The sequence below is a fragment of the Saccostrea cucullata genome, unplaced genomic scaffold (genome assembly GCF_032062105.1).
Source record: "Saccostrea cucullata isolate Sc308-1 unplaced genomic scaffold, CSIRO_AGI_Scuc_v1 ctg841, whole genome shotgun sequence".
Classification (NCBI taxonomy): Eukaryota; Metazoa; Mollusca; class Bivalvia; order Ostreida; family Ostreidae; genus Saccostrea; species Saccostrea cuccullata.
In genome coordinates, this window is record NW_026929628.1 from 257,561 (window position 1) to 394,537 (window position 136,977).

At 33.7% G+C, this 136,977-nt stretch overlaps 4 protein-coding genes, 1 long non-coding RNA gene and 1 pseudogene across 6 annotated transcripts; 1 reads left to right on the top strand and 5 right to left on the bottom strand.

The window, feature by feature from the left end:
- Nucleotides 1-37,918: 37,918 nt before the first annotated feature.
- On the bottom strand, nt 37,919-75,541 carry LOC134281526 (uncharacterized). Of its 2 annotated transcripts, XM_062763981.1 has the most exons (8): nt 75,411-75,529; nt 73,181-73,254; nt 60,972-61,212; nt 53,618-53,734; nt 53,439-53,463; nt 51,817-51,989; nt 49,380-49,439; nt 37,920-39,127 (listed from the first exon to the last, which is right to left on the bottom strand). In XM_062763981.1, the coding sequence occupies exons 3-8, from the start codon at nt 61,189-61,191 to the stop codon at nt 38,502-38,504; spliced, it is 1,221 nt and encodes a 406-aa protein (XP_062619965.1). In that variant the 5' UTR covers nt 61,192-61,212; nt 73,181-73,254; nt 75,411-75,529; the 3' UTR covers nt 37,920-38,501. The 2 variants fall into 2 exon arrangements, with proteins under 2 accessions (XP_062619966.1, XP_062619965.1); XM_062763982.1 differs by lacking the exon at nt 73,181-73,254 and having other exon boundaries at nt 37,919-39,127; nt 75,411-75,541.
- On the bottom strand, nt 68,164-72,540 carry LOC134281511 (uncharacterized). The gene is made up of 4 exons (XR_009995104.1): nt 72,287-72,540; nt 69,486-69,591; nt 68,775-68,825; nt 68,164-68,394 (listed from the first exon to the last, which is right to left on the bottom strand). It is a non-coding gene; the product is annotated as an uncharacterized LOC134281511 (long non-coding RNA).
- On the top strand, nt 75,417-121,683 carry LOC134281525 (uncharacterized). The gene is made up of 7 exons (XM_062763980.1): nt 75,417-75,553; nt 90,626-91,199; nt 94,273-94,333; nt 114,700-114,917; nt 115,011-115,098; nt 118,449-118,561; nt 120,960-121,683. Exons 2-7 carry the CDS (start codon nt 90,743-90,745, stop codon nt 121,556-121,558), a joined length of 1,536 nt encoding a protein of 511 aa, XP_062619964.1. The 5' UTR covers nt 75,417-75,553; nt 90,626-90,742; the 3' UTR covers nt 121,559-121,683.
- LOC134281524 (uncharacterized) lies at nt 98,690-104,589 on the bottom strand. Its single transcript, XM_062763979.1, has 11 exons — nt 104,469-104,589; nt 104,310-104,400; nt 103,561-103,732; nt 103,393-103,472; nt 103,050-103,258; nt 101,904-102,102; nt 101,446-101,668; nt 101,257-101,341; nt 100,458-100,636; nt 100,234-100,280; nt 98,690-100,103 (listed from the first exon to the last, which is right to left on the bottom strand). The coding sequence occupies exons 1-11, from the start codon at nt 104,505-104,507 to the stop codon at nt 99,331-99,333; spliced, it is 2,097 nt and encodes a 698-aa protein (XP_062619963.1). The 5' UTR covers nt 104,508-104,589; the 3' UTR covers nt 98,690-99,330.
- On the bottom strand, nt 111,579-112,542 carry LOC134281523 (uncharacterized; annotated as a pseudogene).
- A 7,122-nt stretch (nt 121,684-128,805) lies between the features above and the next one.
- Nucleotides 128,806-130,153, bottom strand: LOC134281513 (piggyBac transposable element-derived protein 4-like). The gene is made up of 2 exons (XM_062763969.1): nt 129,873-130,153; nt 128,806-129,204 (listed from the first exon to the last, which is right to left on the bottom strand). Exons 1-2 carry the CDS (start codon nt 130,073-130,075, stop codon nt 128,838-128,840), a joined length of 570 nt encoding a protein of 189 aa, XP_062619953.1. The 5' UTR covers nt 130,076-130,153; the 3' UTR covers nt 128,806-128,837.
- Nucleotides 130,154-136,977: the final 6,824 nt, after the last annotated feature.

Here is a 136,977-nt window from a genome sequence, read left to right on the forward strand (position 1 = left end):
ATTAATGATTTTAAATACATTCATGCTTTCTGTGATGATTGAAAATTTATATGTATATATGAGGGTGTATGTGTGTTAGTTGAAAATTGTATTATAACCATATCATCATAGGCCACATTCACGAGAGCTACGAATTCCTAGGTATGAGTAAAATCTCACAACTGAGTTTGAAATCTGATTTTGTTTTAAACGCACCAGCTGTTGATAAAGTTGGTAAGTAAAGAGAAGTGATGTAATGTTTAGAACACTCAGGTGACATATTACTATTTGTTTTCGTCCGTCATATGACTTACATGAACATTGGTTTATTTTTCAGCTTTCTCACTGGAAATGCTGAACAAATTCAACCAATTTGCCTCAAAGCATTTATGGATGAAGGGAAGTAAAAAGTAAAAATACCACGAGTTTCCAAACTCCTTGTGTCCGAGAGAAACGCAAAACAATCACAATAAATTTAATTTTAAAAATCTTTCTCTTTATTGCTGGACATCAAGCAGTCAGACTATTGGTAGCAATAAGCATTGAACCTTCTACTACAGTTGTCAAATTCTTTGCCTTAGAACAACGGGTTCTTGTGTAAAGGAGGGGTTTTAAAGAATGAATAGAGAAAATGTATTATTTCTTAGCTAGCACTCTCGGGAATTAATCGGTTAACTATAGTGTGCATAGTTATAGTGCATAGTTATAAGGACCATGGACATCTCTTCTAAAACTGTGAATTGTGTACACGAATGTATTTGGTACATATTCTACTTATCCCTATTTTTAGCTAATAGGATTATTAGAACAATTTCAGCGAAACAATTAACTTGTTTATGACTATATTTTGACCTAGAGCGGAATTGCTATACCACTGTAAAATAATATGCGATATACTGTTTGATTACCATGCTGCAATTTATACCGGCTATTGCAACTCCAGCTCAAAGTTTAGTTTCTGAATAATGATGGTCGTTCGGCGCCTTTGTTTTCACTTTTGTGAATAATTTGTATGAAAAATTGTGTTTTTCGCTTTGTTATTGTATAGCAGGTCATTCAACGGTACAGACATTTTTTATAATTATATGCCCAATGCTACTCCTGTAACGTAAATGATTCAACCCGGGTCAAAACATTACATCCCACCTTGATATTAAAATTCGTTTTCCTGTCGTAATCAGATATCCATACCGTAATGAAAATTTTTCATGATCTCTGTATATTTGATATAAGTTTTATCGAACCTTGCATAAAACAGATTTAAATTAAAATTGAAAAATAATCATTTTATTTTACCACTTACTCTTGGCTCAGCGAAGCTTCAGTAGTTACCGATCTTGGTTTCGTGCCTGCCCAACTTCTACTATCGACACATTGATATACCAAAAGACGGGAAAATCATATTTCTGAAAAATTTCTTGCTTTAGTTTATTGTTTAGTATTTGTTAAACATACAAGCCAGTTTATTATTTTTTTTTTTTTTACCGAAAACGTTAATTGATTAGAAAAGAGAATATAGATGTAATGTTTTAATAATTTCCGAACAATCCTCATAAGATTATATAGTTTTCTGGACGAAAAGTTATACTTTTTTATATTGATATTAGTGTATAGATTAAAAGTACAATATTGCTTGAGAACCATTTTTCAACTGTAAAAAATAAATAAGAAATCCGATATAGCTCATACTGGTTTCCCTAGGGTGAAATGTGTTGTTTTTATATTTTAAAAAAGTAAAATTTTTATATTAGAAGAAGAATATTGTAAATTTCAGAGGATGAAGATTACTGTATTCAATTCGCTTACTTCATGTCGGGAAGTAAAACAACATTAGCAGTCACCCGTGGGCGTCCAATAGATAACCCCCCTATATTGTGGACAACGGAAATTAACTCCGAAAGAGAGATAGGAAAGTGGGTTCCTGTGTCGGTCAACTTTAAAGGACTGCAAGACAGATGGGTTGTAAGTAGTCATGCACAAGTTAAAGAGATTATAGGCATTCATAGACAAAATTACTTTAATCAGGCAATGAGTATAAGAAAGGAACATAAGTATTCAATACAATGGGGCAGTATTTAAAGACAAATTAAAAGCTACGGGTTATAAGTACTGTAAAGTCACATATTTTCGAAGGGGAAATTTTCGAGGTTTTAGACAAAATATTGAAAAGTGGGGATTAAATTTCGTGGTTGGAGAAATGTTGAGTTTAATGTATATCAAACTTTACATTCTGTGTTGGAGTTCGTGGGTCTCCCCATGGTCTGAGAATAACGAAAATTAATCCCCTATGAAAATTAATGATGTCAAAGTATTTAAGACAATTAACTTTAAAGGATAGAAGCATTAAAAGTTAAAGGGAATATAAGTAATCAATGACAATTAAGAGATATTTTTAGTATTCAAAGGCAAATGGATTGTAGGCAATCAACGATAAATAAAAGGGATTTTAAGTATTCAAAGACAAAGGGACTGTAAGTTATCAAACACAAATAAAGAGACCAGAAGACGAAGAGCCTGTAAGATCATGCAGCCAAAAGCAAAGGAATTTCAAACGGTAACGGTATTAATAAATATTATTTTATCTTTGGAGCAATTTTTTAAGTTATAAGAAATAAATTTTTCAAAGATATTTATCAAAATATGAAATATTTGTACAAATACTGCACGATCGAATCCTAATCTATTTTATCGATTTAGATTTCCTCGTTAAAAAAATAAGTACTATGATAAATTATTCTTTTTACAGGCAATCATGGGTGATACATAAGACGAAAACGACAGTTTCCTAGCTATATATGAGATTGATGCGTACGAAGGACAGTGTCAAAAGATATAGTAAAGCCATGTGGTTTAATTATGTACCAGTTGTTAATAAATTTAAAGAGAATGCTTTATTATTTTGAGAGAGTTTACTTCTTATATATTGATATAAATCATAGAGACGACATTAGTGAGCATATCATTAAAAATGTTTTAAAAATCACTACATTCATCTCGATATACAAATAGTGTTTTTCTATACTTCCAGAATAGTAATACTTATGACTTATATGCATATACTTATCTACGTGGTGCGTGTTCTTATTGAAAAATGATTAGCAAGTACTAGTACACTATGACTACATCTGTATTCACTTTTAAAAACAGTCTTGTTCCCAAAGTTTCGTCCTTGGAGCCTTTTGTTTTTATGTACAAATGAAAGTCATCTCGTTTGTCATACATTTTAGTTGTTGGTTGGCCCTTGTCGTCTATAGAATTTCAACAACCAACTATGATTCATTTGTACCAGGCTCTTTGATGTCTTTTGTTCAACTTCAGGGGGGATGTTTTGGGTCGACATATCAATGAAAATAACTAAGATACTAGCTATAGCCAATAATTCTGAATGTCAAGTTTGGCAAAAGCAAGTTTTTTCTTCTCAGTCATAACATGCTCTCTACTTGCGATCTCTACTTGCTTTTCATGTATAAAAATTAACCAAATACTGAAGTTGAATAAAAATAAACTTGTTTTATATACAATGTAAACAAGTATTTAATTCAATTTTTTGCTATTGATTTAACCTGTACATACACAAAGAACATACCGGTAAAAAACTAGCTTTTGTGTACACGTTTTATTTTAGAAGCAAATTCTATAACGTTTACCATGTTTACCCTTATTTTTTGGGAGGCCTTTAGTTAACATTTGATGGATTTGATTAACTATATTTTTTAATTAAACGTTAATCACGATAAATTTGTAAATCTGTTGGAAAATATTAAAGCATTGCAATCACGCCACAAACAGCTGAATAACACTTCGGCGTTGTCGTAACAATGTTAGCTGTCGCTAGTGTCTCAATGTCTACATCATAAACATGAATTACTGAAATCGTAGATCCTTCGGCCCTCACAGGATTTGATCAGGTGACCGACCCACTTCAGTCCCCATTGAATTTTTAAATGTTATTATTTATTTCTTAAATGGATATGTCCCTTTCTTTTTTTAAAATCGAACATGGCTGATGCTTAAGAGGCTACGCTTGGTGTCTCATGAATTTTTTTTAAATCAGTATGAAAAATTAAGAATTTTTACCAACTGAATCAGAAGTTCGTATATTTTTACCAACTGAATTTCAAAGATTGTAATGTTTTCATCAAATTTGATACTTGATTACAAATTAATTGACTTGAACATGTGTTTCTTTTCAATCGGAGCCATCCATCTCTTTCCGGGCAACCAAAATTTTTTCGGCCTTCACAGGATTTGATCATGCATTCATGCCCGACCAAAGTTAATCTCCATTGAAATTTTTAACTTCTTATATATTTCTTAAAGTAGAATCTATGTCGGAAAAGTCTTGTCACAGGATTTTCAAACTTTTCAAAATGATACATTAGTACTTACTAATTAAGTACTTGTTTTAGATGTAGTACAGCCTGTGAAACTTGGAATGGTAATTACATACTGCGACTGCAACTTTCAGTTATTTTGAGGGGTACTTGACAAGAAGAGAATATGAAAAATCATTAAAACCTCTTCAAACATCGTCGTTTATAGACTTTATTAACTGAACAATATTAAGCAATATTTCTCAAGAATAATTTGAAAAGATTATTATTAATAAAAAATTTTAATCAAACACCAAAAATTTGAATAGGAACAAATAATCATGAAAAGGAACGCACATAATTTCAGGATAGATATCTGAATCACGAAAATGTACACACGATGACATGATGTACAACATGTACATCTTTGACTTGGACACATTTCGCCAAGCTATTACTCTATTTACTTGGCAACTGAAGATTTCTTAGGAATTTGCATTCCTTCAAAATAGTCACCTACCACAGTAAGTTGTTTACATTGTAATTTCATTACACAAGATAGTCTTGGATTTGTCAACTTAATTAAGGTCAAGATCTAGTAAACGAAAGGTGCCTACAGGTTTCTCTAATTCAAGAAATATATATATCATTAAGCATTATAACCAAAACAATGGAATTGTGAATTTCAAAATGCAGTATTTTCTACAATTTCTATTGAAGCTGTAAAGTACGGGAAAAAATGACAGTGAATTAGTTAGGACGTCATAATGGATCTACCACAGGCTAAACACATTCACTAGTTATGCTGTCATACGACGTAGGTTTTACGTTCAAAAGAGACAGTCAGAAATCAGGGTATGCATATCCTTTGAACATGTTCTCGAAAAAATAAAGGGAAAGAAAATGGCAAATTTAGAAACAAATATTCTATTTTCAACGTTAATCAAAGCATAGAAAAACAAGATAGGAAGGAGGAAGTAAATTAAAGAAAACGTGGTTAAAAGAAAACCAAGATAAAAAGGGAGGAATAAAAAGGAAGAACAAAATATAAATATAGTAAAAACAACCTATCAGAATCCTTCTTTGAACATTTTTTTATCATGGTATATCCAAGATAGTGTTGGAAAAAAAAATACAGAGGAAACAGTGGTGGGCAAAAACTAAAGATGTTTGAACAAAGAGATTGCAAAAAAAAAAAAAATTCATTGATATATCAGTAAACACACTTTCTGTGGTCCTTTTTTCACTTTAAGAAAATTTAAGAAAATTACAGCATTCAACCTCAAAAGTCCTATCAAAAAGTACAAATCTAGATCATAGCGAACACGGGCCTCTTAAACACTTAAGGCGGGATATCAGGTGCCAGGCGGAATGAGTATCCCTTACCGACCAGTCACATCCGTCGTGAGCTCCTTGTTATGACTGGAAACTTTCGAAAATTTGTAAAGAATTTATTGTGTGAAAAATAGACCAACAATAAATATGAAAAACTTCAGTCAACATTTGACTTAATGATTGATAATAGACCATACAACTGCGACATGATGACGTTCAGAGTCTGATTTTCACATTTCATCTATTTATTTATTGCAGTAGGGGCAATATGTGTTCCTGATTGTTTCGACGAAGTGAAAAAATTATACTGTATCACTAAATACTTTATTGTAGCTAAAAATCATTGTTGTTGTCCGTGTACACAGAAAAACATTATAGAGGACACCTAAATAAGTAAGATATTACTTCATCTTTTTAATGTGTTTTACATAGTCAATCGAATGAAAAATCTCAGAAAAATGGAGAAAATGGTGAAATGAAAAATATCTTTGAATTATAAATTTACTGGGTCTTAAATACTTAAAAAAATTAAAAGCGACTTCGTATTATGAAAAAAAAAAGATTTCTAGGTGAAATGCATTCCACATCTTCATTCTATATATCATACTAAATAATAGAAAGTGAGTTGAAAGTTGAAAAAAAAACAAGCATAATTTTTAAAACAGTAATTTTTTTGTAAGAAAAAAAGTTCAAAATTGAAAACGTTTGACAATATATCTTATTTTTGAAATTCATCTGAAAAAAAAGCGATTGATATAAATTTTGAAAGAATAGTGAGTTGAAGGAAAATGTAAAGATACGTTAACAAGGAAGAACAAAATACAAAATTTAAAAAAAATCCTTAATAAATTTTTCCATTTGTCCGCTGGTGAAGAATCCAAGATATAAAGAGGAATAATAGCGCAGGAAACAGCTGTCAACAGATAATGAAGACAAAAATCGCTTGAATAAAGAGAGCATTAAAAAGGAAGAAAAGGGAAGAGGTATTTCTTTGACATAATGGATTTTTCAATGGAGGCTCTTTGGCTTTTTCAAGAAAAAATATATGTCAAGAAAATTTTGCATGATAGATAAGAAAGAAGAACGTTTAAAAAATTACAAGGAATATTATTTTTAAAAAATGTAATACGTAAATTATATTAAAAAAAAAGAATAAAATACATAGAAAATGTTCATAATATCACCAAAACATGGATACATTTAAAACAGAAAATGTTTTCGAATGCCAGTCTGCTGCGTTAATGAAGAAAGTAACATTCTGATTGAATCCGTTATACATAATTATGAAACAATCGCCTCATGGAAATATTTAAACAATTATTTCTTCTCCTGACTTAATAATTCCTGACAATGATTTTATTGTACGGGGCATTTTTTATTTCTTATGAAAGAAAATACCATAATTATATATATAAATACACATTACAACATTGACATGATTGGACGAGCAGTTGTGAGTCATTTTGTTACAGTGACATTTTAGTTTCCTTGCTTTCCTATTGGACATCTCCAGTATCTGTTTTCTAATCACAGTCTTTGAAGTACAAGTATTTATATTCTCCACACTTTAAATATTTCATTTACCAAACATCCTCTTAATGAGTACGCAGTTGTGTGCTTCCTTGATATAAAATTACAAGTTTCATATGTAAATAATTCTGATTATTTCATTAAAATTGAAAATTATTTATGGTACATTAATATATACATCGCAACGTGTTCGAGGTTCCACATTCCATGCTATACACGCATGCGTATAGTTTTCATAAACAAAGCAGCATGGTAAGAGAGGGAAGCCCGGTAGGCCTGCTTCATTGACAAAGTCGACCAAAACGAAAAACGAAACCTAAAATAGGGATTGAAATTAAAAAAAAACAACTTTCCTGACACAGATTTAGTTGGGAGATTAATATAATTATTGGATGAAGAAGAAACGGGACCTCGGCGACATTCACGTGGGGCTCGCGAAGGTTCTACCCTACAGGTTTGTTGATACATGCTAGCATTTCTCGTATCTCCATGGCTTTCAAAAAAGAAAAAAGCAGTGTAAACTCAACATAGAAATGCACTTATGATATATATTAATTATTGCCATTTGATGTGCAAAAATGTGTTGGAACTACAGAAAGATATTTTATTTGACATTTTGATGCGATGACGTATGATTTGATGAATTTTCCTTTCCTGCACCCCAATACACAAAACGTTAACATTTGTACTTAATCATGTTAAATTCGTCTGAATGCAGACTAAAATGTTATACACTTATCCACTGGTTGTGAGTGGGATAGCTTTTTCATCAAACCCGCGACAGGAAACTATTCCCCGAGGGCTTGCCCGAGGGGAATAGTTCCTGTCAAGGGTTTGATGAAAGAGCGTTCCCACTCACAACCAGTGGATAATTGTTTTATTATACTGAGGTATAATACAATTTTTGGAGTTTGAATTTTTTTGAGTAAGATAAAACTACAAGAATAATCTGACATCATGATGACGTCACAATGCTACTGAAGTTATTATGACATCATTAGTCAATAGAATTTATCGCTGGAAATCAAAATTGGAGGCAAAAATTGCATGAAAATTTTCCGAGGGTGGATAGCAAAAACTATACCCCGGGGTATAGCTATGCTATGCGTGGACTATCAAAGATAGCTATTTCACCTTCTTAACTTTATATAGGAAACATTTTAACAGAAGTGTAATAATAACTATTATTAATTTACCGGAGAGTTATTATATTTTGATTCTGAGAATTGCTTTTACTTAACATTCTATTATAATTGTAAACCCTACATTGTATGCACGTGCCATTTTAGAATTCACGTGGTACAAGTAAACAGAACTAAGTTGTACGACCCTTGATTTTCCGGCAGATTCTAATTACGTAAATTTTGTATCAGGAGAAAATATTTATTTTTCTCGAAATGCTTACTTCAACTTTTTACCTTATTTCTTCACTGTTCTTAATGATATATTGGGTAAATTTGAATGAAGAAGCTCACGATTTGCAGCCGTATTGTCGCTTTAAAGAAAATAGGCTTAATAAAAATTAGGTATATAAAGCACTGGAACATATTTGCATAGAATTTAAGAAACAAAATTATTTAATTTTTAAATTCTAAAATAAGAGGATTATCATACATAACTGATAGGTTTGAATAGAGTTATCGGATATGATAAATCCCTGTGTTATTCAAAGAACCTCTACCATACATACAACTTTGTGCCGTCTTTTTAAAAGAAGTTTAATACATTGATAACGCATTACTCAAGGTCAATTGGTAAAAATAATCAGTGAAACAGAGAAAATAATCATATTGTTCTCAGTAAAAGAGAGATACATGTTTTGAAGGTTTTGTAATTGAAAAAGTTATTTTCAACAATTAAATTGATGTATTTAAATTTAGACTAGTGCTCGAAACTCAGGGCTGTTGTGTAGTGGTGACTCTCTTTCGTGCCAGTTTCTACTGTGTCACGCTACTCGGTTCATAGGGTCTCATGCGAAGGACAAGTTTCCACTTTCTGCAGTGTGATTCGAACCCGCGACGTAAGGATCAACTTCTTACTATGCGACTCTATATGACAGCTTCTAAAATTTGGCCCAAGTAAAAACTGTTCAGTACGATAAGAAGGGGCTTTCCCTTAAAAAACCAATAAAAACTGTAGTTGAGTCTTACACTTATGGTGTAAGAAATAGCTTATTCAACATACATTCTTTAAATGTTACTTAATAAAGTGATCCGAATCCGATATTCTGCACTTAAATTTGTACTATATAGACTACTAACTTATATGAATATACACTATGATTTGCTTCTGAAATTAAAAAAAATTAAAGCGGCAATAGGCTGCAAATCGTGTGCTTTTTCATTCAAATTTACCCAATATATCATTCAGGAATAAGGTAAAAAGTTGAAGTAAGTATTCTCCCCTCATACAAAATTAACGTAATTAGAATCTGCCGGAAAATCAAGGGTCGTACAACTTAGATCTGTTTACTTGTACCACGTGAATTCTAAAATGGCACGTGCACACAATGTAGGGTTTACAATTATAATGGAATATTAGATAAAAGCAATTCTCAGAATTCAAATATCTTAACTCTCCGGTAAATTAATAATAATTAACATTTCAGTCTGCATTCAGACTAATTTAACATGATTAAGTACAAATGTTTACGTTTTGTGTTTTTGGGTGCAGGAAAGGAAAATCCATTAAATCATACGTCATCGCGGCAAAATGTCAAACAAAATATCTTTCTGCAGTTCTAATACAATCTGCACTTCAAATGGCAATAATTTTTATATGTCATAAGAGCATTTTTATGTTGAATTTACACTGATTTTTTTTCTTTGAAAGCTATGGAGATACGAGAAATGATGTTTCATATATCAACAAACCCGTAGGGTAGGACCTTCGCGAGCCCCACTTGAATGTCGCTGAGATCCCGTTTCTTCTTTATCCAATAATTATATTAATCTCCCAACTTCATTTTTGTCAGGAAAGTTGTTTTTTTAATTTCAATCCCTATTTTTGGTTTTGTTTTTCGTTTTGGTCGACTTTGTCAATGTAGCAGGCCTACCGGGCTTCCCTCTCTTACCATGCTGTTTTGTTTATGAAAACTATACGCATGCGTCATCATGTGCGTGTATAGCATGGAATGTGGAACCTCGAACACGTTGCGATGTATATATTTATGTACCATAAATAATTATTAATTTTAATGAAATAATCAGAATTATTTACTTCAAAAATTTGTAATTTTCTGAAAGTGTATATATTTATCAGTATGAAAAAAATTCCAAATCCTATAGGAAAATTTTAACAAGTCTGTTTTTGAAGAGGTGCGTCATATTGCCACTTTAATAATAATTAAATAATCTTAGCATATCAATATTTTGAAACAAAATAAAACTAGATGCTGTCATGAGACAGTAATACCCGCACTATGGTGTTTGCCTCTAAATACACACTCCTTCATATTGGACTTTCCAAGGAAGAAGTCAAAATAATTCTATAATTATCACCGTACATGTATTCGTCAAATTGAACATAAAATTTTCAGGTGACCATATGATCTATGAGCCTCACATATGTATTTTGAATACTTAATTCATTACCAGTCTGAAATAACAGAATTTAATTAATGATTGAAGTAAATTACTTAATTAGATTCAGATAAATATTTTGCCCATAATTTGGAACTTTTTAAATTTACTTTCTCAACGACATATTATTTTAGTACAAAGCGTTTTTGATGAATTTATCAAAATGTGCAAACTGATTTTAGTACTTGGTCGGGAAAAAAACCCATTGAAAATACAACCCGATTAATTTGTCAATGCCTATCTCTCTCTCTCCCCCCCCCACACACACACACACTCTCTCACTCTCACATCTTTTAAAAATAGACCTAGATGGCAAAGTTATGTTAAAACATAGTTTATTATGATAGTTTGAAATTTGTTCTTGTACTAAACAGTTTTACGTGTGAACATCTTATTTTCTACATTCACATTGGGTGTGCGTCACCCATTATCATATTTATAGATATCACCTCTCGGCACACCTCGGCCGATTCATACTGGCAACGGAATCAGCAAAGGTTTGTCGAATGAGATTATTTAGCACATGTATGCTGACGATGCAATGTGGTCAGTTAAAATCATTTGTGTTTTAATTGGATTATATGGATTATATTTCATGAATTCGTTGTCACGACCTATGACATTCGGTAAGTACAAGATTTAGTATAGATTGCATAAAAATAAATAAATGCAAATGGTTAGGTTGAAGTTCAAAAAGGGTCAAAGATCATCGCATGCCACAGCGACAAATTTCACATTGTCAAGTTATCTCCCGTTGCGGACATTCAGTATATACAGGCGCAGATCCAGAATTTTTTTTTTCAGAAAAGGGGGGGGGGGTGTCACACCTCAGTCAAAAAAATCAGCCCAAGATTTCCTGAGAAGCAAATAAAAAATAATAATAAAAACAATGATGGTGGAGTCCCTGTTTTCTAAGGGGGAGGATGTCCAAAGTCATTTTTATTCTCTACAGTACATAGTCTTATTTAAATAACTGCTAATTCCATGGGGGGGGGGGGGGGGGTGTCTGATCTCCCTAGCCACTGACTCCCTGTACCTGAAATGACAATAGATCTTATGACTCCATAATAGTAGAAAATTTTTTCATTTGACTATATATACATATTTTGTTTCCTATGTTTATGTATGTTTGTCTGTCCGCAGAAACTTTAACCTTGCCCATAAGTTTTAAGTGGATTGGGCTATACACATGGCTTCAATATTTCATAGGTGAATTTCTTTTGGCAAAACCTTTTAATGGGTACCACCAATTTTGACCTCTTGATCTCTTGACCTTGGAGTCTGACCCACTTTTACAAGAAAAATACCTTAAACTTGGCCTAAGTTTTGAACAGGTGGTGCTAGGACTTTCATGCTCTAACATGTGTAATCATTGTGAACTTTCAACAGGTATAATTATTTTTGACCTAGACCTTAGAGTTGAACCCAATTTAACTTTAACCTTGGCAATGACTTTTTAACAGGTGAGGAAGTTCTAGGGATTTCTCTCTTTTTTCACATGTGTATTCCTTGTGACAAGACTTTCCCTTTGATACCAACAATTTTGACCCTATGACCTTGACCTTGGAGTTTGACTTACATTTGAGAAACTTCAACCTTTGCCAAAAGCTGCCATAACAGTTGCTGTCACAACAAACAAATAAATTACTAAAAAAACACAGTATACATGTACATATTTTATATTCAACAGATATACATCTGGTCATATCTCTAGTTCTCCCTTGAATGAGACATTCTGATATAAATTTTAAAAAATAATAATTATGATAAGAGTTGAAAAGGTTGTGCATATTAAAATATACTAAGCTCTGCGGATGAATTAGATATACCAGTTTAGATATACCAGTTTAGCTTAATTTTGCTACCCAAAGCACCTTGATTAACTATTTATAAGCATACTGTTTTCTGAAATGTACTGATTTCTGTTGTCCATCTGTTTGTCTGCAAACTTTTCACATTAACTTCTTAAGAACCACTGGGCCAATTTCAACCAATTAATTTACATTTAAATATGCAGGGGACTTTTTGTCCCCCGCTTTCGCGAAAGCGAGGGGACATTAAATCTCATTCGTCTGTCCGTCTGTCCGTCTGTCTGTCTGTCTGTCAGTCTGTCCGTCCGTAACAAAAACTTTAACCTTGCCCATAACTTTTGATTCAATGGAGCTATGACTTTCATATTTCATGTGTGTATTCCTTGTGACAAGACCTTTCTTTGGATACTACCAAATTTAACCTTTTGACCTTGACCTTGGAGTTTGACCCACTTTTACACAAATATTCCAAACTTTTACTTTGGTCATAACTTTTAAATGGTAGGTACAAGGACTTTCATATTTCACATATGTATTCTTTGTAGCAAGACCTCTTATTGGATACCAACAACTTTGACCTTTTGACCTTGACCTTTCAGATTTCCGTACTTATGAAAAAACTTTAACCTTGACCATAACTTCTGAATGGTAATGGCTAGGGCTTTCATACTTCATATAAATAATTCTTGTGAGAAGACCTTTCATTGAATACCCAAAATCTTGGCCCTTATGACCTTGACATTTGAGTTTGACCTTCTTTTCAAAAACTTTGACCATGGCCACAACTTTTGAACAGTAGATACCAGGTATTTTATATTTCACATATGTATTCTTAACAACCTTGACCTTTTGACCTTGACCTTGGAGATTTTTTGTAATTATGAGAAAACTTTTTGACCATTACTTTGGAATGGTAAGGGCTAGGGCTTTCAAACTTCATATATGTAATTCTTTTGAGAAGACTTTTCATTGGATACAAAGAACGTTAACCATTTGACCTTGACCTTGGAGTTCACAGATAATTTCTAAATAGATGACTTATGATAGGGCGTTTATATTTAGACACAAAATAATGACATATCACCCAAAATGACACCGAAAGCGGGGGATCACAATTCTTTGAATTTGCTTGTTCCAACATAAATCTTCTTCTCAAGAACAGCAAAGACATTTATTGTCCCCCATTTTCGCTAAGGTAGGGTACATTAAATCTCATTTGTTTATCAATCTGCCCATCTGTCACAATAAATTTAACCTTGCAATTGGTCATCATGGTCGTATATTTTAAATGAGAAGAGACAGGACTTTTATATTAAACATGTGTATTAGTATTAAATGGGACAATACCATTCTAAATACACTATGATTTTTATTACCCATGACCTTAAAGTTTGACCTAATTTCATAAACAAATTAATTGCTTTGAATTAATCATTTTGAAAGATAAATGAAAGGGCATTCATATTACCTGTGATAAGACCTTTCCAAATGTATCATGACTTTTTGACTCTGTGACCTTGACCTTGAAGTTTAACTTAGTTTTCATTAATGTTGTATTTCCTTTTCATTGAGAAGAGATTCGACTTTCACATTTAAAGTGAACATTACCCATAACAAGATGTTTCCCAACATGCTATGATTTTTTACCCCTTGACCTTGATGTTTTAACAAAATTTCAAAAGAGTGAACTCTCCCAAAAGAGGATAAGACCACTGTTTAAAACGAAAAAGGAGTTTAGGGAAGACTGGGCTTTTAGCATAAAAAACGTCATTTTTCGACCCCCATTTGACCCCCTGGGGCAAAATCAAAATTCAGAAACCTTACTACACATCTGCATGACCCCACCAACCATCTCCCAAAAGATGATTAGGCTGCTGAGTAAAATGTAAGAGGAGTTCAGGGAAGAAGGGTCTTTTGCATTAAAAAAGTCATTTTTCGACACCCATTTGACCCCCCAGGGCAAAATCAAAATTCCGAAACCTTACTGCACATCTACATGACACCACCAACCATCTCCCAAAAGATGATTAGGCTCCTGAGTAAAATGTAAGAGGAGTTCAGGGAAGACGGGGCTTTTTGCATAAAAAACATCATTTTTCGACCCCCATTTGACCCCCCGGGGCAAAATCAAAATTCCGAAACCTTACTGCACATCTACATGACCCCACCAACCACCTTCAAAAAGATGATTAGGCTGCTGAATAAAATGTAAGAGGAGTTCAGGGAAGCTTACTACACATCTGCATGACCCCACCAGCTTTTTTGCTTAAAAAACGTCATTTTTCAAAATCAAAATTCCAAAACCTTACTGCACACCCCCTCCTGAGTAAAATGTAAGAGGAGGCAAAATCAAAATTCTGAAAGCTTACTGCACATCTACATGACCCCACCAACCATCTCCCAAAAGATGATTAGGCTGCTGAGTAAAATGTAGAAGGAGTTCAGGGAAGACGAGGTTTTTTGCGTAAAAAACGTCATTTTTCGACCCCCATTTGACCCTCCGGGGCAAAATCAAAATTCCAAAACCTTACTGCACATCTACATGACCCCACCAACCATCTCCCAAAAGATGATTAAGCTACTGTGTAAAATGTAGGAGGAGTTCAGGGAAGAAAAGTGTGACAGACGGACGGACGGACGGACAGACGGACGGACGGACGGACATGAGTAATAACAATATACCCGAACTTTCTTTAGAAAGTGCGGGTATAAAAATCTATTTCATATATAATGTAGATTTTCATATTTCATGTGTAAACATGAAACATAGCGGTATTCATCAAGTTCGTTAGTTTCTAACTTTTGAATGTGCCTCTCTATATATATACAATATATACAAGAAACAAGCTGTTTACTTTTTAATGTCTTACTGAATACATAACCATAATTACTTATTCTTAATACTTAATTTACAGAATGGATCACATTCCCCGCCTATCAGAGATCCTCCATGTCTGTCTGAGTCGTAAGATAGGAACACCGAGTAAAGTGGCAATCAGGAGGGATGTGACGGATATTGATGACTTGCTACTTAGAAAAAATTTTATGTGTAAATGTTATACCTGTAAGGAAAAACACTACCCTTGTTCACAACGAACCATGCTTAGCGGCAGTTATAGGGAGGGCTTCAGGTTTGATACATCGGACCGGGATTACATGGCATGGTCTTATTGTAATAAACTAATAAATGATATTTCTCAACTAAGAAATTTCAATTCATCAAAACATCATAATATTATACTGACGGAGGACACAGATACATCGCCAGGTTTTGTTAGACTAGAGCTCTTAACACCACCTTGCTCCGAATCCATCAGATCGTCAATAATTTTTTTCAATGATAAAACCTATGTATCTAGTTTTTTATGGAGACAAAGACTCTTACAACATGAAGGTCATGGTATACAAAATATATATCTTCATGGTCCTTGTTTGAGTGGTTACCGTTTATTTACTCAATTAGATATAACATTTTGTTTTAGCTGCAAATATTGGCCAAGTACTACAGAAAACTGGACAAAAAGATGCATTAGGCATGTATGGCCACCTGCAAGTGTGCTTAAATACATTTTAAACGATGGCTATCATTGTGTGTCTATTGGAAGTAAATGTAATACCAGTAGAAATGATCTAGAGTGGAGATTGTCTTTTTCTCTGGCCGAGCAAAAACTAGTGTGCACCATGAATCATACCCAATTTATATGCTATGGACTCCTTAAAATATTTCTAACTGAAGTAATTAATAAGAACGTAGAGGAACCATTACTATGTTCTTACTTCATGAAGACTACCATGTTCTGGTTAATACAAGTTGGACATATGAACTGGTGTCCTAACAATCTACTAAAATGCTTTTGGCTGTGTTTAAAATATCTCATACTCTGTGTGTATCGAGGGAAAATAGCTAATTTTTTTATTCCGCAGAACAACATGTTTTTGAATAAAATTGTTGGTGCTGCCCGAGATTCCCTTCTAAAACAACTTGATCAGTATTACAGGTTAGGCGTATCCTGTTTACTCCTTAGTCCGACACTCAGATCTATCCTTGAACCAGCCCTTTGCTATCCGTCATTGATGATCCCCTCATCAGAAGGGCGTTGTAACGACATTGCATGTAATGATTGTTGTATCTTAAAGGAAGTTTTGAGACTTGATTTTATATTAGTAGAAAGATTTCTAATGTTAAAATCTGTTGACACTGTGTTACATTTGTCACTGTCAGCATACCAGTCATTAACATTACAGTACTGGACAGCTGAGTGTCTTGTAAAAGCAGCCTTCATGATTGTAAACAGTGTCCAATATTTTAAGCATAAAGATGTGTACTGTTTGGACAGAAAAATTTGTAACATGTTGAAATTATCATTACAATTAGGAACCATCAATCATTCACTGTATTTAGCTTTGTATTGCTATAGGACAGCGAAATATAGTGAAGCACTGTATATAACTAACCAAACTAAACGAAGGCTATACGAGCCTCATGTTATGCATAGCGGTATGGGAAACAGTTATAGATACAGGGAATATATGAGTGGTCTGTCTTTGTCTAGGAGAATTAAAAATGCTTGGGTATTGCCAATTGTACTTCATCCTAAGGTATGCTATATTGAAGAATTGACATTAGAACAATCGACTGCTTTTAAACATTCACACTATTTGCAAATTCCACCATGTGTAATAGTAGAAATGTTGTCAGTGTTATCTCACTATAGACTGGGTAATAGATCTCAGTGTTTACAGTCACTGACAGACCTACAGACACTGCTGCTCTACGATGAGGGGACATATGTTCCTTTAGAACATAGAGTCATATCCTGGCAGATACTAGGAATATGTCAGCATGTTGTGGGAGACTTACACGGGGCTTTACAGTCTTATCAAGAGTGTCTTAAAGAGGAGCCATTCCACTATATACAGGAAGTTACAAATTTAAGAATAAAATTGGTTAAACAACAAATACAACAAGATGTTTACATGTAAAAATATGTTTTACAATGTTTTATCGTAATTAAAAGAAATGTAGACCAGGATGTTGTACTTTTGTAAAAAAAAAAATCTAGAGAAACAACAAATGAAACTTTAAGAAAAATGAAAATTAAATTTTTGCAGTTACCCGTATGAAGTTGATCATTCTAACGGATAACATTGTGTAATTAGGATTTACTTATTGATTGGCCATTTTTACAGATTTTATATTTACTTTATTTTGATATTTGTTAAAGGACCTCAAAATGAATATAGATAAGAAATAACTTTCTTTATGCTTTTCGTCTCATTGGAGTTCAATATAATACGTACGAGTATAACATGTATAATGTTGTTTGCAGATGAATAGTATATGTACCTGTATAGCATCATTATCTGTAAAAAAAATCAATTAATTTTAATAAAGTTAATTTTACCTGAAAAATGACAACTGTTTTACATTGTTTATACCTATCTATATCCAAAGAATTTTTTACTTTCATTTTTTGTGAAAATCACTTCATTTAATCATACAGTTAACTCTGAACTAGTGTAGAATCCTTTATTTGAAAACCACCCGTATGTACGATTTTTTACGCAATGGAGTAAATGAAACATACCACGATGTACTGATCGATAAAACAGAACTTGTTTATTATTTCATGTACATGTAATAATAAATAGTATTTATATTTATATTAAATGATATTATAGTAACAAAAGTATACATTTCTTTGTTTATTTGGATTTAATAGATGTATAACCACTGCAAACAAATTTACCACTGCCTATGCGGGTTATGTTTTTATGCCCCAATAATCGAAGATTAGTTTTGCCCTATCCATCTGTCTGTTTGTCTGCAAATCCTTAAACTTCCCCAAAACTATTGATTTTATGCCTCTCCTATTCCACATGTGAATTTCTTGTGCAAAGACCTTTTTAGTTACCAACATAATTTTGACCTTGACCCTGGAGTTTAACCCACTCTTGCAAATGTTTACGAAACTCAAACTATGGGCCCCAAGACTTTTGAAAACAAAATGTGTTTGTGACACGCTGATGCCCCCGTATAGCAACATAGCGAAGATTAAACTGTTCTTAAATGAAAATTTAATATATTGGTACCGAAAGTAGGGTTTCTCACTGGAAATACAATTGTGAAATATGAAAGTAGGCCAATGTTCATAAGGACGGAAATCTCCAAAGTCAGGGTCGAAAGGAAGATCAAGGTAATTGGCATCCAATGAAAGGTTTTGAAACAAAGAATACATATGTGAAATGAGGAACCCCTAGTCTTAACCCTTCAAAAGTTATGGCCAAGATTATATATTTTAAAAAGTAGGTCAGACTACAATGTCAAAGTCAAAATTCTTGATACCAAATTTTATAAGAATTAAATATAAAAAGTATGAAAGCACTAGCCCTAACCCTTCAATAGTTATGGTCAAGATTTTTTTTCTAGAAAAAGTAAGTCAAACTCCAAGGTTAAGATCATAGGGTCAAAGTTCTTAAAATCTCATGAAGGGTTTTCTCACAAGGATTATATATATGATGTATGGGAGCACTAGACCTTAGCGTTCAAAAGTTCTGACCAAGGTTAAAGTTTTTCTTATAATTACGAAAATCTTCAAGGTCAAGGTCAAAAGGTCAAGGTAATTGGTATCCAATGAAAGAAATTGCCAAAAAAAATGCATGTATATGTGTGAAGCATGGAAGCCCTAACCCTAACCGTTCAAAAGTAATGCCCAAAGTTGAAAAGTAGGTCAAACTCAAAGGTCAAAGGGTCAAAGTTCTTGATATCAAATGAAAGTCTTGTCACAAGAATTAGATGTGTAAAGTATAAAAGTACTAGCCCAATCCCTTTAAAATTTATGCTCAAGGTTTGCTTTTTGAAAATAGGTAAAACTTCAAGGTCAAGGTGTCAAATTTCTAGGTACTGAGTATCCAATAAAGGGTCTTCTCACAAGAATTACATATGTGAAGTATGAAAGCACTAGCCTTAGCGTTCAAAAGTTATGGTCACATTTTCTCCTAAGTACAGAAATCTCCAAGGTCAAGGTCAAAATGTCAAAGTTGTTCGTATCCAATAAATGGTCTCCCAACAAAAATGCATATATAAAGTATAAAATGCATATATAAAGTACAAAAGCCCTGGACTTACTGTATAAAAGATATGGCAACTGTAAAATTTGGGAATTTTTGTGTAAAAGTTGGTCAAACCCCAAGGTCAATGTCAAATTTGGCGGTACCCAAAGAAAGGTCTTTACACAAGGAATGAAATATGAAAGTCATAGCTTCCCTTAATCAAAAGTTATGGGCAAGGTTAAAGTTTTTGCGGACAAACAAACAGACATCTTTGAGATTAAGTGCCTCCATGTAACATACATGTACTGTTTCATAAGCAAGTTGCAATTTATACCGACTACTGCAACTGCAGGTCATTTAGTTTCTGAATTATGATGGTCGTTCGGCGCCTTTGTTTTCACTTTTGAGAATAATTTATGTGAAAAAATGTGTTTTCCGCATTGTTATTGTTTAGTAGGTCATTCAGCGGTACAGAAAATTTTACAATTACATGCTCAATGCTATCTCTAAATGATTCAACCCGGGACAATATTCCACATTACATCCCGCCTTGATATCAAATTTTGTTTTCCTGTTGTAATCAGATATCCATACCGTTATGATAATTTTTCATGATCTATGTATATTTGATTTAAGTTTTATCGAACCTTGCATACTCGTAGATGTGTAAAACAGATTCAAATTAAAATTCAAAAACTCAAATTATTTTCCCACTTACTCTTTGCCCAGCAGAGCTTGGGTAGCAATCGATCTTGGTTTCACTCCGGCAGAACTTCTAATATCGACATATTGATATACCGAAGGCAAGGGGGGGGGGGGTCATATTTCTGAAAAATTTCTTGCTTTAGTTTATTGTTTAGTATTTGTTCATCGTACAAGCAAATTTTTTTTTTACCAAAAACGTTAATTGATCAGAAAAGAGAATATAAATGTAATGTTTCGATAATTTCCGAACAACTCTCATAAGATTATATAGTTATCTAGATGAAAGGTATTAATTTAGTATATGGATAAAAAGTACAATATTTTGCTTGAGAACAATTTTTCAAGTGTAAAAAATAAATAAGAAATCCAATATAGCTCAAACTGGTTTCAGTAGGGTAAAATATGTTGTTTTTATATTTAAAAAAGGAACACTTTTCTATTAGAAGTAAAATATTGTAATTTCAGAAAATGAGGATTACTGTATTCAATTCGCTTACTTCATGTCCAGAAGTAAAACTACATTAATTTAATAGTCACCCGTGGGCCTCCAATAGATAAAGCCCTATAACGTGAACAACAGAAAATAACGCCGAAAGAGACTTAGGAAAGTTGATTCCTGTGTCGGTCAACTTTAAAGGACGGCAAGACAGATGGGTTGTAAGTAGTCAAGCACAAGTTAGAGAGATAATGGGTATTCATAGACAAAATAACTTTAATCAGGCAATGAGCATAAGAAGGGAACATAAGTATCCAAGACAATGGAGACAAATTAAAAGCTACGGATTATAATACTGTAGACGTACTTTTTTCCACGGGGTCATAATTCCGTAGAATCGCCATTTCTGTTTAATCCGTCGGTAGAAAATTACGCGGAATTTTCTAGACTGTAACTATTTGCCTTACATTTGGACAAATTTCCGCGGAAAATTTGTGACCGCATACATAGCGTAAATTAATACCATGTGGAAAAAAGTACTTCTGCAGTATTCAAAGACAAAGGGACTATAAGTTTTCGATTTGAGGTCACGTATTTTCGAAGGGGAACATTTCGAGGTTTTAGGTGAAATATTGAAAAATGGAAATTTAATTTCATGTTTGGAAAATTTTTAGTTTAATGTTTATCAAAAAAACATTCTGTGTTGGAATTCGTGGTTCTGTTGTAATAAGTTAATTAACAACATTTCTCACCTTAGAGATGATTACAATTTATTAAAGGATCATTATATTATAATCACAGAAGATTCTGATGCATCACCAGGACTTGTTAGACTACAGCTCTTAACACCGCCCGCCTTGCTCAGAATCCATCAGATCCTCAGTCATAACATTCAATGATAAAACTTATGTATCATCTTTTGTATGGCGACAAAGATTCTTTAAACATGAACTAGAACGACAAAATGAATATCTTCATGATCCATGGATACTTTGGATCTAGTCAAGTAGATATAACAGTTTGTTCTTGCTGCAAATATTGGTCAAGTGCTACAGAAAATTGGATAAAAGATGCCTTACGTACACCTGGCCTCCTGCAAGTGTGCTTTACGACATTTTAAACAATGGTTATCACTGCGTGGCTATTGGGAGTAGTGCCACCAGTAGAAATGATCTAGAGTGGAGATTGTCCATTTCTCTGGCAGAACAAAAACTAGTGTACGCTATGAATCATACTTAATTTTTATGTTATGGACTTTTCAAAATATTTCTCAAAGAAGTGTTCAACAAGAACGTTGAGGAACCATTACTGTGTTCTTACTTCATAAAGACTACAATGTTCTGGTTAATACAAGTTGGACATTTGAGGTGGTGTCCTAACAATTTGGTGGAATGCTTTTTGATGTGTTTTAAATACCTCTTTCTATATGTGTGTATCGTGGTAAATTCGCTAATCTTTTTTTATTCCGCAGAACAATATGTTTTTCAAAACAAAGTGGGGGTGCTGTCCGTGAATCACTACTAGAACAACTTGGTCAGTATTACATATTAGGCCTGTCCTGTTTACTCCCAAGTCCGACAATCAGATCTATCCTTGAACCAGCCCTTTACTATCCGTCATTGGTGATCCGCTTATCAGAGGGACATTGTAACGATATTGAATGTAATTATCGTTGTATCTTAAAGGAAGTTTTGAGATTTCATTTTATGTTTGTAGATATAATGAAACACACGGTTATTTGCTTGCATGTCATATCTAACAATCTGTTAAATAATCAAATCTATTTTTAATATAAAAAAAATTATTAAATATTAAAAATTTAGAATTATTTATAAGCGTTCATTTTTGTATTATATTTTAAAATCAATAAATAAGATATTAATTTTAATGCAAATATTCTGTACATACATAATTCTTTATCATTCTAATTTTTATGATGTAATAAATCTAAAATAGTTACGAAGAAAATAAAGACTTTTTAGTATGGAACTCATTTTGTGCAAGTGTAAACACATAAAAAAGTAGTCCCGATACTTACATTAAATTTGACATTTTTTTTTTTAAAAGAGGCCAAGAATATATAGATAACCTTTTTCTGAAAGATTGTTGGCAACATGTTCTTTGTATGATAAGAAAAAACTCCCATCTTCATGACTAATTTTCTTTATTTTTTCATTGGAAATGACAGTTTGAAATAAATTTCATCATTGTGTTAACCCACAAATTATGCCCCGAAACAACTTATTTGACGAAGCTTAAGTAACAAAGCATCATAAAAAGAATTTATTTTTTAAAATTTATAAATCTGCAGGCATCTTTCATTTACTAGATCTTGACCTTAAGTGCAGTAATGCGTTAACTGGTTTTTTTTTACGTTAGCGTGGTGAAGTAAAATATAGTGGAGTCATATATACTGTTATGGACGTTAAATATAGAGATTTTAATAAATAATGCTTTTTGTGATCTTATAAATAATATGTTTAATAACTTTTAATGTTCATTTCATGACTTGATTATCGTTCTTTGTTGTAATGTGTAGATGTCGCTTTAATTTAATCACATGATCATTATACTTGTATATAAACCATGATTTTTGTTAATTTGTTATTCTGTTGGCTCAAGGGTTCTGAATAAGAACCATAGTTCCTGGATAAGGAAAAAGATGCCAAGTGAAAGTCCTGAATAAGGCAACAATTCCTGAATAAGGAAATATTATAGCTTTGATCCTGAATAAGGATACCTATTGATTTATGCTGTGCCTTGCTGTGCCATATGTTTCAATTGATGACTGATAGACTTCCAATAAATTCTATGAAACTGCAACATCTTTTCATTCAAAGAAGTAAGAAATCAAGAGAACCCCGTAACAAATTGGTGGCAGCGTCGGGATTGCAAACTATCAGCCTTCATACAAAATGGCATCGGGGGGCGAAGGAAAAGAAAAACAGAATTGAAGTAATGTAGCGAAACGGCGCACAAGACGGAAACAGTCAATGCGCGACTCTGGCATTGAAGATACCGCAGATGTTAAGATTGTCGAAGAAGAGAGTCCTCCAAAGTTATCATGGGATTATTAGAATCTTTATTTTGCGGGGAAGGGACCAACTGAAGGTGCGCGTTTGCCTGAGGAGATGCGTTCGCAAAGAGGTGCGAGCATGTTGCGCACGCCGCATGATAGTCGTACGCCGAGAGGTATACTTAGATCAAGAGGTCGTACGCCGGTACTGGACGGATCGTTCCTGGATCCAACAGAATATGAGGACAATGAATATCCAATCTCAGCAAAGTTAGAGACGAAATCAGGACGAATGACATCTTTTAAATTATCTACACGTAATCAAGACAAGAAAGAAGACGTAACAGTACAGACGAATAGGCAATCTATAGAAATGTTACAGGATGATCTATTAGCGACATTAAATGAAGTTATACGATTACAAGAAGATTTCAAAAAAGTGACAGACGCTAAAGCGGTAGAAAAATCGAGTGAAGAGCGTAAAGGAAAAGGTATTGCCGCTGATACAAAGACAAAATCTACCGATAGTCGTCAAAGAACTAATCGAGAGTTGGCACACGCAGAAAAACGTGATTCACCGACAGGCATATCTAAAGGTGTACAGTTTCGCAGGCCAAAGATAACACCATCAAATTTTGACAGCACATCACCATTGCTGGATTTCAAAGTTCATTTTGAATACTGCGCAGAATTAAACGAATGGAACGAGAAGGAGAGATGTCTTTTCTTGGCAGTAAGTCTACGAGGCGCAGCACAACAAGTCCTAAATAATTTAAGCTCAGAAAAGAAGGATAATTACAAAGATCTCGTTGGAGCACTCGAAAAGCGATTTGCACCACCAAATATTGAAGAAATATACAAGTCTGAGCTGCGAATAAGACAGAGGAAACCAGGGGAATCACTGTTGGAGCTGGGACAGGCAGTAAGACGACTAGTCACCTTGGCTTACCCAAAGGCGCCACAAGAGGTGTTGGATACGTTAGCAAAAGACAGCTTTTTAAACTCGCTGACAGAGTCTGAAGTCCGTTTGAAAATTCTGCGTGCACGACCTGTGACCTTTGATGAAACATTACCGATTGCAGTGGAGCTTAATGCGTGTATGAGAGCAGAAGAAAAGAGAACCGGTAAATGGAACAAGATGGTAAGAGAAGTAGATACAGAAAACTCTAGTACGCAGAATGATGACAAATACACAGAACAAAAGAAACTCAAATCGGAGCTCCAGGAATTGAAGCAGATTATGCAACAGCGGATGCAATGAAGGAGTCAAGAACAGCGAAGTAAGGGTGGCAAACGAACATCAAGAAATGACATCGTTTGTTTTACTTAATTGCAATCAAAAGGGACATATAAGCCGCGAGTGTCCACAGACAGAAAAACAGAGAAAGACCCATAATAGGCAAGAGTCATCACAGAAGAAGTCTGAATTGTTGTCAGTACCAACCTGTCAGATAAGGAGCGGTTGCTTGACATCAATAGACTCTGGACTCTATATCACGACCAATGTAAATGGAATAGACGCTAATTTCATAGTAGACTCGGGAGCATCTGTTACAATAGTATCTTATGAAACCTATGATGCTATTCCTTCGTCAAGTCAGCCAGAATTGCAAGCAACACGTCATGTACTAACTTTAGCAGATGGCAAGACATTGGAAACGAAAGGGTCGACAATTTTTGAATTTAGAGTAGGAGAGAAGATTATAAAGCACGAAGCAGTCGTAGCAGCAATTAGAGGATCTGGTATTTTAGGAATAGACTTCATGATTGAGCATAAATGTATGCTGGATCTTAAATCAATGAACCTGAAGTTCGAATACGTAGTAATCAATGTATATATGGAGCAAAATATGCAATGTTGCAGAGTTTCCCTTAATGAAACCTCAGTTATACCAGCCAGAAGCTAGTGCATAGTTATGGGAAATGTGATAAATCGAGACAGCAAGACACCATTACCTTTATTTGGGATTGTGGAACCGTGCCAGACTTTTAGCCAGAAGATAAAAACTATGTTTGGCAGATCACTGGTATCTGCAGACGCTGGCGGGGATGTCCCATTGAGGATCCTTAATCTACATGACGATCCATTAGTTGTATAAAAAGGGTTTTTTGAGCCTATAAGAACTACATTACCTTTAAACAATGAAGAGCCAACGCAAGGTACGAGTCTACCCGATCATATTCAACACTTGCTAGATGACGCTGAAAACATTTCGCCAAGCCAAAAAAAGCAAGTTCAATCTTTCCTGTTAAAGCATGTTACGCTCTTTGCTGAAAAGGGCGCTGATCAAGGGCACACAACCTTGATCAAACACAAAATTAATATGGAAAATGAAAAGCCGATTCGACAACAGCCAAGGCGCGTGCCATTTCATCTGAAGAAAGAAATTGACGACCAAATCGATAACATGCTTACAAACAATATTATCAGACCGTCTTAAATTCCTTGGGCTAGTCCAGTCGTACTTGTACGTAAGAAGTATGGAACTCTAAGATTCTGTATTGACTTTAGGAAACTGAACAATGTAACGGTAAAGGATGCGTACCCTTTACCTAGGATTGAGGAGTCTTTGGATGCTCTAGGGGGATCGAAGTGGTTCTCTACACTAGATATGATGAGCGGGTATTTGCAGATAGAAGTCGACGAGCATGACAAGCAGAAGACCGCCTTCACATCAAATAGGGGACTTTTCGAGTTTAACGTAATGCCCTTTGGCTTATGTAATGCGGCGGGAACATTTGAACGACTCATGCAGACTGTCTGCGCTGGACTGAGATGGGATATCTGCTTAATTTATCTGGACGACATAATCGTGTTTAGTTCTACATTTGATCAACATTTAGAGAAACTTGACACTGTATTTAAAAGACTCCATGCAGCAGGACTTAGACTGAGAAGTAAAAAATGCAGTTTGTTTAAACACAGAGTATCGTACTTGGGCAATATCATAACAGAACAAGGTGTTGAAACTGACCCAGGCAAGGTAAGGAGCATACAAACTTGGCCAACACCAACCAACGTGGGGAATCTACGCAGTTTCCTCGGATTATGCTCTTACTACAGAAGATTTGTGAAAGGATTTGCCACTGTTGCTAGTTCATTACATAATCTGACATACAAAGATAAGAAGTTCTTATGGACTAAGGAGTGTGAAACGGCTTTCCAAGACCTCAAAAGAGTACTGGCCACAGCACCCATTCTTGCACTGCCAGACTTTTCTGAAACATTTAATCTAGACACGGATGCGTCTGGCGTGGGCATTGGTGCCGTTTTGATTCAATCGAAAGACGGAATTGAAAGAGTCATCTCTTATGGAAGTAGGTCCTTAACCAAATCGGAGAAAAAGTACAGTATCACACGAAAAGAACTGTTAGCAGTTGTACATTTTATCAAGGTGTACAGACCCTATCTATATGGCAGACATTTTGTGTTACGCACGGATCACAACGCCTTGAAATGGATGATGAGCTTCAAAGAACCAGAAAGACAGTTGGCCAGATGCTTGGCTATGTAAAGGAAGGTCAGAGTTCACATTCCTTGTACATCGTATTGGAAGTTTAATTGTGACGTCATTGAAATTTAACAAGCTACAAAATTAATTAACGACATGATCATGCGTAAATAACAACTTGAATTTATCTATTTCATCGATTGTTCATAAAATCTTGTAAAATTGCAATACTTGATAGCGATACAGTCGAGTAATAGAAGAAAGCCTTTTGTCAAATATGACGTCATCAGCCTTGACATGACGCAGCACAAGTGATCCGGAGGAGTAAATTCACTGGTTTAATAATTACAAGAATGCTTAAATAAATATGATACCATTGCTAATTTTTAGACCTAATCATTAAAACTAAAAGAAAATAATTTATTAAATACAATGTGTATAGAATATGAATTTATCTAGTAGCATTGAAGCTGCACAGGGATAAGGAATATAGAGAATATCGCTAAAACGATGAGCGTATTCGTGATATACATCAAAAGTGCAAGGGCGTAGACTATTTTGTTTGAGCTGAAATTTGGAATATTTATTGCTCATATTGTGTATATTTTGAAAAGTGCTGGGAGCTGATCCTGGTCTGCATAACATTCATTTTATTTATAACAGAATTTAAGCGAAGTGGAAATTTTTAGCTATTATAAGCATTTTCGGCAAAATTTTAAGTACTTCGCAAACAGCACTGACTAGCTCCCAGCACTTTTTGGGTAGAGGATATAAACCTCTTTTAATGTGTATCAATTATTTTCTTGAAAAACAAGCGTATGCCCTTGCACTATCCACATTTCCTACATTCAGCTTAACAATTCTATTTTAAACAAGTCACGTGACAAACAGCTGATACGTGCGATATACATGTAACCGGTAATAACTACGGCCCAGTCCTATCCATTATCGATAGCTAAATTACCTTTTCTACAAGTATTCAGTTGCTTTGTTAAATTTTTTAAAAAGAAACATTACATATTAAAACGGTGCAAAGGTCACATTTTCCATATCGGTCCTTAACATAGCTGAATGGCTGGATACGTTATCGGAGTATGACTTTGAGATATGCCATCGAGTTGGTAGGCTACAAAGAAAGGCTGACGCACTCTCAAGGATTGATCACGAGGCTATGTCAGAGAACAAATGCAATATGAAGCCAGTTGCAGCAATTACCATGGAAACGTCAGAGCATGATATAAAGCAACAGCAAGCAGATGAATTAGAAATCGCAGGAGTGAAAAAGTGGGTCGAGAATAACAAAAAGCCAGACTGGAACAAAATACCGACATGTAGTGTGAGCTTGAAAGCATATTGGGCTCAATTCGACCAATTGTCAATTAGAGACGGAATTCTCTATAGAGATTGGTACACTAATAATGGGAAAGTTCAAAAAGAGCAAGCAGTAGTGCCATGTTCTCTCAGACCAACGATTATGAAGTATTGTCGTGATGCAACATCAGGTGGGCATCTTGGAAGACAAAAGACAAAAATTAAACAAAAGTTTTATTGGCCAGGAATGGACCGAGATGTGAGAAAATGGTGTGCATCCTGCTACAAATGTGCTAAGAGAAAGAAATATGGTAAAACGCCACGTGCACCCATGCAAGTGACGGGAGTCGGTGAGCCTGGAGAAAGAGTTGCCATGGATATTTTTGGACTTGTGCCAATATCAAACAGAGGACATAAGTACATTTTGGTGATTCAAGATTACTTCACCAAATGGGCAGAAGCCGTCCCATTGCAGGATACGGAGGCACAGACTGTAGCTCGAGCATTCATTGACAATTTTGTCACCAAATTTGGGGTACCCAGAACGCTACATACCGACCAAGGACGTCAATTCGAAATTCGAGTCGAGATTATTCCAGCAACTGTGTGAAATACTTGAAATCAATAAGACACGAACGACCCCTTACCATCCCCAATCTGATGGTATGGTCGAGCGCTTGAATCGCACACTTGAGAATATGATTGCTGCGTACGTCGACTCAAACCAGAAAAATTGGGATGATCACCTGCAATTAGTTTGTATGGCATATAGGGCTGCACAACATGAAAGTTCAGGATTCACCCCAAATTATTTAACGTTTGGACGAGAAATTGTACTTCCCGTAGAACTACTGGCTGGACTGCCAGCTCAGAAGAAATCGACAGACCAATATATTAGTCATCTTGAAGATTCATTGGCATCGGCACATGATATAGCTCGGAAGAATTTGGGTGAAAGTTTGAAACAACAAAAACTTAGATATGATTCTAAGCTTTCCTGGAAGAAGTTTGACATTGGCAGCAAAGTATGGTTGTATACTCCAAGGCGGATTAAAGGCATTTTACCAAAGTTCCAAATGTGGTGGACAGGGCCCTACACAGTTTTAAAGAAACTCAGCGATGTTACATATCAGAAAGTTAAGGGCAAAGAGTATCTGGTTGTTCATGTTGACAGGTTAAAGCCTTACATTAGCAGTGAGGAAAGTCTTGAGAGTCAAGAAGCTACAAATCAAAATTACATAAACGAAAATGCTACTGAGACAACACACGTTCCAGACGTTATTATTGACCCTATCAGTGCTCCATACATTGAGTACAACGCTGAGACCGTCGACGTTAACGACGCTGCAGATTCGGAAGATCAAAAGATACACAGCGAAACGACCACCCGATCTAAAAGGCGATGCCGAAAGCCCAGACACTTTGAAGATTTTCAACTGTACCACGTGAGGGAATCTGACAAGACATCAAAGGGAGGACAGTCTACTCCTTCTCATTCGCAGTCTTGCAGTCGGATGGCGAGGACGAATAATACCGTAAGGAAAGTAATCGCCATGCATAAGTGTCCACTTTGTATCGAGATGTTCCAGAGTCCTGAAGAAGTTTTAGAACATATTGGCCAAAAGCACGACAAAAGAATCAAATGTGACCACTGTGAGTATACGTCAGAAAGAACAGCCGATATGAAGAGACATTACGAGCGCCGACATTCAGCACACACAGACCAGGAGAAACCGAGGCAAAAGCCTGAGAATGATTGTAAGATCCGGCGCCGCACTCAGCCGATGCCTGTAATCACCCCAAAGAGAGACAAACCAGCGACACACAGCCATTTGCAGACATCCGTAAGTTGTGAAGCGAGGACAGGATTGCCTTTAAAGGATGCCGCCGTGCAGTGCGACCGAGAGACACCTACCGTGTGCGATGCATCTACCCAGTGTATAGTGTAACCATGAAGAAGAGGCGAATTTCGAAGACGGAATGGACCGAATTCGGGTTATAATGTGAACATTTTATTAACTTTTAAAATTGTGACACTATTTTCATTTATTTTTGCGATTCAGGACGAATCTCAAGGATACGTGGGTTATGTTATGGACTTTATATATAGAGACTTTAATAAATAATGCTTTTTGTGATCTTATAAATAATATGTTTAATAACTTTTGATGTTTATTTCATGTCTTGATTATCGTTCTTTGTTGTAATGTGTAGATGCCGCTTTAATTTAATCACGTGATCATTATACTTGTATATAAACCATGATTTTTATTAATTTGTTATTCTGTTGGCTCGAGGGTTCTGAATAAGAACCATAGTTCCTGGATAAGGAAATAGATGCCAAGTGAAAGTTCTGAATAAGGCAACAATTCCTGAATAAGGAAATATTATAGCTTTGATCCTGAATAAGGATACCTATTGATTTATGCTGTGCCTTGCTGTGCCATATGTTTCAATTGATGACTGATAGACTTCCAATAAATTCTATGAAACTGCAACATCTTTTCATTCAAAGAAGTAAGATATCAAAAGAACCCCCTAACAATACACACAGTGTGAAACATCGGTTTCGAAGAATTAAATATGGAATTATAAAAAGAATCTCCCATGATTTGTACTTGGATGTGACATTTACTCAAATCGTTGTGTTTGTATTTTTGTAAAAATCACACAACTCGTTGGATTAAAATCATATCTATATATGGGAGATCCTACATACAGCTCAACACACTTTTTAAACTCATATGGTATTTCGCACAAACTAACGTCACATTGTTATAATGCGAAATTGAGTGACAATGCAACAAAACATATTTACAATTAAATTATAACTAATTGATTTGATTGGGTTTTAAATCAACCCCTTAGAACATAATTTCCACAAAATAATTCATAGGATTCTGATAAAAAATTATGCTTTTAGATGATAAATTATGACAGCTCCGAAATGGTTTTTCATGGTTTCTCGTCAAATGCAGTCGTCTTTGTATCCGTTCTTTTTCAAACATTCCTTTGACTTGCCAAGACACAAACACAAGACAGCTCATGTAATTTCTATATTTTCTGTCCATTAATTTGACTCTAAAGCGCAAGATTATAACAGTATTTATCAGCTGTTCGACTGCTTTCTATTTTATAAAGCTGGCATTCTTTCAGGGTTACTTCCTGAAATTTTTCTTCATGATTTAAACGTCCAACCCCAAAGATCCAAATTTTCAAACCTTAAATGTAAAACAATTTTCTTTTCAATAGTAACAATTTGCAATTAAAAAAATCTTTATAATCCTATCTTTTGGCATGTTTTCTTCACACAACATGGTCATTTTTTGGCGATCCATTTCCAAAAACCAAGTAGAGTACGGATGATGTTCAAAGTACTTAGAAAAAATACTTATCTAAAAAAAGTTGGTTGGGAAATTTCTTCTAAATAGTATCAAAGAAAGCTTGATTGATTTAATTTGTAAATACCTATTGCAGAAATAATAGATATAACATCATACCATTTATTAATAAAATGACCTAAAACATCGATGTTGAAAAATTAGGATATTGATTCTTTAGAATGTATGTATGCCTTTGATATTAGATATTTATTACAAATAAAAGGTAAAAATCTGCTGAAGTTAAGTTATTTATGTTAATTTTTATTGCAAAAATAATGTGACCTTAATAAGTACGGAAACCATGTCAGTTTAAAAAGTGCATTGAGCTGTATATATTTCGTAAAGTTTTTCAAATCAATATTTCTACGGTTGTGTAAAATAAAGGGAGAGGGTGATGGTGAGAAATAGTTAAGTCAACATTCATCAAATGTCACTTAATAAAGTAATCCATGTACGATATCATGCATTTAAATTTGTACTATATAGCCGAATAAAACTATGTTACTTTACATATCTTGTTTTTACTTAGTACCTCGGAGGGATTCATTGTGAATGTTGTAATAAAAATTTGAGGCGGAGTACTTTTATTGGGGAATTTTTAACAGTCATCCTCTGTAATGACTTGAAATTTTATATAGGAGCTTTTGGAAGCTTAAACTCAGCATTTCTCCAAACTCTCTATGATAAATACTTTTGATATTCTAATCTAAAATATGGCAAGAATTGGTTGCTATGCCATGCCAAAATTTCTTAAAGTTTGAAAAATGGCAATTTTATAACAAGTGTAGAGCCCCATAGTTAACATTTGCAGAAAAGCACACAATTGGGAATATTTTTTTTAAGCTGAATGCCTGGTGTCTTAAATGCATGATAAACATGTTTGTAAGATTAATACAACATACGTTACTAGGTATTCAAAAGTTTAAAAAAAAGATTTTTGAATTTTATGAAGCAATACACGTAAAATAAAAAGCAACTATAGAATGAAATGAGACCAAATAATACAGAAAAGGGCCCTGAAAAATATACCATGAACAAATTATGATATTTCACTTTGGTTGACATTGATTTTTGAGGTTTTATATCATATAGGGCCTTGAAGTTCATATTTACGCTCAGTATGTTTAAATCTGATATCTTAAAAAAAAAACAAATACACATTTAACTGTATAATATTTACGTCAAGACACGACAAAGTCTGGATTTTAGGTAACCTTTCGAAAAGACATAATTTAAAAAATTTCCTGGTTTGGTGGGATTTTTTATTCTCATTTCATCATGGCAATCTCAACTTTGACGATGGTGTAGTTTTCTTATAAACTTCTCCCAAAAATAAAAGTTTTATGGGAGAATGGGGATTCTTCATCCCACCTGAAATCCCACTAAAATCCCACAGGTGGAAAACATTGTGAGGGATTTTTCCTCCCATGGGATTGAAGTAGGATTAAAAATCCCATATTAGCTATTCATAGGATTTAAAGTGTAATTGGGAATTTTTATCCCATAGGATATATAATACCTTACTATAATGATATGTGTACTTAAGAGAATACTTCATTAGATCACAGTTAGATCACAGTTTATACAACATCAACTTAGTCATTCTTTAGCCTTCTTCGCTAGTCAAGATTTCTGATACGCTACTCTCCTAGCGAAGATGTTCTTTAGCTGAAATTGGAGCATCGTCATCGTCATTGGCATTGTTGTAAATTTCTGACATTTCATTTTAACTGATTTGATAATATTCTTTTTCTATTAAAATATTTATTTTAGAATTTAGTTTTTTAGAAATATTTATGCCTATTGAAATCAATTCGTTCTGTGTATTTATTTGTTTCTAACTTGAAGTTAAAGATTTAAAGTTTTAAATGAAACCGATTGTTTTTATCATGTTGTGATGAAATACTCCGAGAATGGCCTTGAAGTTACGTCATATTTTACATCATTAAAAGGGAATAACCAGAAATTTATGATTATGCAATTTTAAGAGTTATCGTTCTTTTAAATTCGATTTCAACGGATCAAGTCAGACTTTGGTAGATTGGAAATTTTACATAAGATTTACATAAACTTTTAATGAAATTTCACTTCAATGTTTGTATAATTCATTTTAGAGCTGCTTTTTGTCATCTCTCACGAGAGATGACACATTAAGTTTGATTTCCGGATGTGAGGTCCCAGTGTAAGCAGCCATTAAAAATCGGTAAGCCTCGGATGATTACGCTCGTGCGGGGCAAGAACTATCCGAGGAGCACCGAGTGGTCACTTTGATGATGATGCAATTTTCTAAATATAGAGCGGTAAACAATGAGCGATCCAAACATTGAAAAAGAAAAAGGGCTGCACAGGAATCACAGAGGGCCTGCTGGTTGTTTGCATGGTGTTCAAAATATATGTAATTATTTAATCATCTACATGTTTACATGTAGGCTACTGCGTAAATGATCTATGGTCTGCGCCAGATGGAATATTCTAACTAGGTCAGCGCGTTGAATCACAAATGATCTGCTGAGGCGTGGATCCAAGAATTAACAGAAAAACACATTTACATTTAGAACTATAAACTGTTATGAATTGATGTCGAAAACTTTCTTATGGTTGTCATTCTATAATTTATTGCCATTTTTCCACAAAAATATATATGTATGGGGATAATTAAGAATAGACAAGAATATATTTGAAATTTTAACTACGAGCATTGGAAGAAAACTCACAAAGAATATGATCGAATATTTCTTGAATGTTTACAGTTTTCTTTTTAATCATATACCCCGGTATAATAAAAGAACTTGCATTTATTTTTATACAATTTTCAATTGTATTAATAGCAAAAAAGTAATCAAATCACCTTTTCTTTTTGATTAAAATGAGGCCAAAATTAAAATATATTCCTAAAACAGTCGTAAATTCAGGGTTGGCAAATTGGGATTTTTTCCAGATAATTCGTGAATGCTTAATTTTAGCTGACACCTTTTAAATTTTACTATCGTATTGCGCTAAGTGGAATTTGGTCAGCTGTTGTTACTATCTTGAGTGTGTTTTTAAATAAATTAACAAATACAAATGCATCTAAAATTCTTTAAGTTATAAGAATATTATGTGATTTTAAAAAAAAATTCTCAGAAAATATGAATTGCTCATTGATTCTATCTGAATAGTATGAAGGTATGAAATGAATGGCCAATTCATTCTTTCCTTTATGTTTAACGTATTTTAAATTGACATCCAAATTTTCTTTTAAAAATGTAATTATTCCAAAGTTAGATACTTGCCTATATGAAGATTATAATCCTTTCACATACTAAAGAATGAGAATACGTTTCAATCAAACGTGTCCCAAAATTAGTAGTTTTAGGATTTTTCATATATAAGAGTTTTCTCAATACGATTTATATATAGTTCAGTGTGAAATGCTTAAGCGTGAATCGTGATATTATTTAGAAAATTTCAGAAAAATATATTTTTTTCAATCTGAGTCCCAGCCCGGCCCTTTAACCTTTCACTGTTGTAAATGCATGTTCACTGCAAGTCATTTCCCTTATCCATACTTTTTCGTTTAGCATAGTCATGTCTTCCCCAAATAAATGGTTTTTCAGAAAAAATCAAAAACTTTAAACCTTTCCTTCCTATCTACAACTTACGATTTTGGAGTTTGAAAGCTACCCCTTTTCCTGTTCAATATCTAATTACCATTCCCCTAAAAATAATACTAATAATATTCTGTCTTTAATAGAAAAATGTTACATTCCACTGTTTATTCTTTAACACAGATGGAGCCAAAGAGATGACATTTAAGGCTTTCTGGAAAGCCAAACTTGTTACTAGTATGTTCATTTCTCCGTACATCGGACACAAATTAATCATGCATCGTACAATTTCCGATGCAAAGGTAATCACTTTTATTTTCATATACTGAAACCAACTGATAGCTGTTTTTGCGGAAAAAGAAAATGAGAACACTAAATTTTCAGTCAAAATATATGTTAGTGATATATGACATCTAGAATCTGACTCAATTTATTTCTCCAAACCAGACTATGTTGATCCATGAGAAAAAGGCGCGAATTACAACATTACAAGCATTTTAAAGCATTTCTAAGGCAAAGTGAGGCATCCTAAATCGTTCCACATTTGTGCAACGATATTGTCAAGTGAATTTAATTTGAGGGTTATTTCTTAGATAAAATATAAAAGTATATCCATATCAGGATTTTCAAACATTGTGATAGAGGAATGATATTTTTCCGGTCGAATTACCGTCGGTCCGATGCATGGTGAATAATGTCCGATCCATGGTGAATTTTGAGTTATTTAGAAAAAAATCGATTTTTGGTGATATTGTCTCAATAAAAGGCATATAATTGTGTCCCAAATTTATATTTTAATCACATACGACGTGTTAAGGTCCATTTTGATAATTTTACGCCGGTAGCGATATCGCTAGAACTTGTTGAAGTACAAGGGTGTCCAATGCATGGTGAATTCACCCTACAAAATTTGGTGTTCTCCAAATATACAGCTTTTTTATTTTGATCAACTTGCTTCACGGAGCATGCTACATTTTACACAAAGACTCTTTATTAAAATTAAAAATTGCACAATTGTAGAGATTTATGTAATTTACCTGTCGCTAAAGTATTCATGAAATGTCACTAGGAGAAATTTTGAATAAAATTTTGAATAAAATTGAAGGGTATATGACTGTTTTATAGCCATTTATAAATGACCAACACGTAAAAACACAACCAAAATCGGAACGTCATCAAGCGTCATGGAGCACTGCACTACGTGAAAAATATGTGTGTAGACAGGAAAATGTCTAAAAAGAGATTAAAATGTTCAAGATGCTGCCGGAAATTTCCTACACATACAAAGGACAAAGTTTTCAAATGGTTGTAGCTTGTGGTTGGAAGGATTAACATTTTTAATGATTAACTACATCGATACTTCAATACCGCTTATGGCATGGACGTTCTGCCTAGATGGTTTTGTATAGTTTCCATTCCTTATCGATTAACTGCATTGACTTTTTTAAAGATCTCAATAATATCCGAATCAGTACAAAAGACATTCAAGAAAAGTAACATGTCTTGATAAAGACATTCAATTTTAAAGTAAAAAAAAAGAAAAGAAAAATATGAAGAAATGAAAGATTTATAGAACTGGACAAAGCTTAACGGGTTGAAATCCCGTTGTCATGTCGCCTTATGTCAAGTGATTGCTCCATAAATCCCATGACCTCATAGCAAAAATTGTTGTAAATATTCCAAATTTAAGTAAATGGACCTGATATTTTACATATTAATAAACAATATGTAGGAATTTATTCAGACATAGGTCATAATTCACAATACACAATAGATTTTCCGTAATTCAATGTGTCCGTGAACACTTTTCTAACAATCGCTCGTAAGCTAAATGTTTGAAATAAATTGACCATAATCACTAATATCCTTTAATCCATCACAAAATAAAAAAAAGTAATATCCACTACCCTTGGATCCACCACTTTTAAGTTAAGATCATTATTACACATGACAAATAAGCAAAGTGGATAAAATAAATTCGACACAATCATTATTGTTATACCTTTAAAAATTTGTTCCTATACACATCTGTACGAAAAAAGTTACATTTCTAATGTTTTGCTGGACGGGCATAAAAATTAGATGTTGGACCGCTGAGATGCTGGACCGGTCAATGAGATGTTGGACCGCTTGCATCACAGAATGATAGAACTTATGTCATTTCATTCGTTGGTGTTCAACAGTGATGGACCTGATGTTACATCACATAGAAGACAGTACAAAATACATGTACATGTATTTATATAAAAAAAAATAAAAAAAAAAATAAAATGAAGGGTAAATCAAAACATTTATTGACTGGGTTCTCGGGGAAAATGCAAAAATGTTAGCGATTCTCATTAAGAAAATTATAACATATAATATGCAATTAATTTTTAGCGATATTCAATTTTAGCGATCTCAACCTATCGCTAATAATACAAAATTTAAATCCTCGAAAATTATGCTTATACAGTATTCTCATTACATTTAAATATGTCCATACAACATATTTGCTTTGAAATTCAATAATCTGAGAAGCAAGGGCATTAATTTGTAAAAAAAAAAAAAATTACGCTTACAATGTTAATATCATTTTGTAAAGAAGGTAACAATTAGAAAATTAAAAAACCGAGAAAAAAATGCAAAAAATTCCAATAAAAAATACAAATTAAAAGAATCGCAAACGCAAGTACAAGTAACTTTTCAAAATAAACAAAACAAAACAAAACAAAAACACACGTATGAGATACTCATATGATTGGACTTCCCTAAAAAGTCTCTTAAATCCGTCCATTCTCAACTGGGATATCAGCCATACTAAGACAAAAAAGGATTAGAAGACAGAAGGAAAACAATAAGTTCTTCCTAAAGATCTCAACTTTATATAGACCTTTGATCTCAATTAAATACTTCATTTTCTGTGTCAAAATCTAATTGAATAGTTTGATTCTTCTTTCATAGGTTACGAGTACTGATCATTTGAAGAGTATGCCAGTTCTTGTATTTGCATTTTGTCCCTCTTTAATGTTATACGACTTGCTCACTATCATTAGCATTTTCTGTAATATCATTTGAAAGAGACAATATATTGGAAATGAGACTTGAGACTTGCTGTTTATATTTCCTTCCGTTAGGTGTATTATCAAAAGCGATTGGTTCAAGGAGGAATTCTGAGATAAAGTCATTCATTGCCTGAGGAGTTGAATTTAGATAAGTTTTGAAGTTCACTCCAGCTTTTTCCAATTCATCTCTTTTTGTGAATAAAACGATGCCACGTCTTTTTAAATCGTCTTTAAAAAAGTCTAAAATTCGTTTTAAAGTTTTAATTTCCTCAGGGCGAATGTTTGCTGCAGCTATAACAATAACGATTGCTGTCGGACCCGGTTTCGCCAGCTTTAACATATTATTGAACTGTGGCTCCTTTTCGTCGTCCTTGTCGGTGTCAAAAAGTCCCGGAGTGTCTATTACATACACGTTACGACCATCTATTTTCGTATGTTCTTTTAAACATCGCTTGGTGACTGAGCTGCCGGAGATAGTTGTAACAAACCTGTCTTCACCTAATATTGTGTTTCCAGTTGAACTTTTTCCACTGCCAGTCCTCCCAACAAGTAAAACCCTGATGTCATCTAATAATGTACTTTGATCGTCATCTGATAAAGGAAAAATCCATTACATATATATTAAGGTACTTCCACCCTCACAATTTTATAGGTTCAAAGTACAAAAACTGCATTTATTTTCATTTACTATACTTTAAATTTTCCAATTATTGCAAAAAATGTATAGATCACCATATTATTTAAGATACGAAGCATAAATAAACAGAAGTGTATGTCAACATAAAAAAATTGACATTTTTTGTAAACAGTAACATGAAAAATATGTAAAAATTGGTTAAAATCCATAATTCTGATGCTGAATGTTCCTGAAAACCTCCTACTTAAGAGATACTTTTGAATTGTGAATATCAGGGAAACTATTTTACAAAAAGCAAATGCCTGAATGAAAAGACCTTAGAAGGAATTATTGCCTTGTCAACATTTTCTAAAGATTGAATAATTGATAAAATATAGAAAGTATGCATTTTTTTTTAAATTCTTTAACTTAACAGTATTTATCATTACACCTATTGTAAAGCATTCTTCCAAGAGATATTGTTCTATAAGGTATGAATTTAAACTAATTACAGTTTTTGCAAAAACCTATGACATCATAGGAGGGTGGAATTACTTTAAATGAAATTTTATACACTATCATATATGATAGTGTATTAGATTTTATTAAATGAAATTTTATACACTATCCTATATGATAGTGTATTAAATTTCATTTAATATGATATATATTTTGCTAAGACAACTGATATTACAACTAGTTCAAATTAAAGACGATAAAATATGGCTGTTTTTTATGGTCATTGTATTGACCGAAAAACAGCAATAATTGTTTTATAATATGATTCACTGATAAAATGTTAAAGCTCATTACTTGTTTGCATTTAATTAAGCCCTGACCAAATACAAGAAAGAAACATAATTAAAACGTAAAGAAACTTAACTAGTAGTATCAATTTGAAATGTTTTTTATCTATTTTAGTTGCCATGAAAAAGATATAATGTCAGTCTTATTTATAGGATAGATTTTGAAAGGAAGAAGTATAATCAGGGAAAACTGACGGCCGAAAAAAAGTAAAAATTGTTGTTCAGTAAAAGTGTTGGAAGGGGTCCCTGCATCCCCTCTAAGCACCCTTACCGGAAAATATATATTCGTTTATGTTCTGTTCTCATGAAAAAAGTTATAGTCGTTAAAATAGCTTTCCAAACCAATTTGTATCAGTTTGGAATTTCCCAATCTATTTTTAGGTCAATGTAGAGAAAATAAATCATTGTTTTCACCTGGAACGTCACGTGCAGGTAAATATAACGTAGTATTTCTTCCACATAGTTGAATCTCAGCCAATCAAAAAGATATGAATTTTTTTAATCATAATAAACAGATTTATTCACAATAATGTGTGGACTTTGCATCGATCCACTAATCAAAAATAATCGATTCAAAGGATTTTTTAACATCCATAAACGGTATTTTCCTATCATGTGTGTTGAGATGTTTTGAAAAAAAATTCATTTACCTATCGACCGAATTCTTTTACCCTGAGTCGGGAGATGGCAAGCATTATTTTTTTTTAGTGTTTAATGATCATTTTGATTTATTTTGTTTATCAAATGTTACATTATCTATTTTGTTTCAAAGAAAAAACAAAAAAAAAAAAACCACGAAAATGTGAAAAATTGTGGTAAAAGCAAGTCAAGTCCCAAGGATGAACAGAATTTTATCATAGCTGCACATGAACTAAAGTGTACAATGTACATGTATATCAAGTTCTAAAGTCCAAAATATTATATTTATTTGCACTTGCTTGATATATCTTTAGTAATAGACAATATTTATGTTTGGTTTTCATATGACAAAACTAAAAAAAAATCGTCACATGATATGAATACCCGGCCGAATGATGCATACACTGTTATTGCATAGGCTTGCATAAAAATTATCTTAAAGGGTTTCTTCTAAACTTTTAATTAATCAAAATTTTTAAAACTGAATTCATGGTCTCAGAAAAGTTCAAGGACAAAGTTTTACACAGTTAATACGCCTTTTAAATTAAATATCCACATTTTAAGTTTGATAAAATGTCTTGGATTGTTTATTAAAAACTGAGCTAAACACTAACAAGAGGCCCAAAGGCCATATAGCTCACCTTAGCACATCGGCCAGGAAAACACACAAATCAGATCAGAATTGAAAAGTTTACTGAGGGGTTGGGGTGGGGGGGGGGGGCTTGAATTCTAATACTACTTGAGAATGCCTCCATATCAATTCCGCATATAAATTCTTGAGAAAGTCATGGAGAAAAAGATTTTTATAGATTTTTTAAAAAATATTTTGTTTGTATATTATACTTTGTAATGATTAAAGTTTGACTCCCCATCATTTCCCTCCCTACCCTAAAGGGTACTCATGATTGGAACAAATTTAAATCTTCAATATATGGGGATGCTTACATGTCATTATGCCTTTAGGATGTATTCTTATGATCATTTTATCCCAAGTGGGTCTTCGTACTTATAGATATGTCGATCGTAAAATTCAAACTAATAACAATTCACAAACAAGTTTTTAAAGTTTTTATGATTAATATATTTAACTATATTTAAATAAAAAAAATATTTCTATGTTGTGTTAATGACCAACACGTATGCAAAATTACGATATTTACGACACAGGCCTAAGATAGTCGACAAGTGAAATCGACATGATCAAGAAGACGGGATCGCTGTTTCAAAGTGACAGAAATGCCGAATGGCACTCCATTAAAAGAGCCAACCGACAGAAATTTTAAAACATTTTAAACATTGACAATATCACAATTAGGCCTACAGGTACATTCTCGAAAGCGGTCCCCAAACATGCCAGCCAAGAGTGCCGAAGTGTGTTGACAGCGTTCCAGTAGCCAGTGGAAAAGCGAAAATGTAGGTTTACAATGCTTTCAATCTTATTGAAAATAGCAATGTTTATGCATTATAGATACAAAGGTTTCAAAATATATAGTATACTATACAGTTATGGAATAAGTACGAGGTAAATAGCAAATTTATGGTTCCCCGAGGGAGGAAACTATTTCACGAGGCGGCGAAGCCACCGAGGGAAATAGTTTCCTACCGAGGGGGACCATAAATTTGCTATTTACCTCGTACCCATTCCACAACTGTTTTATTATACCGAAACAATCATAGGCGAATTTTTTTTAAAAAACCCAGATATTCCGACATTTAAAAACACTATAGAGGCTACTCCTACAAGTAAGAGCCTCGGTTAACGTCCCTACGCTCCTTATATACCTCGGACTCTTACATCCGAAGGCCATTTTCTAACGAGCTCGTTCCGCCTGAGATTTTGGGCGGAACGTATTATGCGTGATATAAACTGTTAACAAGTATTTTTCAGGTACCTACGTGTTTGCATGGGGTATGAAAGTCACAAGAAATAATAAAATCCATTTTATTCAGTGTGCATTATTGTTAATTAATAAAAATTGTCATTATTCCAATTTGTCACCAGAAGTACTTTCGATTTGACTTCACATTAATTTTGCGGATTGCTTGTCAGAAAACGAAATTTTCGTTGTATTACACTAGTTTCGTTTCGTCAGATTTTCTGAATTCCATTTCCGAATTTTAAACAGACGACTTGTTTCAATTTCTGCTTCGATTTAAAAAATAATGGATTTATTGCTAATACGAGAGGTTAACAGTGTTTTATGCGTAAGTTTCATCGTAAATGTTGAGTATTTTATTATTTCGTACCATTCGTTAATATACAAAGCCTTATTTCTTAATAAAATAATTTATTTCCACTTGGGGTTTCAGCGGCGAGAATTTTTACAATGGATGCTAGAGGTTACGCGGCGCCAAGTCAAAAGTATCTCGCCGTGAACCTCTAGCATGCTGGAGTATATAGAGGCATAATCACAAATGCACGCGGTGTAAAAGATAATTAAATACTGCATCGTGTCCTAGAACAATAAAAAAAAAATTTTTTAAATTTTGACTGAAATTTCCAAGAATATATTATCGTTGTCTTCATTTTGCTAGAATTCAAGTAACTACGATTTTGGTATTGCATGTTGAAATGTAGCTGCAATAATGTAGCCCTCTCCGATTTTTTTTTTTTTTTTTTTTGGGAGAGGGCTACAACTCCTTAGGATCTCTATAATGGCGCAGATGCGGCAGTGGATCACTCCCGCACGGATTTCGGCTCAAATTATCAGTAAACGGCTATTTTATTATTATCTCTTACCTGGAATTCAAATATGTAATTATGCAAAACTTAAATCGATCCAAAAATATTCACAACGACCCATATATTGGTTATTTTTCGTGTGTGTCAACAGCATAACTTGAATTTATCCGTCATGTTTACTGACCTTGATGGATTGTATTTTGGGACAGCCAATGAGAATTTAGGTTCTATAGGAGCGGATCTACTAGGAATTCCCTTATTTTAAGCATACGTATCGCTGTTTGCGCAAAAATAACACTTGAAATGGTTTTATTTATCGATGTTTTTGTAATATATTATAGCACAATCGTTTATAAACATCGACATTTGCTTTATTTGGTTGTTCCAAATTTCAAGTGAAAGTCTCACTACGTCACGCGTGAACTGTCATGGCTGCTGAATATTGCAGCTGGGAAAGACACAGATTTATTTTACATTGTTTTCGAGTTTAACAGGCTATGTTGTTGACAGTGAATAAAAATTCCGTCTTATAAGAAGTAAGTTTAATGTAAAAATAATATATTTTTTCTCCAATCACCCGTATCAAAAAAATATATTTGCACCATTATGGAGATGCGATGGAATTGTAGCCCTCTCCAGAAAATATCAGATAAAAAAAAATCGGAGAGGGCTACATTATTGCAGCTAGTTGAAATGTTTTGGGGTCATAGTTACATTAATAACATCACGTCACGGACTCGAGATTCCTGGAACGCTCCGCCCACTGAAAACTTTGGTTAAAATTACTAATAAATATTCATGAAGGAGTAGTCCCAGGGAGTAGATCTGATTTTCCAGGGAGTAGTCTTCAGATGAGGGAAATTGTCTCTTCTCGGGGAAATAGACAACTTTATGGTATTAATTTTATATAGAGTTATTACAGTAGAGGTATAATAAATAGAGAATATTACATACTAAAATCCATATCATATGTCATATCAGCCCGAGTGGCCCCATATCAGCCCGAGGGCCGAAGGCCCGAGGGCTGATATGGGGCCCGAGGGCTGATGTGACATATGATATAGATTTTAGTATGTAGTATTCTATTTATCATATATTTAAAATACTTAATATGCGAGTTCACATATGGTCGTTGAAGAATGTTTGTGCTTGTTAGTGGCATTTTTTTCTTTAAATTTTTTTTCTTTAAAATTTAATAGAGCCAATTTTAGGTAGCTGGAAAAAAATTAAGACCACAAATGTCATTAAAGAATTATTTTATATGAATATTTAAATAAAATCAAGTAAATTAACTTTTTAACTTAATACAAATGTTACTTCCGGTTTGATATGGCTTTTCGGCCCGCCGGTCCGATACGTGATATGGCTTTTCGGACCGGTCCGTGATATGCGGTATTGTGACGTCACCCGTACAGAATCGGTGTATTTACTACTAAGTATATGATAATGTCACATAGCAAACTCAAACATAGCATAAACATGTTACATACGTAACGTTAAGCCTAAGGTCTCCAGAAGCGTGCAGACGACAACATTCGTATTATATCTTTTTTATTGCAACTTTAGCTCTTAGTATATGATAAATTACCTTTGATATTGTAAATGCAGAATCTCTATCCCAAATTTATAGACATACCGTAAGAAAATAATAAAATAACATCTATAATATTTAGCTGTTTACATTCGGTAAGAAACTAGGTCGATTCATTCTATGGCGGCCTATGCGGGTTAAAAAAAAATTGAAATATATCTGAAACATCATGGAACAGGTAGAAATTATTTGAGTCTAAACTACAAGCCTGGGTTCATAAAAACAAATCAGATAGACAAAATAATGATTTTACATTATTTGAACAATGATATTACCAGTAAATTATAATCTTATTTTTTCTAAAATAATTTTTACAGGTAAGTCTTGTTTTCACAAGAATCACTAATGAAGGCCTTTAGAAGAGAGCAGGGTTTAAGAACCACTAAAATCAGATGGAGAAAACCATGAAAATCAGATTGAAAAAGTGGGACTGGATTTGACTAATCCCTGTGAAGCCACCATCCAACACCACAAACCAGGACCCAATCCGGAATGCCGCAGGACAAGAGAAAGAGAGGACATCCAACAGATTATTATGAAGTTTTATTTGTTAATTGATTACTTTTTGTTCTTCAAAGTCTTTTCTTAACACAATTGCAATTATTACCTGAAATTATCACACTAATTCTGAATATTTGGTGAATAAAACACATACTTTGATGCCTTAATGCCTTGATTTATTTTCATTAAATGCTGAAAAAGAAACAGGGGGTGGGGATATAAAAAATATCAAAACTTTCTTATATGCACACTAACCCCTACTTTTCATGCAATGAAAAGGAGCATAATACCTAAAGAAACTGTACAACAATTTTCTTAATAGGTTTAATTGTAGACATATGTTTTTCTTCGGTTTTTCGAGCAATTTTATAGGGGAAAATGTGCCTAATTTTGACATGGGTGAACAAAATTTTGGGGTACAAGTTATCTAAATGGTTTTTATTTGCTCATATTTTGCTTAAAAAATCAACTTTGCAATATTTTCAAGTAAATTTAGGTCAAATTAAGTTTTAATTCACTGTATTTATAAGTTTTATAAAGTATTTCATGGTCTAGTAGCATTTTTAATGAAATTTTCAATGCTCTATTTTGGCCTATGTTCAAAGGGTTGAATCTCTCTTAGATGAACACTAACATACACTTTTCTTGTCTTTAAATTATTCCTTGGATATTACACTTTCAGAAAAAAATAAGCATTTGGGAAGTTTAATGCACGTTTTTTTCCGCGTATCATAAGAATACATCCTTAACATAGCTTTTCTGTTTCTCCTTTATTTTCCTTTGTAAAACTTTGATACACCATTGAGACCTTTCCCTACCCTTGGTGGTTATGATTTGAACAAATTTAATTGCACACTACCTCAAGGATGCTTCCATATAAATATCACTCATCATGGCTTTGCTATTCTTAGGAAAAAGATTTTTTAAAATATATTTTAATGTAAAACTTAGATCCCACATTGTGGCCCCACTATATCCCTGGGGGTTATGATTTGAACAAACTAGAATCTACAGTATCTGAGGATGCTTCCATAAAAATATCACTTACATGTATCGGGGCTTTGCAGTACTTGAGAAGAACATTTTTAAAGGTTTCACATTCCTATGTATAACTTTGATCAACCATTATGGCCCCACCTTAATACAGGGGGCAATGATTTGAAGAAACTTGAATGTGCACTATACCTGAGGATGATTTAACACGAGTTTCATTTCTCCTCACCTAATGGTTACTGAAAAGAAGAATTTTAAAGATTTTTCCTATATATTCTTAATCTGTAAAATTTTGATCAGCCGTTGTGGCCCCACCCTACCCTAGGGGGCAATGATTTGAAGAAATTTGAATGAACACTACCTGAGAATGATTTAACACGAGTTTCATTTCTCCTCACCCAATGGTTACTGAGAAGAAGAATTTTAAAGATTTTTTCCAATATACATGTACTCTTAATCTGTAAAACTTTGATCAGCCATTGTGACCCCACCCTACCCCAGGGGGCAATGATTTGAAGAAACTTGAATGTACACTACCTTAGGATGATTTAACACGAGTTTCATCTTTCCTCACCAAATGGTTACTGTAAAGAAAAATTTTAAAGATTTTTCCTACATATTCTTAATCTGTAAAATTTTGATCTGCCATTGTAGCACCACCCTACCCCCGGGGGTCATCATTTGAACAAACTTTATTCTACACTATCTGAGGATGATTCAACATGAGTTTCACTTTTCCTGTTCCAATGGTTCTTGAGAAGAAGACTTGTAAAGATTTTTCCTTTATATTCCTATGTTAAATTTTGATAAGCCATTGTTGCCCCACCCTACGCCAGGGGGCAATGATTTTAATAAATTTGAATGTACACTACCTTAGGATGATTTAACACGAGTTTCATTTTTCCTCACCCAATGGTTATCGAGAAGAAGAATTTTAAAGATTTTTCCTATATATTCTTAATCTGTAAATTTTTGATCTGCCATTGTAGCACCACCCTACCCCCGGGGGTCATGATTTGAACAAACTTGAATCTACACTAGTACCTGAGGATGATTCAACATTAGTTTCATATTTCCTGTCCCAATGGTTCTTGAGAAGATTTTTTTTAAAAATGCCATTAATATTTCACTAATTCATAATTATCTCCCCTTGGAAGAGGGCGTTGCCCTACATTTGAACAAACTTGAATCCCCTTCGCCAAAGGATACTTTGTGGAAAGTTTGGTTGAAATTGACCCAGTGGTTCTTGAGAAGAAGATGAAAATGTGAAAAGTTTACGACGAAAACAACAACGACAATGACAACAACGACGACAGATAACGGACAAATTTTGATCAGAAAAGCTCACTTGAGTCTTCGGCTCAGCAGAGCTAAAAAGATGAGGTCAAGATATGATTTTAAATGTAGAAAAGTTAACTTTAATGCTGTATACTTCTCAGATGGTTACTTCAACTCGGAAGAAAAAAAGGAGAGTTTAAATATTACAATAATTCTGGCCGACTGAAATTTCGGGGGACACCAAAAATTATCGATGTTGTGTGCCACATGATATCTTAAAATGCTACATTTACGTGGAAAGACATCGTTGAGATACTAAACACTTAATCATCACAGCATTTCGTAGAATTTTGACAAAAAGAAATATTTCTATCAGATACTGTAGATCACAAAAAGCGACACCTTATTTTCGCGAGATAGTCATTGACTCTTGATTAGCGAGACAAAATTTTCAAGAATTGTGGTTATTGCTCTATATAATCTTAAGGAATGCTATTATACGCGAGAATAAAATTTTGGCGATCACACCGTCTCGCGTAATAAGGCGAAAATAAACTTTTCGCGCATAAAAAGTTATTTACAGTAGGTGCACTATTTTCTTACAAGTGCCTAAGAGAAAATTTGCAGTAAATGTGGCAACGGTTTTTTCAAAAATGGATTGTTTTTTTTTTTAAATAGAAGTTTGATAAACTTGCTTGATAAATGACAAAACATATGTGCACTTTTTTATAGTCGAAAAATAAGGCAAGTGCTCCAAACACGTTTTATTAGTTTTTGTGTATTTAGAGAGGTACACTGGAACATGTACATATATCCAAATGAAGGACTAGCAATGGAAACTTTCATGTTCGAATTGCACCAAATTTAAGTTAAGTGGAAGATTTTTTTGCCAGGGTAGACCAAATCTCGGTGACTTGAGTATATTTTCTGTGCCTTACAACGCAGTTGAATGTAAGCTTAAAGAAATAAAGAAGATTTTAAAGAAAATAAAGTGAACAAAACTTTTCCATCGGTCATATTAGATCTTAGACATTGGGAGATCTTTTTATTCCCAAAACACATTAAAGCAATCAAAGGAAGATTGTACAATGTTAGATATGTCATGGGAAATTATATTCGTCAGTGCCTTTGGGGCATCCATAAAGATGAGTATGCTGAGGTTTTCTGTGCATGGATACAAAGACATAATACATGTATTAAAGGTCAGAGGGATTGCTTTGAAGGATTAAAACTACTGCAGTATTAATAATATGTATTATGTACTTTTCATATTTTTTATGACATGTATTATTTATTGAACGACTCTCGTATAGAAGCTCAGTTATATAAAATCATTTACTTTTCGTCACTCGCTTCGGGTTATAGTTCTTCTATTATATGCTTTTCCCTGATTTCAGAATGGTTTCCAAAAATAAACCATAAATTTCACTCTCATGGAACATTTGGCAAAGAATCTATGGATGCCGTGAGAGCTTAAGAAAGCTAAAGTACACTTACGTGACCTTATTTGAGAATGTAAAGTACGTACCTGTCATCCTCTGCCAGATTTGTATGCTTATAACATGGGTTTATTTAGAACATAGTTCTTATTGAAAGTAATTTTTCTAAAAAAATCCTACTACACCAAAAGTATGATTTCCGGCAATCTTTAGATTTTAAGTGAACGGCTTTTGAAATGTAAGACTGCAATAGACAATGCACGATTAAAATTTTGTCATGAAAAATTATAATTATACCCGTTATAGTTTTGGTGTTGTTTGTACAAACAAGTCTCAGTGGAGCGCTCCTCTTGAGATCTAAAAAAGAGAAGAAAAAAAATCATTGCGCTGCTTATGCCTAGGTCACATTTCCCGGCCGGTAGCCGTAGATCGGTGGTAATCGGTGGTAATCCGTGATGTTAACGATGCCCAAACATCGGTACACATCGGCCTAGTAGTCCTTAAAGTATCAGTCACATTATCAGCGCTGAGTATGCGATGTGCAATCAATGTGTTTTATGATAAAAATGGCGTGGTTACCGGCCGGACTTACAAAGGCCCAGCGATGCATTGCTAATCATAAAACGATGTTCCAGGATAATCGGCCGATGTATATTACATCGCTCACACATTGGTGAACATCGTTCGTACATCGGTCGACTACAGGCCAATGTTTGGTCGAACATCGACCGATGATCGGCCGTTATCTGTTGAACACTATTCAACCCCCCGATGACCTCAGATTCAACGGATATTGGACGATGTTCGGCCATACATCGGCCGATCCTTGAAAGATGTGTTAATGATTGGTTGCCGATGAGGAGCGATGTGAGGCATCGTTGGAGACATCGCTGAATTTTAACTACTAATTATTTCCTACCGATGACCCCGCCGATTTGCAAAAAGGCTTCAGTCACCGTCCGATCATAAGTGATGCCCGGCCGGCAACCACGCCATTTTCATCCAAAAACGCATCGGTATCTCATCGTATACCCTATCGCTGGATAATGTGACTGATACTTAATGCCTAGGTCACATTTCCCGGCCGGTAGCAGTAGACCGGTGGTAATCGGTAGTAATCTGTGGTGTTAACGATGCCCCAACATCGGTCCACATCGGCCTAGTAGTCCTAAAAGTGTTAGTCACATTATCCAGCGATGTGTATACGATGGGCAACCAATGCGTTTTATGATAAAAATGCCGGCCGGACTTACAAAGGCCCAGCGATGCATTGCTAATCATAACACGATGTTCCAGGATAATTCGGCCGATTTATATTACATCGCTCATACATTGGTGAACATCGTTCGCACATCGGTCGACTACGGGCCAATGTTTGGTAGAACATCGACCGATGATCGGCTGTTATCTGTTGAACACCACTCAACTCCCCGATGACCTCAGATTCAACGGATATTGAACGATATTCGGCCATACATCGGCCGATCCTTGAAAGATGTATTAATGATGGTTTGCCGATGAGGAGCGATGTGAGGCATCGTTGGAGACATCGCTGAATTTTAACTACGAATTATTTCCTACCTAAGACCCCACCGATTTGCAAAAAAGCCTCAGTCACCGTCCGATCACTAGTGGTGCTCGGCCGGCAACCACGCCATTTTCATCAAAAAACGCAAAAAACGGTTTCTCATCGTATACCCCATCGCTGGATAATGTGACTGATACTTTACACAAAACTAAATCTGCACGCCTATGTGGTTATTTTCAATGAGATCAACTGACAAAGAACTGCGATAGATAGTAAATGTTCTCCCGCCTACATCCGAGTCAATTTTCAAAAGTTAAGATTTTCGAATGATTTTAAAGAATAAATTGATATTAATATGGATTTTCATGAAACAGAGAGATAACTCAACAGAGAGATAACTCTAAAATTTTGGTAACACTCGTGTTTTTCACTATAGAAATTAACAGAATACTGAAAATATTTTGAAAACATCTTTTTACCCCGTGAAACAAAATTCCCTTTCACGGTAATAATATGGACTGTCATTTTACAAAGTCATACCAAAGCTTTTTGTGATTCACATTGAGAGGGGGGGGGTATGTTTATAGACTACAAAACGACAAAAAATGATTTTTATCTCAGTAATTAACAAAAGCTTAACAACTGAAACAATGTTTTTTTATGTATATGCTTCATTTTATATGCATAAAACGAAAGAAAAGATTTAAGACACATTTATTCACATCCGACACTATTTCATAATATGGTGATGCTTTATAGCCCGAATTAAGGGGAAAATATTGTCTACCCCCACCCCATCCCCATCCCACTACCACCACCTTATATCAAGAGCTGGAATAAGGCGGTATATTTTAATATTTAACACTGGTATTAAAATAATAAATCAATTACAATGGAGCTGTTCTTTGTATTAAACAAAGATTTTATGACCAAACTGTCGGAAATCTTAAATTCATTAAATGGTTGTAAAATGTAGGCGGGAATCGTGAGTTAGCCTGCGTAGTTTTTTTTTGAGAATTACGTTTACTTACTTAAAGACTTATTTTTTACGATAAAAAGTCATGTGCAAAAGAATAGATATTGTTTATTTCAGAAAATGGATGCGAATGAAACATTTTGCATTTCATTGTCGTGTGAAAAAATTCTATAAATTTATTATTTTAGTAATTTTTATTATTTTAGTAATAAAGCACAGTTTATACTTACAAGTCCAAAATGTTGTATTTTCTCCAGATCTTTTGTACTTCACATACATTATGATGATGTAAATGATGAGGCTTATTATTGTGAGTGAAAGAACAACAGGGAGGATTACATTTTCAGATCCATTTTGGTTATCAAGCTTTCCATCGTTTCCAGATACAGTATCAGGTGTCGAGCTTCAGTAGGGAATAATGTATTCAAAATTATTTGTTTTGTTTCTCAAAAAAGAAAATGAAAAACACTGCTGATGTTTATTTTGGATTGATTAAACATTATTTTCTACTTATCATACAAGCTAATATTTCAAGATCATCGCGATTAAAAAAATGTTTTAAAAATGCTTTCAAATCACGAGGTTATAGTCAAATACAATTGGGATATTAAGTAGGATGGTTGGGAAGACATTCATTTCTCTCTTGGTTATTGTAAAGGGAACATTTTTTTTTCATTCAATTTTAGAACATGCGTATATTGATATTGAAATTTAGATTCAACCCGTCATATTACAAACGTTTACGTGAAATTCCCGAAACTAAGATTAAGGTATTCTAAAATGAAAACTCAACATACAAAATTCTGTAATTTAAGAACCAAAAAGACACCCCTCAACACACACATAAACAAATAGAGCAAGACACTTTTTTAGATGGAAAATCGCTACGTTAAGCAATGGCTTTTACTTGAATGGCTGGGAGGGGGGTGTTTTAACAGTCATGTCAGTTACTTAGTAAAGTGAAAAGATAAACATTTAACATTTTTATCAAATCTCTGATGTATTGAAAAGTGAGTTTAGCCTTACTGCATTCATTTTTGAAAATCATTATATAAAAAAATCAAAAATTTGTAGATTACTGTTTGTTGCGTTTCTTTTGCGTTTCAGTATATACACACAATGTGATTGGGCACAAGTTCTTAAAACTTATTTCGCCCCCTCCCTAAGGGATAATTCTTTTACTTTTCAAGATTCTGAATAATCGTATTGACCTTAAAATAGCAATAATTGTATAATGGAATGAAGTCAACAAAACATCTATTTCTATCTATGCAAACATTTTTTCCAGTAGTGCCACCCCCCTCCAAATGCAACTTTAATCAACAAAGGAACATAATTCCACGGGGTGATTTTTCTTCACGTGGGATATGCAAACTTTTAGAGTGATGACACTTATTCTACGGACAAAAGAGTGTCTTTTTAGCGTCAAATAATGGCCGTGGGTCATTTTTCGCCGTAGAATAATAACCGGGGTTCATTTTTCGATAGCGAAAAATGACCCACGGTCATTATTCTTTAAGGACATTATTCGTCTTTACACCAGCGTGAAGCGTGTAGTTCATGTCCCCATGTATTCTCAAAACTTTAATTCATTTCTTAACTTAAGTACATTGTTAAAGATGGTTTATTCTTACCCATAAGATGTATTTGTTAAATGTACCAGAATTCCATGTTTAACAAACCATAACATCATATCACACAAAAATGATAATCTTTTGAAATGATCATAAGTTTAAAACGTTAAACTGAGAGTAAATTTTGGTCAATCTTGATTTATCAATTATTCTTAATTTATGTAACTGAAAACGGAATTATGGTTATATTTTCCTTAAAAATTAAAAGGAAAACTTACGGTTTTTTTTCAAGGCACTGTTTATCTAAAAGAAAAAAAAATGGATCAAAATGCTAGACAAGTGAATGTATAGCAATTTCTTCTAAAGATGAGCTTTATTTATCTTACACCTTAATTGATGGTGACATGATATGGTAACCATGTTCGTTTGTCATACATGTGTGTTATTGAGTACTCACATTTAATCACTGTGTTGGAAAAAAACTGTTTATCTGGACAATCTATTCCAAGCGATTTTCGGCAGTCGTAGGCACCATTGATTCGTTCTCCTCTTAGACTGTATTCTGGGCATGTCCCTAAAATATTTTGAATCAAATAAATAAACGCTTTAATCAAATATTTACATTTACTGTGTTTTTCTACAAATCCAACAGTGAAAATGATTTGAATGGCATTTTCTGTGTACTCACGCGAAGAAATATTCACGGAAAACGCAACATCTTCATCTATGTAAGACTTGTTTAATACTAATTATATAGCCGTATTCCGTTATGATGGCAGAGGATAGTTTTCTTTGCAATCAAAACGTTTGACTGACGGTTTACTTAATATTGAGCTGCTTTAAAAATGTGCATTGAAAAATCTTAAATTCCCTCTACATGTAATAATAGTATGATGTAGTTCCTTTTGAAATTTGAAGCTTTTATGAATAAAACATCTACAACTTACACAATGAGCCCTAAAGATGGCGCAGGGACAATCTCAAAATTTCATGTTCATGTAAATCAAGCCTATTTTCACTATTTTTCCGAAGCCGCAACTGCCACTGTTACAACGCACTTTGAAAAATTACGCACTTTGAAAAAATTTTTCAAAGTGCGTTAATTTTTGGGACCAGGTTAACGCACTTTGAAAAAAAATTTCAAAGTGCGTTGAATTTGGGACCAAATCAACGCACTTTGAAAAAATTTTTCAAAGTGCGTTAAGACTGTACATCATAATTTTACACCATGTCAACATTTAACGCACTTTGAAAAAATTTTCATGAAACAAAAGGAATTAGACTTATATTTTAGAAATAGACAACAGTATTACCCCCTCGCAACGTATGATGGGATATAGTGATGCGATTATGTGTGTTATTACTTTATGTGTATGTTATTTTTTTCTGTGTGGAATTGATGTAATTTGTATCGCGATCGATGTCAAATGCTGCCTTGATTTACTGAACATGCTTTTTGGGAAGGAATGCTCCGCTTTGCGGTGCCCTTACTTTGATGTGTTTCTTTCTAAAAACTGATGGATTGAGGAAAACCTAGAAACGGACAACGAAGAAAAGACTGGCTGAATTAAGGTCTATCAGCTCAACTCTTTATCATTCCCACCTAGATGTATCTATTTCTATAACTCGTAAACTTAAGTGTCAATGATATTTGAAAAAAAGAGCATTCTGAATACAATATAAGCACTGTACAAGGAAGTCTGTAGTAAATCGAAATTTTTTTCTTTTAAATCTCAAAGTCTATTTATGTTCATTTTCAGGAAAATCAGAATATTAATTACATTAATTACATTTAATTATATTAAGTACCTGTCTGCTTTCGATGTTAATTTGATATCATATCTGATAATCTCTCTGTTAACCTCCAGGTATTTAACTTACATGATATTTTCATAGGAATTGTTCATTAAACATGTATCTAATATCTTTTCTCATGTTTTACGTAAATAAATAAAACATATATATTAAATTAATAAAATACAATTATTTAGTTTTAAATAGCTTTAAAATTGGTGAAAAATAAGAATTTTTTTTCGTTTTTTGTCTATAAACATATGCCCCCTCCCCCCCCCCCCCCCCCCCCGTGAAACACAAAAAGCTTTGGCATAAATTTGTAAAATAACAGTCCATATTATCTGTAAAAAGGAATCTTTGTTTCACGGGGGGGGGGAGTTGTTTAAAAAATATTTTCAGTTTTCCGTTGATTTCTATAGTGGAAAACACAAGTTTTGCCAAAATTATAGAGTTATCTCTCTTTGGTATCCCAAATAAGTAAGGTTTTATGAAAATTCATATAAATATGTATAAAAATTTTGAAAATCATTCCAAGATGTTCACTTTTGAGAATTGACTTATAGATAGGCGGAAGAATAATACTATCGTTCGTAGTTCTTTACGACCTTGAATGTTGACCTTTTGACCCCAAATTCAAAAGGGGTCTTCCTAAGGCCACAGGGATTCTGTTATGTTAAATTTCATTGCAAAAGCTCAAAGGGTTGTCGAGATATCGTGTGGAAACGAAAGCGTTACAGAAAGACGGATGGACGGACAGCTAGACGGACGGACGGACAGGTAGACCCAAATTAATACCCCCCTTTTCAAGCGGGGGACAAAAAGTATCAAATCAGGTTCAAATGATAAGTTATCATACTTAAGATTTGTAGGAATATTGACTAAGCCATGCAGAATTTTTTTCCAAAGTGCGTTAATATGGTCCGTATTAACGCACTTTGAAAAAAAATTTTTTTTTCAAAATGCGTTAACCTGGTCCCAAAAATTAACGCACTTTGAAAAAATTTTTCAAAGTGCGTAATTTTTTCAAAGTGTGTTGCCACATGCCACCTATATTTCTTGTCTTATTGTTACGATAAATATCCCGAAACGCTTGTTACATTTGAATGATGTCTTGGTTTTGTAATCGACTTGCGCACATCCCCGATGGTAAAGCATTTGAGAACACATGATCAAGACATTTTAAAGCCACGACAGATAAAACAGTCACACTGATATTTATGAATAATCATTATTTTGAATCACAAATTTTAGTTGCACGAGTATGTATTTTTTTTCCGGGACTCCTTGTCCCTTCCCCGGGACCAAAAAAATAAACAAAAAGTCATAAGAACGAAGGAAAAAGAGAAATTAAAAAAACATCTAGCACTACTACTAAACTACCAAACACTATGTTTTTATACAATGTGAATTCGCAATTTTATAATCAACAGTAAAGAAAGAAATCCGGATCGCTTTGAAATACGTTCAGTGTAAGACGAATATTGACCACCATCGAATAATGACCGGGGGGGGGGGGGAGTCATTTTTCATCGACAGAAAATGACCCCCATCCATAGGAAAAAATCCTGTTTTGTAGAAAAAAAGAGCCCCAGGGTCATTATTTTATATATGAGTCCTATAAAAAATGACCCCCGTTGAAAAATGATTCCTTGAAGAGTGATAACAAAATTTTTACGTTTATATTGATGCAAAGCATAAAATTGGCAGCAAAAATATTTCATTTTAGCATTTTTAAGAATGTTCACAACAAATCCATAGGAAAAATTATTTAAAAGAATACATGTACTATGCATGATCAAGCGAAGTAATTAAAGTCGTGCATTTAAGATTGGGCATCCTCGCAAGGCAGTGGTCCAATGGCAACGTGTTGACTCAGAATCCCTGGGATACCAGTAGTATCATCAGAATTATTGAATCAAATACAATGCCACAGGTATCGAAAATGCCTAATTTAGAATGTTTGCAAAAAAAGACATGCTGATTTCGTGGATCTTTATCTTGTTATGTACATGTAATAATGCCGATGTTCTATCACAGTAGGATTTTTAAAAAAATCGTTGTATCATTTGCAACTGTAATAGTTAATGTTTTCAAAAACTATGATTATAATGGCAACCTTTTGCTCTGTAGAATGTCAAGAGAGCTTGTTCGCAAAGCTACAAAAAAGCTTTTCAAGGATTTAGCCTTAATGATTTCACTTAAAAATTATTCCCTTTTAATTGAATCACATGTCCGTAACCTTTTTCTCCAATTTCCGATTGTTTTTAGAACACATTTTTGAGTATGGCCCTTCGTATACTGGAATATGAGAGATCCTACATGTTTGATTTCCTTAACTTGTTTCTTTTCCTTGACTTGTTTCTTCTCTCTGAAAGATCGCCGAAATATGGCTGAAATATTGCCGAATCGGCGTTAAACAATAATAATCAATCAATCTTTCTGAGAAGTGTTTTTTTTTAAGTTTGAAAAGTGAAAAAAGTGAAAGATCTGGCGAATATTGTTGATGTGACAAAACATTTACTTTCTGTTTATCCCCAAAACTACTTTACTCTTCATGGCGTGTGGGTTTGGACGCTGTCATGATGAATTTTTAATGCAATGGATTCCTAAATCTGGTTCCATCCTCTCATATGATAAACCTTTCGACTTTTTGCAAAAATTGGCTTTCTAGACTTCTCCAGAAATTGAACTGCTCCCCGAATAAGATTTTGAGCAACAAGACTGCTAATATTTACGAAAATGAGATATAACACTATTTTTGTGCTTTTAAAAATATTCGCTTTTTACAAACCTTGGCTGTTTTTGTCAAGTGCATCTTATTGTTTTGGGGTTTAAAGCAATGAATTCAAGTGTCATTATCTGTTACAATTTCAGACAAACGTGGATAATTTCAATTTCTGATTTTTTCAAATAATTGTTTTGGTATTCTAATACGTTTTCACTCATTTTTCAAAACACAGAGTGACTATTGAGCACTAAGCTTTTTAACTGCCAAATGTTTCTTTTAAACTACACCCAAATGACACCTATCAAATTTGCTGTGTTTTCAAATTTTTCAAACATCATCAGTGATTATTTGTTGAATTTTGGCAAACAGTACATTGGTTGTTGTAAGTCTTATTTATTTAACAGCCCCCGTACTAGTAATGTTTAATACTGCTATCTTTGTATCACTAATATGATTCTCCATCATCGAAAACAATGTTCACCTAGCCCTTTGGGCTCGATAAATCTTTTACTCCTTTAGATTCTTAATTATCGCATTGACCTTAAAAAATAGCAATAATTTTACGATATAATGAGATTAACATATCATTTTGTTTTCTATTTAGCTCAGGTAAGCACTTTGGCCGATAGATCTCCTTATTTAATTTTTTTTGCCCCCCTAAAAATTATAATTTTAATCCACAAGGGGGTCATTATTCTACGGAGGTCATTTTTCTGCACGTAGGGTATGCAAATTTTTAGGGTAATGACACTTTTTCTACGGGCAAAAGGGTTTTTTTCGACGTCGAATAATGACCGAAAATCATTTCTTGCCTTTGAAAAATTGAAAAAATTATTCTATGGGGGTCATTTTTCGTCTTTACACCGGTCTGTCAGGTGTACCCTTGTGAAGAATGTTTTCGAAGAAGGGTGGTGCCATGGTAGTTAAGGATTGAAATTTCTGTGAAATACTTTCAAAATGCTACTCCTACTACAGTTGTAGTCTGAATTCAATTATAAAAATTGGCACACAAATAGACTACACTGAGGTACACAATTCTATGAATCAGTTTTTGATTCTAAAAATAGAAATTTCTGTGAAATGCTTTCAAAATGCTAGTCCTCCTACAGTTATGGGCTGAATTCAAGATAACTTGGCACACAATTAGACTACACTAATAACAATTCTATTTATCGGTTTTTGTTTTCGATTAACGGTGTTGCTGTGGTTACTAAAAATAGAAATTTTTTAAAAATACTTAAAAAATGCTACTACAAATACAGTTTTTAAGTGATTATTGTATAATGTGCCATGCAAGTAATCTACTCTGAGACATATAATTGTATTTATTGTTTGTTTGTTTGTTTGTTTATTTTTGATTCCTCGATCATCATAACTATGCACTTATTTCATCGGCATAATATCCATGCAGGTGTAAGATTTTCAAAGAATGCATTTTCACTATATAATAATTAGAGCAGATTAACAAGAGAACCCTGGCCTTGACCCAGATGCCTTAAAATTCACAATTCTGGAATAAAAACTCTCTCTACCCTCAACATAAATATGAACTTAGTTATCGGCTTAATGCCCAGGAGCAGCGGAGAATATTTTTGAAAAAAATATTACTATTTCACTAAATAGTCATGAGTCCCAACCTAGTTCCAGAATTCATGACTCCATTGGCCATGAATTTCGTAATTGTTGTAGAGAGCTCAATGCCTATTATAATCATGTCAATCATTGCTTGATATCCAGGGGGAAAAGGAGGTTTTTAAAGATTGATTTAATTTTTATTTGTTTTATTCCTATCCCTCAGGCCCAAGGGGGGAGGCAAGTGCCATGAATTTCACTGTTTTACTCCCCTTTACCCATTGATGCTATGTGCTAAAAAAGATGGCGAAACAAGGCGTGCAGAATGCATACAGCGTCAGATATTAAGAAATTAAATTCATTTTGTGAATTAAGTATTCAAATGAAGTTCAAATTATTGAAATTTATGAAATTCATCAGAAACAAAACTTTTCCGATAAAAAAATCTCAAAAAAATATTCTTTTATTAAAATATGATAGCATTCAAGGGATTTAATAATTGAAGTATTGAAAGAACTAAAGACCGGGCTTTAATTACTTGAGTATATTGTTTGATGATCATTAGTACATTTTTTTTCCTTTTGGCCATTGACTTTTAACAGGTAGAGTTTGAATGATAATGATTAAAAACAATATCCCATATGCTAGTAATTAAAACTAACAGTCCATACCCCATGATATGTAATGATTTTAAAATTTAATAAATAAATAACATTTCCAAGAAATTTTTGCATATTTTCTATTCAATTATCATTTTTTTCTCATAATTTATAATTCAGTCTTGGCGTAGTTAAAATAATTCACATACAATTATATGTATTTTACAGACATTCTTTTAGTTTCAAACAGGCAGTACTTTTATAGTTTTATAGTATACCAGAAATTAACTGCATGGACCGGTCTTGTTATAAACACGCAAAAAATAATTAAGACTGTTATTCATTCGATAATATTTTTATGTCAGGGTCTAACACATGAAAATTATATCAAATTTGTCACTTTAGTTAAACTTTGGGGACAGCTAAATCCTAGAAATGTCATAGATATTATATTCTTCCTAAATGTACATACAGTTTACAAAAAATTGTTCCAAAAATCTTTTGAGCAAAAAACTTGTAAACCACATGTTTTATTTATTTTCTCATGGATTTGTAAAGGGTGTTAAGAAAGTTCGTTCCATGATGAAATAGTTTCAAAAAATTCAAGGTACTACTTTGATAAAGAGATCAATTTTTGTATTCGAAAGGATTCTTTGACCTGTGTGCTTAATATATGACACAAACATGCGTCATCCCTATATTTTTGTACAGAAATCAATTTGTTTTAATCCCCCCCCCCATTGAATCAACAAAAGACAGTTAAAACCATACCAGTAGCAAGAATTGATCTGTAAATATGAAATATCACAAATTTTAAACATCTTCTCATCGTATTTCTTTTCGAAAATAAAAGAAATATGTGGAATTAACTTTCTTAACACCCTTTATAAATGCTGTTATCTGATTGGCCAGATGGACTAGCACCCTGTTTATTCTGTGTATTTATAGCAATTCACGACTATCGCTCTTGATTTCCTTATTCGAAAATCGTCCAGACTTGTTCAAATAGCGATGTATTACCTTACACAGTTCAAATCTATGTATCCTAAGATAAATGAGTTATATCACCATTCATAATTTTAAAACACATGTAATCTCAAGTGCTGTTGATATATTACCTGCAGGTATGTTGGTGTTAGGTGCACATATTTCTAAACTTTCATTCCTATCTGCATTTAATAAACAGTGGTACTCCAAGCGTCTTCCATGGTTGCATGTTGCATTAGTAAGTGATGGACACTGTTTTTTATTTTTTCGCTTTCCCCACTGTGTTTCATTTTTAGGACAGTCATCAACCACCGTAACAGTTTTTCTTGATTCAGGACAGGGTCTAGACATGCTCACTTATATATTTTTTTACTGCAAAGATATACAAGTACATGTATGTTCTATTATGGAATCCAAATATGGCCATACAGTTCACCAATGGACCATAGAGCATCGACTAAAAGGTCGATGATGCAATAATGCAATGGTGCGATAACGATGAAGCGATGGTGCGATACCGCGATGACGATGATGCAATGCATGGCGCGATAATGCGTTGGCGATGTTGCGATAGCGAATATCGCACCATCGTCATCGCACTATCGGGTCATCACTATCACACCACTGCATAATAGCAGTATCGCTTCATCGTACTAACGCATCATCGTCATTGCATTTTCATACATGTACTTGTATATCTTTGCAGTAAAAAAAATATGGATAAAAAGAATATATAATTTCATGTATGGCATTCTTTAGTACTGAAATATTGATGACAATATATCTTTCAAACAATACCATCAATTGTTAAATGCTTATTTAAAATTTTTAAACGTCTAACAAGTAGTTAAAAAATTTTAAACGTCTAACAAGTAGTTAATATCCAGTAGTATAATATTAATATATTAAAAAACAAGAGGCCCACGGGCCTAATAGGACACTGAAGTATCATTTAACAACTTTCCAACAATTGAATTTGGTTCGTGTTTTAAACCACAGGCCATGAAATGCACAATTTCGAAAGAGGCACCATTACTCATAACTACTGTATAGACTTAGCATGCTTACTCTGGTTACTTAATACCGAGAGGTAGATCAGAGTAACAAATAAAATTCCAATTTATAACCAGTTGTGCACTACATTCCAATGGAACCACTGGCTTAGGGCTATATATTTCAATTTTTTGGAATTTTTATGATAAATTTTATTTCATCATAAATGGTTGATTAATACCAAAGAGCAGATTGCAGTGACTCAGGAGCAAAAGAAAAGATTTTCAAAGAATTCATGCATTTTCGCAACATAATCATTAGAGCCCCACCTTAACACCAAAAACACCTCACCCAGGGGTCCTGAAATTCACAAATTTGGAAGAGGCATCCTTTTTTAATCATAACTATGTACACAGTTTTTAGCTCACCTGAGTCGAAGGCTCAAGTGAGCTTTTCTAATCAAAATTTGTCAGTCGTCTGTCGTCGTTGTTGTTGGCGTCGTCGTTGTCGTTGTAAATTTTTTTACATTTTCATCTTCTTCTCAAGAACAACTGGGCAAATTTCAACCAAACTTGCCACAAAGTATCCTTAAGTAAAGGGGATTCAAGTTTGTTCAAATGAAGGACAACGCCCTTATTCAAGGGGAGACAATTCATAAATGGTGAAAATTTTGTAGTATGTTTTAAAAATCGTCTTCTCAAGAACCACTGTGCTAGATAGGAAACTTGACACTTATAGGGAAGCAACTTCAGGTAGTGTAGATTTAAGTTTGTTCACATCATGACCCCCTTGGATAAGGAAAGGACCACAATGGCCGATCAAATTTTTACAAAGAAATATATAGGGAAATTCTTTAAAAAATTTTCTTCTCAAGAATAGCAAAAGCATGGATTATCATATTTATATGGAAGCATCCTACAGAAGTGTAGATTCAAATTTGTTCAAATCATGACCCCCGGGGTCAGGGCGGGGCTTCAATGGCCGATCATGGTTTAAAAAGAAATATGTATGGGAAATTCTTTAAAAATCATTTTAAGAACTCAAGAAGTAGGGGCGGGGCCACTACATAGAATCCAAGTTTTACTTAGAAATTTGTAGAACAATTCTTTAAACATCTTCTTTTCAAGAATGGCAAAGCCATGATTAGTCGTATTTATATGGAAGCATTCTCGGGTAATGAAGTTTCAAGTTTATTCAAGCAATAAAAAAGTTCTCATATGTAAAGGGCAATAAAGCCCCAGGAAGTCAAAGAATATGCAAGCATCCTTAGTTAGTTTGTTCAATTCTATCCAATCATACCCTCTCCCCATTAAGGATTGGTTGAGACAACTTTGTTTAAACTTTTTCAATAATAAACTGATGTCTGCTTTTTTACAAGCATTGCTCAGGTAAGCGATGTGGCCCATGGGCCTCTTGTTTGGTTTAATAGCCAAGAGCAGAAAAGATTTTCAAAGAATTTATGCATTTTCACTAAAAATTCAATAAATACGAACCATTACACCAACATTCCTAACCTTGGGGCCATGAAATTTACATTTTAGAAGAGGCAGCGGTATATATTCAACATTATTACGTATAAGTCTATTTTGTACCCAGGTGCGGAGAAGATTTTTTAAAGAATTACTCTATTTTCACTATAATTCATAATCAAAAGTACCCCGCCCTCATACCAAAGTTCAATACCCTAAGGCCATGAAATTCACAATTTTGGAAGAGACATTCTCGCTCATTATAACTATGTACTTGGTTAGTTTGTTTAATACCAAAGAGCAGAGAAGATTTTTAAAGGATTTATGTATTTTTGCCATATTATCAATAGAGCCCCGTCCTACCACATGAACCCCCGGTCCTGGGGTCATGAAATCCACAATTTTGGAAGAGGCAGCCTTTTTTACATAACTATGTACTTGGTTAGTTTATTTATTGCCTAGGAGCAGCAAAGATTTTCAAAGAAATAAATGCAATTTCACTATAAAATCTATTTAGCGACGCCCTATCTCTAAAACCCAAGAGCCTGGGGCCATGAATTTCACAATTTTGGTAGAGGATCCAATACTTATTACATTCATGCAAACAGTTTGAGTGCTTGTTTTCCTGGAGTAAAAATGAAAATTTTTAAAGATTGTATTAATTTTAGTGGTTTTGGCCCAACCCCTCAGGCCCCGGGGATGGGGGGGGGGGCAGGGACCATAAAATTCACAAGTTTTGTTCCCCTTCACCCATAGATACTTTATGTAAAAATTGGTTGAAATTAATTGAGCGGTTGCAGAAATCGAAGAAGCTGAAAATGTTCAACTGTTAACGCACGATGCAAAACGCACGGTGACGGACGAAAACAGAAAGCAAATGAGCCCGCGTACCTATCAATTTTACCGAAATTTAATGTAAATAAAAAAACATAATAGTTACCTATATAATAATTGTTCAATCACGACATTTTTTCTTTCTTTTGGTTAAATGGACTCGCCCGTGATGTCACGTAATGGCATCGCTGACAACTGTTGCACTCCTTATTTTATTATTATAAGTATAACGTTCTTTAAATTTCTGAAAATTTCGGTAAAATTCATAGGTACGGGAACTCATGTGCAGATAGCAATAGGTCAGCTGTATGGAATCTGGATAGTATGGAATCCGGATTGGGCCATGCAGTTCACTATCGCACCATCGACCATCGACATAGAGGTCGATGGCGTGATAATGCGACGGCGCAATAACGACGAAGCGATTGTGTGATAACGATGAAGAGATGGTGCGATAGCGCTATAATGCAATGACGACAGTGCAATAGTTCGACGGAGGGAAAGTGAATATCGCTTCCTTGAGTCATCGCATCATCGTCATCGCATTATCGCCATATCATCGCTATCAATGACGATTGTGACAATGCACAATCGTCATCGCATTGTCGCACCAACGTATTATCGTCATCAGACCATCACCTCCTTGTTATTGCACCATCGGCGTCATCGCACTATCGACCTTAACCTCGATGGTGCGTCGATGCAATATTGAAATAAATGGCCCTATCCTATGGAATCCGGATAGGGCCACGCAGTTCACTATCGCATCATCGCACCATCGAGGTTTGAGTCGATGTTGCGATGACGCGATAATGCGATGACGATGAAGCGATGGTGCGATAACGATGAAGCGATGGTGCGATAGTGCGATGACGATGATGCGATGGCGCGATAGAGCGATGACGATGATGCGATGGTACGATGAAGCGATAATGCGATGACGCGATGGCACGATAGCGATGGTGCGATGGTGCGATAGCAATGATAGGATCGCTATCGCACCATCGCAGCATCGCTATCGCGCCATCGCATCATCGTCATCGCACTATCGCACCATCGCTTCATCGTTATCGCACCATCGCTTCATCGTCATCGCATTATCGCGTCATCGCACCATCGACTCAAACCTCGATGGTGCGATGATGCGATAGTGAACTGCGTGGCCCTATCCGGATTCCATACTATCCTATGGAATCCGGATAGTGCCATGCTATGGAATCCGGAAAGGACCATGCAGTTCACTATCGCATCATCGCACCATCAAGGCTTGGGTTGATAATGCGATGACACGATAATGCGATGACGATGAAGCAATGGTGCGATAACGATGAAGTTATGTTACGATAGTGCGATACCGATGAAGCAATGGCGCGATAATGCGATGGCGATGGTGCGATAGCACGATAAATCGATGGTGCGATAACACAATAGTGCGATAGTGATGGCACGATGATGCAATGACGATGGCGCGATGGTACGATGACTATGAAGCAATATTCACTTTTACTCTATCGTTCTATTGCATCATCGTCATCGCATTATCGCTTGATCGCATTATCGTCATCGCGCTATCGCACCATAGTTCTATCGTTCTATCGACATTGCATCATCGCTTCATCGTTTTCGCACCATTGCATTATCGCTTATTAGTCGTTACTCGATGGTGCGATAGTGAACTGCATGGCCCTATCCGGATTCCATACAATGCAGTTTACTGTCGTACTATCGAGTATTGACTTAAGGGTCGATGGCGCGTTAATGCGATGATGCATTGACGATAAAGCAATGGTGCGATAGCACGATGACGATTGTGCTATGGCCCGACAATTCTATGACGATAGTTCAATAGCACAATGTGGCGATAGTGAATATCGCTTTTTCGTCATTGCACTATCGCGTGATCGTCATGGCATCATCGCTGTTGCACCATATCACGTAATCGCACTATCGTGCAATCGCACCATCGTCATCGCATTGTCGCGCTATCACATCATTGTACATTGTATTCGAGCTTTTGCACAATCGTATGTATGGAATCCGGATAGGGCCATGCAGTTCACTATCGCATCATCGCACCATCGAGGTTGATAATGCTATGACACGATGATGCGATGACGATTAAGCAATGGTGCGATAACAATAAAGCTATGTTGCGACAGTGCGATAACGATGAAGTGATTGGACGATAATGCAATGGCGATGGTGTGATAGCACAATGAAGCGATGGTGCGAGATCACTAGTGATGCCACGATAGTATGGAATCCGGTTAGGGCCACGCGGTTCACTTCGCATCATCGCAACATCGAGGTTTGAGTCGATGGTGCGATGACGCGATAATGCCATGACGATGGAGCGATGACGCGATAACGATGAAGCGATGGTGCAATAGCGCGATGACGATGACGCGATGGCGCGATACTGCGATGACGATGAAGCGATGGTGCAATGGAGCGATAAGGCGATGGCACGATAGCGATGCTGCGATAGTGATTATACGATAATGCGATAACGATGAAGCAATGCTCTATCGTGTCATCATCAGTGCTCTTCTCAAGAAACACTGGGCAGGAAAGATGTAACTTTTTAGAAGCATCCGCTGATAGTGTAGATTTAAGTTTGTTCAAATCATGGCCCCCGAGGGTAGGGTGTTGCCACAATAGACGATTGAAATTTTACATAGTTAAAATCTTTAAAACATCTTCTGAAAAAGCAAAGCCATAATTGGTCATCTGAATAATGATGCATTTAAAGCTTATGGTAGTGTAGAATCAAGTTTGTTCAAAAATCATTACCCCCTGGAGGTGGGGTGGGACATAAATAGGGAACCAAAGTTTTGTATAAAAATATAAAGGAAATATCATTTCATTTTCCATTTCTTTTCTTTTTCCCAAGAACAGCAAAGCCATGATTGATAATACTTATATGGAAGCATCCTCAGTTGGTGTTTATTCAAACTTGTTCACATCATGACCCCTCAGTGGTATAGTTGGGCCATTATGACCGATTAAAGGTTTACATAGGAATTCTTAGTAAAATTCTTTAAAAGTCTTATCTCAAAGAACAACAAAGCCATGATTGATCTTATCTTAATCGAAGCATCCTCATATAGTGTTGATTCTAGTGTTTTCAAGTCATGACCCCGAGGTGTAGGTTGGGCAACAATGTGGGATCAAAGTTTAATATCGGAATAACCCTAATGTAGATTTTCCGCAACTTCCATGGAATTCCAAAGCATATTCCATGGAATTCCATGGAATTTTTTTTCCGCGGAATTCTTTAGAATTCTCCGGAGTATTGGGACGGAACTTTTTTCGGAATGATTTGGAATTTTGAATATAGCCTGGAAAAGAGCGGAACAATGCCAGAATGGAAATTTGTGAAGGAAATCCATGGAATTCCAGGATATTTGTAAATCTAAGGAATTCCATGGAAATCCATGGAATTCCAGGATTCCAAATTCCAAATACATGTACAAAGAAAACTGAAATAATTAGTGCCAAATAATTACAAAAAAAAATTGATAACATCACAATGTTTCATAGATCAAATCTATATTTTCAAAATTAAAAATTAATTGTTTCTTTTACAATGTTTTTTGAGACAAATATTGCATATGATATAACTCTCAGATGTACAATATAAGCACACTTTCATAAAATATTCTCACGGAAAGTATTTTACATTAAAGGTTATTTACAGAGAAAATATGATTACCGGAGAATCAGTCACCTTGGTTAAATTTATGATAATCATGTTATGATATACATGAATTTAGTAAATTCCAGTCTGCATTTTCTAAAATAAGAAGTAAGTTTTAATAAATGAAATTGGCTATGGAATTGGAATAGTCATTGAGACCTCAACAAAGTATACATTTACAATGAACTGCCAGTGGCTTATCATGCTTATGTACTGGTACAAAGTTATTGACTAGAGTGACAAACACATGTATTACATGCAAAAAATATGTACTACACAACTATATTGATACAGTGATCCCATAAAATCAACAGATGATATTTCCCCCCCAACGTACGTGCCAAAGATCCCAATTAATGAAGATCCAAAACTTCTGACGTGTTTGCTAGAGAATCATGCACTTCCTCACTGATATTCTATGAAATTAGTAAATGGTTATGTTAGAAGGTTGACAGTTAATTGGTGTCACGAACGGATTCACTTTCAGTACGAAGGCTCAGAAAGTTCGATGTTGATCATTCCAACAGACACTTCAAACTTTTGATCCTTACACAATTTCTGAAAGAAAAAGATGACCATTAAGATGCATCATTATTGATATCCATATAAATATATGACAAACAATAAACAAAAGCTATACAAAACAATTGATTTTTTTTTACCTGGCAAATCAGTTTACTATGGAATATGAATTAATTCACTATCTTGCAATTTTTTGTTCAAATTAGGATTAATTCTGATGAATGTATAAATGTGAAAAGTTTATAGATGACAGAAAACATCAGGCACTGATCAAAAAACTAACTTAGGCCTTAAAATGGTTCAGGTAAGCTAAAACAAAAAGGTTTGAGCTCAAGCTCAATGCCTGACTAACACTGAAAAAGATAATTTCAATTCATGTGATTTTATTGATTTAGAAAATAATTCAGAAATCTTACCTTTATGTTTTTCTTTTCATACACCTCTTGTCCTTGTGAGCACCCGGATTCCTGTAAAATGCATGTATACTTCATATTAGATGATTGCTATTTGATCTAAAGTAATTAGGCATGTCTGTGCAGTTTTCATGTTTACATTACCTGTCAGAATACATTGTTATTAATTATTTGAATAAGGAATTTAAGCGTGTTAAGAATATAAACCTTTAAATTTTGTTTCCTTGGCAAAGTTGCAATAATTTTTTTAATAGCGAGCGCAGCGAGCGTCGTGTAGCGAGCTCAATATACTATAACGTGTATGAACGGAGGAAATTTGGGTTGAAATCTTCACGTCGTTCCAAGAAATTTTTATCTCATAGCGTGAAAGAATTCCAAACTCCCAATAATCCTTTGCGGTGAAGAGTCAACAGGACTTTTTATTTGACGTCATACTTTCGTCACTTAAACGGCTCAGTTATTTCGGATTTTGTAGGAAACTTCCGAAAATTCAAAATCTCTATCCCAATGCCTGGGAAGTGGGAATTGACTTGTTATTCTGTTCAACTGAGGATAGGCAGTGCAAGTAAAATCTGTATAAAGGATTTTGAAAGTAAATAACTGCGCTCGCCCCAACGGTCGCACCGTAGAACACATTATTATGCTAATAGACATGGATTAATAAAATCAGAGTTAGTTAACTTGGTTTGAGTGATAATTTGAGCTTGTTCTCACCATATTCACAAGCCTAGAGACTGACTGGCTAAGCATCTACATCCATCAAGTTATCAAACGCCAGCGCTGAGGGGATCATCTCGGGCACATTTTTATGCAGCAACAGCTATAAAATAATTAAAATAAGAGCAGAAAATGATCATGAAACATGCCTTAAAATATATATAATTAATTACATTGTACATCATACTCTGTAAATGTTATCTTGACTTGAACAAAGGAACGTATAGGTAAAATTCTTTACATAAGTTCGATCCCAAACGAGGACATTCGGGTTAAAATCCATGATCTTAATGAGATGTTTAGAGTTTTTAAATAATTATTACAAAATTGAAATAGTGCACTAACGATTTCACCGCCAGGCAGTTTATGTGTGACTGTGTGGTGCCCAGACTATAAATGAACAGGTAGCAGAAGCGTTCTTCATTCAAGGACACGGCCGATGATATATACACGACCGTCGTGCACACTATATGGAAAGTCTATTTACACGACCGTCGTGCAAATAGCTATTGCAAAGTAATGAGATATATACACGACCGTCGTGCATAGATATTAAGTAAAATCTATTTACACGACCGTCTTGCATATAGCAATTGCACATTACCCGAGATATGTACACGACCGCATTTATCGTCGTGTACCCTAAATTCGTCCCCAAACTTCTCGAGACCAGCACCTTTCGAACTTCGTATCGAAGACGTCATTATTAATTTTTCAGAATTTGCTGTTTAGTTTTGAACTTAAATAAAATAAAAAAAACTTAAAATATCTGATTTTTCCTTATGTCCATTTTTATTGAAAGAGTACAGTTTACTTACGTTCCCCAAAATTACTTCCAGATCTAAATTACGTGCATGGGCTACAAATTAAAACAATTTATAAATACTGTGCTTCTTATTTTCCCTTTTCTTGTGTGTGTGTTTTGTTTTAATAAGTTTCATTTAATCGAGATTTTTTCAAGAATATGTTATGGAGACAGAAAATAAATAAAATCAAATATATTTTATCAAAAATATTTCCCATACAGAAGAATTCATTATACCACCCCTTTCAATAAAAAACAATCTGTCAACATAAGCAAGCATTGATGATCACATTGTGTGAATAGATCTACTTTTGACCTTGCAAAGTCGCCAGTCCTCCTCCCCCCCCCCCTTTTTGCGTGCAAAAGAGTCGGTAAGTAGCCAAGTAATCAAGAAGAAAATGTATTATTTCTACAAACCAAGAATTTATTTTATTGAACAGTCCGAACAGTCATTTTATTGAGCCGACCAAAGAAGGTGAATTTTTGTCACAATTTTTACCAGTTTGACAGGTGCTGTGTGCTGACGTGGTGCAATTTTATGGGTGCATTGCAGCATAACTAATCCAGCGGGCGTCTACTGGGTCAAAATTCACTATATAATCAAGTAAAACAAAATCTATTCTGCAAATTCTTTTATTTCTCATTTTCTGCAGATCTATATAGTATATGAAAAGTCTTTTTTCCCTGTAATCATGGTAATGTGGGTATTTCACACATTATTATAATAATTATGTGATCTTAAATTATAATAGTTTTCCTATGCTTTTTTTTTTTCAGATTGTGCCTGACTTGCACTGCTCAAATATTTTGATATTCTATCAGTTTTTGCCATTAAGGTCAATGTATTTTGGAAAATCTAAAATAAAACATTGTATAATGTCACATACCAGGTAATATTGGTGAGCATACAATAACATGACATCGTTGAAAGCACGTTCCTGTTTTTTTTTTTTTTTTTTTAATTTCGTTTAAGAAAACGGAGTTGGTATAACCGAGGGCAATTTATGTTCTTTATATGATGAACAGAGGAAACTTTCCACTTCCTTTACGGTTCTCACAAAAAATCACCTTCTACTAATCAAAATTAAGTAAACGTATAAAATAGTTATCCACGTGCAGATATAATAACGTTTATTTAGCGTCTGATTCATGCAGTTTTGTAATTAAGGTGCTATACTATAATTTGGAGATTCTGCTTGTGAAGTCAAATTTTAAGAGAATTATTAATAAAATTTTGTTTGTTTGTTTGTTTTTGGAAGTAACATATCATAAAAACAGGTTTTACAATTATTTTTTGAAAATTAAATTTTAGTGCCCTTTGAAAATATATTGATTTCATTTTTTTTATACAATAATATAAAGAGAGATTCTCGATTTTATTTCTTAATATAGAGATCTAGAGAAATTTTCATTTTATTTAGATTGTGCATCATTTGTTCTCAATATTTCCCCAATTATACAAGATATCAGCACCACTGGCACTAGCTGAGATGTTTGAATTAAATCAGTGCGTCAGGTCATTTGTTCGTGTTGTTTATTCCACAGAATCCATATCCTTAATTGGTTGAAACAAATGGTTTAATTAATACAACAAAGTTCAAAAGTCAATTTTCTGTCAACAAGTGACAATTACTACATACATCGGATACATGTAACCAAGTAATTGGTCGTACATGCGAACCGTCTTAATTGGGACGAAACACCTCAGTGCGAATGGTCTGTGGGGACGAACCGTCTCGCACTCAAACAAGGAAAGATAAATACAATGCATGTTTAATGTTTTACACGACGGTCGTGGAAATAGTCATTGAAATTATATACACGACGGTCGTGCGAATAGTCATTGAAATTATATACACGACGGTCGTGCGAATAGTCTTTGAACTTATATACACGACGGTCGTGCGAATAGTCTTTGAAATTATATACACGACGGTCGTGTATATAGACACTGCCCAAGGACACATAAAATACTGTACAATATTGTACCTACCGGGTCTTAAAATGTCTTCAGCTTCTTCCATCTACAGCTTATCAAGATTCCCCTGTTCTAGACACTCTCTTTCCAACTTTCCTTCTGTGCAACATCAACATGGCATTCGATTCGATATTTTTGAATTTCGGCTTGTTGTTTAAATTAATTGTTCATCGAGCCCGACTTCGATCCCGATGTTATTGTACTATTGGTCGACAGTTAAAAAATTCTAAGTAATTTTCCACAGTTTTCCAGAGCAGAAAATGGCTAAGTTTCTCATTTCATCATTTTTTCCAAAGAATTCCACTACTTTCCAAAGCAAAAAATGTCTAAGTCCATTTATTTTTTCAAATTCCAAAATATTCCAAAAACTTCCAGACACACTTTTCGACTTTGGTATGGAAACGAATGGAATTCCATGGAATTCCAAAACTTTTCCAAACCCTTTGGAAAATCTACATTAGGGATTATAGGAAAAAATCTTTTTCTCAAGAACAGATCTAGAAAAACCATAATTATGAGTCATATTGGTGCATATGGAGGCAACCTCAGGTAGTACAAAATCGAATTGGTTCCAATGAGGACTCCCGGGGGTAGAACTGGGCCATAATGGGGTTAATTTTTTGCAAATGAATACAAGTAATAAATAGGAAAATATCTTCTACGATTCTGTTTGAAACACCTATACCACCTTTGTGTATTTTTTGTGATAAATTCATTCAGGTTGACAACGAAATAATTGTGCTTTTTTAGTTTAAAATTGGAGAAAAACACTCATAAAATACAGCATTCGATCACACAAAAATGATTTTAACAATGAAATTGCAGAATCTACATTTTTTCCAGAAACTACAATACTTGTTGAAAATACTTATAAACTAAACCTCGAATTTTAACTTGGTTAAAACTTACCCTTGCACTAGTGAAATTTGTAGGTGACATCATACTGCAAGTATATCACGTGTCTGTTGCATCAAGTGACAAATCTAAATGTAAAATCTAGTCGTCCTCATATGTAGTTGTTAAACATAATTACAATTTTCCGAGATAAATAATGTTCTAAAAATAATCACCATCCTGATTATAAAAACATTCTTAATCACAATTTTTTTTCTCGATATTTCCATGGCGCGCCTTAACAGTTCTGCGTTATAAATATATGCCGGCTGAGCATGAATACATGTACACCATACGAGAAAGTTTTTTTTTTATCTTGTATGATGTTTTAGGTTTATTTTACAGGAAATTACAAACAAGAGACCCATGAGTCACATCTCTCACCTGAGTAACTTTGGTGATGTAGTTTTTTTTTTTACCAGAATTCCCCTCTTCTTATATCTATTGTGGCCCCCTACCTCCCCCTCACCACTACCACCGCCGTCTTGATTTTAAGAAATTAGAATCTACATCACCCGAGGATGCTTCCACCTAAATTTCAGCTGTCCTGGCCCACAGGTTCTTGAGAAGATTTTTCCTATATATTTCTATGCAAAACTCGGGATTTTTTATTGAGGCCTCGACCTACCCCGGGGGTCAGGATGTTTACAATTTAGAAACTACCCCAGGATGCTTCCACGTTAGTTTCAGTTATCCTAGCCCACTGGTTCTTGAGAAGAAGATTTTTAAAGATTTTTCCTATATATTTCTATGTTAAAATTGGATTCCCTATTGTGGCCCTGCACTAAGCACGGGGGTCATGATTTTAACAATTTAGAATTTACACTATCCTAGGATGCTTCCACATAATTTTAAGCTTTCCTGGCCCACTGGTACTTGAGAAAAAGATTTCTAAAGATTTTAACTATATATTTCTATGCATAACGTGAATTCCCTTTTGTGGCTCTGCCCTACGCCCGGGGGTCATAATTTTAACAATTTAGAATCGAGACTACCCAAGAATGCTTCCACATTAGTTTCAAGTATCCTGGCCCACTGGTTCTTGAGAAGAAGATTTTTAAAGATTTTTCCTATATATTTCTATGTTAAAATTGGATTCCCTATTGTGGCCCTGCCCTACCCCCGGGGGTCATGATTTTAACAATTTAGAATGTACACTATCCTAGGATGCTTCCACATAATTTTAAGCTTTCCTGGCCCACTGGTACTTGAGAAAAAGATTTCTAAAGATTTTTACTATATATTTCTATGTATAACGTGAATTCCCTATTGTGGCTCCGCCCTACGCCCGGGGGTCATAATTTTAATAATTTAGAATCGACAGTACCCAAGGATGCTTCCACGTGAGTTTCAGTTTTCCTGTCCCACTGGTTCTTGAGAAGAAGATTTTTAAAGATTTTTACTATATATTTCTGTTAAAAATTGGATTCTCCATTGTGGCCCTGCACTACCCCCGGGGGTCATGATTTTAACAATTTAGAATCTACACTATACTAGGATGCTTCCACATAATTTAAGCTTTCCTGGCCCACTGGTTCTTGAGAAAAAGATTTCTAAAGATTTTTACTATATATTTCTATGTATAACGTGAATTCCCTATTGTTGCTCCGCCCTATGCCCTGGGGTCATACTTTTAATAGTTTAGAATCGACACTACCCAAGGATGCTTCCACATACGTTTCAGTTATCCTGTCCCACTGGTTCTTGAGAAGAAGATTTTTAATGACCCCACCCTATTTTGTCTTTTCTTGATTATCTCCCCTTGTGAGGGGACTTGGCTCTTTCGTTTAACAATTTAAACTCCTAAACACCGAAGAATGCTTTGTACCAAGTTCGGTTACAATTGGCCAAGTGGTTCTTGAAAAGAAGTTGAAAATGTAAAAAAAATTTACAGACGTCTGAGACGGACAGACAGACGGACGGACGGACTACAGATAAAATGTGATCGGAAAAGCTCACTTGAGCCTTCGGCTCAGGTGAGCTAAAAATAGGTAAACAGTTAGCAAGAACATGTCTAGCAGAGGAAGTGTTTATCATGATGAAAAGACTATAAGGCAATGTATAACGGTTTTCGATTGGTGGTGTAAGACCTTTTAACATTCAAACAAACAAAATAATGACAAAAAAAAATGGGAATGCTAAACATCGAGTTTTATGATCTAATTGAAATTACAAATATACTTTTATAAATGACTGACAACAAAGGAAATTTGAAAAAAAATCAAGAAAAAACTATCATACGTACGATTACATGGTCGTTCAACTTTTTGTTCACAGTGAGGTCATGGAAATTTCCAGTACATCCGGGCTGTATGAAATGACACGTGACAGTTTTGATAAAGACTGCCATGGAAAGACGTTAGATGGAAATTGTTTTCTTCAGAGCAGGTAGGCTTATTCTTTACTAATCTTGTTTCTCGTGAAGTCAAATTTATTACATATCTTTAATTTAAATAGTTATATATTCTTTAGAATATTATGTAAATGGCCTTTTGTCATTTCGTTGTTGACCTAGAATTTCAGTCGTAAACATAAGTGATAGTTTCCTGTTTAATATTATGTTTACACACTTGAAAGGAAAGGAAAACACTTTTTTGCACAAATTAAGTGGTTTTGTTTTGACTACAATTTATACCGTATTTTGTCATCCAACAACTGTGCGTTGTGGATCTAAAAATGCTTGCAAAATATTTGGCGATAATGAATGGCATCAAAACAGAAACTTCTTTGAAGTATTTTAAATCATGGATCATTATCAAGACATTTTAACCATTACAAAGATGACAAAAATACCCATGTAAAAAGTGTAGACTTTGTGGATAAGATTTTGTAGATGATAACCCCGGGCAACGGTCCAGACATGGAAAAAGAGGACCTTGAAACTTTGTCTATATATATTACAGTTTCATCAAAGGTCAACATGTCCAGAAATTAATTTTAATAATAGCTACAAAACTATGTGGTTAATAAAGTTGAAACTTGTACAGTGTATAAATATGTCATTGCTTAACAGATAAAAAGTACCATTTTAAATTAAATACTAAATAAAATTATTTCTCGAGACAAATTCTGTATAAAAATGCCTATATTTTTTTTTATTAATCCACCTAGGTTCTTATTTATTCCGTACCCTTAGTGAAATCCATCATTACAGAAAAAGTATATGTTTATCATTAAAGTGCAAGTTGGACTTCGATATTCTCTGGAGGGTTGTGTTCCTTGTTTATTTTGTCTAAATTTTAAATCTTGAAACCGAAAGTACATTGCAAATGGCGGATTTTATAGGCCGCGCCCGTACCAAAATAAAATACAGATTAGGCATACCTATCTTTGGTAAAAATAGGCACAAAAATATGCTTAAAGTATGCAAGTTTGGAACCACTTGTACAAGTATAGATAGCAAATTGGTTTTTAATAAGGATACCTAAAGTATACCTAATAATGGACACACTTTAGGTATCATAAATGCACAATATTAGCACAAAATGGGATAGGTACCTTCTAGACATGCCTAAAATGTGCCTATAATATACCTACAAGATACCAACAACACAACTTCAAAGGTATACCTAAAGTATGCCTATAGTTTATGTACCAAAAAAAGAGAATATTGGCACATGATCAGAAAGATACCTTCTAGGCATACCTAAAATGTGCTTATAAATCTACCTAAAAGATACCTTCAAGACTTACTTATAGTATGCCTACAGTTTAGGTACGAAAAAAGTCCAATATTGGCACACAATGCAAACATTCAGATAAGTACCTTATTGGTATACCTAAAATGTACCTATAAGTCTACCTAAAGTATGCCTACATTTATATCATATTGGTACTTAAAAAGAGTGTGCCAAAAGTATACTTCAGGTATGCCTATAATGTACCTATCAAATAGGCACATTTGAGGCAGGTCTATATAAAGGAGAAATTTAACAATAGTAATTATCAGGTACAAATACAAATTTATTGCATGATGCTACATGAAAATATATGAAAAATACTTTAAAAATCCTCTCTATAAACAGAATCTATATATAACAAATCCTCTATATTAAAAAAGAAAATAGATTAATATTCTTAATTTTAACAAAATAATGATATTTGATATATTCTTTGCAAAAAAAAAAAAAGAAAAAAAGAAACACACCTTTTCAGGCATAAACAATACATAATTAAAGTAATTTAAATACACAAAGTCATTGTAAAGGTACCGAAAGTATACTCCATTTCTTTTTTTTTAATGTTCCTACCCATCACAGAATTTTCTGCTCAGTAATACACCTTGCTGTACAATTGCGATTTCTATCCGGACTTCTTAAAAACACCGATCCTCCATTTGAATGTACTACGCAATTTCTTCTTTCTTCTTTCATGCCATTTCCTTCAATTCTGAAAAAGGTTGTTGCTCCACATGTACTGACGGAGTTACATTTGATGCTGAACTATTTTCAAAAATATTAGATAGATGAAAACCATGCCTTGATCTATAGGGAAGGGGTCTGGGGGTTCGGAACCCCCCCCCCCCTTTCCTATTTGCATTATTGTGTTATTAAATGTATATATATATATATACTAATTCAATTAATTGTGATTTCGACCACCCCCTGCAAAATCTGGATTCACACCTGAAATTTACATTTGATGCTGATTTCCCTCAAGTTTAGAATTACTACAGGGGACAAGATTTTTGCTGGAAAAAAGGTTTGTTCATGAAAGTATGTGACATTATTATTGACAAACAATCATTCATATACATACTAAATATTTTAAAATCATAATTGAAACATTGTCACTATGAATTAAATTATGTGGGTCATACCCCCCCCCCCTTTCCCTAGCATTAATCAAGTGGAGGGCTTGGGGTTGGGATGATTTTTTGTAAACTTATTACATAAATTCAAATCAATTAATTATATTTTTTATGTTGAATAAATACTGTAATTTTGATACTTAAACATGTTAAAAATTATTGGACCCCCCTCCCCATTTTTTTTTTAAATAGAGATGTTAACTTTATATTTCAAACTTTATATACATGTACCAATGATTTAATTTCACCCTGTTCATTTGAATTTCTGTTTGTTGTTATCGCCATGATCATGCAGAGGCTACTGTACATAACCTGTTCCCAGAATAAAATGAATGTATATTGTTTAACGTCCCTCTCGAGAATTTTTCACTCATAATTATGGAGACGTCAAATTTTGACCTTTACTCGGCACTCAGGGTCATTGAGCAGTGAGGGATCTTTATCGTGCCAACGCCTGCCGCTGACACGGGGCCTCGGTTTTTAAGGTCTCATCGGAAGGACCCGCAACTTTCACTTCAAAGTGCCGAGCGCATGGAGAAGGAACCTGTTCCCAGATATTGATACACTAATCGTACTATTTATAAGAAAAAGACTCTGAAATTGTGAAACACTTTTTAATGTCTTCTTACACATGTTACAAAATGATTATATTTAAATGTCTTTACTTAATGTGTAGGCTGTAGCACTGGCTGCACGGCCATCTTGAAGCAAAACAATCCAGAAATCTCTGATACGAATACTTAGAATTTCGTAAAATCTACTCTTTATATTCAAATTCTAATGCATTCTTTAAGTGTACAAATACATCAACAACAAGCAGCATAAAAATTTACACTGAAATAAAGACTCACCGACCAATAATTCTCTGATTTCTTTTTGAGATTTTCATCTCGGCAAATTTTGAAATCACCTCTGAAATGTCCGCCTTATCCACTGACCATTTGTAGACTTCGCTGGAGTCTTTTCTTTCTTTAAAGTTTATTAAATTATTCATAAAATAGTTCGTTTAAACAATAAATAATTATAAAAGTGAACATTTAACAACTATTTAATGGCGCCCCAACTTTAATTAAATGCCGATTGCGATGATATGCTTGAAATTTAGTGTGGCTATTTGGGCAAATAATTGAACCGCCATCTTGAACGCCATTTTGTGTATGTTTACATAACTAATCACTGTCAAATTGATTTTTTTTTTCAAATTATTTAGAACAATTTCCTTACGTGTTAGATATCAACTAAAATCTCAATTAAAGTAACTGACACCTTACACACTTCCATACATCGGAATACAGGTATACATGGACCATGTAAATTATGCCATGTATACAATCCATGTATGCGTAGTATGTGAATAATTATAAATGATAAGCACATGTATTTTGCGCATCTTTGGGGCTATTATTATACCCCCACTTGAAAAGCGGGAGGGTATATAGTAATCGGTATTACCGTTCGTCCGTCTGTTTGTTCGTCCGTCTGTCTGTTACTCTTTGGGGTACCCATCTCTTATCTGCAACTCCTCTCATACCACTGAAGGAAATTTAATGAAACTTTCACAGACTTTTTATAACATATTGCCATTGTGCACCTCTTATTTTACTTTTTGATCTGACATATATTTTGGATTTTCCAGAGCAAAACGTGTACATAGCCATTTTTTTCATATGGGAGGCGGGAGTATCATTTAGTGAGCTCATTGCTCATAGTACCTCTCGTTTGTATCAAATTTCTAACTTGATATTTAAATGTTCACAAAATTTGTTACTGCTACTTCTTAACTTCTGGTAATTAATAGTTAAAACATCTGTTTTTATTTCATTCTGTAATTGTTTCTTTTGTATTTTACCCATTACGATTGAGCTGAAAAATTACTGATAATTTACATTACAAAGTTGTATTGATTTTGTTAAAACTATATAGAGGGGATTGCTGAGCCAACCTGGTTTTGAGAAAAAAAAGTATTTAGTTTTTTTTAAAAACGGTTATAACAAGAAGTACTGTTAGCAATGAGCTTAGTAAGTGATACCCCCGCCTCCCATATATATAAATGTCCATATATGTATAAATGGTAGTGTCCATGTTTTGCTATGGGAAACCAAAATATGTGTCGGATCAAAAAGTAAAATAGGGGGTACACAATGACAAATGACACAATGATTGTCCAAATGGGAAAAAAACGGTTCGACGAGTTGTAATGTATTTTTGCTTCAAAATTTGGGAATCATCACAAGCGATAATAACGTTAATTAATCAGACTTACAGAATAAATAATGTAAATAAGAGACATCTTAATAGATAGTTTCAGCGATTTTGGGCGGGTGACTGGTCACTGAATGATCAGCAGAAGACTAAAAGACCGAAAGATAGGAAATCGGACGGAAACGTTCAATGGTGTTTGACGTTAGCAGAAAACGACAGACGTATAGAGTGACATGTGAATTTTTATGTTTGTCTTATGCCACTGTTCAAAAAAATTTGACAGGAAGCTTAATTCTGAAAAGAGCGAGTGTATAATGGTACCAAGAAATCTTAAATGAAGTGGAATTGGTGAAAGTGTTTGCGAATCACAAATATTTTTTAATGAAACGAAGGGGAAATGCCTAAAAGTATGATGGTGCATATCCGTCATTTGACGTTATGATTTAGGTGCGGCGACTACCATAAACGCACTTTATTTAAAATCCGATATTTTGGAAAGTATGCATCATATTCCTTTGAAATTTTCAGGTCTGATTTGAAATAAGTAAAGCTTCCTTCGTGTATAATTTTGTTGCTTTACCTTTATTTATAGCAATTTTATCAAAGTTGTGACAATACTTTTGGACCAACCCTCGTATAAAAGTAAAAAACCTTGTAAGAGAAGCAATTTACAATGTTTCGCTAGGAAAAAGACTGTAAAGGAATACTAGTATGTGTGACATTGATCTTTCCAAATGACCTTGTGCTAAGCAATAACTAACTCTCGTTAGAGCTAAAATTGAGAGAAAAAGAGTTAGATCAAGATCAAAAGAAAGGCCAAGTTCAAAAATGGTGATGCCATTAAATAGCTCTCATCAGTATTCATCAACATGTGAAGTTTGATAACACTATTTTGGTATGTTTAAAACTGAGCTAAACACTAATTTTAGAAAAGTGAGGTATATACATGTATATAAAGTCAAGTTTAAAAAAAATGTCAATGCAATTGCATAACTCTGATTAATTTCTATCAGTATGTAAAGATTGATAAAAATATCTTGAATAGTTTGTTTGAAACTGAGCTTTGAACTGAGCTAAAGGCAAAGTGTAACAGAAGGAGAGACGGAAGGACAGAAAGTAGGAAGGATGGAAGACGTCCGACAAACACCAAATGCCTTGGCCATATTCATGGCAGGACATATCATGCATGATTATTGGTTTACATAAAAGTAGGTCGTAACTTTCAGTCTCGGAATTCAACCCCTAAAGTACATGTATACATGCATGTACAAAAACAAATCAACCAACTGACATTCTCTACTTAGAAGGAAGACATTGTATTCATTTTAAGGTAGGTCCGTACTTTCAGAATTTTCTGTCAAACTGATAATTTTTTAATTTGAATACCTTGAATAAGTCTTAAAGGACCTAAAGCACCCATAAAAGACATATCTTTGCAGATTAATTTTCATACAACATGTTTTGGAGCACATACCTCTAAAAATGCAACAGCCAAAATTGAACATAAAGAAGTGTGATATCATATTTTATTTAGTTTTGCAATAAATCATATCAAATTTATGCTAAAACTTATGAAAATCAAAAATATTCATTTTCCAAGAGAATATTTGAAATATTTACTGCAAAACATAACAAATTGATGTTGAATCTGTTTATGTCCTTCAGAAAAAAAAATCTCAAAATGTCTTTATTTTTTATAATTCTCAAAATCCAAATTGTTTAGATGCCATTTTTTCTTTAAAACTTTTAAGTATTATATGTAAAGTTAAGAAAAACACATACTTTAGTATGGTTGACCAGAGAATTTTAACAAAACAGTCTTTTGAAGACGTATACCCCCATTTTTGGAAATTTTTTTTCAATTATTCATTGCAGAATTTTTAAAAAGTAGAAATTAAATGGATGATATAGGCTTAAAATCAATAAAAACAGATCTCAGATTAGTTTGCTAAAAAGAAAATTTAAAAGATTTAGGTCCATAAAAGCAATAAAGAATTTTTTGTCTGTGTATGTACCAAATGACATATAGATCTTATGGACGGAGTGCAAAGTGTAAATTTTCATAAATAATGTATATTAAATGCTTTGTATGCATAATAACACCATAATAAACAAATATATACTTGCTAAATTATTTTCAATCACCAAGAAAGATTTTATTTCAATGGACAAGTGATAATCAGAATTTTGTATGGATGTGTAAAATTAAAACCGGATCCGTAAAAGTATGGGCCTTCCTTAAGGGATGGGGGTACTTATAGTGATGAGAGGAATTTAACAACCTGTCGGTCCATGAAACATTATTTTGGAATGTGTGTATACAGCTGCATGGCTTTTTATAGAATGAAATTAGTATTTTTTTTAATATATAAATAATTCTTTTATTGACGCCGTGATATATTTGATAGGCTGTATAATAGCTGTTCGGATATAGTGCCGTTTGAAGGTCCAACACCTTTCTTTTAATATAACCAAAGGTTCTAGTGATCTTTTTCCGTATAGTCGAAATGCATGGGAGGAAGAAAAAAAAACGTATGGAGTCGTTCAAAAACAAATTAATGAGTTGTGTTTTTCATCTACACAGACACTTTTTTTTCTTCTGGTTTTCCTTTTTTGTGAATTGCCGTTTATTTTGTTTACAAGCTTGTGTTCATACCGCTGTTCATACGCGCTACCATTGTGAGAGGAGAAAACAAGACGTCGTCAAGCAACAATGACTGACCAGATGGACGTTTATATACATTGTAATCATTATAAAACCAAATATCACAGCGAATCGATAATTTAAGTACCTAGTTAAATACATAGGAATTTAATAATTAAGGAAAGAATTTAATTTATATTTTATGATAAATAGGCAATAACGAATTTTCTAATTTTGTAAAATCGTATTCTGAAAGCTCTGGATGTGTATGTTTGGCCGCTCTTCTATGTAAAAGTTCATACATATAAAACATGTAATTATTATCGGCTGCGGTAGCGGCCAATCTTTTTGTGATTGTGTTAGAGAGTGCACATGGGGAGATGAGACGTTTTTTATTATTACTTCAATAAAATAATTCGTAAATAATAACAAGTAAAAATCATGCGTAAAATATTTTAAAGACTTGCTTAAACTTAGTATCAAATGTTGAAATATATTTCAATTTCATTGTCATTAATATCTCATGATCATCGATAATTAATGGTCATATAAAAAGAGTTTACATCAGATACTCCACAGCCTGAGAGTGTGTAAGATTTGAAAAGAAATCTCTTAATTTTCCGGATAATGATGATGTGGTTAAAGTGCATGGTGAATTAAAAAAAATGAGTTTTTCAACTTCTATAGAAAAAATTGTTTTGAATTTGCTCTACATCTACAAATGACACAAAGATCATGAAGATATTTTTTTTAATATTGCACTGCGGTTTGCAGCATAACCTGCTCTGCAGAAACCATGAGCATTATCACGTAATCAAGATCCAGGGTATCGAGGCTCGGACAGGCCTACACCTTCATTTTGATGACAATAAATTCTTCTTATACATCAATGAATATGATTTTTTTAACATCGATAAATCTATTTATGAGCAAATGCGATAAAATTATTTTTTATTTTGCTTTGAAAACAGCCTGAAATAGAATTGAAAAACTATATCAGCTTTGAATATCTTGACGTGTTTTCCGTGCATGTGAAAGAATTTTTTTTTGCTTTGCAGCCAATTTGATGCTTTGCATCAATTAAATTCGTACTGACATTGTGTACATGTACAGGCATGCAAAATATTCTGTTTTTTGGACGAAATAGTATACCATTCTGTACAATATCATTTTAAGTTTAGTAGCAAATAACTGCAAACTCAAAAGTGCTTAATTTCATGTTGGATTTCCCTCTCTGAATTAGAATCTTTAACTCCACTTACAATTATCATGCATGCGTACATGTGTTTAAAGATTCATAAAACAATTACCACTTCGATAAATACAGGAAAAAATGGTGTTAACCTAGCTCGTTTTTTTTTTCGGCTATCAAAAGCCAAAGGCATATAACTTGAGATGAATAAATGCACAAGAGATTACGATTGATTAAAACAAGCTGAAATAGAGCGAAATTGAATGATATGAAAGGAGTTGACATGATTACAATCCCAATTTTCCTTTTGTAACTATCGGAGTACACAACGGATTTTCAAATCGACATACACGCTGCTATCTGCGTACACGTGCTTGTAAATGAGAACTGGGCTACAAAATTTTAGACACAAAACGACAAAGCTGGATGTAAACTGTTTATTACAAATACGTGAATAAAAGTATATTCTAAAGTATTTTTTTAACGTTCAATGTTTATTAAAATAAAAAAAATGGAGAAACAAAAGAGTGATGGTAAAAATAAAACGTACATAATAGTATATTACGTATCACAAGACTTCCATCACTAATTATAATTATTTGCCGAAGCCCCTTTTCAATTACAATTTAAATAAAATACATTAACACGGAATAGAGAAATAATTTTGCGTGAACAGGTCAAAGAAAGCGATCACAATTCAAAATGATTTTATGCACCAGTCTTTCGAATTACGATTAAATGAAAGATCGGTGAAGTATTCTTACTGATTCGATAAATTAAAAACATGATTTTCTATAAATTGATAGGTCTTTGTACACAATGGATTTTAAACACGATCACAGACACTTGCATTGTTTACGACAGGTGGCTGGTACACTAGTGACCTCGATCGACAGCGTGGGATTTCGCGTTGGATTACATAACTGTTACAAACATCTAGGCGATCTTGGAGATCGCCAATTGTATACAACTAATGATTGTGAATTATTCGATGTATAAAGTTAAAATAACTTATAATTGTTATAATAATCAATGTAGAAAGATGGATTTAATATATTCTGTTTATGAAGACGTGTTCACAATAAAACAAATTTATAATATTAAATAAAAAAGAAAGACTAATCGTTATAAATAATTTAATAGTGAACTGTAAAGCACGTATAAAACCCTATTTAGAAGAAAATTAACATTAAATACCATAGGGTTTATTACTCATAGGAAGTTTGTGTAAATTATACACATGAAGAGGTCTGATTTCCTTTCCGAATGAACGCTACCTGTTTACCTGGCCTGCTTTCAACTACGTATTACGCAATACCCCCGGTATAATCGAACACAATACATTTTCATCAGATTAAAAATGTGTCAAAGAACAATTTTGTTCGTATAATCCAGATCGAAATATTTACCGTTTTTGAGTCATAAAGCAAAAATTTCAAGCTCCCTAAATCCCTAATCATAGGGGCCAGCCCCTTATGAATAGTATTATATGAAAGCCCTTGCAATTATTCACAACTTTTGTTAACCATGTCTTAACAAAATATTTTTAGTTTTCAAGATAAAAAGGAAAACATGTGTAAATTTTCGCTCTTTTAGGCGTTCTATTTTTTGACCCCTGTATAGCGTCATTTTGAATACAGAAATCGAAAAACATAAACCGATGTGCACAACTTCAATCCTTCTGTTATCTAAAACCAGTAAAATTTCTGCTCCAGCTCTAGTGGTCTCTGAGCCTTTGTCTGGAAATGAAAGCCTTTAATTTTCCGTTTAAAGGGAAACAACTCATTACCGGAAGTAAAAATTTTAGAAGCATTCTGATAGAGTTTATTACCGTCTATAATGTCTGGAAAAATTGAGCAAAATCCATTGAGAAATGGGTGAGATATGAGGCTTCAAAGTTGGCGTTTAGGAAGAAAAAAAAAGAATAATAAGAATAATCTTTATCTTCAGAATCAGTAGAAGGTCTTCCGTTGGAAACAAAAGACCTTAACTACAAAACAGGAAATCACTTTCCGCTTGAACGCACACAATACATAGGTAATCAACAGAGGGATCAGGTAGTCCGTGCATCTAGTGAAGTGGTTATTAATATGGACATGTAATCATGTAACCAACAACCAAAACTGCTTAGTTACGATGCTTCTCAGTATTATTCTTGCAGTATTATTCTTTAATTATACCCCCGCTTGAAAAGCGGGAAGGTATATAGTAATCGTTAATTCCGTCCGTCCGTCTGTCCTTCCATCCGTCTGTTACGCTTTGGGGTACCCATCTCTTATCCGCAACTCCTCTCATACCACTGAATGAAATCTGATGAAACTTTCACAGAATCTTTATTACATATTGCCATTGTGCACCTCCTATTTCACTTTTTGATCCGACATATAGTTGGGTTTCATGGCCACAGCAAAACATGGACTTTGCGATTTTAACTATATGGTGGCGGGTGGTATCATTTAGGGACCTCATCGCTCACAGTACTTCTGGTTAACTTTCATTTGCCTTAAGAAGATTAATTGAATTAATGATAATAACATATTTGGCATTTGAGTGTAACAATGGAAACCCCCCTCCCGATTTTTCCTTTCCACAACACCACAGTATACATTATACTGGGTACTTGCAATAATGATTTGAAATCTGAAGTATAATGTAATTACAAATTAAATGCACAAATTGTTGATTTATAATTTAAGAAAAATAAATAATAAAAAGTGGTCACTACCCCCCCCCCCCCCCCCCTAAAAAACCACACTCTTCTAATAAAGTATTTAGATTCAGGCACTTTGAAAAATGACAAAGTCCAAAGTAGGTACATTTTAGGTACACAGGAAAATATTTAAGTCCAACATAGGTACATTTCTGGCACATTGAAAAATGACAAAGTTCAAAGTAGGTACATTGAACGTATGCTGGAAAATGTTTAAGTCCAAAATAGGTACATTTTAGGCACACTGAAAAATGACAAAGTCTAAAGTAGCCACATTACAGGCACACTGTAAAACGACAAAACGGAAGCTGAAAAATATATAATAATGTTTTAAAGCAGAGGATCCATATCTGCAGTCTTCAAATCAGTGAATATTTTCATAAGCTCTGACGTCAAATTTTTATATGATGTCAGAAAAATGAAGTAAATTTTTAACTAGAGGTACTGTGAGCAATGAGCTCACTAAATGATACCCCCCGCCTCCCATAATGTCGATGTGTTGCTTTATATTGTTTTACGGTAATGTGTAAAGAGGAATAACTCGTCCTATGAAATGTTATCCAGAAGCTTCTATTATGTGACGTCATAGATAAACAAAAAATGGCAATGTCCATGTTTTGCTCTGGGAAACCTAAAATACGTGTCGAATAAAAAAGTAAAATAGGAGGTGCACAATGGCAATATGTAATAAAGATTCTGTGAAAGTTTCATTAAATTTCACTCAGTAGTATAAGAGGAGTTGCGGATAAGAGAAAAAGCGTAACAGACGAACGGACGGACGGACGGACGGACGTACAGACGGACGGACGGACGGACGGAATTAACGATTACTATATACCCTCCCGCTTTTCAAGCGGGGGGTATAATTACCGTTATTTCTTCAGAAAGTGGTGTATATTACAATATTAACATTCGCTGTGTTTTTTATACCCCCGCTTGAAAAGCGGGAGGGTATAAAGTGATCGGGATTTCCGTCCGTCCGTCCGTCTGTTACGCTTTTTCTCTTATCCGCAACTTTCACAGAATCTTTATTACATATTGCCATTGTGCACCTCCTATTTTACTTTTTTATTCGACACGTATTTTAGGTTTCCCAGAGCAAAACATGGACATAACCATTTTTTGTTTACCTATGACGTCACATAATAGAAGCTTCTGGATAACATTTCATAGGACGAGTTATTTAAGAAATAAGGTATCATTTTTAAACATCTATCGGGATATAAATACGGGTTGGTCACGAGATTAAATTCCATAAAGCCCGAAGGGCTTTATGATGAATTTAATCTCGTACCAACCCGTATTTATAGCTCGATAGATGTTTTAAAATGATACCTTATTACTTATATTTACATTTGTGACTTACTCATACTTTATATTTGCTTGATTGTGACTTTTAATGTAATGTGAGAAATGCATTATTTTTCAAACCTAACGGCAAGTGTGTAACCCACTGAACGCGCGTCGACCCTTTATGACGTCACTGAGAAATTACGTCAAGCGATTATCCATACGTACATCAATGACCTCTTGACCCCGTACCTGTATTTATACAGTTATAGATACGCATTCCTTTCAGTAGCGTTATATAAAGGAAAACATTTGCAAATGTAAATATTCCTCTTTACACATTACCGTAAAACAATATAAAGCAACACATCGACATTATGGGTGGCGGGGGGTATCATTTAGTGAGCTCATTGCTCACAGTACCTCTAGTTTACTAAGCCAACTGTGAAACTGATTTAAAAACCATTTTCGTGTTTACTCACGCGTAGAAATATACACAGAGAAACATAAGTTAATGTGACGTCAATGGGGTCTGCAGTGACAATAGAAAAATGCAACAAAATAATGCAACGAGAAATTTAAATATTGAGTAAATTTTAGTCGCTTCCAAACATGTAAGAATGTCTTTAAGTTTAGTGTGAATTATTGGTGTGTGAATCACACAGACTTGCACGTAGGCATATTTTTCATGAAGCGCTAGCGCGCTTCATTAGATATGCCTACGTGACAAGTCTGTGTGATTCACACACCAATAACTCACATAAAACTTATATTAATGGAAAATATTGTTCTTGAGCAGACCTGCGCTCCATAAATTTTAAAGTGATAATTAAGCAAACTTTTTAAACCTTAAGTGCATCAAATTGTGCAAAAAGATCGTTAATAAACTTTTCGTCAAGAGGTTGCACTTTCCCTCATACCGTTCTTACATTTCACGGCTGATTGTTGTGAGTGTAATTCTGAACACTGATTTGAGAGCATAGCTACAAAGATTCTGACCAGTCTTCGTAATTCTCGGTCAGGCAATCAAAAGAAAATTGCATATTATGTTAAGCTGGCTTTCTTCTTCCTTTTAGTACACTGTACCATAATTAACTGCATATCCATGTTTTGTCTTTTTTGGTATATGTATGAAAAAATATTGTTTTTGAAACGAGGCAAGCTTTTGACAAAACGTTAATGAATCAAGAATATCAACAGTCTCATTTCAAGTTGTTTAAAGTCCAAATGTAAAGATATTTTTATTACATTTTTACCAGTGAAATACTGTAATTTATTCATTGTATAAAAGTGATATCCTGTCACAGTGTGAAAGGATATCAGAATGATATGCTGTCACAGTGTGAAGAATGTCAGAAGTGCGGGAAAACTCTCGACTTTCCTTCCAATAACAAAGAATGTTGTAAAAAATACCCTTTGGTCCATTAGAAAATAAATTTACCATTCTGACATAAAATAAAACTGCCAAAGGTCCCAAAATGTATTGTTAAAATCCTTGTTTACGACGTTTTCAATCTCACAACACTAAGCTATGACGATAAATTCCATATTCAACTACAAAACATTGAATATCCTCTATATACTCGTATGTAAAGGTGATATCTCATTCAACACATGACGTTGCAATAAAATACAGTACCTGGCCATCAGTGAGACATAATTCTATTTTCCACGATATATTTCATTGAAAAATGCATTTTTCTAAAATACTATTGCAGTGTTATTTGTTGCTCATTTTTTATGACTAAAACACTACAAAATGCAGAATTCTTTGTAGTTTCTTCATATTATTTCAAAATAATTTTATCTTTAGGCATTGCAGTGAAATCACAGGTCAAGTGCAAAATATAATTTTTTCAAGACTTCAATTTGTTAAGAAATCTTAGTAATTTGAGTTTAGAAATTTTTGTCTTCACAATTTTATAATTTATTCGCAATGATTTGAGTCTCATTTTGTTATTCATTTTAAGACAAGAAAATTTGAATAATTCTGCATGATTCAGTGAAAATTGAGCTAAAATTGACTTCACAACAATTTTTTATAAAAATGGGTTTTTCACAAAATATATAGCGTAAAATTGCAATTATGACTCACTTATGGCCACATACTGTAAATTAACACCATAAACCCAACATTCTGGCAATATGAAAGCAAACAGAGAAATTATTTTGCAAATTAACTGGCGACTAGACATATTGATTTTTGTTATCTCAATGGTTTTAACCTCACCTTATATTGGCATTTTGAAATTCTTGACTAATTCGTCTACGTTTTTTTTAAAAAGTTATTTAATCCTTTTCAAAGAAACTATTTCCCCAAAACTGGCTTTAGAACCGTTTACGGTTTTTTCTTTCTATATAAAGTGTAAAAATAGTACTACAAACTATGCTGCGTTTACAGCATTATAGCATTAAAACTACGCAGACGAATTTTATTTTTTGTTTTTGAAATCAGATAATATGCCATAAATTCTTAAGAACATTATATCAAAATTCAGGACATGTTCTCTCGTGAAAATTGTTAACGAATAAATCCACAACCTACCATAAGTTTTTTCCTTAATTATACAACTTGACAGACTAGTGACGCATTTGTTTCGTTTTTTTTTCAGATTTCAGAAATTGTTTCTGTGGGGTAATTTGAGCCTAACCAAAAAGACAAACCTCTATCAGTGACAAAGCTTAAACTTTTATTAATATCTATCTGGGAAACAAACTTAAAATTTATTATGGACTTAATGGAATGTGAGAGTCCTGATGAAGATCATATACCATATGATCTCGATGAGGGGAAAGAGTTTTTTTTAACTTCGGCCGATAAAGATATTACAGGTGGAGAATTTCACGAAGGGAGACAAGATTACGACAGAGACAGGAGACGAGCAATGATTAATGCATGGGTCAGGAAAGGGACATGTAAATACCATATACCAGATTCCACTGAAATGCCTATGGATAGCTCAAAAATAATCTTGCCTTCAAGGCCGGCAAAATCTTATTTTACTAGTGATTTATCAAAGATCACTGTAAAAACGGAAAACAGATACCAGTTACCATTTAGCTCTGATTTGGGACAAATTTTATTTTTACATCAAGACAACCAGGGAGAAAAAAGCATAAAAGATGAAAAATCCTTGAAAGACCAATTCAGCCAAAAATCGAATCCTAAAAAAACCAAATCAAAAGGTATTGTGTTTCATACATTTAATCATACAAAAAAGTAGGGCATTGAGCAAAAATAGTTTTTTAAAGATCAAATATTTTTACATATAGATATTTAAATAGATACATTGAAATACAGGGTGAATCAATTATTTTTTAAGACAGCATTATTAACGTTTGAACACCAGCAGCAGATTTCATTTTATGTTTTTTAAAAAGGTACAGTACTTTCAGTTACCATACTTATGTTGTCTCTGAAGTCCTTTATGGCATATATTTGGACATTTTTAATGAAAAGTCTGTTTCCTATAAAAATGGATTTCATATGAGTACTTTTTTTTCAAAATCTTATGCACTAATTTTGATAATTTAGGAGATTTTCTGTTTGATTTGTTTAGTCTATAGCAGGCACGTAGCATCGATTTTGAAAGTGGGGGGCCAACCAGAGAAATTTTTTTTTACTTGCCTGAAAAAAGTTGACAAGCAAAAAAAAAAAAAAAAAAAAAAAAAAAAAACGGAAAATTAAGTTTTCCCAAATTCGAAATTCCTATTTCGTGGGGGTGGGGGTGGGGGTGGGGGTGGGGGGGGGTAGTGGCCAACTTTTTCAAGGCCAAGTTGCCTTCACTTCCCATTTTTCCCTATATTTTCCTTCAATTCCTTAATATCACTATACTGTGATAAAAAGTGGGGGGGCCAACCATCCTTTCAATTCACATTTCCTATACTAAAGGTAATGTTGGTGAAAAAAGTGGGGGGGCCAGGCCCCCCCCCCCCCGGATACTACGTCCCTGTATAGATCCATTTCTGAAGTAAAAAACCTCACAAATTAATTTTTGAAGATGTAATCAAAACTTCAATGGGAGAAATGTAATGACTTTATTTTATATTGTTTATATCACAGTAATATTGCAAGAAAATGGGCTTTAAAGTACAGTTATAATTTTATAAATATTCTATTCTTGTGCAAAAATATAGACACCAAAAGTCGGGACATGTTTGTTGAAACACCCTGTACTTGTAATGTCAATATTCCCCCTTTTTGACTGCTATAGATATTTTAACTATTCAAAGCAATTTGATCTAACCTATAGGACCGGGCTTGGTTTTTTTTTCTACAAAAGCTTGACATTTCCGTTCCAACTAATGACATTCGCTGAATACATAAAACAACTTTTGTTTTCCAAAATCTTTATTTCAGGGAGTAGAGGTAGGAGGAACCCTCTCATTGATTTTCTGTTTGTTATCTCCCAAAGTAATAATTAATATTTGTCTTTACTTCTCATTGTGCATAAAGGTAATGTCTACTGTCTCTGAAATTCTACTCTTAATGTCTAGTGCTAAGGCTTTTTATCTGTGAATATAATAAAACATGTCAATAATGTGTGCAAATTATACAGGCCTAAATGAAAACCAAGGGAGTGCATTTACTGAAATATGTAGCCAAAATTAATGTGATGAAATAGTAAGGAATATATATATACAATTGAAATTCATCGCAGCTCGATGCTGCCAAGAATACCTGTATTGAGTAACACATAGTGAGTTATTCTTGTCCTCGGAGAAAGTTTGCTTATACTGAGATTCTTTCCGCCTGACTGACAACTGTACAATTGGATTGACATTGTTACGATGTGATATCTCTTTAGTGTTTGTTATATCAAGAATGGGCATGCATAAAGGATAGATAAAGGATAAAGGATAGATAATTAAAGGAAAGATACACAAGTCTATAAAAGAATTAAAATATCCTTTGAAAAAGCGAAATTTAAAACTTTAAAAGTGTTGTACTGGGTGTATTCGGACCCCCAACTTTAAAAAGAAAGAATCCAAGGTGTAAAAGTCAGCGCATAAATCAACTGAGCTAGTCTGATTTTAAGTTTGAATGGCATAAATTTAAAGCAGATTATGATAATCAGGTTTCCTAATTTTTTGTAGTTTTTTGTGAATTTCGACCCCATGGCAGGCTTGCCCCTAAAAATCTTATCTTAAGTTATTCCTTACATCCTAATCTATCAAAATATCACAATTTTATTTAATGGCAGGCCTGCCCTGAAGGACTTCAATGCCAAAATTCATGCAAAAATCAACGCTTAAATGGACAAAATGGTGTTTCGGTCAACTTTGGTGGTTCATTGTAAAGTCGTAAATAATAAATTTTAGGTTTAAAATACAGATTTGAAAAATTAAGACATATATACGGTAGAAAACAACAAATAAAGATTGATTTTCAAATGTCTCTTTTTCCGGGAAATTGTTCTCTCCAATAGGTCAATTCTTTTGTTAACGTGAATACATCCAATTTTAAATGCTGAAGATGTTTTTTCTTAACATAGCGTATTTTTATTACGATCATTGCATGTGCGATCCCTTTCATCTGATTTATTTTGACTTAACCTTTTATGCAAATTTCTTTTGCGCATAAATGTTGGAAACAAACTCTTTATGTTGCCATAATTTATGGAACATTCATTCACATAATAGTTTTAGCTTAGAATATTTGAATTTCAAATAAATCATTTAAATTGATAATAGACAAACTACTAGTATTTTGAATGGGGAAAACGGTAGAATGAACTGAAGACACATGTAAATGCAAAAATATATCTTAAGATCCTAATTAACAAGCAATCAAATATTTTACGGGCGGTATTTTCTATTAATGACATACGCACGCAAGGTACCTTACCTACTTATAATTTTTCAAGATATTCTTAATTTAAGATTAAAGTGCCATCAGATGTTCATAGAGAAAAAAAATCGGCATGCATTACCAGGGGGCTTTGGAATATATCAAATTATGAAAAAGTTTGCATTATTCAAAGAAAAATATACAAAAGTGACAAAAAAATAATTTCCAGATTTTTTTCCTTCAAAATTTGAATTAGAAGAGGTGTTCAAATCCATATATATACATTAAAAGGATTGCACACAGATCCTTCATTTAGTGGAACACTTTAACTTCAGGGAAAAACCCAATAAAGTTCAAACCACGTTGCATATGACCTTAATACACTGTATCATGATATGTTTAGTACATCTACTTGTCATTTTCTGATGAAATGTTGCAATAACCTTTTATTTTGTTTATTTTTTCAAGATACGTTCCTTTCATTCATTTCTTGTGATACAAGACAGCAGGCAACAACTGAATCCAAACAGTAAGACATCATTTATTAATTTACACTTCTATATATACCTATATGAACTTTGGTCTATTAACTAATAAAACTATTTTTAAAAACAATTAGCTAAAATGTTTTCGTAATTTTTAATAAACCTGTTGTAAAATGTATAGCTTTTACAGATGAATCTCCGATTCAAAATTTTGCACATATTTCGTTACCAATTTTCATAATTTTTTTTCAGGTTTAATTTTGATAAAATTGATAAATACCTTTCTTTACATATACAGCAGCTAAAACATTTTTTAAGGGAAAATGAAATCAAACATTCTTTGTATATAAGATCGCTTTGTCATCGGGGAACCTTGGTTTGATTCTCTTTCGCGACACCACGTCAAACCTAAGACGTAAATATAGTTTCTAACCGTTCCTTCGCCAAGCGCTTGGCATTAGAACTGAAAGTCACAGGTCTTTCGGATATGATCTTAAAAACGTAGGCCCCGTATCACGGTGGGCGCTGGCATGATAAAGAACCCTTACTGCTCTATGGCCCGGAGTGCCGAGTTTAGTTCTGAAAAAGTTTTTTTACTTTTATACGCCGATGATATCGTGTTCTTAACAGAAAATGAGGATGATATGCAAGTTTTACTGGACTTATTTTATAATTGTTGCTTAAAGTGGCGTTTAAATGTAAATGTCGAAAAGTCAAATGTTGTGCATTTTCGTAAAGGGCGTCAACCGCGCACTAAGTTCGAATTCAGGTTAGGAAGTGAGAAATTACAGATCTTTCCACAATATTAATACCTTGGAATTATTTTTCATGAGAAGCAGTCCTCTTTATATGTTGCTTCGGAAACTCTAGCGAAGGCCGGAGGCAGGGCACTGGGTGGAGTAATTTCGAGAATACACTCTTATAAAGATGTTGGATTCAGAACATACGAAAACCTTTATACTTCTTGTGTTGTGCCAGTTCTTGATTATTGTTCGGGATTATGGGGTTATAATGTTTTTCACAAAATTGATATGGTGCAAAACCGTGCAATTCGTTATTTTATGGGGCTTCACCGATTTACCCCTTTATTTACCCATAACAGCGAAGTTGGATGGCTACCCTCTACACAGCGACTTTGGCTTAATATATTTCGGCTTTGGAACCGAATTCTTCAGTTGGAAAATGACAGATTAACGAAAAAAGTTTTCATTTGGGATTATAATATGCAGGGTGTGTGGTGTTCACAAATCAAAAATATATTTGATAGTCTCTACAGTAGCGTTTTTTTTTTCAAAACCAGTAAATAGTAAATACCGAATACATATACCAAAAACTTTGTCAATATGCTGAAAATGAATGGAAAGTGAAAATACAATCATCACCAAAATTAAGGACATATATTTCCTTCAAAATTAATTGTGAAACCGAACCATATGTTGCATTTAATATTTCAAAAAAACGAACGATCAGTCTTGGCACAGTTCAGATGTAGAGTGCTTCCCTTACGCATTGAAACCGGTCGATATAAAAACGAACCCCTAAGTGAAAGAACGTGTATTTTCTGTTCTAGTTCCGTTGTTGAAGACGAAAAATATTTCTTATTAGACTGTCAATTGTATAATAATGGTAGGAAAAGATATTTTGATAGTGTGTACAAGGAGCACCCAAATAGTAATGATAATGATTATTTGTTCAAAGTTCTAAATCAAAATTACCAAATAAAGTTAGCCAAAGAAATACGCACGCTAACTCTCGATTCCCGCCTACATTTTGGAACCATTTTATTCAATATAAAGAAACAATTTGGCAATAAAATCTTTGTTTAATATAAAGAACAGTTCAATGGTACTTGCTGAATAGTCTTTATACCAGCACTAAACAGTAAACAGTAACAGTAAATTATCCATAACTCCAGCTCTTGAAAAAAGGGGGGTACACGATATTTTCCATTGAAATCGGAGTTTCAAGCATCACCATATTTTGAAATAGTCTTGGATGTTATCAAATGTTCTTTACATTTTTTCTTTTGTTTTAGGCAAATAAATGAAAAAATAGATATATCAATAAAATACTATGTTTCAGATGTAAATCGCTTTAAAATTGGTGGAAAATAAGTATTTTTATCGTTTTTTGTCAATAATCATATGTTTCCCCCCGTGTCTCACAAAAAGCTTTGGTATGAATATGTGAAATAACATTCCATATTACCTGTAAAAAGGAATTTTTGTGACACGGGGGGGGGGGGATGTTTTAAAAATATTTTCCGTTTTCCGTTGATTTCTATAGTGAAAAACACAAGTTTCACCAAAATTTTAAAGTTATCTCTCTTTGTTTTTTCCAAATAAGTAATATTTTATGAAAATCCATATAATTATCTATAAAAAATATGAAAAAATTCATCGAATATGTTAACTTTTGAAAATTGACTTGGAGGTAGGCGGGAGAACAATACTATCGTTCGCAGTTCTTTGTACATACAGCATTTAACCTTAGAATGAATCTTCTGCATGTGTAAAGTTATATATAAATGATATTAATGGAAAAAGTGACTTATAGGTCCAATGGACCGGGTGCAGATTCAGTTTGACGTATTTTGTTTACAATGTATATTGAAATGTCTATAATGCACAATGTCACTATAATAAATGATTACTTACTTTTCAATATATGATACACATGCACCTAGGGTACGAGAAATGCCACAAAACGGGGTTCAAATTCTTGCTAAATGAAAATAATTTTACCGAGAAATATTTAAAAATATGAAAATTTGCTTATTCCCAAACAATATGATTGTTCAACAGCTATTTGATTAAAAATTTCATTTTATTATTTTTTTTTTATATTGTTTTGTTAATCTACTTTGGCCAAAGTGAAGTCAGTTGGCTATTTCTTCAAAATTCAGCGATATGGTTCCTGAGCCTCTCTTCTTTAATAGGGTCCTTTACTAGCATTTTATTCAAGAAAGCTAGCTTATCTTAAATTTTTTAAATATATTTGATGTTTAATTAAATCTACATTATTGAGACAAAATATATCGATGTAATACTAGATATATAAATACATATTATATTTGGGTAAATATAACAAGTTTGGCTGAGGGACGTTCTACATGACTTTTCTTTGTTCTCACTGAGTGTAGATCAATTCTTCTGGTTTTCAAAAGAAATGCAACAAAATAATGCTGTCTAATACCAAACTGTAAGTCCAGAATTTTTTTTAAAGTGCATGAAGTGTCTCCATGGTAAAAAATCTTGATGTACAGTCTTAAAGCACTTTTTATTTTTCTTTCAAACTGCGTTGATTTTCTCCTAAATTAAAGGCACTTCAATTTTTTTTTCCAAAATGCTTTGATTTTGTTCCAATTTTAGCTCACTTTGATTTTCTTTTCAAAGCGCGTTGCCACAAGGCCAAAACTGAAAGATACCTCACTTTCACTTCCTATCTTGTACCCCTATTGTTGTTATTGTGATTTACATTCAAGACACGTGGTTTAGGTTGACCTGTTCAAAGGTAATAGGGTAGAACCGGTTTTACAAATAAAATTGACAGTAAACAGGATTTTTTTTTATTATGTTTCTTTTGAAGACATGTTCTGTGAAAAATATGTTTCCAAACCAATCTGAGAGACTTTCATGTATTGATTTTTAACAGAAAAGGGTGGCTAAAGGGGGGGGCTTGAAATAACAACGTCTTATCATAATTTATGGGGAAAAATAGAGCTCACTATATAAGCTAGTGACAGATACGCTGGTTTAAAAAATGTGTTATATACCCTTTGGTTGCCTATATGGCTATTGTTATCATGTTCACAAGAGGATTTTACTACCAGCAACTGACCAATCGTTGATTGAATAGCAACGTTTACGCCAAATACATGTACTTAAACTCTACTTCGAACACGTGGTTCAGGTCAATCTATGATCATGTCAGTGGAGTGCAAAATAAAAAAGAAATATTCTTATGAACAAAATACAAAGATAAGAAACTATGAAAGATGTCACGGGCGTTTTTAATTTTGTTAAGGTAGGTCCCTAGTACTGGACCTACTTGTGATTTTTCAAAAAATTGTTCTCAAATGTTTAGATTGTTCATACTAAAGTATGATGAATTGGAAAAAAGAAGGGGTTGTCAATATTATTACTGAGAGAGAGTTTCTCAAACATAGGTACCCCCATTTGTCAATTGACGATATGAGATTCCAATAAAGGTTTCACATAATTTGTACATAAAACACTAATTTTGATGCTAATGAATGATTTTTCCTATTAAAATCAAAGAAATATATCCAATTAAACAAATTACAGTGAAATTTTATTCTTATTATATTTTCTTTGGTTTTGGGGGACTAAATTGAACAAAATACAACCCTCGGCCAGCCCAAAAACTTGGAAGTACAACACTATTAAAATTATTGTAAAAAAAAATTGACTTGTGATTTTTCAGTCAAATTCTCAAATTATGTTCATCTATGACTATTTGTTAAAATTAAATTAAAAAAACAGCACATTGCCAGCATAAATTTTTTCTCAGCACCACCATTTATTTACACGTTTTTTGTCCAAATTGAGATTTTTGATAAGGAATTTCAAATGAGGGAAGATAAAAAATCCAGAGCTATTGATGACTTTTATTTCATTTCATAGATGCATAACTGCAAAAGAATAACAACATTCTTTAGAATATAATATAATTTTACAACCTATAATACATTCTGTGTGCCATTAATTACAGATATATTTCACATATATTATACATGTACATGTATCTGTTTTTCAAGTAAATGAAATGAAAATCCACAGTCTAATCAGTCATCAATTTTGAAGCATTACTCTTTCCACTACACCGAGTCAAAATACATCCAATTATGTGTTCAACAGTATACACAAAAAATTAGTATACTACAGAATAATAACAGTCAGCATAAAAAACAAATACAGTCGAACGTTAGGTTGAGTGTTGACTGAAATCTCCCATACAAGTTTTTAGACCTTTATTTTACACATTGTATTGTCTAATTTAAAATATATACAAACAGTAATCATTCACAGCTATTCAAATATTCAACCAATTTGTTGATTACATTAGATGACTTGGATATCCTAGGCTGTTTTGAACCCGATAATGGTTCACTAAAAACATTTCGTAACCCATTATGTGGATCCCTCTTGTGGATTAGCACCAACTTAGACAAACTAAGAGAATTTGCAATCAACTTCTTCGAGATCATGGAAGATACAATCTTTGCCTTAACAAGGGGCTCTAAAGACTTCTTTGTGGTATAATAATTCAATGTGAACACATCATTAGCTGAACACAGAGCCAACAACTTCATTTCAAAAAGTTCCCTCAATGCCTTCACATCAGCAATAGCATTATGAGCTTCATAATCTTTTCCAATGAAAGTATTTACAAGAGTGACTTGTTTAAAATCTTTAACATCATCTTTGCTGAAAGATTTCCTAGACACTTGTAAGGTATCTATAAAACCAGTGACAGTGCTAGCAAAACTGTCAAGTAATTTACATTTGACTAGCTGATTCATTAACACTGGTAGGTCAAAACATTGTATATTGTGCCCAACCAAAATAGGTTTACAATCAACAGTCTTCAAAAATTCAACAAACTGCTGAAGTCCTTCAAAGGGCTCTTTATGGTCCACCTTCTTGCCATTATGCTTCAGCACACCACCAACAAAAGTAAGCCCAGTTGCTGCAGATGCATCAAGACTAATTGGGGACTGTGGTGTCAAGTACATGTTGAACTCTCTCTCTCCACATACAGCTGCAATCTGAACAATGTCTGATGTCCTGGCTGAAATAAATAAAAATAAATATTGAAACTCCCAAAGTGTATACTTCTAAGTCAAGTGCAACACAATTCTCTTAACCTTATATAATATATTCCTTAGATATTTCTACAAAGAAAAAACTAGTTCACAAACCTAAACCAGTAGTCTCTAGGTCAAATACCATGTAAGATTTGTTGGTACTTGGTAGTTGATCTAATTTATTCAAAGAAATGTCTTCCAAATCAACTTCATCACTCAAACCAATTTTGCTGCTGTATGTATCCGCTGCAATAGAAATGTTCAGAAAAAATGATATGTAAAAACAAACAAACATCACACATAAAAATTAAGTTTCAGATAAATTGTATTTATCCGACTTACCTTCAAGAACAGATTGTGATGCATCTTTTGCAGACCGCTCTGACTTCAGCTCTAAACGTCTCCGCTTTGTGCTCCGCTTTGCTTGTTGTAATCGCTTCAGCTTCAGTCTGCTTTGTAGGATCCTGGAATGCTTGAGGGTGTATCTTCCAGGAGACATTGTCAGTCTTTTATTCACCTGAGAAAAATAGCAAATATGAAATTGAAAACTTTTTCTGGAAAAGAAAAAAAAAGAATCAACAGATCCTTTATCAATATGTAAAACATGTAATAATTTTTTTTTTCAAGTAAAGAGATTACATATTTTATGGAGTAAAAAATCAAATGTGTCTGCATTAAAATGTATTACAGCAAAACTCAGTTATAACGAAGTCAGCGGGACCTATATAATTACTTCACTATATTCGTAATTCTTTATATCCATATAAGAAGTTCATTAAATTTATAGATGGGGATCCAAGATGACTTCGCTATATCCGTGAATTTGCAATAGCTGTGTTTGTACTAAACGAGTTTTACTGTAACAATAAATTCACACATTTTATAGATATAATCATGATAATTCTCTAAGAACTTTCAAAACCCTTAAAAATTAATCATGCATTAAAAATGAAACTGGGTCAAGTAAATAAAAAAAAATGTAAACAAGACAAGAACAAAAACTACACAAACAAGTTTAGGCTATGTATGGGTATTTTTGATGTTTCCTTTAAAATACTTTACTTTATAGACATTGCCTAAACTGCCATGTGTGAACATCAAAAGAACATCAAAGAACATTTTTTTTCATTTGTATACCTCAGTTATATAATTATACCCCTCATTTTTCTGACAGACAGTTGCAGATACTCTACTATGCAGACTGTCTGAACCTCCATAAAACCTATGAACAGTTTAGGTGACATAGTCTAATTAATAAAAGGTATATGTTTTATCTATGTGCAAGGTTTTTATCATTTCATAAATTTGAAAATTAAAAATTCTTACATTCTTTTAGGCGCTTTGCTAGAAACCATGTGGTTAAAATTTTCATTCACTTGAGTGGATCCCATCGACACCAACTTAGTTGCCCGGTCTGCATACTTCTCAAACAGTTTTTCTAGAGCTGATCTCAGAGGCTCACTTGTAAGAGGTTTCCCATATGGCAAGTTTTTTGGTTTGTAACCAGTTTGTTCACTCCTGCACCATGTGCCACACATGGAATGGTCCCCTTTAAAGATTAAATACACTAATACAAATACAGCATTCATACATTATCATGAACTCAGACCAATTTCTAAAAATTTCTAAAAATAATTAGAAAACAAAATTATTTTTCTTGCCAGTGTCAAACTTAAATATATGTTCATTCTTTTTGCAAGTAGTATTCTTACCATATAAATGAGGAACAATTTTCCCCAGATCATTGGCTAACTTTTCTGGATCTTCAGATGCCTGATGAACACAATATGTAAAGCATCTCTCAATGTGAGTTCTAACTTTAACATTTTTCAATACTTTATGGGTATTGCTGATTTCCACAAGACTTCCTGTAAACCCTTTTTTCATGTGATTGCTGTCCACCTTTTTCTTTATATCTGGATCAACAGTTGCTCTCAATCTGGCTATTGTTGTAGAATCGTTGTCCATTACTAACGTGGTAACCTAACAACATTTTATAATTATAAGCAAAATAAAAAACAGTAATGCATTAGCACTTTCACAGTCTTCGAAATAACCTGGGTGCCCCATGCCCGGGACCTGGTAAATTTGCCAGCGGGCATGTGAAAATTCTCAAATTACATGCCCAAAGGGCATATGTGAATTTTCTTTCGATTCACGATGTTTACTTGCTAATTCTTCTGTTGTACCCCAGTTATTCATGTAAACTTGCTATGTAATGTCTTAATCTGTCATTCTGAATTGCCAGTCTACATTCGTCTTACGTTACATTATCGGTATGACCTGTCAAATGATTGTCAATCGTAATCATTAAAGTGTTTAATTTAACTAATTTGTTTTCTCAATGTTTTCTTGCTAAATTACAATATGTTTATTGATACCATGTGCAGTGGACTGATGTCATGATGATCATGATCCTATTTCTGAAATTCAGTTCAGCTATACTGGCAAACAAATGACCAGCATTTGCGTCAAAAGTTGTGGACAAAAACGCATATGAAAATGGCAGACAGGCAGGCAACAGTTGATTTAAAACTCTGGAGACAATTTAAACTAAAGATCGAGATAATTTAAAATTAAAAAACAAAAACACTGTCCTTATAGTTAATATAAAATCCTTAATTTTTGTTGCACAATCATATCTCTGCTATATGAATGAATTTTGAGTAGGGCATGTACAAATTTCAATGGGCTGGGTTGAAATGACCAGTATACATGCCCGAAGGGCATGTGCTAAAAAAGAATTGTTGTGAAGACTGTTTCATTTACAATCTTCAGATATATATAAATTATTAATATGTAATAAAGATTTCATGGAAGGTGGCATTTTAATTCATAGCGCTTTCACCTCTTAGCTCTTCATGGATTTTGAATATTGAATGTACACAGATATATATATACATAATCGAACATATCTATGCAATTCATACCTTTTCACCTTGATCTTTTATGCTTTGCACCATCTCGCAAGCCATAGCAGGTTCCATAGATTTGGCTGACCCTGACCAGTTTCGACTGCACTTGTGCTTCCTCACGGGAACATCCTTCCGTTTTGCCAAGTCACATATTCTGCATTTTTTAGATTTTACAGCATAACCAACACATTTCTTGGTTTTTTCCCCAATCAAACTTGCATGTCCTTCAAACATAAAGAAAATTGTTCAATAGCAGTAAATACTTTATATTACTTTAGTAATCAGTGAAAAGTTAAAGCATCCAATTCAAATTACTAATTAGGATAATTGATGACTTTTTTAAACCATCAAAAAATACCTGTAAGGCTATTGTAGGCACGCCCAGTACCCCGTTTTTGCCAGGCACCATCGAAGCTGACGGTGAGATTACCATCACTCCTGAAGAAAAATCCAATAATTATCATGCATGAAATTTCTATTTTATTTCAATAATTCAAATTATTTTAACAAATACCAATAAACGTACTTTTCAACTTCCTCTAATAGACTGGTTCGACAACTTTCTTCTGCCATTTTACTCAGTGTACTGCCAACTTCCCTTTCCCTTTCCTTCAGACCTCCCTTCGAAATTCCTGGAATGTTTAGTACTGCTAAGAAGGCATTTAAATGAGACTCTCCGAAGCCACCATTGATCATTCCTAAAATATTACAAACACAATTATTTAAAACAATAATCAAAGATTAAAACAGGGGGTGTGCAATTACCATCGCCCGACGCCCGGGGCTACCAATTTTAGAGGTAGGCTATCTTAAATCTATACTACGTTAGCCGGTCGGGCTAGTAAATCTAAAATGAAAGTAAACATACATTTACCTCGACTGAATTTAGGTACGAATTAACTTTTCTGTAAAATCAAAATCTTTAATTCGTTTTAACCTATATGCATTGTGTGTTCCTATCACCAGTCATCTCACTGAGTGACAATTATAGTCGATATAAATAGGGGGAAGTACCTGACAATTACAAAGCGCAAACCATTATTTGTTTTATTTATTTCAACTTCAATGTTTTTTTTCACCTTTATGTTATACTTATACATGTATTGTTGTTGGTAGTTAATGGGCTAGTGACTGGCAAACTGGGGCTAGTAACTTTGTTACCGCCAGTAGCGCAGCCCAACGGGCTAGTAATTTATTTTTGTAATATCTATTGCACACCCCTGATTAAAAACACCAATGTACACAAGTTTATTTTCAGAACTATAATACACTTACCTACTGCTACTTTCGTATTAATATCCCATGCTTTTCCTCCCTTTTCTGTCAGATGTTTTTTGCCTGTTGGGACATCATTAAGTAGCCTACACTCCTGGTATCTACACTGGGGTGACTGGAAAAACCCGAAACCCCCCAATTTTTGGAGAATACCCATACAGGAGGGGTGAAACCCCAATAAAGTGGTGGAAACCCCATAAAATTGAACGTAATGGGGTACAATAAGGCCTAAGGTGATGTTTAATTGAATGATATTGACATCCGTAAATTTTTATAGCCAATTTTACCTCAGAATCGACGGAAATCGGGCGACATTACGAATTTACCGTACACCATGCCCGATCTAAATTCGAAGCGAGCTGTTTGTCAATATAATTGTATAGATAATATTAAAATAATCATAATATTTTCCACAATTATATTTGTAACGTTTTACAATGATAATAGTAAAATATTAATTATGTAATAAGTATTTAACAAAAAATGTAAGGACGTTAGCCATTAAGAAAATATGAATTTGTGTATTAATTATTATTCATATTATCCCAATGTTACCAGCTCTGGCCACGTGGAGGCCTCCTTTTTGTAGAGCCATAATTAAAAAAAAATTTCATTTAGGATATTTTAGAGAAAATCTGAATTTAGAGATATGAAAATATCCAAAAGCTTCAACGCTACATTAACAAAAAAAAATAGTAAAGATAATTCATTACTTATTTGTTACAAAGAGAACAAAAAAATAAATAAAATTCAAAATATGAAAATACTGAATTTATTTTTGAGATTTTAGACAAATTCTGAATGTAGGTATATAAAAATTTGAAATTCAAAGGTTCAAAGCAACAATAATAATTAAAAATAAAAATAATGATTACTTATATGTTACAAAGAGAACAAAAAATAAATCATTGTCAAAAGATGAAAATACTGAAACCTGAAATAAATAGTAAATTAAAATAATATATCAATTTTCAAATATATAGATATTTTATTTCATTGTAACTTTTTTATCTTAATTCTTTTCTTAGGAAAAAAAATATATATTTTACATCAGTTGTTTACATTTTGAATTGTCTTTAAATTACAACAAATATGAAATAAAAGAAAAAAACAGAGGAAAAAAATCACACAACAAAATAAAAGAACTGAAGTTTTGATGGAATTTTAACTATGAAAAATGTCTGTCTAAACTGGTTGAAAGATAACTGAAATTTTTTGATCATCTCCAAGCACAGGTATTTTATGTTTTTTTTACATTTCATTGCAAGCTGAATCTGTCGACTAAAAATTTCCATTGCCTCTCTGTTCAAACTAATCCCACTGACATGCCAAATGTTTTTATTCGAATTCATTAAACCCTAGCTTACATCTCCAAAATATCACATTCTGAGAATTTCCATATTTCCTCCGGAGTGTGTTATATTTATATCAAAAACCGTAGAATTGTACTTTCCTGGATCCATAATACCACAAATCATTTGCCTAAACAGACTTCCAATAAATATTTTTTGAACCGAATCATATTTCTTAACAGTTTTACAATAATGTTTTGGATTCCTAACACAATTTCTGACACAGAAGATGAATTTATATCTTTTTCTCCCAGTCCCACTTGTAGAAACACTTTTGTTGGACAAAATTCAACTGCTCTTCCAAAAGATTGACTATGAATAAAGCTTTTTGTTGTAGTATCTTTGTCACTGAAAGACCAGTGAATACTGCATGTTTGGTGTTGTGTTAGGTTAGAAATTAGAGAAGGATTAGTATCAGGCAGTATTCCTCCGCCGCCAGACGGGTGCAGACCAGTGAATACTGTTTGGTGTTGTGTTAGGTTAGGTTATAGGAATGTTATTGTTTTTTTAAATGTTGCTAATTAAATTATAAATTCCTTTCTCTAAAATTTTTATTATGTTATTTTATTTCATGTATATTACTTTCATTTGGCTGTAATATTTTTATATATGAACAAAAAATTGACTAGGAATAATGATCCAGTATCTTTAAGTTTTTTTAAAAATCTTCTTAAAGTTTTTTTTTAATTTTTTATCTTTCGGTCCTTTGGTTTTAATATTTTTGTTTTAAAATTCAAATCATGGCTCTACACCTAAGGAGGCCTCCACGTGGCTAGAACTGGGAACATAAGGAAACTATGAATATTTTCAGTTATTACTAATTTAAAAGGTCTTTATTTATTAATTTGTCATGAATTATCAAAATTCATATTTTCCTTGTGTGTGTGCTAACGTCCTTAAAATGAAATTCTGTAAAGCATAACTGTTCAATTGAGAATAGTAAAGGTTCAATGTATATACACATGCCCTGCCAGAGGGGGGTTGGTCAGAGTAGCTGGGAACCCAGGTGTTTAAACAAAAGGTGTTTATTATCAAGTTGACCAAGTGTCAACAGCTGTGTATATAGTGCATGTACACACACAGGGGTACCTGTCTATCCCAGTACAAAACAACAGAGCTACCTGAGGTGTGAATAATATTCTCACAATAATGTTACAATACCAACTGTACAAGAATTCACATATGCAACATGCACATTTTCATTATTTTTTATCAGACTTTTTTTATTTCATAGACCTGGATTCTAATATAATTTAATTGTAATGGATACATGTTGCTTTCTCATATCAATGAGTATGCATATTTTTTTCTACTACTTGCATAAAAAAAAAACAACAAACAAACAAACAAAAAAAAAAAAAAAAAAAAAAGCAACAACAACAACACACTCTCCCCCCAAAAAACAAAAAATTAGTAACTGGAAAATAATAATGAATGAATACTGAATTAAAAAATTGATTATTAAACATAGAAGAAAACATTTCAAAACAAACACCTTAATCAAAAATTAATAAATTAACGAATTCATTCATTAGTTAATTTAATTTAATTACATGTTATAACTGATTTGAATTGAGAAAAATTACATTATTCCTTAATGGACTAGTTAAATTCATTAAAAAAAACATTCAATTAAAAATTTCACTGTAATGTTTTTCATTATAATAATTACATTAACAGATTCATTCATTAATTAATTTAATTTAATTTAATTACATATTATAAATGATTGGAATTTATAAAAAATGACTTTAATTCTTGATTAATGGACTAGTTAAATTCATTAAAAGAATTCAATTAAACATTGCACTGTAATGTCTTTCAACATGATAAATATTTCATACTTCTTTTATATTCTTAAGGTTTCGAATTCCTTACAAATAATTTTTAAAAAAATGATATTCATACATAATATAATATTAATATTGATGAAGATTACAGTAATTATTTCCACGGATTACTCGAAACGACTTCAGCGATCGCGAATTTAGATCGGGCGTGGTGTGCAGTATATCAAAACTAGAAGAAACCCCTTTATTTTCTCCCTCGTTTCACTCCTCCGCAAATAAATATTTTCTTAACTAATTTATTGAAAAACAAAGAAAAAGAATATACTGTAGGATTGTTGCGTTCGTTACAAATCGCATTTTTATTCCAGAACATACAAATCAAACTCAATAAATTTTACAAAATAAACAATGCAAGGGCTGGGAGGGCAGGGAAAGCCAAAGACTTACTACAACCTGCGATTCTTTGTAACGAACGTCGCATTAATCGAACATTCCCCGGTAAAAGTATTTATAGTGAGCGCTAAATCGCTCGTGCATGAAAAACCAGTTTCTTTAGATACGAAGTTACACGGAGAATACCGAAGTAAAAACGTAAAGAAATAAATTTATTTTCTCCCTCGTTTCACTCCTCCGCAAATAAATATTTTCTTAACTAATTTATTGAAAAACAAAGAAAAAGAATATACTGTAGGATTGTTGCGTTCGTTACAAATCGCATTAAACAAAGGACAGTAGTTGCAATAAAATAATTTTATAAACCAAGATTCATTGAAACCAGAATTTTATGTTCAAGATTGTCTTTTATATAACCGTCTTTGGCTTTATCCGTGACCCACCGACCATGTATTTTAAGCAATCGATCAGACACATTATTATTAACAGCGGCTGTAACTCCGCCGCTACGTAAACTATGTAAAGCATATTTAGAACTGTCAAGGCCAATTTCATTTAAAGAAGACAACAATATTTCCCTAGCTCTTGTATATGACAGAGGTTTGGATTTATTTGAAGCTTTGTATTTATTGAGGGACTTTACAAAATTTACAGCTGTAAACATGTAATCATTGGAAGACTTGTCCATCTCTAACATGTCGATGTATTTGTTTAACCAAAACACAGGGCACAAATCGTTTCCAGTTTTTGCGATTATCACCGAATTTCCTCTCCTGTAGATATCCGTTTTACTTCTGGGAATATTAATTTCTATGTGAGCACTTTCCCATTTGATATCACATAATCGAATATTTGATAATTCACTGAATCTAAAGAAACCAGAAAATCCCAATAAACACATAACAAAAGATCTTAATTTCAGCACATTAGAAGGATCCTTGGAAGAAAAATCCATCAATTTACGTAATATATCTGTAGTGATTGGTTCTTTTTTGTTGATAGGTTTTGATAACATTCGCCTTCCACCTTCAAGCACTAGTTTCAGGAACTTGTCCTCGCATGGATTCAAATTTGAAGAAAATTCGTGAGTCCAACTTATACTGTAGAAATATGCTTCCAGAACCGACGTCGATACCCTCTGTTGCACCAAACCTCCCATAAAAAGAGCGACAGTAGACACTGATGCAGGAAGATGTGTAAATGAATGCTTCGAACACCAGTCTCTGAATTTAGAGAAATATATATCGTACTTCTTGTTCGTTGACTGAGATTTTGCATTTCTCACGATATGCGGCAAAGACTCCACTATATCGCTAAAATGAAGATCGTCTTTAAACTTGTCAATATTTATCCATTGGCCTTGATAATTCTTCAAAGTCTGAAATATATAACAATAAAGCACATTAAACTTCAAACCAAATTTGCACAGTAACCAATAATAGCCGAGATATTATATGACATATATTTACAAACAACTTTATCATCAGATTCAATATAAGAGAGCAGTCCTCCATGAAAACAGTCATCAAATTATATGAATTTCAGTACAAGTATATTAAATCATAATCTTAATAGTATTGAAATAATTCAATGTTAATACGTCATATCTAGGAGAACAGTCCTCCTAATTGGATAACAGTCATCCAATCATTTCATTTCAATATGCATGCATATTGTACACTGGTTAGCAGTCAACCTTTGTGTACTAATCTGTCCATAGTTCACAATCAAAGCATGCTAATGAACATATACATATAATGTTACAGTGAATTAATTACGAAGCATCCAATCTCAATGCTATAACATTACTGATAAATTTGTGAGTTGCAAATACACTATTTTTATCAGATCCCGAGATGAAAAAATTCGTCGGTTTTTCATACTCTATTATATCTTTCACAAACCACAAGAATTTTCCGTTTTTGTCGATCAAAGAAGGCCAAAAAGCTGCTGATTTCCATTTCGGAACAATTAAGGTACCCTTAGCTCTACAATTTAATAAATGCTTTATTGACCTCCCTATCAAAAAAACGGGAGGAACAATCCAATTCAAATCTTGTGACCAGTCGAACGCGAATGCGTCGACTCCGCTTGTTCCAGGGGTCCAAAACAAAGAATAAAATTTTTTCACTTTGTAATTATTGCAACTCGCAAAAATATCACAAGTGTAAGGTCCCCAAACCTTATTGAAAAATACAAAAATATGATTGCTTATACCCCAATCGTCAAAATCGAAAACTTTGCTAACAAAGTCTGCTTCTAAGTTTTGATCTCGTGGAACCCAAGCTACTGAAAAATCTATATTTCTTGTCAAACAATTTGTATATATAGAAAAAGCAAGAGATTGTAAATCCGAATTCATACTGCCGATCTGCGAAATTCTAACAACGTTTTGATTGTCTGAGTATAGTTTTACAAATTTATTTTCTAAAACACCACCAAAAGTTTTTACAAACACTTCAACTGTCTTAAGTTCTCTAAAAGTTGAACTTCGAACTCTCTCTGATTCGTCCCACATAACATGAAAAACTTTCTTAGTCGAATCTAACATAACACCACCGCCTGCAAAATTGCTAGCATCAGTAAAAACAATGCGTTCCGGTGTGCGATACCATGGGGAAATAACCCTGGCGGGAATAGATAGGCTATTTTTTAACCAAAACTCTAGCTCACACCAAGCAGGAAGTGAAATATTAATAATTTTATCCCAACATGATGCATTAGCAATAAGCATTGACAATTGTCTCGTTGTTATTTGACAAACGGGCCCAAGTGCAAACTTAAAAGAAATAATGCTACCTACTACTGAAGCGAGATCTCTAGCAGAAATATTTTGTTTTTCTTTGAGTTTATTTATCTTGCTACACAAACTCTCTAATTTATGTCGAGGGATACCAATAAAACCGACTTCTAAATTCCACTCAAAACTGAGCCACTCTAACTTTTGCACTGGGTTCCAAACGCTCTTAGCTTCATTAACAAGAAAACCAGCATGCAATAAATCTTTTTGAATATTCTGTGACATTAAAATACAATTTTGTTTGGAATCGCAAACCCAGCCATCGTCTAAATACATTATAACTCCGTATGCTTTTGCTCTCCAAAACAATACTAATGGTCTTAATACTTTAGTAAAAATATAACCAGCACTGCTGAGACCGAAAGGTAGGACTGTGAATGCGAAATACCGCTTTGAGCCATTGAAATTCCAGGAAAAACCTAAATATTTGTAAAAATCTGGATGGATGTTTACATGATGATATCCGCTTGTTAAATCAAATTTAATCATAAATAAACCTTTTTCGGCAAAATTGAGACCCTCTGAAGACCCCTCGAATTTGAATTTTCTCTTTAAAACGCATGCATTGACGTGTCTAAGATCAAGAATCAACCTTGGCTTTTTATTCAATGGCGCTGAAACGGTCAGTGGATTTACACAATGGGGCGGTTCAAAACATTCAATGACTAACTCTTTTCTCAGCAATTCTAAGATGGCCTTTTCAACAAAAGGGGCGCTCTGCACTGCTGATTTGTTGTTAGATAAACATACAACTTCAGGATATGTAATAAATTCAATTCTATAGCCAAATTTGATAACATTTAAAATATAATCGTCTGGCTTTATAACATTCTTCCAAAATTCCACAGAGTTTTTTAAACGATCTTTAACTGAAATGTTTGAATTTGCGTCAAAGTCAGATTTAAGGTCTAATATATGACTAACATACTCAACTTCATTGCTGGTTTGCTGTTGATGTTGGAACGAGTGCTGTTGTTTGGGTTCCCTGGGGGGTTGAGCACTGGAGTTGCTGAGTGTACGGGCAGAATCTTGCAAAATGGCCCGGGAGTCGACAGTAGTGGCAGACGATGTTTGCAACTTGTGTTTGTAGGGGATTTCTGTAGTTTGCCGAACTGGGCGCAATGAATCTAGGGTTGAACTGCTGGCGGTAGTTGAATTTTGCACTGCCGAGAAAAAGCTGCCTAGAGGACAAACCATCGAACACTCCTGAAGTTTTAGGGAAAACGGGTCTGTCGTAAGGAGATTTACGTTTCTTGTTGGCGGCTCTTGAGATAGCGGAGCGCAATCTGGCGGCATCCTCGCTATTGTCAGCAATATCAGAATCCACATACTCCTTGACCGTATCCCACCCATGTTTATCAGCGATTCGCAATATCTTGTTTCGTTGACGAATGGCCTCTATCTCGGAGGAAATTAAATCTGTGACACCGCTGAAATCGCCAGAGATGAGTTTTTGTGATAACAGTTCTAAACCTCGCAATCTCTCCTCATTAAACTGAAACTGTATTTTGTTTCCTTCTCCGCGGAACTCAAATGTGTTTGTTGGTTTTAAAAGCTTATCTTGTATTTCAGAAAGAATGAGAGTTTTTTGCTTTTCAAGGGCGGTGTCTAACCTGCTGTTGAATAAACTGACGGCGTCAATGACATCAAAATCCTGGCCGGAATTAGAATTTGTCTCTGTACGTAGTTCTCGAGGAACATCTCTATTACTTGTAGAAGTTGAACTTGATTCTGTTGACATGCCAAAGACTTACTACAACCTGCGATTCTTTGTAACGAACGTCGCATTAATCGAACATTCCCCGGTAAAAGTATTTATAGTGAGCGCTAAATCGCTCGTGCATGAAAAACCAGTTTCTTTAGATACGAAGTTACACGGAGAATACCGAAGTAAAAACGTAAAGAAATAAATCGATTCTGAGGTAAAATTGGCTATAAAAATTTACGGATGTCAATATCATTCAATTAAACATCACCTTAGACCTTATAGTACCCCATTACATTCAATTTTATGGGGTTTCCACCACTTTATTGGGGTTTCACCCCTCCTGTATGGGTATTCTCCAAAAATCGGGGGGTTTCGGGTTTTTCCAGTTACCGTCTACACTGCACTTGGAGAATTTGAGCGAGTCCGAATCTAGTCTCTCCAACACAATCGGATAAATGCAAAGGTTGCCCACATCTCTTGCACTCCTTTAAATTATTTGCAAGGATACCAAGTTCGATTATACGTCTACCTTCGCTCCAATCATTTTTACCTGTTGGCTCAACAATTTCCTCTCTAGCAACACGAACATCGCTGGCAAGGGGGTCAACACAGTGATACACATGGTCTTCGTTCGTAACTGGAGTGATTACTGGTGTTTCAACATTTTCTTTGGAAGTACTATCATCACTGCGGTCCCAATATTTCACACACTCTCTCCTCAGGACTTCATTTTGCTTTATACGAGAGGATTTCACGAATTTCCCCTTCTTATTTCTTGCCGCCATTACTGCGGGATGTTATCGATAAATAATAGTGTTAAAAACCTATCCGGGAGTCCGATCCGGTTATGACGTCACACGACTAGACCCCTACTTTAACTAGAAAAAATATGTAAAATAAAATGTAGTTTGTGTCAAGTTCAGAACATCAGCTCTTCAAGGGTACAGGTGTAAGAAAACGAGACGCATCTCCTTTGCATTTAAATGGAGAAAACATTTTTAATTTACTACTGAGTATACTCGTGTTTTAGCCAGGGAATCCACCTGACAATTGAATTCACCTAAAGTACAACAAAGCAATTAATACAGTCGCAAATCGCTTTAACAAATGAATTGTTTGCCATTGTGATCATGAATAATAATAGAATTCTTAAAAATGCTTTTCATTTACGATTGATTGATTGTATATTGTTTAACGTCCCTCTCGATAATTTTTCACTCATATGGAGACGTCACCGTATGCCAGCGAAGGGCTTCAAATTTTGACCTTTACTCGGCACTCAGGGCCATTGAGCAGTGAGGGATCTTTATCGTGCCAACGCTTGCCGCTGACACGGGGTTTTCATTTACGAAATGGATGGGAAAATGGTTTTTGTGCCTTTCCGATCGACATGAGATTTTTCTTTATTCAAGCGTAAAATTCCTTTAGTATTCGTAGTAACCCATAATGCAATTCTCATTCAGATGATTTGTCAGTCAAAGTCATATTGGTGCCGCATTTGCTAATCTGACGCCCAAAATATAGTCCCGGTTCCCATGCAAAAATATTTGTTCGAAAAGGAATTTTAATTCATAACTGCAGAAAATTGTATCATAGAGAATTCAAGTTTGAATGAATTCAATAGAGATCGATTGAAGTAAAATCTTACAGATATTATAGGATGGTGAAAACTGAAACGCAACATAATTTTTCTGTTTACCATGTCTCCACGTGCTAATCTCTTCCTAGCCACATTCCGTGAATAATTCACCCTATCGCTAACACTCGCTAGAGCCACTACCAGAGCTACTCTGAACTCTTCAGATTTTATAATTTGTAGAACACCGAAAAACAGGTTCCGAACACATTATTAGGGTGTGTATTTGGTCAATCACAACTTTTAGGGCCTTTCCGACTGGCAGAAAAACCACCTCGTATGTACTACAGTACATAGAGGCCATGACAACCCCCTTTTAACAAACTTTGAAATAAATGTTGGAAGATCACTTATCTGTGGAGTACGGAGTTTAATTTTATTGAATGTAAAGATATTACCTAAAATATACAAGAGAAGGGACTTTTAACCTATTCAATCCTATATTCAAATAAACAGGAAATGTCTAAATCTTACCCAGTAATGTTAATACATTCGAGGTAGTTTTTACACCTCGAGAAAGACCCGAGATGATGCGATTGAAGTTGGGTGTGAGGAAAACAAATAATCACTACTATGATTACATCATAGGTATAACTCGGCACGGAGAACGAAAATTAAACTGAAGCCTGACATTTTACGCGATGGCCAACTAATTAGTCATAAAAAGGGCATAATACATGTACATACTTTTTGACGTGTTCTATTTTTCAGGAAGCATAAAGAAATGCGGCAGGCAATAAAAATTGAAGATTCTGATTCTGAAAACAGAATTTCCTTTGGACATCCCGGTTTCTCTTTGTTCGATAAAGCATCTAGCACTGACTCTGGGTATTCCAATAAACCCCATTTCCATATTATTACTGATTCGAGTTGTTCAGACATATCAGATTTATTTGACTCTAATGAGTCTGACGATCAGTGGGTTTCATGTAAGTAATCTTAAATTTTGTCAAGCCATGTATTTTATGATACAAAATTCAAAGAAAGTTTTTGAAATTTGTTGTTTTCATGTTCTTTTTCAGTTCCAGAGATGCATTTCTCCATGCCTCCCGTTGAAAAATGGAATGTAGAAAAGAAAGCAAATAACCAGAAGAAAATCAAATCAAAAAAGTGAGATTTTGTCATGCTAGATGTATTAGATTTTACATTAAAATTATTTTACACCTTAATTCTATATTTTTAACTGTCTGTACTTAAAATTTCTATTCATCGTTTTTTGTTATAGAATATTGAAATAAAAACCACCAGAGTTATAAATAAAATCTAAATAAAAGTTAGTCAAAAGAAAAACTTCAGGTCAGACGATACGTTCCTCATATATTTGTTTTGTATATCTTCGTAATGTATGAAAATATGCAAAACTTTAATAATTGCTTCCTGATTTCTAAACGGGTTTCTAATTGTTTTTAAACATTTGAAACACTAAAAATGTGATTTTGGCAATTTTTTCCCCTAATGTCTTAGTCACATTTCCCCGCCGGTGGCCGTAGACCGGTGGTAATCGGTGGTAATCCGGGTTGTGAGCAATGCCCCAACATCGGTCCACATCTGCTTACTAGTCCTTAAAGTATCAGTCACATTATCCAGCGATGGCGTATACGATGGGCAACCGATGCGATTTTTGATCAGAATGGCGTGGTTGCCGGCCGGACATGCTAAGGCCAAGCGATGCATTGCTAATCATAAAAGGATGTTCAAGGGTAATCGGCCAATGTATATTACATCGCTCATATATTGGTGAACATTGTTCATAGTTCGGTCGACCCTGGGCTAATGTTTGGTGGAACATCGACAGATAATCGGCCGATGTCTGTTGCCCACCACTCAACCCCACGATGGCTCAGATTCAACGGATCCAACATGACGCTGCTCGGCCATTCATTGGCCAATCCTTGAAAGATGTGTTAATGATGGGTTGCCGATGAGGAGCTATGTGGGGCATCGGTAAGAGACATCGTTGATTTTATACTTAAAACTTATTTTCTACCGAGGACTCCCACCGATTCGCCAAATGGCCTCAGTAACCGTCCAATTACTATAGGTGTACTTCTAGTATCTTGCACAAATGCCTGGTAAGATACAATGTACCTAATTTTTTTGTGATTAAACATGTTAAAGGAGTAATTCTAGAAAAAAAAATATATTATATATATATATTATATATAATATATATATTCAGGAACGAGACGAGTCTGTCCTTAATATGCATTTTCTTGAAAAATGCTGGTTGGATCTCCTCAAATGCGTGAAAATAAATATAACATCAAAGGATATGCCTATAATGAATAAAAGAAATTGAATGAAATTGAAAAAACTGTAAATAATAATAATAATAATAATAATAATTTAAACGTCACTCGAATTTAGTTGTGAAGGATCCGATTCAAGAGTGGGCTCAAATACCTTGTTATAACGAGAATTTGTGCTCCCCGCTTAGGGAAAAAAGAAGAGCATAATCAGTTCGAGGGAGGGGTCGGATTCTCCCTGATTTTTGTATAAATATTTAATGTAAACATGCATATTAAAGGAAATAAAAATGCCAAAATGGAAATAAAGATTTGATTGCTTAGTCTTTATTATGTATAGAAGACTATTTTATATAGAATATTTATTACACTGTAATGATGATTTTATGAGTTTGTACAAGCCGGACGTCATAACTTTTTCAGTTCACACGCTGAATGATATCATTTAAAAAAAGTATTAAAAAAATAAATATGATCGTTCGGGGTTTGTACCTTGTTAAAGTATCAGTCATATTATCCAGCGATGGGGAATGAGATGATGCGTTTTTGCGTTTTTGGTCGATCATCGGTCGATGTTCAACCAAACATTAGCCCATAGTCGAACAACCTACGAATAATGTTCACCAATGTATGAGCTATGTAATATACATCAGCCGATTACCCTGGAACATCGTTTAATGATTAGCAATGCATCGCTTGTAAGTTCGGCAGACAACCACACCATTTTTATAAAAAAAAAAAAAAAAACAACGGAACAAAACATTTGTTGCCCATCGCATACGCCATCGCTGGATAATTTGACTGATACTTTAAGGATTACCAGACCGATGAGGACCGATGCTGGGGCATCGCTCACATCACGGATTACTTCCGATTAACACTGGTCTACAGCCACCGGAAAATGTGACTATGGCATAAGTTAGCTTCACCTTTCTACCTTGTTTTATTTATTAAAGAGCATTTTCAGATCTGATTATACATATGTCACTCTTTTAAATATTTTTTTTTCAAACTCTCCATCATAACAGTGTTTGAACCTATTTATATCAGTAGAAATGCTTGCTACAAGAACTAGTGTGAGAGCTGTTCGCGGACGATGTCAAGCTTCGTTATATTACTCACTAAAGTATCAGTCACATCATCCAGCGATGAGGTATACGATGAGAAACCAATGCGTTTTTTGATGAAAATGGTGTGGTTGCCGGCCGGGCACCACTAGTGATCGGAAGGTGACTCAGGCCATTTTGCGAATCGGTGGGGTCATCGGTAGGAAATAATTCGTAGCTAAAATTCAGCGATGTCTCCAACGATGCTTCACATCGCTCCTCATCGGCAACCCATCATTAACACATCTTCACGGATCGGCCGATGTATGGCCGAGCATCGTCCAATATCCGTTGAATCTGAGGTCATCGGGGGGTTGAGTGGTGTCCAACAGATAATGGCCGATCATCGATCGATGCTCGACCAAACATTGGCCCGTAGTCAACCGATATTCGAACGATGTCCACCAATGTATGAGCGAGATAATAAACATCGGCCGATTATCCTGGAACATCGTTTTACGATAAGCAATGCTTCGCTGGGCCTTTAAAAGTCCGGCCGGAAACCACGCTATTTTTATCATAAAAGGCATTGGTTGCCCATCGAATACCCATCGCTAAATAATGTGATTGATTCTGTAAGGACTACTAGGTCGATGTGGACCGATGTAAGGGCATCGTTAACACCACGGATTACCAACGATTACCACCGATCTACGGCTACCGACCGGGAAATGTGACCTAGGCATAAAAGTTAAAATAAGCACAATACTATGCCTTCGTCACATTTCCTGGCCGGTGCCGTAGACTGGTGGTAATATAATATGTAAAAAATTTGTTTTGTTGATATGTGAAATTTTATTCCATTCGATTCATTTCAAAACATGCACCAAGAATTTCATCGGCGTAGACATCGCTGACCCAAAACGTTTCGCGAAATGGCCTCAGTCCCCGTCCGATTACTATAAGTGTCCGTCCGGCAACCAAGCCATTTTTATTTTAAAAAAAAAAACACATCGGTTTCTCATCGTATACCCCATCGCTAGATAGTGACTGATAGTTTAGAATTGATCAGACGCCATTGAACAATTTTCAACCATAACTAAATTTTTTAAGTTAATTTTTTATTGTGGGAAAATCAGCTAATCAGGTAAAGTCTTTTAATTTTCAGACAAAAAGAGAGACAACTGAAGAGGAAAATCATTCGTACACAACACAGTGCAATTTCATTCACAGATCAATTGTTAGAAGCATCCACACTTGAAGCTAAACAAATGTTCACAGGTAAATTTGATCAAGTTTCGTCAACATTTAATAGGGTATTTTAGTCTTTACATTCCTAACTTTTTAAAAATACACAATCCCAATATTTACATTTCACTGAATCGACTTATTTGTATTCGACACTATTCAAAGGTGTTAAATGATACGGTCTTTATTAAAAAGGTATTTATAGCCCCATTCCAAACAACGTCTTGATTCGTTTAATATTTTTAAAGTCATCATTACATTTTTAAAGAGAGAATTTTTTTCAAAAAATCGGTTTTTGCCGTACAGTGAAAAAAGTCGGTTAGACTTATCACAGGAATTGCAAATGTAAAGACTTTTTCTTAATGAATACAGTAAACTTTTTAAACTTCATATTTCTATACTTTGTTTCTTATTGTTTTATTTTGCGACGGCCATATAAGTTGCTGGCGGGCTCAAAATATGAAGTATCCGGCGGCCGAAAGTTATTTGTGTGGCGGCCGTCAGATCTATTTGTATGGGAGCCACCAGATCTATTTATTTGGCGGTCGCCATAAAAAAGAAAAAAAATTCACCTGGGACCTACCGTCATCCGATTGAGACTGTAATGTCTAAAATGTTATTAGCTCACCTAAGCCGAAGGCTCAAGTGAGCTTTTCTGATCAAAATTTGTCCGTCGTCTGTCGTTGTCGTCGTTGTCGTTGTTGTTGTCGTTGTTGTCGTAAACTTTTCACATTTTCATCTTCTTCTCAAGAACCACTGGGTCGATTTAACCAAACTTGGCACAAAGTATTCTTGGGTGAAGGGGATTCAAGTTTGTTCAAATGAAGGGCCACGCCCTTTTCCAAGGGGAGATAATCATAAATTTGTTAAAAATTAATGGCATTTTTAAAAAAATCTTCTTCTCCAGAACCGATTGGCCAGGAAAGATAAAACTCATGTGGAAGCATTCTCAGGTAGTGTAGATTCAAGTTTGTTCAAATCATGACCCCCGGGGCAAGGGTGGGGCCAAAATGGCCGACCCAAGTTTTACATAGGAATATAAAGGAAAAATCTTTAAAAATCTTCTCCTCAAGAACTACTGGGCCAGGAAAGATTAAACTCATGTGGATTCATCCTCGGGTAGTGTAGATTCAAGTTTGTTCAAATCATGACCCCTGGAGCAAGGGTGGGGCCAAAATGGCTGACCCAAGTTTTACATAGGAATATATAAGACAAAATCTTTAAAAATCTTCTTTTCCAGAACCACTAGGACAGGAAAGATGAAACTCATATGGAAGCATTCTCAGGTAGTGTAGATTCAAGTTTGTTCAAATCATGACCCCCGGGGCAGGGGTGGGGCCAAAATGGCCGACCCAAGTTTTACATAGGAATATATAAGACAAAATCTTTAAAAATCTTCTTCTCCAGAACCACTGGGCCAGGAAAGACGAAACTCATATGGAAGCATTCTCAGGTAGTGTAGATTCAAGTTTGTTCAAATCATGACCCCCGGGGCAAGGGTGGGGCCAAAATGGCCGACCCAAGTTTTACATAGGAATATATAGGAAAAATCTTTAAAAATCTTCTTCTCCAGAACCACTGGGCCAGGAAAGATGAAACTCATGTGGAATCATCCTCAGGTAGTGTAGATTCAAGTTGTTCAAATCATGACCCCCGGGGCAGGGGTGGGGCCAAAATGGCCGACCAAAGTTTTACATAGGAATATATAGGAAATATCTTTAAAAATCCTTCTGAAGATCCACTGGGCCAGGAAAGACGAAACTCATGTGGAATCATCCTCAGGTAGTGTAGATTCAAGTTTTTTCAAATCATGACCCCCGTGGCTAGGGTGGGGCCAAAATGGCCGACCCAATTTTTACATAGGGATATATAGGGAAACCTTTTATAATCTTCTTTTCAAGTACTTCAAAGCTATGATTAGTGATATTTATATGGAATCATCCTCAGGTAGTGTAGATTCTAGTTTGTTCAAATGATGAACGCCTGGAGGGGGGGGGGGTAAATTCAAGCCCGATGTGCTCAGGTGAGCGCTGTGGCCCCTGGGCCTCTTGTATTTATTATATTTTCTGCAAGAAAGACACCGAAAAAAAGAATGGCTGTACGGATACTGTCATTCTGGAATATTCTTAAATATCTAGTTTTAATCAGAAATACATGTTTATCAAGCAAGTAGCAGGTCATGATGATCGAAAAGAGCTGTATAAAATTCAGGTTCATTTTGACTCATTTGTATTTCGACCTCAGTGAAGAAATTTAAGTCCATTTATTATACATATTTATGAAAAAGTTAGGACATTTCTACTTTTCTTGCAATATTTTATTTCACGTCATTGCTATCAGATTTATATTTATCTAAACAATTCTTTTGGGGAAAAAAAATACCAGTGAATGGATCCTGTATGTATCGATCTTGGATTTTTTTTATTTGTAGAGAATTCCTATCGAATTATCATAGTTGGTACAGTGGGATCAGGAAAAAATAGCCTTGGAAACAGTTTAATGGGTTGTCAACATTTCAAAACAGGAATTTCAGGTTCAAGTGCAACTCGCAAATGTGAGAAGGGAGAAGCTTTCAATCATGGAAAAAATATAACTGTTGTAGATACCATAGGGTACACTTCTGAAGTTTTAAAAAAATGTAAACTTCTGAGGGCATTCGATAAAATTTCACCCGGGCCGCACGCAGTTTTAAACGTAATTCCCTTTTCTGAAAGGTTTACAAGTGAATTTTTTTCCTCGATTCAACAATTTGTGAATCTCGTCGGGAAGGAAGTATATAACTACTTGGTAATTGTCCTGACACACGAAGACCAGTTAGAAATGGAAAATCTAACAATAGATGAATTCATAAAGTCGTCACCAACGGAATTCAAAGAATTACTTAATCAGTGTGAGAATCGCATTTTTGCTATAAACAATCGTGCAACCGATGGGGCAAAGCATAAAAAAGTAAAACGGCTTATCAAAATTATAGAAAAAATTAAGAGAAAAAATGCTTGTTTTGAGACATATGACGAGTTTCTGTTTTAAAGGAGCCTTTCAGACATTTTTTTAAAAAATAAAAATCAGCATAAACCTATTTCCTTTTGGTTAGTGATAATAGAATTTAAAACACAGCCTGATGAACCCTACATGAATCAAAAGAACAAATAAAAAAAACCACAATGTTTAAAAATAAATTAAAGAACAAACAATCAGAAATTTCAACAAAGAAAATTAACCAAAAACATGTTCATAATAAATAGGTAAAAAAAGAATGTCTTTGTTTAATTTGCCCTGGTCCTCATCAGTAAGTATATGCAGTGTTACACTTTGTGTTGTAATTACATTGTGCGAATGTGCGAAAAATATAAAGCCAATTGGTGCAAGACACTTTTAGACAATATGTAGAGAAGCATATTGATAAGCTCAGATCATATTCCCCTTTAAATCAAGATTCTGTAGAGCAAACTATTTTTCTTTTATATGTTATCCTGATATTTTGAATTTGTTTTACAAACTAAATTTATGGTCAGATCACTTTATCTTGAAACCTTGTGGTAGAAATTATTTCCAAATGTGCTATCATTAAGTCATTTTGGGTAGAAGATGAAATACAATTTTTATTTGATTGTTCACAATATCAGGCCTCACGAAAACCATTTTTAGAGACTATAAATACTATCTGAAAGAATTGTATCAAATTAATCTACATGTAATAGACACAAGTTTATGTTGCTAATGAGTAAAAAAAAAAAGATAAATGTTATCAAAAGATTTTTAATATTATATTCATAACTGTTTTAAAAAAAATGCATCATGAGAAATAACAATACTAGTCTCTTGTACATGTATTATTTATTCTGTAATATATTTTTTATGTTTATTTGTATGAAAATTATATTCCTATCAACATAATTAATATTCATTGATTGTTCGACTATCATTTAGAAATTCAGTAATTTATGCCTTTGTATGCCTTTTGGACCCACCCAATGGAAATAAAAACATTATTTACTTGCTTGAAGATGATTCCACGGGACCCAGGTCTTTGTTATAGAGATACAAAACTTCGAGAAATAGAAGTACCAGAGAGCAGCAGTAAATTTGCTTAGTTATATAGAGGGAAAAAAACAGGACCGGAGGTTCACTTCGAGAAATCGGGGTTTGAGCCATCGAGAGTCACCAGTATGTACAATATAACATGACCTCTGGTTTCCCTATTGATGTACAAAATAAGTAGCCTCTGGTTTCCATATTGATGTAAAAATCAAGTGTCCTCTTTTCTCCCTAATTTTGTACAATGTTAGCTTCTTGCTTACTGTGTAGCACTTTTTCCTTGGCCTTCACAAGTTGGGTTTATAGATGCCAGAGGCACAACTGTGTGACTGTACCTGTGTTTGAAAAAAATCTAAAACATGAATGTCATTGTATGCCTATTGGAAGTAAAGTTGATTTGAATCCTACATGTAACGAACTGGAATGGAGAATATATATTATTTTCTCAATTCGAGCAACAACTAGTGTGTACCATGAATCATACACAATTTCTCTGTTACGGACTTTTGAAAATATTCTCTTTCAAATTATTTTGAAACTATTCATAATTATCGTAAATATAGGAGAAATTATAGTTTTGGTCACTACCAATAGTAATAGCTACTTCCCATTTTCATGGAAAGTTGTCTGGTTCTTTTTTTCGAATGTGTCCTATTGTAAAAATGTGCGAGAACGATGGTTTCGTAAAGTTATGTTTTTAAAGTAAATTAGATTATAATAAAACTGCTTCAAACGAAATATAAATTTACTGGATTGCTTTTGGGTGCTTTTTAAATACCAGTATCTCATACATTGTGTTTATAGGGATTTCCCTAACAATGTAGTCTGCTTTGCATGTGTATCTCTTTTACAACAGCTTTACTAGTATTTTGGAATGAACGAGTCATTTCTACTGCTGAGTCCGACTCTCAGATCATTCCTAGAACCAGCCCTCAGTAGCCCGTTCTTTGTGTTATCTCTTGCTGAGGGAGAATTCTTAAATAATTTAATTTTGTTTGTATACTAGTCCCTCATTGGTTGATTACCAAAAAGGAACGCAAATTATTTCTTAATAACCTGGTTCGGTATGGGGACACATCCCCTTGACAACCAGCTGAATCATCTGTATCCAAATAATCCCATCATTTCCTGTCCTTGTAATTCATGAGAAATTCCAGATTTAATAAATGTACCTTTAACATCAAACAGTAGCTCGATTTAACCTCGTGTACACAAACATCATGGCTGCTAGAACTGTATATAAGTTATTAACCTCCTCTTGTTTCATATCACTTCCGTTACTAGGGATGTATTATTGAGCGGCCAATTAGAACTCATAAAAAGCAACACAATTTTACACTAACAGTTGTTTATTTATTTTAAAATTAAATTATAAGGAATGACTCTAATTCTTGGCCAAATTATTCGATTATTACCTGGTTTGGGACAGTTTACGCTTTATAATCCGCTTCAGTTTACGCTTTATAATCCGCGAAGCAAAATTTACATCATATAACATGTTTAAAATCTAAGATTTTGTGGAACGAACTTAAGTAGGCTAGCACAATTTTTACAACAATGTGGGGAGAACCATCTCAGCGCGAAACGGAATAGGTGCAAAACATCGCAGCTCGAACCATGCATAGGTGCGAAAAATCCCGTTACCGACGCTTCCACTCTATCGCGGAACAGCGAATTTGTGTTATAGAGACAAGCGTCTGGATGATCGAGACTACAAATAATGACGAAAAAGTAGTAGCATATAATGAAAAGTTGTATAATGAAAAGTAGAAGCATATAATGAAAAGTAGTATAATGACAAAATACCATCATATAATGACAAAGTACCATCATATAATGACAAAATACCATCATATAATGACGAAAAACCATCATACAATGACGAAATACAATCATATAATGACAAAGTACCATCATATAATGACAAAATACCATCATATAATGACAAAGTACCATCATATAATGACAAAATACCATCATATAATAATAAAATACCATCATATAATGACAAAGTACCAGCATATAATGATAAAATACAATCATATAATGATAAAATACCATCAAAAAATGACAAAGTACCAGCATATAATGGCAAAATACCAATATATAATTACAAAGTACCATCATATAATGACAAAATACCATCATATAATGACAAAATACCATCATATAATGACAAAATACCATCATATAATGACAAAGTACCATCATATATTGACAAAATACCATCAAAAAATGACAAAGTACCAGCATATAATGAAAGTTGTCCACATAAGGCAGTTACGGCGTTCCATAGTAAACTGACCCAAACCAGGTTATCATCGAATAATTTGGCCAAGAATTAGAGTCATTCCTTAAATACTGTAGATTAAGATAAGTGTGTGATGTCTGAAATATTTACATTTACTTTTTTGGTCAACATACATGGGATTCTTATCTTTATTTAAAATCAATTAACATGATGTCAAATTTATCAATTTCAACATACCAGTTGCTAATATTACAGTACTGTACTGTTCAGATTCTTGCAGGTATATCTTTCATAATGACAAACAGTACTTTATGTTTCACGTACACAGTCTATTCTCTAGATACAATTATTTGTGGCATGTTGAAGATGGCATCAAGATTGGGTCCTTTGTTTTATTTTCTTTACCTGGCATTGTATTACCATAGCACAAGGAGATATAACAAGACTGTTCGCATAACTTATCTAGCAAAAGAAAGACTGTCACAGGAATTCGTTATGTACGACACTGTTGATAGGGAAACGTTCCATGAAGCTGTAGGTAATTTGTCTTTGTCTAGAAGAATGGGAAAAGCCTGGGTGGATGATGTGAATTTATTTAATAATAACCCCTGTATTGAAGAATTATGTTTAGAACAGAATGTGAGTCAAGAAAATGGATTTGGACTTTTAAGAATATGTCAATTTGTATTGTTAGAAATGTTGTCAGTGTTATCTCACTATAGACTAGGTAATAGATTTCAGTGTTTACAGTCTCTACGAGACCTACAGACACTGTTACTCTGTCATGATGGGAGATATATTTCTTCAATTACCAGAGACTTATCCTGGCAGATACTAGGAATCTGTCAGCATGTTGTGGGAGATTTACACGGTGCTTTACAGTCTTATAAAGAGTCTCTTAGACAAAAACCATTCAGCGATATAAAAAAAGCTACAGACTTTAGAATAGAATGTATTAAACAACAATTACATAGAAATGAATACATGTAAGAATATGTTTCATTATGTTTTATCGTAAAAAGGTCGTTGTAAACCAAACTGCAGTACTTATTTGGTACAAATGAATAGATCACACGGTGTTATATATGGAATAGGATTTATTTTGTTCTTTCTTTATAATTAGAAATTCATGACGTTTAAATCTCCATATAACACACGCAAATCCCTGTCACCGCGCATTAGAATACACAGTAGGAATTATATGCATTTTCAATACTCTAGAACACCAAAAATGTATGTTGTTTTGACTCCATTTAATTTTTAAAAACTGTATACCTATACTGTTAAATTACGTAACTTAAAGATACAACAAATGTGCGTTTAAAATTAGTTTGTCATTTTTTTCTTGCAATGTTCGTTTGTGTTTTTCAACTTTGCAAAGTCATAAACGGCTCTTACATCTATTAAGCACACCAGTTTTGAAAAGCGCTAAATTCACATTAAAGATTAACGAAACAAAGAGTTATGAAAAGGGAAATGAGAGAATCAAAATAAAAGCAATAAAAACGCGCTATATTCAATTTGACGGCACGGCCAGATGTGTGATAGGACCGACTACATCCACAAATATGAATTCAATGATTAAATAAATGTTAAAATAGTAATTTTGAAAGGAAACGTTCTCAAATATTGTCGTGGCATTACCAACATTCTCTGAAATAATTTACAGTTCTTTAACACAAAAAACTTACCTGGTGTGTTATCCCAATCGGTATATTTTCCCCGGTAAGTTATTAAGTTCGTAAATGTAAAGGGAAGCTTTTCAAATATCCTAAAAGTTGGTCACAGAAATTTTGGATTTCTATTTGCACATCTTTTCATCTGAATATATCATAAATACACATGTTACTGTACGTATCACAACCTGTCAATGCTGTAAAACTGAAAAAGTTGCCGTCGACTGTGTTAGATTAAACGAATATGTCCTCATTCATGCAGTGTCGTTTTTCACGATCATCCTTTTCCCCAAAAATTTAACAGATTAATGGTTTTCCTCTCTTTGGTAGCAAAAAAAACCGTTTCCAGAATTCTATTGTTCATACCAGACATCTCAAAGCCAAACATTTTACAAAATTATGTCGATTTCTCTCTTTTCTTTCCCAAAACTGTACTGTTGTTATGCAGACGATTTGATTTGTTTAAAAAGGGGCAAATTCAACAAGAAACGAAAGTAGGAAATAAGTCAGGAACGTAACTGACAGGTATTGAAATCCAGGAAAATATCTATTAAAGTAAAACTATTTAATTATTCCTTCAAAAAAGTAATCTGGAAGCGGGAAATATACATGTAAAGACAACCAAAGTAGTTCCGGCTGCTTAGTGCAAGCGAACTCTAGATTTTATTGATGCAGGTATCAAATTGATTTCTTATCCAATCAGAATCAAGTATTTCATAGAAATTAAATGATATGTTGATACCCTGGATATATTCGTCACATTGTGGTGACGGCCGGGGATTTACTTTAGATTATCCTGAAGCACGGTGATGGACATCAAATAAAATTAAGTGTCGGGAAATAATAAAAAAAAAAGTTTGTAATGATACATTGTAAAATTTGACAAGTACTTTTATGTTTTACTCAGATTGCTAAAATCCAACATTGGTAAAAAATAAAAACATAATTAAGTGCCGCAAGTCCAAACTATTCTTCTTCTTCTGGACAAACATGCCTGTCCGAACAGGCAAAGTGTAGGCCTCTGGGGCAACTTCTACATTGCGATCTTGATCGTCGTCGTTGCCCTGTTGACAATCGGAACACACGATGCAATCCTTTTCTTTGTTACCTGCAGTATAAAAGAGTGTTAATAATTCGTTTCCCCCTTACAGCAAGCTATAACTTATCATATATCTTCAAAAATGGATTTGGGTCTCAAGATTAAAGACAGTCTGATTTAAATATTATTTATTTAGATTAAAGGTTTATCAATTTTATTCAATCAAAGGTCAACAAACCATTCACAGAATTTCATACCCATATACGTACTTGTGTTTATTAAAAGTTTTTACTTGTTTTTATGTATATAATGTGGACAAAATAAACGACAAGGAGGGAAAATTTGAATTATGTTACAGACCTTCAGAGACCGTAGCCTATGTTTAATTAGGCTGAGGGGTGTCAACAAATTAACCATAAGATATAACTTAACCCCTTTCCCCGCAGTCACGCATTTTAACGCATATACCATTTCCTTTTTATAACGCAAAATTACGCATATACCGTTTCCCCGCAATAACGCATTTTCCACCCACTTTAAAAAGTTCATTTAATCTTTAATTTAATGCCAATTTCCTTCTATTTTATACTTGCAAAAATCTCAAAAAATAAGAAAAGTTATTTATGTATTAAAATATAACTGCAGAATATTATTTACGCTAAATTTTAAAGAGAAACGTGTACCACGCTAAAACGTGTTTGGGGGGAAAAATGGAAAATTTCTATTTCTATGACGTGAACATTCAGTGTATGTTGCATAACAGTTCACTAAGTTGTAAAGAGTTAAAATAATACAAAGTTTATTTACCTTGAATAGGTTGTATCCCAATATTCCTATTCCTAATCACCCCTCTAACAGGCTTTCCTCTATTAGCATGATGTTCTCTACTGATCTCCTCTATAACCTCCTGTACAAATCTCAATCTGGGTTTTTTCATGCTAAATTTTTTTTAAAATTATGCATTACTGCACATTCTGTGTATGATATTAAACCAAGTTTCTTCCGAACTTTAGTTGACTTTCGATTATCATTGTAAAAATGCAATAACATGTCAGCTCCATCAACTCCCCCCATGTTCATATTGTAATGATGTACTATTTTTGGCTTTCCGTTGGAGTTTTCGGCATTCATGAATGTACTTAACATTCTTACAGGCTTTTTCCCTCCCTTCCTTTGTAAGCCGCGGCCAAAATGTCACCCTGTCTGACATAAACACTTTCATTTGGTCCCACATATGCGTTTTTGATTGAAAAGGGGGATTTTTGTTGGATCGTAGTGTCCCTGTCAAATATGTACCCATGTCAATCAACCTTCTTGCCAAATCAAAACTACAAAAAAGCTGTCGCAAACAACATGGTAACCTTTCCGGAGTAAATTACAATTTTTTAAAAGTTGTAATACTACTTCTGTTCCTTGCAACATATTTGAAGTTGGTGTAAAGGTTTTACCCAAGTAGCATTTTAAGTGAGCAACATATCCAGTAGCGCTTTCAGCCAATACCCAGAACTTAACACCAAACTTTGCAGCTTTAGAGGGTATGTATTGCAGCATTGAGGTTCGACCTCTAGTGCCAATTAATGACTCATCAACACAAATATTCCTGTCCGGCGTGTAGAAATAATTGGCGACACGGCTGAAGTGGTCGATGAGTGGTCGAATTTTGCCATCAGGTCTGTAAAGTAATATTTATTCATGAGGCCACACCAAAATTTAATTTTATGTTCTGGGGCATTTAATGAAAAAAAATAAGAGCGGGTAATTAGCGGTTAAATTTTAACAGTACATGTATTACTTTTAATGAGCAAACTTTTAAGGCAAGCATTAAAAAAAAAGAGCAGACAATTATATTTTTTTTAATTTGCAGAGTAAGCAGATTAAAAATACGATAAATGTGGCGGAAATGAAACATGAAATAGTACTGAATTCCCATGGTGCGGGAAATTTAAACTAATATTATTATGATATCACCAACTTTTCAAAAGATATAGATAAATATGTAAAATAGCTGATTAATTGTTTATATATATCATTATGAAATATTTGTATATTATTGACAATAAATATAGATAAAAAAATTATATTTTGTACAGTTTTAAAAAATACGAGCGCGTGGGTCCGAAAAACATTAAAATTTTATTTTGTGGCCTTATGATTTGTTTTTTGTTATCAGTATTGCATTTAAAGACATACGCAACCTAAGTTGCACTTTGTTGACTTTATTCCTAGATTTAAAGAGTTTCAATATTTAAAGGACTCGTTCATCTAGTTTTGAATCATTTTATTAAACAAATTATACGTAATAAGAAAATTTTGGTTCGTAGGGTGAAATGCAAAATTCACCTGTAATTTGGACTGTTTCGCTTTGGGATTTTCCTGTTGTCAACAATGTGAAAAAATTTCAGAATAAGCTGGAACCGGTTTCTAGGGAACATTTTCATGAACCATCGACTCAACTGGCTATCATGCCTCTTGTTCCAATATTCCGGAATGGTGGGTTTCCTGATTAAACCCATATTCAGTATCACAGCAATGAACCTTTTCATTTCACTTATGGTCACAGGAACCCGATTCCTTGCTCGTGAAAATCGAGACAGTAAAGAATTTCTAATCTGATTTCGAGCATACCTAAATTTTTGTATAAATTGTACATACGGTATATTTTTTATACATACAAGAGAAAATTTCTGAAATAATTATTAAATATTGATTTAAAAAATTATACTTTCATGAATCATTTATGTTGTCGTTAAAAGCAGATCGAAAAAAAAGGTCATAAAGGAAGGGAAAATGCGTTAGGATTTTTTAAAAACATACAATATGTACTAGTACTTGTTATCATAGTTATGAATATCAAACTACATGAAGCATAAAAAAAGCTAAGATTTTTTTCATGTGAAAATTATTGATTTAAATGTGATAGTCATAAGATATCCTTGCACTTTTTATACTAAATTTGATATGCTAATTAAGTAGAAATTTTGGTCGTATCATTAAAAATATATATATATATATACACCAGTGCAATCAAGAAAAGTCAGATTAGAATTAAAAAACAAAACCAAAACACTAGTTTGTTTATTAATTTTTTTTTTTGGGGGGGGGGGGGGGGGTAAGTGCAGTACCAGCAAATCGAACGCAAGTGCGTTTGGTGGAGTACTGGTATCTGGAAAAACGGAGAAATTACTGTGTTTTTCGTACTTTAAGATATTAAAATCAATCGCTGTAAAAGGTTCATTTAGCTTAATTTCCCCAATAAATAAATTACACTTCAATCCCGAATATACGGATGTGGAGTGTATACATGTATATACACGGTGAATGTTGACCAACTTTATGAAAGACACTAAAACCGGAGTTATTTCTTTTTAAATGCATGCACGTGTGCTGCAATCTGATTGGCTGAAACTTAAAATGGCTATAACTCCCTTGTTTTTCAACCAAACAGGATGGGATTTAGAACATAGATAAATATCAGGGACTCCTACAAGAAGGTATGGTCATCATGCACGTGCACGCACGTGTGTGCATTTGGAACGAGTGAAATTAAAAATACACTTGAATGAGTGATTTTTAATACTTTTGGACTGAATGCTTAATAAATAGTATATTAAAATATATAGATAGTGTAGACAAGATGATATGGTCATAACGCACATGCATTCACATGCGCACGAGTGCAATGCTTAAATTTAAATATAATTGGTATCCTTCTGGGAAAACATTGTTAAAGTCAAAAATGCACAGAATTTGTCTTATTTAATGAAGCTTACAGGGAATATGGCACCAAAAGGGAGTTGGGGAGCGTTTGGGGAACATCTGTAACGATCCCCGTTACAATTAGCACTAGTTTATTTTGACTTAACCTTTTATGCAAATTTCTTTTGCGCATAAATGTTGGAAAGAAACTCTTTATGTTGCCATAATTTATGGAACATTCATTCACATAATAGTTTTAGCTTAGAATATTTGAATTTCAAATAAATCATTTAAATTGATAATAGACAAACTACTAGTATTTTGAATGGGAAAAAACGGAAGAATGAACTGAAGACACATGTAAATGCAAAAATATATCTTAAGATCCTAATTAACAAGCAATTAAATATTTTACGGGCGGTATTTTCTATTAATGACATACGCACGCAAGGTACCTTACCTACTTATAATTTTTCTAGATATTCTTAATTTAAGATTAAAGTGCCATCAGATGTTCATAGAGAAAAAAAATAAGCATGCATTACCAGGGGGTTTTGGAATATATCAAATTATGAAAAAGTTTGCATTATTCAAAGAAAAATATACAAAAGTGACAAAAAAAAAATTTCCAGATTTTTTTCCTTCAAAATTTGAATTAGAAGAGGTGTTCAAATCCATATATATACATTAAAAGGATTGCACACAGATCCTTCATTTAGTGGAACACTTTAACTTCAGGGAAGAGCCCAATAAAGTTCAAACCACGTTGCATATGACCTTAATATCATGATATGTTTAGTACATCTACTTGTCATTTTCTGATGAAATGTTGCAATAACCTTTTATTTTGTTTACTTTTTCAAGATACGTTCCTTTCTTTAATTTCTTGTGATACAAGACAGCAGGCAACAACTGAATCCAAACAGTAAGACATCATTTATTAATTTACACTTCTATATATACCTATATGAACTTTGGTCTATTAACTAATAAAACTATTTTTAAAAACAATTAGCTAAAATGTTTTCGTAATTTTTAATAAACCTGTTGTAAAATGTATGGCTTTTACAGATGAATCTCCAATTCAAAATTTTGCACATATCTCGTTACCAATTTTTATAGTTTTTTTTCAGGTTTAATTTTGATAAAATTGATAAATACCTTTCTTTACATATACATGTACAGCAGCTAAAACATTTTTAAGGGAAAATGAAATCAAACATTCTTTGTATATAAGATCGCTTTGTGATCGGGTAACCTTGGTTTGATTCTCTTTCGCGACACCACGTCAAACCTAAGACGTAAATATAGTTTCTAACCGTCCTTCGCCAAGCGCTTGGCATTAGAAGTGAAAGTCACAGGTCTTTCGGATATGATCTTAAAAACGTAGGACCCGTATCACGGTGGGCGCTGGCACGATAAAGAACCCTTACTGCTCTATGGCCCGGAGTTCCGAGTTTAGTTCTGAAAAAGTTTCTTTACTTTTATAGGCCGATGATATCGTGTTCTTAACAGAAAATGAGGATGATATGCAAGTTTTACTGGACTTATTTTATAATTGTTGCTTAAAGTGGCGTTTAAATGTAAATGTCGAAAAGTCAAATGTTGTGCATTTTCGTAAAGGGCGTCAACCGCGCACTAAGTTCGAATTCAGGTTAGGAAGTGAGAAATTACAGATCGTTCCACAATATAAATACCTTGGAATTATTTTTCATGAAAAGCAGTCCTCTTTATATGTTGCAGCGGTGACTCTAGCAAAGGCTGGAGGCAGGGCACTGGGTGGAGTGATTTCGATAATACATTCTTATAAGGATGTTGGATTCAGAACATATGAAAATCTTTATAATTCTTGTGTTGTGCCAGTTCTTGATTATTGTTCGGGATTATGGGGTTATAATGTTTTTCACAAAATTGATATGGTGCAAAATCGTGCAATTCGTTATTTTCTGGGGCTTCACCGATTTACCCCTTTACTTACCCTTAACAGCGAAGTTGGATGGCTACCCTCTACACAGCGACTTTGGCTTAATATATTTCGGCTTTGGAACCGAATTCTTCAGTTGGAAAATGACAGATTAACGAAAAAAGTTTTCATTTGGGATTATAATATGCAGGGTGTGTGGTGTTCACAAATCAAAAATATATTTGATAGTCTCTACAGTAGCGTTTTTTTTTCAAAACCAGTAAATAGTAAATACCGAATACATGTACCAAAAACTTTGTCAATATTCTGAAAATGAATGGAAAGTGAAAATACAATCATCACCAAAATTAAGGACATATATTTCCTTCAAAATTAATTGTGAAACCGAACCATATGTTGCATTTAATATTTCAAAAAAACGAACGATCAGTCTTGGCACAGTTCAGATGTGGAGTGCTTCTTTTATGCATTGAAACCGGTCGCTATAAAAACGAAACCCTAAGTGAAAGAACGTGTGTTTTCTGTTCTAGTTCCGTTGTTGAAGACGAAAAACATTTCTTATTACACTGTCAATTGTATAATAATGCTATGAAAAAATATTTTGATTATGTGTACAACGGAAGGAGCACCCAAATAGTAATGATTATGATTATTTGTTTAAAGTTCTAAATCAAAATTACCAAATAAAGTTAGCCAAAGAAATACAGCATTTAACCTTCGAATGAATCTTCTGCATTTTATTAATATCAATGAAACAATGGCAATAAAGTCTTTGTATACGATAAAGAACAGTTCAATGGTACTTGCTGAATAGTCTTTATACCAGCACTAAACAGTATACAGTAAATGTAAATAATGCATAATGTCACTCTTGAATAAATGATTACTTATTTTCAATATATGAGTTTAAGCATCACCATATTTTGAAATAGTCAAAATGGATGTTATCAAATTCTTGCTAAATTTTTTCTTTTGTTTTAGGCAAAATATGAAAATAATAGATATATCAATAAACTCTTGTTTCAGATGTACATCGCTTTAAAATTTAAATTCAGTATTTTTATGGTTTTTTGTCAATAAATCTTTGTTTAATGTCTCACAAAACAGTTCTTTGGTAATTCATTAATCATTTTATATTACCTGTAAATTAAGGAATTTTTGTGACAAAAAACGGGGGGGATATTTTGTAGTGAAATATTTTCACGTTTTCCGTTGATTTTTTGAACATAGTTTCACCAAAATTTTAAAATGTATCTCTCATTATCTTTTCTTATATTTTATGAATAAATATAAAGATATATAAATTAATGAAAAAATTATTTAGTTGTAACTTTTGAAAATTGACTTGGAAAAATCGGCATTTTTTTTTTGTTCTTTGTCTATAAACATACAGCAAACACAAAAAGCTTTGGCATGTGTAAATTTATAAATACAGTCCATATTACCTGTAAAAAGGAATTTTTGGTCCAATGGACCGGGTGAAAGATGTGTTAAAAATATTTTGTTTACAATGTATTTCTATAGTGAAAAACTCAAATTTTACTAAAATTATAGAGTTACCTCTCTTTGGTATCAAAAAAAGTAGCACATTTATTAAAATTCGAGAAATGCCACAAAACGGGGTTCAAATTCTTGCGAATATGAAAATAATTTTACCGAGAAATATTTAAAAATGCTGAAAATTTGCTTATTCCCAAACAATATGATTGTTCAACAGCTATTTGATTAAAAATTTCATTTTATTATTTTTTTTTATATTGTTTTGTTAATCTACTTTGGCCAAAGTGAAGTCAGTTGGCTATTTCTTCAAAATTCAGCGATATGGTTCCTGAGCCTCTCTTCTTTAATAGGGTCCTTTACTAGCATTTTATTCAAGATAGCTAGCTTATCTTAAATTTTTTAAATATATTTGATGTTTAATTAAATCTACATTATTGAGACAAAATATATCGATGTAATACTAGATATATAAATACATATTATATTTGGGTAAATATAACAAGTTTGGCTGAGGGACGTTCTACATGACTTTTCTTTGTTCTCACTGAGTGTAGATCAATTCTTCTGGTTTTCAAAAGAAATGCAACAAAATAATGCTGTCTAATACCAAACTGTAAGTCCAGAAATTTTTTAAAGTGCATGAAGTGTCTCCATGGTAAAAAATCTTGATGTACAGTCTTAAAGCACTTTTATTTTTCTTTTTCAAACTGCGTTGATTTTCTCCTAAATTAAAGGCACTTCAATTTTTTTTCCAAAATGCTTTGATTTTGTTTCAATTTTAGCTCACTTTGATTTTCTTTTCAAAGCGCGTTGCCACAAGGCCAAAACTGAAAGATACCTCACTTTCACTTCCTATCTTGTACCCCTATTATTGTTATTGTGATTTACATTCAAGACACGTGGTTTAGGTTGACCTATTCAAAGGTAATAGGGTAGAACCGGTTTTACAAATAAAATTGACAGTAAACAGGAAATTTTTTTATTATGTTTCTTTTGAAGACATGTTCTGTGAAAAATATGTTTCCAAACCAATCTGAGAGAATTTCATGTATTGATTTTTAACAGAAAAGGGTGGCTAAGAGAGGGAGCTTTAAATAACAACGTCTTATCATAATTTATGGGGAAAAATAGAGCTCACTATATAAGCTAGTGACAGATACGCTGGTTTAAAAAATGTGTTATATAACCTTTGGTTGCCTATATGGCTATTGTTATCAGGTTCACAAGAGGATTTTACTACCAGCAACTGACCAATCGTTGATTGAATAGCAACGTTTACGCCAAATACATGTACTTAAACTCTACTTCGAACACGTGGTTCAGGTCAATCTATGATCATGTCAGTTGAGTGCAAAATAAAAAAAGAAATATTCTTATGAACAAAATACAAAGATAAGAAACTATGAAAGATGTCACGGGCGTTTTTAATTTTGTTAAGGTAGGTCCCTAGTACTGGACCTACTTGTGATTTTTCAAAAAATTGTTCTCAAATGTTTAGATTGTTCATACTAAAGTATGATGAATTGGAAAAAAGAAGGGGTTGTCAATATTATTACTGAGAAAGAGTTTCTCAAACATAGGTACCCCCATTTGTCAATTGACGATATGAGATTCCAATAAAGGTTTCACATAATTTGTACATAAAACACTAATTTTGATGCTAATGAATGATTTTTCCTATTAAAAACAAAGAAATATATCCAATTAAACAAATTACAGTGAAATTTTATTCTTATTATATTTTCTTTGGTTTTGGGGGGCTAAATTGAACAAAATACAACCCTCGGCCAGCCCAAAAACTTGGAATACAACACTATTAAAATTATTGTAAAAAAAAATTGACTTGTGATTTTTCAGTCAAATTCTCAAATTATGTTCATCTATGACTATTTGTTAAAATTAAATTAAAAAAACAGCACATTGCCAGCATAAATTTTTTTTCAGCACCACCATTTATTTACACGTTTTTTGTCCAAATTGAATTTTTTATAAGGAATTTCAAATGAGGGAAGATAAAAAATCCAGAGCTATTGATGACTTTTATTTCATTTCATAGATGCATAACTGCAAAAGAATAACAACATTTTTAGAATATAATATAATTTTACAACCTATAATACATTCTGTGTGCCATTAATTACAGATATATTTCACATATATTATACATGTACATGTATCTGTTTTTCAAGTAAATGAAATGAAAATCCACAGTCTAATCAGTCATCAATTTTGAAACATTACCTTTCCCCTAACCCCGTTAATAATTAGTTTAAATATACAAAAAAATTAGTATATACAGAAAATAACAGTCAGCATAAAAAACAA

Coding starts and splice junctions, on each gene's coding strand:
- LOC134281526 (XM_062763982.1), bottom strand. CDS start 61,191: ATGTCTAGACCCTGTCCTGAATCAAGAAAAACTGTTACGGTGGTTGAT. Junction 53,735..60,971: donor TAACACCAACATACCTGCAG/GTAATATATCAA, acceptor AAAATATTTTAG/GGACATGCCCAGAATACAGT. Junction 51,990..53,438: donor CAGTGCCTTGAAAAAAAACC/GTAAGTTTTCCT, acceptor TCCCTACTGAAG/CTCGACACCTGATACTGTAT.
- LOC134281525 (XM_062763980.1), top strand. CDS start 90,743: ATGGACTTAATGGAATGTGAGAGTCCTGATGAAGATCATATACCATAT. Junction 114,918..115,010: donor TGACGATCAGTGGGTTTCAT/GTAAGTAATCTT, acceptor GTTCTTTTTCAG/TTCCAGAGATGCATTTCTCC. Junction 115,099..118,448: donor AAGAAAATCAAATCAAAAAA/GTGAGATTTTGT, acceptor TTTAATTTTCAG/ACAAAAAGAGAGACAACTGA.
- LOC134281524 (XM_062763979.1), bottom strand. CDS start 104,507: ATGGGGTTTCCACCACTTTATTGGGGTTTCACCCCTCCT. Junction 103,473..103,560: donor CTATTAGAGGAAGTTGAAAA/GTACGTTTATTG, acceptor ATTTTTCTTCAG/GAGTGATGGTAATCTCACCG. Junction 100,637..101,256: donor GGTATAATTATATAACTGAG/GTATACAAATGA, acceptor TATTTTTCTCAG/GTGAATAAAAGACTGACAAT.
- LOC134281513 (XM_062763969.1), bottom strand. CDS start 130,075: ATGAAAAGGTTCATTGCTGTGATACTGAATATGGGTTTAATCAGGAAA. Junction 129,205..129,872: donor CGAAACAGTCCAAATTACAG/GTGAATTTTGCA, acceptor ATTACTTTACAG/ACCTGATGGCAAAATTCGAC.